A 144,179-nucleotide genomic window follows, 5' to 3' on the forward strand; every position below is an offset into this window, starting at 1 on the left:
CCCTGATGTGACTGCTGTGCCCTTGTGATATGGTGTGCCATCAAGTGCCAGCAACACCCACCCACTACAGGGGAACTGGAGGTCGCTTTACAATGGTGCACAGATATGGCTGAGCCAGCCAGCAGGTCCTGAAACAGTTCTTCTTGGTCATGCTGGAGGATTTTGCAGTGAACAGTCTGTCAGGGAGAAAGCAGGCATGAAAATCCTGGACAGGAGAATCCCAAAAACTACCTAACCAAGACTTTTACTAAGGCAGGACCCCTGGTATGGCTTTCAGGATCTTGCAAAACGCTTTATTTTGATGACCCAGCAACCGAACTGAAATGCAACCAAGAAGTAGAAGTGCTTCTTCATGTGTTTTACCCATCTTCCTATGTTTCTTTGCACATCTTTCTTTGTGCTAAATGAAGGTTTACAGATCTATGGGAGGTATGGAGCCACCTCTTCACTCCTAGAAGTTTCAAAGGTACGTAGAAAGAGGAGATCCTGCCCTGGCCATCAACTATTTCCTCCCATTGGAGGCAAACACGACACATAACCCCCTTCATTAACTCTTGAATGTATTGAGATACTTGGGTTGACTTCAAGCAGGACATTCCCTATAACTGATTGAAGACCCAGCAAAATTCCTTCCCCGCCCAGCAGTCCTGCTTTATATGTTCCCACCTCTGCAGTTCCACTTCGTGAACTTTTTTGGCTTTGTGACTGTTGCCGTCTCTGAACATTGCCTTTCTTCTACCAACACCACAGCTGATGGTGAATGCATGGCATACTTCAAACTTGCCTTACGTCACTTCTGGGGTCTCTTTTTCTCAGGAGACCCCTGTGTTCATGCATTCAGTTTTGGCCAGTTCTGCAAAACTAATCGGTGCTAATGCAGGCAATGTGTTATGTGCCAGCAGAAAGAAGACGTTGAATACACTTTCTGATGTAGAGCTATGTTGTGGCAAAGGGGTTACAGTGTGCATTAACGTTGGCTGATCTTTTAACCAGTTGACAAATGTCGAAGGTGAACAACTACTTAAACCAAATTGACCTTAAATCTTCCTGTATGCTCTGAGTTACTGCACAGGCTGATGCCTGGGCTAAACAAGCAGGAAGGTATTTGCCTCTGAAGCCCAGCCACTGAAGGAGAAACTATTGTTTCCTTTCCCCTCAACCTGCTCACCCTCTGCTTTGCCTTCAGACTTCCCGGGGTGTGTGCCTTGTGCCACATTACCCGAGTGAGTGGTGCACAGGGATGTCTTACACGCACACACGTATATAAGCAGGCACAAACACACGCGCGGGTGTGTGCATGTGCAACCATTTATATGCACATGCCTCTGTGTGTATAAATACATAAATATAAATACAAACACATACTACACTTTTATTACTAACCATATTTCTTAATATATGGAGTTCACAGTTTGTGCCTGGAGGGGACTGTGTTTTCTTGCAAAGCCACCTAAAAGGCACCAGTTTCAAAAGACATGTAAGTAAGTGGTCAATATAAACACAATTTACATGCAGTGACTGAATTCCTCTAAGCTCCAGGGATAGGAAAGATTTTTGGTCAGATGTATTTTAGTTTCAGACAGATTTCTGAAGAAAATAACTAGGTTTGTAAAACTGAGGCCAGCATGTCTTCCCATTGATCACAGAGCTAACAGTGCGTTGCCCTCAGGGCTGTGTTCACTGCAAAAGGAATACCAGCTTGGAAAGGACAGATAAAACAAGGTGTTATTTAGCCTAGTTATTTTGCAGCTTTTAATGTGCTTGGCAGACCCTCTTTTCTTGTCAGAGCAATGAAACATGTCAGAGCTAGACCTCACCATCACTAACCTGTGGTCAGTAACACCAGAGTGGTTAGACAAAGCCTGCCACAGAAAATGCTAAAAATATCTTCCCTGGCCATCTTGCAGTGCGACGGCTCTCCAGACAGATCCCAAGGACAGTCACCTTAAATCCTCAGCATCAGGCAGCTCTTGCTAGCACTTGCTCTCAGGAAGGAAAAATATTCTGGGTGCAAAAAGCCAGCAGAGAAATGATGATGTTCTGGGGTGTGGGACCAAGAGGAACTGCCCTTCCCTCCTCTCGTGTCACAGACAGGCAATAGTAACCTAGCACTGGAAGACAGGAGGAGAAATCAAGGCCAGTGCTGATATCTGAACCCTCCTTCATCAGTTTTGGGTTTCTTTAGGTTAAATTTTCAAGCAAGTCTAAAAGGCGGGGTAATGCACCTGAGGCATTCCAGGAGACTGTTGCACTGATGAAGCATTAATGGTGTTTATTCTGCCATTACTTTAGCTACTGTACCCATATACAGCTAAATACTGTTTTCATGCTTTAACTAGCTAGCTTAAGTCTTACAGGCTATGTGTTTTCTTCAGGGGTTTAGACACGGAGCAGGGTAAGTGGTGGTTTTCTACTCAATCACTTCCCCAACTCCAGAACAGCCGAATGTTATTTGTAATGTGAATAGCAGAATAGTTTAAAAAGTGAATTTTAGAGGAGGGTTGTTGTGCTGTAGAATAAAATTTCCTAGTTCTGAAACACTCTGAAAATTTTAAACCCTCATTGAAACTCTTGCAATGCTCTTTCCCAACCATACTGGCTTTTGGATTCTTTTTTTATAGTGTGAATGGTATGGAGAAAACCCAAAGGGACTGCACCTCAGGGTGCTGCTGCTCCTTTGGGTCAAGACTATGTGTGAACAATATTTTAGAATAAGTACCCTAACTTGCAAAACTTTGCTTTTTAACAGGTTAGCTTATTTACTGCATAGAGACAGACTGTGTTGTTAAGTGTTGTCATCCAGGATTTTCTCCATGACACATCTGTATGTCTCCTGATGTCTATCACTTCCCATAAACATCACAACAAAGCATCACCTATTTATCTTCATCTCTCCTTCTACTCCTCTTCCACTACAGCCTTCCTACATCTCTAAAACAGTGTCTGCACCTCCCGCCACAGTTTCTTGGCGCATGGGAAAATGGCTGCCCTATGTTCTGACATTAACATTAACATTGTTTCTGTGCAAAGTGATGTTTTGCTTCTTTTTAGCAGAGGCACATGAGCTGTGCAGTATCTCTTCTTCCCCCATGCTCCCCTTCTCCACCCCGAGCCTTTCTCACTCTAAAGATGACCCCCTCATAGTCTCAGACCCGATTATCACACACACAGCTGTTCAGCTAAATAAATGTTTAGCATTATAGATTAACTGATAAGTGACCCAGTTAAAAACAAAATTTCTTCATTTTTTATCTCTCCTCTGACCGTTACATGCCACGGTGAACATTCATAAACATAATTATACACATTCACACATATACTTGCTGTAGGCTGTATGGCAGAAAATTAAAATACAATGCATATCCTCAGTGCCTGGAGAAGAGGAGATGCATTATTCAGTGGAACTAACTACCACACAGTGTTACTATAGAGTAATTAGTAGCATGACTGTCAGGCACAAAGAAAAAACATCTTGAAAGAGCTACAAAGGTTGAAAAAGCTGACTAAGTATATTACTTATTATTAGTAAAATATAAGCTGCCAGGTATGTCTTCCAACTTAAATTGTAAGAATTATTTATAGCAGGAATTTTCCCCAATAGCAATAACTGCAAATGATTAATTCATACAGAAAGCTAAGATAATTATGAATTATTGCAAATCAAACTCCAAGCACTAAAAATAAATGTAAATCTTAAAAAGAGAAAGCTTTAAAAGGGGTTACTTTTCCCAAAGAAGCCAGCAAGATAGTGTATTTCTCAGCCTGCATGGTGAGAACCAGAAGTGTATTTTTTTTCTGAAGTTCAGCATTTAGGGAACCTATAGGCAAACAAGCAAAATGACACTGGTGCTTGTGATGACATCATGCCACTTCCCATGACAGCATCCAGGACATCTTGCCACAGAGGAATTTTCAGCTGAGGTCAAAATGTTGACCACTATTAAGTACTATTCTCCACATCATTTCCAGGCTGGTGATCATTTGCAGTATCATTGCCTCTGTGTTTATGACTATTTTATTTGACTGCATAGCTCACTTGGCTCTGCAGGCTCCATGGCACCGCAGAGGTGATTCAGGAGAGTCTACCATTCAGTCTGCCAAAGCCCGAGAGTCAGACACCACATTAGAAGATTTTTTTTTAATCTCTAGCTTTATGATGCTCTGTGCCTTTAAGACGATGCCTTAATGGCTATGGGGTGTTTCACTCAGAAGAGAGTATTGATAAGTCCTCAGAATTTTGATTTCTAAATAAATATATGCTTTTTGGAATTCATTTCAGAGTTTATAGTTATTTCTTATCCAAAATTAATAAAGTGATAATATTATTAAACCTGGTTACAATAAGCATGTGTATAAAGAATAATTAAATCTAATAAAAGGTAAAGACTTAACAAAAGAGGTGGAGCTGACCAGCATTTTTCAAAGCATGAAATTTTGCTCAACAGTTCTGTTGAAAGCTCAGATAACAACTGGAAAAAAATCCCACATCTTTTCGTCCCTCCTTTTTGATAAATTTCAATTAACAATTATATAATAGTAAAAAGTTCAATAGGAAAACACAAAGCAGCGGCACAGGCTGCCCAGAGAGGCTGTGGGGTCCCTTCCCTGGAGACATTCACACCCCATCTGGATGCGGTCCTGTGCCCCCTGCTCTGGGTGTGCCTGCTCAGGCAAGGGGTTGGACAGGGTGAGCTCCAGAGGTCCCTTCCAACCCCCACCATTCTGTGATTTTGTGAAAACCAAATCATCAACAGCTTCCGAAAAGTAATTGCTGATTTGGCTGTGGTCCTATTCCTTTTCTGCCTGTTATTCAGTAGACACAAAGAGCCCTGATCCAAGATAAATATTAGTGAAGGAATCACTATTTGCCTGAATACAGCTTACACCTGCAGAGCAGCAAACCTAGGAGGTTCCTGCTCATTTCCTAGAGGTACCCACAATTTCATCGGCTACATTACTAAAGAAATAGTATCCGTTCACGAGTAGGCATCTTTGCATGCAAATACACGTACTCAACTGCTCTCATGCTATCCATGCTAATAGCACAGGCATGATTTTGCATATATATGTTAGCATTATTTATTAAACAATCATTTGAGTGAAGGCAAGAGAAACTAGAACAGTAGAAAAGAGGAGTGATGTAAAGTCCAGCAAAACAAAGTGGCCAGATGCTGTCAGTGTGAGTGTCAGCACCACAGCGACAGACAGATGAAGAAGAGAAATGCTCTAGAAAAAAGGACTGGGAGGGGAGGCAGGGGGAAGGTGAGTTCACCTTGTCACGTAGATGATACAGAGAGAGAAGCAAGTCGCTTCTGCAATCATGTCCCTCATCAGAAATGTCTGGAAAAGCATCTTCTTTCTCTCCACATCTGCTTTCTGACAGGTGACAGGAACAGCAGCACCGCTGTCAGTAAACTCTCCTGTGAACTGCTGGGAACACAGAATACGCAGACCCATGTTTTCCTGGCAGAATGTTGCTATTGACATTTCACTGACATGCATTCCCTATTAATGCTGCCTCTGCTGCTCACCAGAGCCAGTGTTCCACTTCTCCTACTGCAGTCCACACAAGTTCTCAACAAAACAGTGCACTTTGCTGTCAAGTGCCTTCAGGATCTGATACTTGGAAGATGAAACATTTCTCCCCAGTCCAGTAGATCATACTTTTCTATTTCTTCTGAGTACAGAAGCAGAAGCTCAGTTTTGGAAAATCAACTTCACTCATGAATGTGTCCAAGTCCTGAGGTTGTTGGTTTAAAAAGTTTGGAAAAAACAAACCATTTATAAGCCAATATTCAAGAATCAATAGCTTGTAAATAGCCTTGCTTGTTATTTATCATGTACTGGAATAATAGATCACATAAGAAAACAATCCATGATGGACATGTCAAATAAAATCAAAGCTACCTGTATGCAAACAAAAGAGAGATGTGCTATCAGCATACCCTCTCCCACTTTATTTTTAGAAAAATCTGTGCATAGCCAATAACACCACGTACTGAAAATTTATTCCCATTCCCAAGGCCTATTAAACTTCATCCAGAGATGGATCGGGACCTAAGAGAGCAATTTGGGCCATAGACATTTACCTCACACTGGCAAAACTTCCCAGTGTAAATGTCTTTTGTTATTGCTGAACCTGGGTGTTCACAGCACTGAAATGACTGCTGCCACAGAAGCACCAGCGTGAGTTTGAGCACTGCTTCCTAAGAAACCTGCATTAGCAATGACATCGCATCACATCAGAAATGGAAACCGCTGAACAGGTTAGCACACACAGCAGGCAGTGTAGTTGAAGAAATAAAAGATTTGCACAGTGATTATGTCCTCAGCTTGTTTGTTTCTGGGACCATTGAACTCATCAGTAGGCTTTACTGAAAGTGAAGCTCAGTGAAGACTGTGAAACCAAGAACAGTTTCCAAAGCTGAGTACTGGGTGACTAAAGGGAAGCGGTGCACTGCGTGATATGAAAGACAATGGGGTTTTTTAATTATTTAAATGCAAATCGTTGTTAAAACGTGTGTCTTGATCAGTTCAACGCAGTTAATCTGGTTTCTAACACAGACTGAGAAGAAAAATAATTTGTAATGATGAGGACCAAATGTCACAGGCAGGGTACGACACTCGGAATTCTGCGCAGAGCAGACAAGAAAAAGGAGCAAATTAAATGCCAAACGGTGCAAATTCATAATTTTAGGAACAGAATCGATCAGTGGCACTATTTCGCCTTGGCTCGCCGATGGGGCAGACTGCTCGCGTGTTCAAGCGTAAGCTCATAAGAGCAGCAACTTTTTTTGCCCTCTGTGCGTGTTTCGAGCCCTCTCGACGGGCACAGCGAGGCGGCGGCGCGGCCGGGAGCCGCAGGCAGGGAACCCTGCCCGCACCATCGCTGCCTGCGCCGGGGCACCGCGGCCCGGGGAGCGGACAGGAAGGGGTGTGGGCCCCCCCGCCCCCCCACCCCCCCACCCAGCGCCGCTTCCAGCGCTCCCCGGGTTCGCACGGGGACCTGAGGTGCCGCCTTCACCTCCTCCTCTTCCTCCTCCCCGCTCCTGCCCGGCCGGCTGGCAGCGTGCGGCTGGACGGGGACCTGCGCCGGGAGCCGGGCGGTGGGCGGCTGGGGGGAACCGGGAGGAGCCGGGCGGTGGGCGGCCGGGGGGAACCGGGAGGAGCCGGGAGGAGCCGGGCGGTGGGCGGCTGGGGGGAGCCGGGAGGAGCCGGGAGGAGCCGGGCGGTGGGCGGCCGGGGGGAACCGGGAGGAGCCGGGAGGAGCCGGGCGGTGGGCGGCTGGGGGGAGCCGGGAGGAGCCGGGCGGTGGGCGGCCGGGGGGAACCGGGAGGAGCCGGGAGGAGCCGGGCGGTGGGCGGCCGGGAGGAGCCGGGAGGAGCCGGGCGGTGGGCGGCTGGGGGGAGCCGGGAGGAGCCGGGCGGTGGGCGGCCGGGAGGAGCCGGGAGGAGCCGGGCGGTGGGCGACGGGTGCGGCGCGGCGCGGCGGGGGTCGCGGTGCGGGTCCGGGGGGCTGCGGGGCTCCTGCGGGCGCCGGGGGGGCGCGGAGCTGCCGCCCCTGATGGCCTTTGTCTCCCCGCAGGCAGAGCCGGCGGCGCGGGGCCGGGAGCATGGCTTGGGGCGAGCTCAGCCTCTTCCGCTGGCTGCGGGAGAGCCGGCAGTCCAGAAAACTGATCCTGCTCATCGTGTTCATCGCCTTGCTGCTGGACAACATGCTGCTTACGGTAGTCGGTAGGTAGCACGGTTTTTGGTTGTTTTCTTCCCGTCCAGATTTATGCCAGAAATAATCTTCTGTGACAGATGTACTCCCTGAACGCATGATTAATGCTCTCAAACCAAACATTTTCAAGCGCTGATTTTTTTTTTTAAACACGAATTATATTCTAGGAATAGCAAACACACTGCCATACGCATCAGTCTCACTTTATTTCTATGTTAAACGCAGCATAAGGAATGGTATAAAAAGGTCTTCACAATTCCTTCTTTCTACTAGACGCCACTTATACTTCACGAATGACAGATGACAGTATTTTTAGCTCATCATCGTTTTTTCTCCTGTGGTCACACAACTGAACCAACAGGCTAGATAACACTGGAGATGCCTGTTTCCTTGCGATATTTCCTTTCTCCCCACTCTGCTCTAAATTTGATAGGTTAGTGAGAAAACTGTCTAACTGGGCTTTAAGAAAAGCACTTCTATGAGTTGGTTTAATAAAATAATCCAAGTTTTGATCAAAGTCGAAGATGCAACTTTTACTGGCTTTACCAGCATTGTGTCAAGATTTAGGAATCTACTCAAATAAAACACATTTTTCACTGGTAATTTTGGAAGTTCTCACCTTCAAACGTTTATATGAATTTAAAGAAAAGGGTTCAGAGAGGTTGGTGGTTTGTGGACGCGCACACACGAATGCACATGCTTCTCTCGTAAGTGAATCGGGCTGTGCAGAGCCGGCTCTCGCACGACGCTGCAGTGCCAGCTTCTGAACCACACTCCCGAATTTCATGGGCGACTTCAGCTTAAAAGCTGATGCCACAATGTAGATCTTAACTAAAAGCATATATATTTTCAGCAAGTCAATTTTGGAGGTTTTTTTAACATGAGTATGATTCCTTATAAAGTTATTAATATTTAATTACGTATTCAGCAATATGTATGCTAGAAGCCCTAGAAATTATTATAGTTTCCAGACCTACTGAAAGAGTGGCTTTTTTCACAAAGAGATGCAAGACAAGGAGAGGATATTCTGTCATAAGTGCTAAACTGAATGGACGTGACATCTGTTTCACATATTCTGAAATGTTAATTTCTGAGATACATATTAATGCAATTAAATTGCAGCTAAGATCCTAAAGCATCTAAAGAAGGTCCCTCCTGAATGATCTGTTGTCATGGTTTTGGCTGGGACAGAGTTCATTTTCAATGTAAATTTTTTAAAAATAATGAGATATGCAAACATCAACACATTAGTTTTGATTACTTAATATGGAAGTGTTACGGTTTTTTCCTTATGGCTGTTAATTATCAATATTTTTGTGGTTTATTTTAGAAATGTGTTTTATTCCATTTTTTAATATTTGTATTTTATATATATGGTTTAATAATAGATTTGATGCTTTTCTCACCTTTCGTGTTTTCACAATCTAATAAATGGATTTGTGCAGTTGTGTGCAACAAAGAGACTCTTCAGGCATGGGCTTTGATGCTACTTATATTTTGCTTTCTGCACGATGTCTGTATAGAAAGTCTTATGTTTATGAAAACTGGCAGAAAATAAAGACTAATGTAAAAGAACTTTTTGTTTTAAACTGCCCTTCTGAGTTATGGGTGTGGTTTTTTTCCCATGAGTAAACTTATATTTCAGTTCTATGTTTCCACTGTTCAAAATCTTTACTGATGTGCTCTGTAGGAAAGTCTGTGTTTCCTAATTGATGGCAAAGCAAAAAAGAAAATTTGGTGATTCCATTTACAAATAACCTGATAGTAAGATGCCAATATATTCTATTTGTTTTTCCAGTGCCAATAATTCCCAGTTACCTTTACAGCATCAAACATGAGAAAAATGCCACAGAAATCCAGACTACTAAGCCAACTGTAGTCTCAACAGTGATGGACAATTTTCAGAGCATCTTCTCCTACTACGACAATTCAACGATGGTTACTGGAAACGAATCTGATAAGACACGACCCAGAGAGCTGCATCATACTCAGACCGAACAAATGATAGTAAATGTGACTGCTTCCCCATCTGACTGCCCTAAGGAAGATAAGGACCTGCTGAATGAAAATGTTCAAGTCGGTCTCCTGTTTGCTTCAAAAGCAACAGTGCAGCTAATCACTAACCCCTTCATAGGGCCACTGACAAACAGGTATGTTATTTCTGCTCCGTTACTCAGTTAAGAATTTAGACTGATGTTTTAGTCCAGACTAGTATTTCAAACAAAGTATTTTTAATTATATTGTGACCCTGGCCTAGTGGCCTTCTTACTTTATCTGGAGGAATATTTTAGTGAAATACGTTTGATGAACATGTTTAGAAAAACACCTACATCCTTTCCAAAATAAATTGTTAAGCAGCACATGAACCATCTGATACATTCAGTATCATACACATTTCCTCCAGCTACTGAGACCTCAGGTTTTTATAGAAACTTCTGCTGAAATGGTGTTGAAACATCTTCAATACAGCTATATGGGGCCAAAAGACACTACAACATAGCATTTACGAAGCACTGTGAATTGATGATATAACTGTTATACCTATGTTAGGCAAGCGTGATATTGAGACTGTAGGCAGGGTTCAGATCCCCGCCTTGCTTTCAGAGAGATGCACAGCTCTTGGTGCGATTTGGTATTCAATGATTTGGAGTCATCTGAGGTAAGAATCAGTGGGGACTTTGTGTAAAAAAAAAAGAACTAGTGTCAAACTTTGCTGATGCCGTGTTCATCGCCGAGTTCAGTGGATCACAGATTTCCATCAGTACATGATCTACCCCAGCCTTCAAACTGTTGTCTTTAAATTCTTGCATATATACAATGTCTTGAATGAAATGCGTTTAAATGGTGCTTTATAGAAAATCTATTTCAGCCAGTATCAAGGGTATAAGCACTGACATCAATGACTTACCTCTTCCCCAAAATCAAAGCACTCATGATGTTTACATGGAGATTAAAAAGTATCTATCATATCATTTAAATTGTTTATATTAATGATTAATCTGATTTAATTGTTAGTGTTTTGTGTGACTTTTCCCCACAGTAGCAGCTGCAGTCCTCCTAAACAGAATACAAGACGAAAATCTGCAGGAAATAAATTGTATTTAGTCAGATCACTAATTTTCATATTTCTTGTTTAATCTATTTTTATAAAGAAGATTTTTTTCCTCTCAGAAAATAATATGTGGCTGAAATTTGTCCTTGTAAAACCATTAACACTAGATATTTCAGATTTTGAAGCCAAAACTACTTTTCTTAGGTTTTATAGCTTTTAAATATATATATATAGTCCGAGTGTTTCATTTCAATCTGAGAGAAGAGTATCCAGCTGAGGGCTAAGCGGCGGTTTGACTCACAGTGTTATGAATTCAAAACCCTTATACAATCTGTGGAACTGATCTAAACACAAAAGCTTTAAATGAGATAGTTTAATTTCTCTCGCGTTTCCCCTTATTTCCTACTGCATACCACCTGCACAGGTGTAAGTATACCACTGCAAAAGTGCTTTTCTACAAATATTGCTGCAAGTTGAGGAGGAAAACAGATTCTTGTTACTGGATTTTCTGTATTGTTTTGTGAGGATATGATAGCTTATCCACAGGCAAAGTAACATAATATCAAATAGTATTTTCACAATAGTTCTTTAGGTATTTTTCTGGATTTTCCTAAATGTCTAAATTATTGCCCTATTGATATTTACTTTCCTCTGTTACGATCATCATTTCCACAACCTGCCAAACCATGAGAGTACACTCCACGTTGTCAGTGACTTTTTCAATAGCACAGTTACCTCATTTTGTAATATGACCTCCGCTCTTTCTTCATGCCTAAATAAGCGGGTGCATGTCCCTGCTGAGGCCTCTCCAGGTGCCTGCGCATCTCAGGACCGAGCCTGGTGCTGCCCATGCCAAGGCACAGGGTGACACCTCTCCCCTGGAGCCAGCTGCCAGGACATGCGTTATACATCCCTAGGTTTGACAGTGGGGCAGTAGATGTTCTTGTAGCATCTCCCTTTGCCGCTGTCAGGAGCAGGGTGGCAACACACCAGTGTGAACGTCAGTGCTGTGAGCTGAGATTTCCTCCTGGAAACTTCCTACAGGTTTTTTGCACAGGGCTGAGTGTGATTGCCATCACAGGGGCAGGTTTGCAAGCTCAGATGCCCAACAAGCATGAGAAGAAAAATCAGGGAGCGCATCGTCCCAGTGTTCTGCGCAACAGACTCTTTTCTCATACAGCAGAAATTAATGCCTTAGTGGCAAAGTGGCCCTAAATTAGATTTAAGGATTACTGGGTTTCCTTTAAGCGTTATTTGTATCTTGGTACCAGTATCTGCCTTTCTTCTGAGAAATGTTTAGTGGGAAATATCAGTTAACACATTTATCAATTAACTGTAGAAACCATTGGCAAAAAAAACCCCTGAAGTAAGTATTTCCTAATAACAATGTGTATGTGATCAGTTAAAAAGCAGTGCAAAAACTGTGATTATTATAAATGAAACAGAAAATATCTGAGTTATCATTACAAAGACTCTTCCTTAACACTGATAATCTGTTCAGTGATAATTGTTATTGCCGTTACTTTTGCAAAATTTCAGCAAAATATCACAGTTTAAGGAGAATCAGTTGCTCAGTTCAAGATTAGCGTGCAGTTTGTTAAGATGCCTAGCAAGTTTCTTTTTCAAATAGGTGACACATGGTTCTTAGTTTTTATTTTTCAGCCAAATATAGTTGTTCAGGAGTGGTTTAGATTATTAATCAGGTATGGAGTTGCTGGCTTTCGGTAGGCACTGGCTTTGAATGCTTGAGTTTGACAGGATGAAATGGGATGTTCTATTCATACAAGTCTGCCAATTATTACTTTATTTTAGGTTTTCTGGAAGTTCTGTAGGCTTTTTTTCCCCTTTTTCTATAACTACCGGAGGTGTAGATTTTTAGGAATACATTTCAAATTGGTTTCATTCAAGAAGTAAGTTCTGCTAAAAATATTTCTTATTTAAAGCCCAGCTCTTTCCATGGAGTGCTGGGAAAAAACGCACACCTGGCTTAGTGAGCTGGTTCACAATTCATGAAAGTCCTAGCAAAGGAAAGGCTAGATGATGGCTTTGCTGTGGGATGTCAACAACACAGTTCCAACCATGGCACAGTTTCAGGGCAGAGCTGATAAGGTTTTGTGTGTCAGATGCACATTATGTTTTTTCTTGTAGTGAAATTGGTAAGAAACTATACAAATAGCACAGCACTTGATACAGGGCACTTTGTGAGGAGGATGCACTGGCAAGGGGAGATTGAAGGCTCTGCCTAATCCTTTCCAGTGAAGAGAGCAGGCAAAAGGCTGCTGTGCCCAGTATAACTGACTGATTTGCTCTGTTATTTTTTTCAAACTCTTACCAAGCTTTATGAGTGAGGCTGTGAGTGCAGCTGTGCTAGCCCCACAATCCTATAGAGCCAATGAATATCTCCCCTGCTGTGTCTCTCCCTCCCTTTATTTATCAGTCTGAAAAAATACATAGTTTTAACCTTGTGCTTATCCATAGTGTCTCAAAAATCATTAAAAAATGAACAGATATTTTTATAATAATTTTTACACCAGCCTGACTACAGCTTTGAACTTTGCATGAGAGTGGCTAGTACCACAATACGTTCGTGAACAAGGCACATGCAGAGAATGAGGCAGAGAAATGAATAGCATTTGTAACTACTTAGCTACAAAACTATTTAGTTCAGTTCCTATGAAAGCTTTCCTTTCAGATTTTGGCAGGTGATTGAAATGACCAGTTCTGCAGGCTGGACAAAGCCTCTCTGCCTACCCTGTGCTACAGCATGGAGGTGGAGTGTGCGTGGACCACAGCCCTTGTCGCTGCTGACCTTGCATGTTCTTCCCTACCTTCACACATTCAGCAGTTCATTGGTTCATAACCTCAAGGAAAATAGTCTTCTTGCCATACATCCTCCCCAGTCCTCACTGGCAGTGGAGAAGATAGCTAGAGTGCCAACCAGGACAGACTTGACAAGGGCTGCTCACAGTGGTACTGGTGTAGCTGTATAACAACAAGCAGAAATCAGTGGATTTGCAGCACTGTAATGGATGGATGATTAGGCCTTAATCATCCACAGCTGCTAACCTGGTCAGTGTAACCTTTATTTTACAGCTGCACTGCACCCATCAATCAGTTGCCTTATTGTAGGGTAACCTTATTAGTGGGTATAACCCACTTCCAAACAGTCCTGCAATCTGGGGCCAACATGGCACTGAAATGGAGTAATTTAGGCATTCTCCATCAGTGGCAGCCTCTCCTCTCCCTCCTTCAGCTAATGACTCTGGCTTTTTTGGAGGTCAGAAATACTTGTAGGAAGCACTCTCAGCTGCAGGTAGCCTTTGTGAAACGTGCTGGACTCTGCTTCAGATTCTCTTGGAAGTTTTTGAAAGGAGTGCCCAAGAAAATGATACACTTGAGCATGGTAAAGAGGAAAAAGAAGAGACAAGACAGGCTGTAATGCTCTATTGTGCTGCACAGGAACAAAATTTAGAGATAGCTGTGGAGTATGTCATGTCATGGCCAAGAAGTAGAAAATGCATATTCACAGGTTTCACATGGCAAGAACATGAATGGCCCAGGACCAAGGGACAGAATCACCAAATAGTTGGCTGTTACAAGTAGTGTCCCTCCTTTTTGTGATTATTTGTGTTATACAGTGTAATTGTTCAGCAAAAACTCCCAGTCTGTGCTCTCTAATATCTGTTGTACAGATTAGGGAATGCAGCTGCAGATTAGACATTCGTGGTAGTGCAACTGTCGACTAATTAATGCTGCTATCTCAGGAGGAGGCAGGGTTTATTAAAAGGCAAGGTTTACTAAGGTTATGCAGGAATGGACAATCTGCATATCTAACTAAATGTCAGCTGGATGGGGGTAAGACTGACCCCTGAGCAAGAGCAGCCATGCCTCCAAGAGGTTCAGCAGTCTCATGCAGGGGCAGCACACCAGAATTGTGCATCACCAAATTGTGGGTGAAGCTTCAGGCAATTTTTAGCTTTTCAGAGGATTATAATGACTTGTTTAATTCAGCACAAATGCCTGTCCTGTGCTGACCTGTATACCTTTGCATCATCTTGTATGATGGATCACTGGCAATGCGGACTTTGGCTGGAATGACTACCTGTGCCCACACAGAGCCTAGTTCTAAAATACTTAATTTCTGTGTGGAGGAAAAAGTATGTGTTAGACCTCAGCATTTGTGATAAAGCATCATGTTCTACTGGGTAGCAAGAGTAGGACTGAGTTCTGCTCCAGTTCTTCCCTCATCACCCCCTGCTATGTATCGCTTCACACCTTGCTGTGACCCTGTCTGTCCAAAATAAATGAGGAATAATATCTGTGACTGCAAAAATTAAGAACAATGCTTGAACAGTATTTCATTGAACATTAAAAGTGACTTCCAAAATACTTGTGTCTTACAGCCTTAAACCAATAGAAACTTTCCAAGTGTAGGAAGCCTATTGGAAGGATTGAAATCTGCTTTAGCTTGATAGAGTATCATTTAGAACTAGTATGAGAGCCCTTCTCTTTTTTTAACCCATAAATGTTTATGGAAGATCTCACAGCTCACGTGTCTGGTCTAGTGATGGAAATGTGAATGTGGAGACAATCTGGATGGCATTTGTCTTCGTGCAAATAACTGATTTTTAATTCAGCGTACTTGTAGCAGAGCAAATTTCTGTCTCATGGCCCCTGTGTCAAGTTTAAGAACGGCTTGATTTCTGCACTGAAATAAAATTTCCCCCTACAGTGTACATCCTAGATACATCTAGGGTGGCCTTGACAGACGTAACTCTACTTTACTTTGCAATGGAAGAAGGCATAAGGATGCTCAACTTTTGCTTTCGTACCACAGAGAAATATCATATTGCTCACCAACAGCAGCAGCCATACTTGCAGCGTTTTTTTTAAATCTGTACTTCAGTGCTCTCTTTAACTGAAAAATTGAAAACCAAAGCAATTATGGTCAAACTCTCTGTGGTCTTTTCTAACAGCCCACTGGGAAGGAAAGTGCCCACTTCAGGTCTGAGGCAGGCAGGAAGTTGGTTGCAGGTAATTTTTTATTTCCTCATGTACATAGCAACATCAGTGGAGATCAGCATCCTATTGTTTGATACCTACTGTACACACAGCAAGGCTTAGAAATATCATCCACTTTAAAGCAGACAAAAAAAGCTAGTATTATTCTCTTACAGGTGAGATATCAAGGTGCTGAGAGATTAAAATGCTTATCTTAAGGCCACAGAGGTAGTCTGTGATAGTGCCAGGGATTTAATTTGCTTTGGAGATACCAGTCCAGTTAAGTACCACAGCAGTAACTAGTCTTTGCTGGGTATTTGCAACACCCACTTACAAATTTCAACTAGAAGAATCTGTGCACTGTCTTTTTGTCATATTTTAATGTAGTAATGATATTTAAGGCAAAATTGTTCTTCATTAGAGATTTCTGTGGTGTGTAGAAATGCGCATGCTAGATTTCTTTCATTCACAAAACTCAAACAAATGTTACGATGAGACATATAATGAACATCAAGCCCTGCACTTCAGAGAGTTTTCCATTATCCAAGGTCCTTAATTGTATAAAAATTGTATTAACAAAGAAGCAAAGCTCAGAATAATTATTTTGGTTTACCTGTGTCATGACTTCTATTATTAAAAATTAAAAGGGTCATTATAGACTCTTCCATTATTTGATTGACCTACTTCAGCCAATACTGCCAATATAAATGCCCAATACTGTCAAATCATTGGAAGTTGAAGTCAATCAGTACTCCTTTGAGAAGCATCATGCATTGTTGAAAAATTTGCCCATTAAATAATGTCTTTGCAAATATATTTAAGATGTACGATCCTACAAAATGAAGCTGTGGATAAAGTGCGCTGAATAAAATATACAGACTGTCTTCAGAGCTGCCTGAGTAGTGGTTTTGATTCTAGGGTATATTTTTCATGGTGTGAAAAATATTATCTTGTGATTTTTTTGTTGATTTCAGTTTTAGCTGTTCAAAAAATGTATTTGCTTGCTGTCAGAAAATTCTTTATTTCCTGGAATCTTGAAAATACTTATAGCAACTGGGCATTTCTACAGGTTGTTTAGAGTCCTAATGAAGAAACACACTGATGAAGAAAGCTTTGATCAGCTCCATTTTTACTGTTACACCAAACGAAAGCAAAAATATAGTTCTCAGGCTTTATGTGCCTCTTTCAATGCTCCAGGCTGAGGCAGAACTCCCAACATAGCTAATGACAAATTTCTCCAGTAAAAAAGCCTTTGGTTTGACCGTGTCTAATTAGAGTCATTGTCTCATGAGGAAGGAAGCAGATGAGCATTGAAACACTACGGGGATATTTCAAAGTTCAGCATGCTCAGACAAATCTTCCTTTCTCATACCTTTGGCAACCCCATGGAGGCCCACAGGGGCTTTACTGGGAACAGTTATGGTGGAATGGGAACAGGGCAATCAGATTCTAATGAGAGAAGGTTTCCTTCCAGGGATTTCAGATACAAAGTCTGCTGTGCCAGATGAAAAGGCATTTGTAACATGGACAAATTTGATCATATGGTCCACAATAAATAGTTTGAAGCCCACCAAGGAACTACAGGTTGGGTTTTTGCAGTGTGTGCACTCATGTGAGTAAGTCTAACTCAAAATGTCAGTGAGCCAATCCCAGAAATGTGTATGTTCATTTTGTTTTCCAGAATAGGCTACCAGATTCCACTGTTTGCTGGCTTCTGCATCATGTTTGTGTCAACAATCAGTAAGTGTTCACATCTTATTTGGTCTGGACTAGATACAACTTTTAAATAAATGGTCTACAATAACTACATCTTGTTGATGTAGAGGGACTGATTTTCAAGGAAAATTTAAGGGTGGTGTCTCCATGTGGATGGTGGTGCTGATGGGATTTGACAAGTGCACTCTTATGAATGTGCTCTAAGGAACTCACCACCTTCCATCCACCTTGGCGGATCTCTTCCTTAGCTGAATCTTTCTCTCATGTTCTTGTAATCTGAAGTGGTGCTCAGACAGTTTTAAACAGATAGCCATGAGAGGGATATCTTGCAGGGTCCTTAACAACTAGCTGTCGTAGGGGCTTATCAGAAAGATCGTGAGGCTGCAGTGGCTCATGACTAGAATATGAGTCAACAGTATCATAGTGCTGCTAAACATCACTGTGGGATGTGCAAACACCATAGCCTGCAAAGTCAGCTGAGATAATATGTCTGCTCTAAATGGCACTGATAAGGCCTCAGCTGGTGTTTTATGTTTGGTTTTGGCATAGCACTTAAAGTTGTGACCCAGATAGAAAGAGTGCGGAGGAGAACATAAAGCATCATTAGAAGCCTGTGAAGAATGGTGAAAGAACCAGGTTTGCTTCAGAAGGCAGATATAAGACATACCAGTCTATGACAAAAAAGGAAGGGAACAGTTTTTCATGTCCACTGTACATAAGAGAAGAAATAACAAGCTTAAAACTGAATCATCAAGGGGACTGAAGTGCTGGAGAAAATTAACTGGTCTTAGAGTCACTGACAGCTCTGCATTTCAAGAACATGTTGGACAAGTTTTGGTTGGGTTGAAGATAAGAGTAGTGAGTCTAATTCATGGTAGAGGGAGTACTGTTGACCTGCTGACATCCTTCCTTCCTTTATTTTTATTGATTTTTCTCTGTCCACGTGGATGGGCATTTTTGTAAGACCTGGTGAAAAGCCTGAGAGGCACAATGCTACAGGGCAGGTGGGAGAAGGGCATGTGGATCTTGGGTTTAGTTTGTGCATAACAGCTTCTTCCAGCTATAACCTGTTTGGCAAAACTCCTTAGGTGGCCAACAGATAGGAGCTAAAAAAAGTTTAAAAACTCACTGTAGATTTAATGACACTGGCCATGACACAGGCTGTACAAGCAGAGATGTGCATGGGTTTCTGGGACACTCCTACTTTCCAGTGTTGTGGTGGGAAGTTTAACTGCACCAATGAGTGCAGCATCCAGGGACTCTGTCCAAAAGGCAGAGTGGAGTCCAGAGTAAAATCTCTTGGCAAGAGATGGAGAGGCACCTCCTCTGGTGCCATTTCTCTGGTGGTCTGCTGTTGGGAGGATCAGGAACTTTCTCCAGCCCTTGAATGGGTGGAGCTGGCTTCCTTGCACCATCACCCAGCTGTGCTGCACAACATCTATTGCAGAGCTGGCAACACCAGGGTAAAACCTCTCTCCGTCCATTTGCTTATTGGAGGAAACAATGGTGCATGTGTGTTAAATCCTGCTTTCCCTGAATGCCTGGAGCTTCAGGCTGGGCAGCCTTAAATGAAGCAGTGTGGAGAGGCAAGGCTGGAAAGAAAGGTCCTATTACTTCTTCTGTGTGTGGCTGAAACAGAGCAGGATGTAATCAAATCCTAAGTAATTAGTTAAAACTGCTTGTGTGCTTGCATTTGGTGTTACCAGGAGGCTTAGACACCTGAGAGCAATTCAACACTGACACATCTAAATGCAATAAGGGAAAATAACACAGTTAGCATTGAAAGTGGCACAACTCACTGTAAACACTTGACTAAATTGCATGAAGTTTTTGTGATTGTTTCAAGAAATCTAACTTTTAAACCTCATTAGTGCTAATCTAATTTTAAAAACTTCTGGTTTTTTCTGTAGTGTTTGCTTTCTCCGGAAGCTACATGTTATTGTTTATTGCCAGATCCCTTCAAGGAGTTGGTTCCTCTTGTTCTTCTGTGGCAGGTAAGAGAATAGATGATAGAGTGAAATACAGATCACTGATTATGTAATTTTTAGTAATTTTCTAAATTATATTTTGTCTGCAGTTTCAATAATTAGTACAAAAATATTCAATTAAATAAATTTCAAAATATTTTCTGTCTCTTTCATAGAAGTAGCTCAAAATCAAATGTCTTTTCAGACTTCCTTGGTATTTGGGTTGCGGTAAGATAGAGCGCTAAATGAACTGCACTCTCCCTGGGATTTCTGCATGTGCATCTTCAACATTTTAAATTCACTTTTAACTATTTTAAAGGTCATTGGGAACTTATGTTGGTACTTATTACAGTAGGGATAGCAGCTCTGTCTCTTACTGAAATTTCTGTTATAAAATGTTGTTTTCAAGGACTTACCATGCTGTCAGCCAGATTGGACTCAGGTTACCTGTACCAGATTTCCAATACAAGGCTGTAAGTTTTAAATGAGTAGGTGAAATGGAGTATGGGTTTTCAGCCTACATTATTTAATTATTTCTGAGACTGGAGTAAATACAGTTTGTTAATATTAGAACATTTCACAGTCCTTCCTTTGAAAAATTTCCCATGACAGCACCAGGAATTTAAAGTTGGCTTGAAAGGGGAGGTGAAGAGAGCTTTTTGTCAAGAATGTGTCTTTTGGCTTCCTCAGGAAAATTCCCCCTTCCAAGTTGGACTGGTCTATAAGCAGGGTTCACATACACTCCATAGAAACTTAACAAGAATTTGGCAGCTGGATACCTCCTAGGTTCCTTTTGCAGTGATTTTGCCCTAGCTCATATCTGGGCAGTGCTGCTTGGGGCAGCTGGGAAGATGCAACACCCCAAACAGCTTTTGAACTGGGAGCAAGAAACACCTTATGGTTAAGATGGGCTTGAAGTTGCACAACAAACACTAGTTAAGCATAGAGATTTAAGCCTGGATGAGTAGTGGGAAGAGTGGGGATGTGGCTAAGGGAATAGGCAGGGGCTGGGGTGAGGAGCCAGGGATGGGGAAGGCAAAGACAAGCAGGAGGGATAGTGACAAGAAAATCCATCTTTTTTATTTGTACAAGTTAAGGTTACAAATCAAGCTTTCCAAAGGGAAGTCAGGCTAGAATAAAAATTATTGTTCAGCTTTAGCTCAATTCCTGTGCAATATGTACTTTGAGATACAATTCTTAGATGAGTACAGGACTTTTTATTTTTTTCATAGACAGCCTGCAAAATAGAGCAGAAAAGGCCAAGAGACCATCAAGTCCATCTCCTTCCTGAAGGCAGGATCAGCTTTATATCTGTCATTCCTGATGCATACTTGATAGGCATGTTCTCAGAAGACTCCAGAAATGCCCTCAGCATCTAGCTTTGTGCTTCATGACCTTTATTGTCAGGAATTTTTCTCTGATGTCTCATCTAAACCCTCCTTACTGTCATGTAAAACCATTGCTGCTTCCCATATTTGAGAGAACATAAATAACAGTTTATTTTCTTTATCTTTGTGGCTCTTTTTCATATTGCACAACTATTATCACTTCTCATGTTGGTTTTCTTCTCTCTGGTTTTAAACTGAAAGTCCTGCAGTTGTCCCTCACAGATATTTTTCTGAGCCTTTGCTCATCCTCACTGCTCTTCTCTGGATAGTCTCCAGTCACCCCCACCTTTCTTCCTGTGCTGTACCAAAACCAGACCCAGCACTCGGAAGAAGCTCTGACTCCTTGCAAGTGCCAACAGGAGTGAAAGTCATTCCATGTATCTCACAGGCAAATAAGTTCACCTCACTTGCAACACCTGCTTACTCACGTTCAACTTTTTCCATAGTATTGCTCCAATCAGTTGTTTCCCACCCTGCATTTGTGCATGTAATCATTCCTACCTAAGCGTAAAACTTTTTGTGTTATCTTCTTTGTATTGCCTCCTATTTTTTCCAGAATATTTCCCCAAATCACACAAATTCATCATGAATTCTGATATCATCCTCTAACTTGCTCTTCAATTGTTCATGCAAACAATTTGATGTCGTCCACAATTTTCAATAAGTGTGTTAGTCCACACAAGACCTCTGCTCTTTTGATACACATGATGGATGATATTCACTTAATGATCAATCATGCAATATTATGTTTTCTTTTCCAGTTTACTGAGTCCTACTTAAACCTTGATTTGAAAACAGGATTATTAATCTCTATGAGGACTCTTCTGCAGCATTTACAGCTACAGTGTCTGAGTGCTTCACAAAAACACAAATTACTTAGGCTTGTTTCCTTTTGTGAAATGAAGGTTCATCATCAAATGCAGAAGTGAGGCACATGAAGATAAAGGTCAAAAGAATCCTTTGATTTTGGATGCTGAAGTTGAAATACTCATTTTCAAAGTAATCAGCTCTGCTCATGCCGAGCACAGCTAGCACTGACCACAGTTACAGCTGTGAGTGGTCACCAGACCTTTGTGTCAAGCACCCAGTACAAATAACAGTGAATACTTGCCAAAAGCTTTGTTTCTGCTAGTAGAAAAGCATCATCTAAAAGCTTCGTGGCAAAGACAGGGACAAAGAATCTAGCAAATCAGGGCATTGTTAAAATACCTGAGTAATACTGTACACGTGAACGTGGTCTTGGAGACCATTTACATTGCCAAGCCCCCTTTTGCTTCAGAGTGAATTCTATGGGGAGGGAATATACATATTTATATTTATTTATGCATATATACACACAGAAACACACACACAGAGATACCTGCTGTCATTGGTGTATAATGGTTAGTAGGGTTGGCAAATGATGACCATAAGCTAGCACACAGATGCCTAATTTTGTGTTGTGCTTTTTTTTTTTGATTGTAGGGATGGGTATGCTCGCCAGCGTATATACAGATGATGAAGAGAGAGGCAACGCAATGGGAATTGCACTAGGAGGCCTTGCTATGGGAGTATTAGGTCAGTGAGTTGGAGGCTCTGCTGGCAAGAGAAACCACCACTCAGCCTTCCCAAAGCATGTACTTGTGACCTATGGAAGCAGCAGAAGAGTCTCATCAAGAGCAATGTTATCATGCTGTCTCCAGATTAGATTAATGGTGCATGTTCAGAATAGTTTTTCCCACAGCAGCACATTTCTTATGTGGATACGTGTGTCAGGCAATAATCTCTGAGATGTTTGGGTTCTGTTTACATGGAAGAGTATTCTGGGGAGTGAAGAATATGGTTATCGTCATAACCAGTGAGCTTTGTGGGGATTTTTGCAGTTGAGGTCTTTGGTTGCTGAGTGCCAATAGCAGGATGCCCACGTGCTTGCAGAGGATGTTTGTTCAGAGTCAGAGATGGGGCTTCACAACCGTGTCCTTTCTTTCTCCCTGGCAGTGGGCCCACCTTTTGGGAGCATCATGTATGAGTTTGTGGGGAAGAGCTCTCCTTTCCTGGTGCTGGCAGCACTAGCTCTGTTAGATGGAGGTCAGTAAATACAAAAAGCCAATATCACCACGTAGCACACCCCTTTCATATTACTACCATCTACCCCCTTCTTGAAGAAAAGTTACAATATTGATTTCTTTTCACAGCTGTTCAGTTATTTGTTCTGCAGCCATCCAGAGCACAAGCAGAAGTAAGTATTAAGGTAAAACACTCTAGGCAATGGATGACACTTTGCCTTTCCTAATCCCAAACTTCTGTTTTGTAGAGTCAGAAGGGGACACCGTTACTGACGCTTTTGAAGGACCCGTATATCATTATTGCAGCAGGTACCAGATCCCTTTTCTTTTTCTTTAGACCAACTGCTGGCATTATACCTGGCACCCTGGAATCCCTCCGGCTGAGCTGGTTTAACAATATTGTGATTTGCTGGTTTCATTTACATAAAGCTCAAAGAAAAAAATAATCTGTTGCTAATATGGGATGAATAAATCAGTAGAGACATAACAGGCAGAAAGTTTGAAATGTAGAAGTCTTTCCAGCTGAGAGGACACTAGTGACTTGTGGTTGCTTGCTAAAGCAGTGAATTGCTGCACCGCACTGAGATGTGGCCATGAAACTTTCTGTGAGGCAAGTGAACGGGGCCGGGGCTTTTGGAGGGAGGTATTGTCAGCGCTTTGCAGGCAGGGATAACACTGAGCCTTGTTTCTGTTTGAAGAAGGAGTGAGTTTGGTCTCTAGGGCATGGATTATATTTCAGAAAAGGTCTGGGTTGAGTGGTGAATGGCGGTTGGTATTACATGTATTGTTTGTCCAATGAGTCTTTCTGTCTCAAGGGAAGTTTGCCTTTTTGCATTGCATTTTGAATGTTTATTCTGAAATCTGTAAATAAGCCTGGCCCTTAAATGTTCATAAAATATCTGAAGAGAGACTGTAATTTTTACAGTTTTCCTTAATCCTAACCTGCTTGACCAAGAAAGCAGTTCTTCCAGGCATTTTTTGGGTTCTCTATTTCTTGGTGGTCTTAGGGAATGACGAGTACCCTAATTCTTTGACTAGACAGTGGGTCAAGGTGTGACTAAAGTTATACAAACACTTTTTGCTTGAGAAATTCTTGGAGCATTAACAGACCTTTTCATAGAATGAAGGTATTTGAGGGAAAAGAGTAGCGAAGACGGTACCTGTCATAAGAGATCAGATCTATCATTCATCTACTTCAGTACCTTGTCTCTTACAGTGCTTAAAGCAGGTGCTGCAAGGTGAGGTTCATCTAGCATATAAAGTAGATTTCTGGAGAATAATGTAATCCCTGCCAAGGTCTAATCTGTGACAGAACTGTGTTTAAATCACAAAATATGACCAGGAGATTGATTTCAAGGAGTACTTTTCTTGACTAAGACTTAGCTGCTCATGCCAAACTAGTCTTTGCCAAGGAAAAGGTACCAAAGACCAGGGATCCCACTATTTTGTCCATGTACCTTGTCTGCTAAGAATATGGTAGACTTTGCCTCTATTTTCTAACGCATTTGCATGGCATTCTTGTTCTGCAGCTATTTTCTTCTCTGAATTTGTTTCAGCTGATGCTCTGTAATGCGCTGCACAGTCTCAGGGAGGCAAAGTAGTGAAGAGAGTCAGGGATGGGTAGACCAGGGTAGATGGGTGACCAGGATCTGAGAAAGTCCCTGTGGTGCATTACTGGTGGGGTTAGGTATGCTGCCCAGGGTCTCTGCCTCCCAGGACAGACTGCCCAGGGCTTTGACAGTATGGATGATGCTGAAGTTCTCTAACCTCAGCCTCTTCTTCCCCTGTTTTATGTCCCTTGCAGGCAAAATCTGGGTGTTTTCTTTCAGAGCTGAGTGCCAAATACCAACTATAAATTCAGCCTTTTATATGGTCTATCAGTGCACATCAGTCCAAACGCAGATTTCTTGATGTACCAGCAATACACCATTTAAAGGTTAATTGTTTCGGTTTGTAAGTTGTTGCTTTTTACAGTGAAAAGGGTCTGAAAGTTTCATTTGCTCTCTCTTACCCCAAGGATTTTGGTGTTTTCCTTGCTCTATTATCAAGGGTGGGAACTTCTGATCCTGATATTGATGGGGAAGGGTGGGTAAGCGGTTGGTTGGGATGGCAGAATTAGCTTCATGCTCTGACACCTTGAGGCAATCAGGTAAGGCATGCTGCATTTCTCCATATCTAAGCCAGGATAATATGTCTTCTGCTCTGCAAGGATGCTGTGAATGTAAATGTCCCACACTGTGTACTATGTTCAGATACAATGATTAGAGAGGAGAAGGTTAAAAGTCCCACTGGGTTTGCACTGCTCAGGGAGATTAGAGGTTTTGAAGGGCTTTTAAGCCAATTAATGACCTAATTAAAAAGTTGACTGCATCTCTAGTGGGCTGACTTGTTAACCACAAATAAAAATCAGGGCCATTTTAGGCACGTTGCAAATGGACTAACAGCTTACGTGTTTCTTGCACTCTTGATCTAAGTAAGCTAATTTCATGGTTTAAATTTGGATTCAATCTCCTGAGCGTACATCATACACACTTGAGTCATAATTGTTTGTATTCTCAACGTACAAGCACTTCCTGACCAATTTGGCTTATCTATGGCACAATATTAGTCTTTAACACAAGGTGTTTTGAAGTCAAGCATGGAGTTCCTCTCTCTCTGAAAGTATGGCTTTCTCCCCTTGATAACCTGTATTGCTTGTGAATTAACAACGTTGACTGTCAGAACAGCCAGGAGGCCAGTGCTCGCTCTTTCTTGCTGCATATCGCAGTCCCTACAGCCAGTCCTACTGCCTGGTCACCTTCATCACCAGCAGTAGCAGGATGCACCATGGCTGTTCCTGTGGAACATCCACTCACCAGCCCAGGTGGGGAGGTCACAAAAATGTGGGTATCGGAGGGACAGGACCAGATGATACGGCAAGCTCAGATGCAAACCTCTGCAGGAGAAAGGAAATGTGAGCAAATATAGACTCTGCCTCCCATCTGGATAGTGTCAGAGGTGATGCTTCAAAGTCAGTGCCATCAGCACTCACTGATCCAGGCAAAAAAAATGTACTGGGACTTTTTGTCACTGCTCTTAGGAGCTCAGTGAATGAAGTCAATGCCATTCTTGCAGCCAGACCATACTGACAAGGATTAAAGAAATGTTAAGCTGACAAAGTTGTGTTGAAGAGAAGTTAGTTTAAATTATCAGATCAAAAAAACCCCCAGAATTCAGACAGATTCATCACAAGCGCATGGGTTCTTAAGAGGGTGTGTGACAGCTTTTCACGGCGTACCTGCTTTTTCACAGAAAAATACCAGCGATGCCTACGGCACTCTGCCAAAAGCTGAGTGGGTTCTTAGCTGCAGATCTGCTGGGGCATTGCAATTTCACACCTTCTGACCAATGCAGGATGTTTAATTTCAACAAGAAATAATGTAAGATTTATGATCTTGAGACATGGGCCTCTAAAGAGAGTTCCATGCAAGACAGAGGAAAAAAAATATTTTATCTTCTTTTGAGGAAGCTTTGCTAAGGCAGGTAGCGCAATCTTTATTGGACTTTGCCCTGAGTTTGCAGAGTACCAGCTCAGGCTCCCACTTTTCTTTTGGAGTGTGTCCTAAAGATCTGAACTACCCTTGTCACCATATACCTAAGTACTTTGGTAAGCTCTGGTGATGCTTCCTGACCTAATGAGAAGCAGATCCAACACACATGTGCATGCACACCTGTTTCTTATTTCTTTGTAAAGTTTAAGAGTAGAGTAAGACCTTTGCTATTTAAGCATCTCTTTTAGACTGGCCCTGCTTCCTCTGGAGGCACTTTGTGTGGCCTGAAATGTTTTTCCAACATCAAGGCAGCCATTTGAGCGTGGCTAACTGGCTCAGAAGAGGACAGCCCTGAGGTGTTTACCTGGTGCTCCTTACAGACACCGCAGGGTAGCGGGAGCTTGCAGTAGAGTGGAAAGGTTAGCCTTAGATCTAACCTTTCGTCTTTAGGGTAAAGCAGTGCTGAACTGTTGCACCTTGCCCCAGGAAGGGAGTGAGTCAGCTAGCCTGTAAATTCATTTTAAGAATTTTTGGATACACAGTATAACATTTTCTGACAGGTTTGAGCAAAGAATGATATCAGTGCTCATTTTGTTTTGAACTGTATGATGAAGAACTTGTTCCAGGAAAATTTATGTTTCTCTGACCTCAGAAAAATCAAGCTTTTTTTTTTTTTTTAAATAAAATTTGGATGATAAATGACTGTAAGAGTCTAGAATATTTTTCTGAATTTTAGAGATTATAAATATTATGAAGAAAATTGGTAACACAAGTTTGAGGCTATTGCTTCTACTGTCTCTCAGACTCCCTTGGAAGCCATTTTGCAAGCGATTAGCAGTGGGGATGTGTCCTCTTGCCCTACATTGGGCTTTGACTGCCTTGGTTTATTTTGAGTAAGTGGGAAAGGCATCCTGAATCCAAAGAATAATCCCTGCACTAAAGCTGAAGTGCACTACTGAGGATAGATGAACTTGACACAAACCCACTGGAGTCTGGATCTGCAGGCAGTGGCATAGGGCAGAGCTGAGCCAGAGGGCAAGACTGAATCAGCGCTTCCACTGCTTGTTATCCTTTGCATCTGGGTGACTAAAGGTCCAGAAATTCAAAAGAGATCTGGAAGCATTTGAAATTCATGGGGCTGGGCAAGCTCAGCCAGACCCATGCTTTGCTGCATGAACTTACTGGCTGCAAGCTATAGGATCTTGACACAGAATTCCCTTCTTCAGGAGACAGACAAGTTTGTGGTTGTCCCTTGGTATTTTTAGGATCAAGACCTCTACATCTCACCATAGTCGCTCTCAGATGACGGAGGCATCGGGTCAGAGCCTGTGCCTCTTACACAGCAGGGCCCTGGTTTTGCCCCAGAGACTAGATAAAGACCAGAAGATTGTAGTTTTAGCTAATCATTTGTGAAACAGTCAGACCTCATGAACTTTCTAAATGTCATCAAGCTCACTGTAAACTTTCACATTATGAAAATAGCTTAACCTTTATTGTAGAGTTTTTAGGAGAATAGGAATATATAAAAAGTTAGTCTTCAGTGATTTTACATTCTGTTCTATTTAACATTAATCAACATCTGATGCATAACAAATAGGACTGTGAAAAGTGCAATGTTTTATGTAAAAGCATCCATTCGTTGCATGGCTTTTTATTCATAGTGAAAAAAAATAATTAGTACTACTTTTTTCCTCCCTCTCTTTCCTAAGGATCCATCTGCTTTGCAAACATGGCTATTGCTATGCTCGAACCAGCTTTACCCATCTGGATGATGGAGACCATGTGTTCAAAAAAATGGCAGCTTGGTAAAGTACAGTTTATTATTTGCATCTCTGTATTTTGTCTAATGATTGTCTCAGTTCTGGTCCTGTTAATGATGTTCTCCTTATGCTTCAGTGTGGTAATTTTTTTTACTATTTTTAAATTTTCAGGGTTATACCTGCACAATTTTAAACATTGGTCTGTAAGAAAATTAGGTAGTGGGTTGATGTTATTGCAATAGAGGCTCTAGTAAGGGGCAACACTGACATTGCAAGGAGAAGTAGATGCAGGCAGCCAGGGCACTGTGCTTGTCCTGGCTCCTCTGGGAGCTCCAGCAGCGCATCTGGCAGTGGATGTTGGCTGGGGCAGCAGCAAGATGCCATGCGAGCTGCAGAGCCAGCTTAGCAGGGCAAAACAATTTGTCTGGGGTTTTTCCCAGAGGGAATCCTTCCTCAGTTCCCAGTTGGAATTGCCAGGAGCAGGCAGCCACAGAAATCTGCAGCAGGTGCACCATGTTTGGTGCAGAGCATGCCCATGCCAACACATACTCCTTCCAGGGCTGCTCCTGGCAATGTGTGGAAGAAGGATGGACTTCACTTAAAATGTAGCCACCAAGAACATGAGGAACATTTTCCCTTGAATCTGATAGATTTGACACCCTTTCAGTGGTTACTTAGTCATCCCATTCAACAGAAAGCAATGGGAAAGCCCCAGCTTGGACCACCTTATACCTTGAAACACAGTCTTGGGAAACCAGTGTCCATAGGCAAACTGGGATTTATCAGGTTAGAGTACAGAATAAAATTGGGGCAGTTACTTTCTCTTTGAGATGAATGTGGGGAAAGTTTAAAAAAAAAAAAAAAGGGACTAACTTCCAGTGAGTGTCAAACTGTGAGCAGGAGGTTGATGTGAATCGTCTTGGATGGGGGGTGCCTGGCCGCCGTGTACCTCAAGGCGTAGTGCTGATCCTCTGTATCGATCTGACTGGTGTCTGCCATTTTAATCGTTTGCAGGAAAGAGTTACCATTACAAACGCAACATGTATTTGACAACGTTAACGAGTGTTCTGTGTTGTGTCATTTCATTAGGGTATCTTTTAGTACCAATAGATGGCATTTGAAAGAAGAAGAAAAAATCTTCATAAAAATGATGTTCAGCTAGTATCCGACTAATGTCCTTACTCTGTCTCAGTGTAGGTGCCCTACGCCATAGGGGAAGCACAGACCTTCGTTCTTATTAATGCAAACCCAGAGCTGGGTGGCCACAGCTAGCAGTCCTTATGTGCTGCTGTACTGTTGAACCTGGTAATGACTGCTAGCCTGTAATACAGCAAAATTAATGCACAGGCTTAGATATTTTAAACCTCATGAAGAAAATTAAATGTTGCTTATCTACCTCCCTCACTAGAGTTTCATATTACTCGTGCAATGGAAATGAGATTTACAAATCTCTTAGTTGAATTGAGGTTGCTAGAGGGAAAATATCCATTTTAAATTAAGACTAATTTTACCCCTTAATAAGTAATTGAATCCATTATGCTTTTTCTGATTTGACAGCATTAATTAAAGTTTCTAAGCCTCTTAAATTATATCTTGAACTGCAGGGTTTTAAGCAAATTTATATCTTATGCAATTTGGAGATCCAGCTGTTTGAAGCATGATCTGAAGAAAGTATAAGAAACATTGATTTGGTCAATTAATGTTACTGTGCATAAAGCTTATTTAGAATATTACAGTTCTGCTTCAGTATACCACAGCTTACACACCAACCTGGAAGTCTTAATTAACAAGCATGTGCAGTATTTTTTTTACATGTCTGTTATATGTGACCATGTGGTACAAAAATATAGCTCCGAGCAGTACTCAAGTAGCTGTGATTACATAGGTGAAAATGTTTCCCCAGCATCACCATTGTAACCCACAAGGATTTTAATCACAGGATATTGCTGAGCTAAAAATTACCTCTCCATTTTTTTTTCCTTATGAATATCAGAGAGATAGGAAGGAAGATGGATAGGCAGGAAATGAGAAAATCTATGTTGCCTTGGTGAAAGATGAGGAGCATATACACTTAAAGGAAATGGTTTGATTGTGTACTGTAATGTCCCAGCTGCTTTCTAAACCTGAATTACCTGATTTAACAATGACCAAATGGAAGGCTTGTTGTGGCATGCACTAATTTGTCAGACTTTCCCAGTTTTGTCAGGTGTTCCCCCCCTTTTTTTTGCTTAAGAAGATGCAAAATATAACAGAAGCAACAGAAAAATACTGTGTGTGTCTTCCAAGACCCAGTCATCTCCACTCCTCAAGGATCCAGCATTAAGCACAGCCGCTCTGTTCTTCTGCCTCTCGGATATTTTTCATACAGCATCTTCTCCTCAAAGGCAGTCCCTGCTCTCTCACACACCTGCATCGTCCCCCCCCAGGGCTCCGCAGGTGGCCGAGGCAGTGGCACATCGCGCTCCCCATTAGCGTTTCTTCCTTTGACATTTCCCCTCCAGCTGGGTCCTGCCCCGTGACTTATGAGTAGGGAGAGGATAAATCTTCAAGTACAGACTGCCATTGGCTTTTAAACCAGAGATGTTTCTGGCCACTGTGCAGCCAGTATCTACTCCAGATACAGCTACTGCTGTCGAAGCCTCAAGGCTAGAATAAATAGCTGGTCCCAACAGTATGTTTTTTCAAGTGGATGTGGGGGAGATGGGAGTGTACCTGGACCCTCCCATCAGGATTAGAAGGAATTTATTGGAGTGCCCTCACCTGCAAGTCATTACAGATAATGATGTTTTTTTATTTAAATAACTGATTTTTTAATATTTACTTTAATGTAACTAATTAAATATGTTGGCTAAATAATTTCAAAGCCATGTTTTTAAGGTTTTTTCACCTTTACATTATTGATACACGCTTGGTTTCAGTCACTGCTTGATCAGGGACCGTATTGTGGCATTACAAACTAGCTGGCAATGTGAGGCCTCACAGCATTCACAGGTGTGGAGGGACCGTGGCTTGCAAAGCCAGAGCAGCAGCCCTGCTGTCTCGTCCTCCAGGGAGGGACTCACCCACCCTGACCGTTCTGGGCTTGCTGCATGTGCTGAGCATATGCTCCATAAGCCATGCAACTGCAAAAGAGTTGCTTTCCTTGACCTATCCCAAAGCTTACTGCAGTTAGAATAAACTTTTTGTTCTTTGTTGTTCTGTCCCCTCTTCCATACCACTTCTTGCAGGTGGTGCTGAAAAACTGCTTTCAAAGGCGTCATATTGCTCCTGCAGTTCATAGATTATGTCCTTAGATTTCATGAGATGGCTGCAGCAAACCGGATATTTGATTTTTTTGGGCTATACACAAAGACTCTATTAGATGAGTTCAAAACAAAATTGCAGTGTCTGGAATTTATTACTTTCTTCTAACACTTCACTAAAATCCTTGCTGATAAAACATCTCATTCATATTTTTCAGGCGTTGCTTTTCTTCCAGCTAGTATCTCTTATCTCATTGGGACTAATCTGTTTGGGATACTTGCGCACAAAATGGGAAGGTACGCTTAATTTAAAAATACTAATCATCTAGTCTGTTCATGTACCCTTTCCAGTGTTTCCCAGGGCAGTTTATTGATAGTGGAAAATATTAAAGTTTGTTCTACAGTAGCAAAATCACTTTTTTGAACATGCTGCTACTTTGGTTGTGTAACTCGGCCCTTCAGGCACGACTCTGAAATGTTCAAGATCAGCTCTAACATCTCAGTATTACCGACCTCTGAGTGATGTTTCTTCTTTGATAGGTGGCTTTGTGCTTTACTTGGGATGCTAATCGTGGGAATAAGTATCTTATGTGTAAGTAGATGATCATGTATCTTTCAAACCATCTAAATGTTCATGTCTTCAAATATGTGCTTTCCCCATGAGATTTTGCTGAAGTTTCTGCTTTATGATATTTTATTAAACAATGTGTGGTTAATGGATTCCAGATCAGAGTTTTGAGTCCTTTCAAATTTCAGTGCTTCAATTATTTTGAAGGAAGGCTGGCTCTGAAAGGAGGACAATCCTTTCCTTGAGCTGCCACTCAAGAGTTTATTCGTGCTCGTAATAGTAACTGTGTCAGTGGTTTAATGGGACAGTTGTTTGAAACAGTAGCCCAGAACAAGGATAAAACATCTGTGCCAAGTGTGCCATAACTGCTCTGAGAATTTATCTTAGAAAAAGAAAACTAACCTAATTAGCATGTGCAGTGCGAATTAACTGCCTGAAATTTCACTTATAGGTACCATTCGCTAAAAACATTTACGGGCTCATAGCACCGAATTTTGGAGTTGGATTTGCAATTGGTAAGAAAAATCCCAGTGACTTCTTACTGTCTGTCTGTTATGTAAAAATGATTTTATATGAAGTTACATGGGAAATTAGTCTTGTTATCATTTTGATCTGACAGTGGTGAAGCCTGAGCTGTGGCCCATACTGGTAAGTAGAGCACGAATGAGTAAAGAACGGTGCTCAGGCTGCTGTTAGACAAGCGGGATTCTGAAGTCTGTCCAGAATTGCTCTATTGACTTAAATAGATCTTTCAAACTGTTCATGAATTTTTACCTTGTTTTCAGGAATGAAGCAATGCACTGCCCAAAACCCAGTCATTCCTGTTGTTCATAGACAAAAACAAACAAACAAACAAAAAACCCACCCACACATCCCACCAAAACAAGGCTTAAATTTTGTTCATCGATAGAAATTCCCAAAGCCATGTGCATGTACTCTTTCTTAAGTAACATGTGTGAACTTGGCTTCTGCTGGACCACGCAGTCAGGCTGGAGTGGGGCCATGGCTTGGATTTTAGCGCTTGGCAGATCAGCAGATGTTCTGGGGCATCTTCGTGCAGGAGGGATGTGTAGTTAGGAAAGAACTTACAGGCACAACTACAAATCCCCAGTATCTCAGCAGTTTTGTCAGCTGTCTTCTGCTGTTTCTTGCTAGCAATGAAAGTGTGGCTTAAAAGGCCTGTTAAAATCACCAAAATAATTTTTATTGACCGGAAGCTAATGCAATCTTTCAGGCCTACAGTAAGTTAATACAAAATAATTCTCCCCTAAATGAAAGGTACTTGGCTGGTAATGTGAGATAGGAGCCTTTGCAGGGACAGTTACTGGGAAACAGTTGACGCTTTAAGCTCGCATCTCTCTTGTCCTCTGGCAAGTGTCACGCACACATCTATACATGTCCATACGTGACCTCAGACATGGTAAAGACCTTAAAAAGTACAGCTAATACAGGCTATTTTAACACAAATCAGCTTTTGCTTATTTAAGAATAAGCATCCTTCTGGTTGCTTTTGCATCCCTTTTTAGCAGCATTGGCTAAAACATTAAAAGAAAAAAGAGCCAGTCTTTTCCTGAAATATGTTTCCCTCCCTCACAACCAGGAATGGTGGACTCCTCCATGATGCCAATTATGGGCTACCTTGTAGATCTGCGTCATGTGTCAGTCTATGGCAGTGTGTACGCAATAGCTGATGTTGCCTTTTGCATGGGCTTTGCCATAGGTAAGTCCAGCCTTTTCCTGCCTACAATGCACCTGACAGCTAAGAGAAATATGCTACAGTGGTAGGTGTGAATCCCAGTAGCACAGGCTTTATGAGCTGGGGTGGTTATTTTCTGCAAGAAACCAGAAGCAGAGGGAAAGGACACAGGGAATTGGGTTTGGCATCTGTTCTGCTCCTTTGCCATGGTGCTGCTTCATTGGATATAAGAGGCTTGAGGGTGGCAGGCACTGAACCCAAATAGGATATCCCTAGGAAAGAGGTCTTGCAACTTTTAAAACTAACACCACAGCTGTGCTCCTAATAGTTTGTGAGGGGAATAACTCCCCACTGCCTCCTTGAGCGCATGATACATATGCCCTAGGAGCCCCTAGATGCATCTCTAATTTCTTCAATGAATGTGGATTATGGAGCCAGAAAAGGTTTATGGCATAATTGCAAACACATCCTTATGTTCCCCAAATCAATTTGTAAAGCGAGAGTTTTGTATATAAAAATCACTGTTGTTTAAAGTGACTGCTGCAAATTTTATATCAAAGCAGTATTCAGAAAAAGGTTTTTATTTATACAAGGTCCCTCTGCTGGTGGTGCCATTGCAAAGGCCATTGGATTTCCATGGCTGATGACAATTATAGGGATTGTGGACATCCTCTTCGCTCCTCTGTGCTTTTTCCTTCGAAGTCCACCTGCCAAAGAGGAGAAAATGGTAAGCCTAATGGGGTTTCTTTCTTTTGTTTTGGGTTGGGTTTTTTTTTGTCAGTGAAACAACGGAGAACTAACTTCTTCTCTTTTGCCTCTAACTTCCCCAAAATGGGACCAGCACAGATTATGTCACCCTTATGCATCACCTTTGGAATGAACTCGCCTTTCTTTGTATGTCCAAGATGTATAAATAAAAGCTTTTTATTAGTTATGTGATACAAAGTCACAAATTTGATTATCACAAAATGGGGTCCAGCAGACATTTGTCTGCACCAGCACATGCTGCGGTGGCATCAGTATAAAAGGGATTTTTGTTTTCCTCTAAGTGCCAGAACTGTATTGGCCAAGTACTCCCTTAACGTGTTTCATTCCTTTGTGTGCCTGTACACCTGCCTGTATGAATTCATGGCTTCTCTCATCCTCTGTAGCACAGGTCTTATCCTGACTCCTTCTTGCTTAATATAACTTAATTTTATAGAGCAGTCGGTGCTCCCCAGCCACTCCATGGTGCATAAGAATAATGATGCTTGCCCAAATAAGCAACCTTGACCGGTCTCCTGTGACCCGCAGTGGGTATCTAGGGACGAGTCTTGGAGCAGGTGAACATATTCTGACACATCCCTAAAATCAGGGGCTAAGAGACCCAAGTCAAAAGTGACTGTGATTAACAGACATTTCCCCCCCTTTTTTCCCCATTTGCATTCACATTATTTGCACTATGACTTTAGCATAAAATGTAGTTGCTAATTGTTTGAGTGAAAAGAAAATGTAATTTTGCATGGCCATGGTCTTACTATGCAGCACCACATCTCTGCAAGGTAAAAACAGAACCTGCTGCATTTGCCGCTCACACTTTGTACTGGCATGAGCAGAACAGAGGGTGGAAAAATGAACCTTGCTGAAATAGTGCCATATGTGAGGCCAGAGACCTTTTGTTCTGCATATATTCGGACTGTAGAATCCCAGAGATTCCAGTTAATCCCTTGTCATCATGACCTTTGCAGGCTGCACTGATTTGTTGGTTGCTTTTTGGGTGGAGTGTTTTGTTTTGGTTTTTTTTTTACACAGTGACCAAAGCTGAGGAACGGAGAAAAAAAAATAGAACTGCTGTTATTTGCCAGACATGAAGTTTATCGTGTGCTTCTCTGGTCACTGACAGGGTTTCAGGTGTAACATGGTAGTCACTGAAGGGACAGGATCTCTCCCCAACAGCTTAAATGCCTTCCACCATCTGCCCCACTAACGTACCTTTAAGTGCCATGTGTCTCCTATTCCCAAAGCAGCATGTATCAGTGAACTGATGTGCCATTTCTTTCAGTTTTGAAGAGAGTCAAAAGGAAGGTCCCTACTTTGTCCTCTTTGCTTAATTAAAACCCAAACCTAATCATGCTCAACACGAAATATGCTACACAACTGCTCCAAGTACAGACCCCGATTGTCCTAGGAAAAATTAATCCTGAAGGATGCAATATTGTGACTGGCCCCTAACTACAACGATCTCCTCTAGCTTGCTGCGGATGTAAAGCCATGATATTTGGACCACCAAATACCAGTTACGTTGCTGTGGAGCTCCACACCTCTGAAAGGGGTGGGAAAAGCAAAGCCAGTAAGGGAGACCCAGCCTGAGGCAGTAGGACTCCTCTTGCTCGTTCATATGGCTTTTAATAGATGGAGATTAAATAGAGGAAAAGTGAATTACTGTAACTGGAGAGCAGGTAGTTGTATTTGCGTTTAATACATGGGCTGAGACACTGGTTCCAGCAAGGTAATAGAAATTCTCTGGTGACTTCTATGTGGCCAAGATCCTGCCTCCCACAGACGTAAGGAACTGATTTACTCTAACTGAAATCAGTTTGGGTTCTACTTCCAGGGGGAAGAGGTGAATCGCTGAACGGAGGCTGCAGCCAGGTGGCTGTGTGGTGGAGCCAGCCACAGACCTCAGTGGGATGCTGAGCAAACAGGCTAACAGTCACACTCTTGTTTTCTTTCAGGCAATACTCATGGATCACAACTGTCCTGTGAAGACAAAAATGTACACGCAGAACATCCAGTCCTACCCCATAGGGGATGAGGAGGAAGAATATGGAAGTGATTAATAACATGAAAAGCCATATAATGGTTTTTTTGGTGTACAAAATGCAGTGTTTCATGTGAAACATCCCATCCAGAAATAGGTTTGAGTTGTCCTGTACATTTAATAGTGAAACTGTCAAAAAACCAAAGGTATATTGTTCATCGCCCATGGTTATAAAGCAGACTGCTAACCGCCTTAAGGGGGGTGGGGAGGAACGCTTTTATAGAGGATTTGTATAGTGTTAATCTTTGTGTATTTAATTTTATTGAATATTACACTATATTTTTGATTAAATGTGTAGCATACATCTCTCTAAACATGTGAATTTTAACTATTTCGTTTTTAAAGTCAACACATCAACACACCTATTTCATAGTTTGTTCGGAGTCATAAGTTACTGGCAAGAGCTTGGGTCTTTATCTAATTGAAGAAAAAAAAAGCAAAGCTCAAAGAAAACCTATCCTATTTGCATCCTTTTAAATTGTACCCTTGTAAGTACCTTGACAGGAGCTGACGGCTGAAATTCAGACTGTGGCATTTGATCAACTTCAGATCATCGATTAGTAAAACAAAAGGCACAACTTCAGAAGTGAGCCCTGCCTCAACCACTCATGGGACGTTGGGGAAAACAGTATTTTAAACAGATGAGTGCGTTGCTGTTAGTCAGTACTAGTTAATGAAGTTGTGTAACATGGAGCTCCCAAACAATCACACAACACTGGGTAAACAAGTAGGTATGAACATGCACTGTTCCTGTCCCTTAAAGGGAATAAGAACAGCATGAAAACACTTTTTATATTTCTATCTTTTTAATCTTTTATTTTTAATATATATCAACTTTATTTTAGATACATCTTAAGTGACTGGTTAAGAAAAGTTACAGTATCACAGTGTCTAGTCTTTGCCTGTACTGAAAGTAAGCCGATAACTTAAGCAGGTCAAACAAACAAAAGAATACTTTCCATGCTAAAATATCAACATTGCTACCAATAATGAAAAAAGAGACCAGTTTGTTGCGAATATCTCAACATTTGGAGGCACAGCCTGCTACAGAAAATGTCCCTAGGCAGTGCCTATGTTCACTGAGGGGAAAAAACCAGACTTTTAAAGAAAGTGTTTTAAAATAATCCCAATGTCCTTATCAACCGTGGTGTATCTTTTCATTTGTAAAATTAAAATCTTTATGTGCCTTCTTTCATGTAATTGCAGATGTTTTATGTACTACAGCATAGATACTATGTTTACATATAGTTTTGTAAAGTGTATATACTATGGTCAGAAGATATGAAAAATATAGTAGATCAAACTTCAAGTATTGCTTTGTCAATAATTATGCATTCAGACCACATTAAAAGAAAGTTATCTAAAAGGTCATGATCTATTGTGATAAAGTAAAAATAATAAAGACTCGCCCTCATGATTTGCCTTATGCAGTGTGGTTTACTATGGTGAAAAAGCCAACAGCTCTTTCTGGTCATAGGAAAGCACTCCTCATTTCTAGTCCACTTGTAATTGAGGACAAATATTTTCACTCCAGGTCATAAATACAAGCCACATGTTTAGGTAACCACGATGCTTCCAAAACCAGTCTGTTATGTGGCTGCTGGTCTGAGATTTAACTGTTGGGAACTAGGTAAGGCCAGAACATGCAGTACCCTGGCGCGCCCCTGTACACGCTGCCAGAACAGGGTGAAGAGTCTGAGAAAACATCGTAAGGGGCTTAAATGATGTGAAACGCCAGGCAATATCATCCTATGGCTCATCTGAAAAATCCACTTACAGGTTTTATAGTGGTGTATTTTCTGTTGCATTCTTCTGATGCAAATGGAAATCCTTCCTTCAAAGCCAACAGGCGTTGGGAGACAGACCTACAGCACAGAACAAGATTCTGCAGCATGTCAAGTACTTTGCTGCCACTGACTAAGCGACAATTGCACATACTGGTGATTACTGATATTAGGTTCAGATTTTAATGTTGTACATCCTCTGGATACTTGAAACTTTGCCCCAAGAGAAGTCATTTTACTTAGCTTCACTGAACTCTTTTGATCAACCTCAAATTGCTAATGCAATTAAATTTGAAGCTAATATAGCAATGTTAGAATTCTAAATTATCTCACAACATATTCATTTATTTGCCAGGTGATCAACCACCATATTGCTTAAATTCAGAAGTGTAAAAGCAATGCAAATATAGCCACTTACACATTAAAAAAAAAAACAACTCAGAAGGGCTTCATGGCTTGGTTTTGTACTTTTGAGCAGATCAAAATTAAGGAAGAGTTCACATTCACCTGCAACACAAAAGGAGTATGAGAAGGAAGTCCAAGGACAGATGAACTAACTGATCACACTCCTCTTCTGCAGATGGAGCCAGGTTTCTGCTGCAGCCTTACTGCCCAGCAACTTACCACAGCTTGCTCAGTCTGGCTCCCCACGGCTCTTGCTCTGCTTCCACTCCACCAGCAGTCAGAGGAAGGAAGCGTTAACAGCCACACAGACACCCATGATCGGGCTCTCAGTGCCACCTTTTCCTCCCCCGCAACATCCAACAGTTCTTCTACATTTCGGATTTTCTGTGCCATGGAGGAAAAGTAATCAAACACGAACACTTTTTGCCAACAGTCAGGAAGTAACCTTAGTCACAGAACATAGAAATATACAAAATATGAAAGAACCCAAGTGGTTTTTTTATATCTGCATGACTTTAAGTGTGCTAAAGTCACGTAACTCATTTGCTCCCACACGTTAGTCCTTCCCCGTACTGGTAAACTTCCACGCGTGTTCTATTTCAAATTTGAGCAGCAAAAAACCAAGGATATGGAATTATAAAGAAAAACTGATTAGATAAAAATGAGCTAGTAAACGAGTAAGGATTTGTTTAGTTACCCAGTAACATTTTTTAAAGTACAGGGTAAGTCAGAAATTTTTCGTGGACAATTTTTTCCTCTAATAACTCCAGTGGTGGTTGTTATCACCAATGATTGAACAGCAATACTACCTGCACGGTGCTTGGAGACCTTAAAAATAAAAAAGCCACAACACAAACATCCTTAGCATTTTGTAAGATTACCTAGCTACGCGAAGACTCAACTGGAATCACCAATTGGAAAGAAATCTACATCTACTGCTAAACTGTGTGGAATAAAAATAAATTTATCCATATCCAAGTAGAAAGAATGCAAAAAAGCCCAATTAATCCAGCAATTAGTGGTTTTATTTAATGCAAAATTTGTGTTTTTTTTCTCCTCTCCTAAAGATTTTTTCTTTATGTAGTGGCTTTAGATGATAACCTATTGCAATACAAATGTTCAAAAAAAATATTAACACAATGCAAAGAAGTTGATAATTTAGCAAAACTATTTTATTAAAGCTTATTCTCATGATAAAATAATAGCCAACAAATCATATCAGGCAGATCTTCTGCAAATGTGTGTAGCTGCCACCTATTCAGATATCATTAAGTCAAGATATTGTTGTTTTCTGTGGTATTCTTTATTTTCAGCTATTTACAGTCAAGCATGAAGCAAAGATTACACCAGGAATGTAGTATTACAATTCTCCCCTTGAGATTAATTGTTTATTGTAATTAATGCCAGATAGGAATTTATGTTTTCCTTCTCATCACTAAAATACAACTATTTTGCCCTTTTCCCATTCAGTATATTTAAAAATATTGCACTACATTTAATTTCTCTTACAATCATCATCAGCAATACTATGCGAGGAAAACTATATCCAGCTTTTCTTACCCCCTGTATTCCACAAGTCAATTTAAAACCTTGAATGCATTTTTTTAAACCAGTATTTGCATTGTTTTCACAGCTCCTTCATGTGTACCAGGGTTTAAATGAAGTACTTGGATATATTTGGAAACCTCTATAGTAGTCCATAAGAGCACACACTGATGGAGATTGAATGCAGATCACCACCAATGGTAAGCCACTGAGAAAACGGAGTGGGGAAGTCTTAATATACATGTCAAGCAAGTATAGATTAAATAACTTTTAGTCAATAAGGGAAGCTAATTTTGTGCGATTATTTGCTGAAGCTTAATTTCAGAAGTGTGTCACGTGCCTGTTTTAGCATGGATAGTGTTTTCCATATATCAGCTAAGTATCAACTGCCCAGAACTTACAAAAAGTGCAAGTAGTTGCATGCGTAGAAGTAACCTTTTGGTTTAGAAGTACAAGTATGCTTTTCCATCTGTGAAAACCTTTGCTTCTTAGTTTTGCCCATCACAAAATAAACCCAGAAGCAAATTTAACGGAGAGGTACATTACAAACTGCCTGAAAATTTAAATGAGTTATTTTACCATCTTAGATTCAACTCCATTTCCACAAAGGCATTTTTTCCCTACTACCAGTGATAATGATACCAGTACCTAACACAGTACCTGAAATAAAGATGTTATTTTTTACGGCATTTCTATAGATAGAAGATGAAACAAAGCCATGTTTACAGGAAATAAATAGAAACAATGGCCTTAGCCAGGTAATGCTGAGATCCACAGTTTACACGTAGCACAAGACCAGATAGTTCAGTTCTTTTCAAAAGCTGCTGGCTGAAATTCTTCCTCATCTCTACTGGACTCACTTATTTTGACTCAAATAAAACATGTTATATACACTATAGGACATTTTTCTGACAAAGATGATCCTTCTGCTCAGACTGTCTCCTCCGAGAAGCTGAATGCAACTTACCACTATATGATTACTCAAAAGTGTTGCGAGAGAACACACGCAGCTATTCTATATTTTGTACCAGTAGCTTTCTGAAATGATAAAGTCTGCAGCAAAACAGGTATTTTTTAAATTACTTAAACCATCATTACATGCTTTTTCACAGAACACAATAAAACCTCCAACTCCTGAGAAGAGCAATTTTCCTTTGTCAGATAATACAGCAACACTTAAATACATAATTTTGCTCTGGAAGGCAACCAGCCCCTTATCTCAAAAATATTCCCAATTAAATTATTACAAGATACTGGTATGTATTTTGATATCCAGTATTATTCAGTCAAGATACAGTAACCCAAAGTTCTAAGGAAGCTTTTTTTAAGCATAGCATTACTAGACTTCATGTTAATTACAAACTATGAAACATTCTTGTATTTAACAAAAATATGGGAAACAAATTATATGCAATGTTAACTGCAGTAAATATTAATAACAGACAAAATGAAAGACCTTTTGTTTGTTTTCATGATATGTTTGGCAAAAAATACATAACAGCTAGAATACGTACAATAACGGCGATCAACATTTTAAAGCCTGGTCCCTCGGTGACTTCTGTGTCAGTCATCAGCTTAGGCATGCAACAAGCTTATAACTTTCTCATCATACAATGGAAACTAAACATTTTGAAAATCTGGCCAGTTTCCTGTTGAAAACACTAGCTTAACAAAAAAAGAAAGAAAAGGGTGGGGGACAAGTAACATAAAGGACACCATACACTAACGTGAAATGGTAAGATTACATAATTAGAAAAAAATAAGTTATTAAAAATAAATTTCCAATATAAACCCAAAAAATGTAGTTTGAACCAGCCAGTTTAACAAAATGATGGTGCCGTAGCTGGAGAAGAACCATTACTAGCTGTACTCTTACACAGGCAAATAACTGTGGAAAAGCAGGACATGTGCATTATACCAGTGTTTTAATTTGTGTGTGTCTGTAATTAAGTGCAAAGTATTCTTTTAGTCCATTCCTTCAAAGGCTAAATATGTAAATATCAGTCTACTGATTGAAGCGGATCAACTGGTTCTTCGGATATGATGTTGAATGTTGGCGCTTCTGTCAGACTGACATCTTCGTTATCTATTTCTTCTGTTATATTGGGTTCCTCTGAATCTTTAGTCACTCTTTTGGACTGCCGCTCTAATGACATATTCTCCAAAGACTCTATATCCTCAATGCCTGCTCTGTAGTGGATCATCAGCAGCGTGAGAGCCTGCAGTCTTTCGCCTGACTTAGCCAGCGCAGCAGAAATCAAGGCTTTCTTCCTTGCATCAGTTGTCTCTTTTTCTTCTTTAACAAGTGAATTATTATTTTCCAGCTCCTGGTCTATTTCATTCTGCAGCTTATCCAACATAAATTCTAATTTCTGAAAACGCTCCTCTGTGGGTAAACTTCTGTAGAGATCACGTCCAATTTCTTTAACAGCAATGAAAACACTGTCATCTAGACCACCCTCCTTCCGGACCAACTTTATCCCAGTACCTGACGCACGTTTTGAAGGACTGCTTGGCCCACTGATTTCAGTATCACTACTTTCATTATCAGACGTGTTTGGTGTGTGCTTTGGTGAAGGTTCTACCTCTGTTCCTTGCTCAGAAAGGCGAGCTTTGGGGACTTGACGAAGGTTTAACAAACGGGTGCTTGTATTGATGATATGCCTGGTCAAACCTGTAGTTCTGTTAACAGATTTAGTTTCTGAATCAACACGAGAGGATGCAGCTTGGGGAGCTTCCTGTCCTTCTGCTCTACTACCTCCCACAGTTCGATCAACTCGCTTTTCAGCTCCTACACAAAAGGGCGTCTCAGTCAGACATTTTTCTTGACATTTTTTATGGCAAACGTAAGCACAGAGCATGCACTGCGAAGCCGCTTTGGTCCATACTTTCTTTTTGCAGTAATCACACCAAGTTGGATTCTGAAACTGAGTATCTTGAAAGTTATGCTTGTTCTCCGTAAGAACCATTTGTCCCAAGTAAGGATCCTCTTTCTGAGGCGCACGAGCTTCTTCTTCCAAGTGACATTCTCTTTCTTTCTCCAGGAGAAAGTTTGATTCATCTATTTCACCTTCTTTTAAGTACTTGAAGTGTAAAGTTACATCGCCATAACAAAATTTTTCATTGAATCCCTTATGGGTTGTCAAATTCCGCAATGCTGTTCTAGTGACTGCTGCTTTAGGTGTAGGAGCATCCAGTTTAAATGTTCTAATATATTCCATTGAGGATGTAGCTAAACAATCTAAAGCAATTTCTTCAAGTTTTATGCTTGCATATCCTAAGCAGATAAAACCACCTGCTTTGAAAGGGTCTCTGCACCACAGTGCAACGTTAAGGTACTTATGGTATCCTTCTACTTCAAACAGACAGGAGGATGTTCTTGTCCTTGGCCATCGGCCTTGCCGGATTTTGTAAGGAATTTCTGGTGACTCCCATGTTTGATGATCATCTCCACCATCTTTGTAACTACGTGCATTTTCTGAAAGTCCATCTTTTAATGTCTCTTGTTTTGGTGCTGCTATTACTTTTGATACCGTTGGGTCTTCTATTTGATCATTATTCTTTACTATCTTCTCTGTACATTTATCTCCGTTATTTGCAGGTGGGGGTGGCCTCTCTGGTTTTTCAGAAGATACACCTCCCGTTTCTAAAAGATTTTGAGTTTCGCTAGGAGGCAAAATAGGCTTACTTTGTGGCCTAGGCGGCACAGGAGGCTTAGTACTGGACCCCTGTGACTGTTTACCTGACTGCTGGGATGCATCTGAACCCTCAATAGGTTTGGTTGTTGCCACTTTAGCTCCATCTTTTTGTTGTGTTTTTGATGTTGTCTGATAACTTCCTAAATGTAGTTTTCGATTCAGTATAGGAGATATAGTTCCAAGTGGTTTAGCAGCAAGTATTACTACTGACCGTTTGGGACTCAGAGTTGTTGGCAGATCTTCTTTTTGCTCAGGTGATTCACAAGCTAAGTCCTCAAATTCTGAATCAAAATCTCTGTTATCAACATCAGCTGATAAACTGGCTTGGTCATCCTCCGGTTGTGTCAAGAAAGCAGTGTCTTCCAATTGTCCAAATCCATCCTGCAGTGCTGAACCATGCTGATTATACCCAACAGGCCTTTCATAAAAGACTAAAACTCTGTCCCCAGCCTGTCTAATAAGCTTCAGCACTTGGACAGTTGATGTGATTTTAACACCTATTAAAAAAAGACAAAAATTGATAAATTTTAATTACAGTAACAATCCAAATGGCCAAAAATAGTTGACAAACATGCTTAGATCTTTAACAGTGGTAATAATACTGTTGGTCACTAACAGAGGAAGTCAATTATGACAGAAGAGTTTAACTGAAATATAACAGATGGATCCTTTCCATTCTATGTATACCAACATATATAATTTCAGGAGTTAGAAAAAGACTAACATAGATACTCCAGTTTTAGGTTTGTTATTAGTGCTGTAATCTTACAGAGTAATGTTGATTTTGTATGCTAACATTTTTAACCTTGGTCTTACTGTAAGCTTGGACTTTTCAGCGGCAGGCGTTTAACAAAGGATTCAAAAGAGATGGGTACCTTTAAATATAGTTATAATTAAAACAGGAGCAGGCTAACAAAGAAAATAGTTCCAATATATTAACGAAATATAGGCGTGATGCTACATTCTCAGTGTGGCTGAACAGCAAACTGAATTATCTTACTCATCAGAAATTTCAGAGCCATTTGACAGTATCTCCAGCCTATGGTAAGATTCAAGAAGTTACATGCAATCTAAAACAGCTTAATGAACACACATTCCAAATACATTTCTGCAGGGGATGACGTAAAAATGACTTTTGCCTTGTTCATCGATTGCCTGTTTGAAGCAACTCAACCTTTTTAAATGACTGGAGCAATGCAATGGGGATTTAGGTAGTACCTAATCACAACAACTCACTGTAGTGGTTAAGCCCTGGTCTGTAAAACTTCTCAGGTAAAAACTTAATTCTACCTGGGTAAAAAGTAAAAACCTTTTGGTTTTTTTTTTACTCAGGTAAGAAAGAATTAATGTGACTGTGCTAGCAGGGACTTTAAGTAGTTCATGTCAAATGTATAAAGTAATCACTTCACAGTATTTTACCACACTAAGTCTTCTATAGTATCTTAATGACTTAGCAAAACCAGATATAAAATACTTTACCTCTTATTTATACAGTTAATGTTTGGAGAAGAAAATTGATGCCATGAAAAGCCGAAATCAGCTGTGTGTGCTGTCACATGGAAGCATATCTGGTATACTATATATATAGCTCAAAATCATGCAGTTCTTTCTGCATTTCTTTCTTGACCAATGACATGGAGATAATCTCCAAATTCACAACATAACGCTACAGAATTTTTTACCATTTTTCACCTAGAATGATTTCAGTTTACATTCTGTTTTGTGATTGGTACCTACACTTATTTCTAAAACATTATTAACATGCAGTGGTATTCCCACTCCTTTTTAGTCTTTAGAAATCCCTGGACAGTACACAAACGCCAACAACTTCAAACTAAGCTACTTATGATTCCTACTCCATAATGTTTTACTTAGTCCCACAACATCCAGTAGAAGACATTGCATTATTACTTAATGATCATAAACGGGTTCTTATCTGCTCCTTCCACTAAGTTGATTAGCCACTATTCTTGTTAATGGTTTATTTGTCCTTTTGTCCACTGCTATATTCTGCAGGTCCCCTCCAATTCTCAAGTTTAAAGCAGTAAGATTTCCAGTGTCAGTTTCTGATTATGGTTTTTGATTATGATCTAGTTCTCTATGGGTGACAGGGTCCATATAAACCAGAAGTATTCAAGCTACATCTGGAGAAGGTCTAATTTAAAATTGCAGAATATAAACTAGTATCAATTTACTTCATAACGCCCAGGGATTTCAACAGAACCTTTATTAATAAAAAAAAACCCACAACACACAAAAAAGCCCCACAAACCAAAAAACAAACCACAGTGCCCTCCCCCACAAAAGTCAAGGGTAACTTTTTGCCTCAACACAGCACTAATCTGCCAGTTACAGCTCGGCCAAAGTCTTCAAATATGAGAACTTCAGAGTAGATTTCTAAATAACGCTTAGGGTTCTACATGTCAGAGCTGACAAAAATTGATACTAGAAGTACAAAAATAGTATCAAATACTCAGCAGATCTTCCGGGCTCATTCTGACATTTCAGACAATTACTCCGTTAGTCAAAAATATGTTTATACTACTTGTTCCACACTATTTAGTACTTTTAGGTTCAAAGTTGAGTATGCAGGCCTAGGATGTAAAACGTTATGGTTCTCTCTGTAAACTAAGCACATTTTATACTGTCACTGGAAGAAACTAAGTAGAGAACGTCACTGCATCGCTATTAGAGCAGTTAAAATATACTTACATTCAAATGTTTATTTAACTATTTTTGGCTTTTACCTAGCAAAGAGTAAATAAATCTGTAAGAAAACTAATCAAGTGAATGATAAGCTTAAGTGGCCATAAATACATAAATGGTAGTTTCTATTGTGAGTGCCAGGCATAACTGTAATTGCTGAGAGAGGAAGTCTAGTTGAACTGTATGCAGACATGTCCTCCTAGTTTGCAGGACTTATTTTGAAAGCTGACATATTACTCACTGCCAATTGCTAGAAGTCTGTCTCCCCTCTGTAGATCAGCAGCTGCAGCAGGTGAGTTTGGAGTCACAGTTTCAATGACAACATGCCCTGCATCATCTTCCTTGGACTGCACAAGGCGGAGCGTGAGCCCAACACTTTGGAGATTCCCTTTCACTAGTTCTGCCTAGATAGAAAGAAGTTAAGAGGATGTCAATTAAGTTGACCGGTTACTAATGATTAAATAAAATCATACAACTGATATTATTTTTAAAATTACATTAGGACATCCATTGACTTCACTACACAGATTATCACATAACAGATTAACTGTCTGCCAATCCAGTTTACACCTTTGGAGAAACATGGAATCAAATGTCACCAGTTCTGAGGAGCCAAATATGCCAAAACTAGAAAGCAGTGCAAGGAATGGCTCATATATATATACACACACACACTCTCATATATATATATGAGTATGTGTACACATTTGTTCAATAGTTTATATACAGTTAATAACAATACTGAGCTAATCTACGCAAATACAAATCAGCAGGAAAGGAAATCATCTTCACAAACAGCCCAAGTCCTAACAAAGCTACAGCTAAATACAAGCTCATCATCCAGTTTATTGGGAAGAAGTTTTATTAAAAGGAGCACTGTACCATTAATCTAGGTATCATTTTGAATATACCATATTTGTGTTATAAAGCCTGTTACTACAAGTAGTAGCAGTCTATACAAAAAGGTGTTTGGAGTGAGAAAACTGTTACATATGTACACATTGCTAAAGCATATTTAGAACACATCGAAACTAACAACACCTGAAGAAGTTTCTTCAAACACTCAAACCACTTTCCTCATATTTATCTTGCAAGACAAATACAAGATTAAAAATAACTCAATATTCTCAAATAACTTATTCTTAGAAGAAATTACTCAGGTGCAGTCTCTGTGGTAGAGTTTCTTCCCACACTTATGCACTATCTCTTATAATTTGGAAGTCCCTATTGAAGTAGATCTTTAGGCAGTGGTCAATTGTTTGCACACCTCAGTGTCCAAGATCTTTGGCAACTTTTTTCTTAATAAAGTCTGTCCTCAATGAATTTAAAAATATAAAATTTTTTTCCTAAAGCACCTTCCTTCTGGACTGTTTCAAATGACTGTCTGCTATCATTCCAAAAAAGTACATTCTGTCTATTTGAAAGAGGAACTCATAGTCTGTTTCAGCTCCAAGGACAGAAATTTAATTTGCTTTTGATTCCCAAGAACTGAGAGACAGACATTGTTTGTAGAAAACCTCCATAGGAAATTTTCTATTTGGTTTCAGTTTACTGAGTTTAGGTAGACAGTCTGCTCCTTCCATCCTTCTGCATTTACTTTGTTGCTATTCAATTGTCGATATTTGAACTGTCTGGAGTTGATCCTCCTCTTCTGAGGATGCATTTGTTTGCTTAGTTTTGTGCAATGGCTTTCCACAGATGAAATGGATTACTTCAGTACGTGACTCTCCCCTTGGCTGCACGGCTTTCACTCCTTTCCTATAATCTTAATAACACCACATCTTGGGTTTTTGTTAATTGTTGCTCAGTTCTTTATAGAAATAAAAATGCTACACCACTTAACACTTTGCTTAAGAACAGCATCGAGCTCAAAGAAGCAGACTTGCATTAACTTTCTAAGCTTTATCTCTAATTGTCTTTAAGTGACTGTGGGAAATGCAGAAAACATTTCCTCTCAAACTTTGTTAATGTCTGTCGTGAATACCCAGTGATGTATGCAAGAATAACAATACCAAATATAAGCTTAATTGCAGTTCCAAGATTCAAGGTGCTTCTATAATGCAAACAAGTAAATAGTTGCCTACAGAAACAACTGTGGTAGGATTTTTAGGGTTGGGGGTGTTCTGTTGTGGTTTTTTGTTTGTTTTAATTAAGGCCATTCCCATTTACACCAAAGAAACTGATATATAATTTTTAAAAATTAAATTAACTTTTAAGTGTTAAGAAACAAAGAAAGAATATTAGAAGTAATTGTGGAAGTGAAACTTTTTTAAGAAAATAATTTCTTTTGCTTTAGTCCTTTGTTTATATTTATACAGCTTTAGGTCTTTAAGTTAGCAGTTGATAAATGTTGCACATACTGTATGGAAACAACACTAAATTACTACATTTCAATTTCAAATTAAAACTTTTTTTTTTAATTTCAAACAACACTATGACTATTAACTGCCAAAACCCACAAATGACATGATTTTGCTGTGGCAGTGTACAAGCCTGCAACAAAAACTCCTTCCAGAAAATCACTCCCCTATGCTATGTAGCTCTGCATATTATCAAACAAGACCACCATTATTGCTGAGATTTGCCACAGAGTCTAAGTACTCAATTCGCAATTGTTCTTTGATGGTTCCTTTGAAAGCCTTGCTCTGAATGATTGAAGTTGGAAACAGATTTCCAAACCCTTGTGTTTGAATAGGTAACGAAACTATCATAATGAAGATCAGAAAGTAAACTCCCACTTAAGGAATGCTGACAAACATTAATATTACTAAGGACTAGTTTTTGTTAGTCCACTGAAGTATAAAGCTTTTTAGTGAGAATTTCAGGAAAGAAATGGATGCTTAGAATGGTGGAGGAAAAAAGAAAAAACCAAAACCGGGTGATTTGCCTCTTAACACTAAGTTATTCCGGCCATTTAATTACAGTCCTTTAGTGATACATCTACTTTGATGATACATAGTTTCTTCTGAAATCTTACATTAGTTCTGGATCTTAATGCCTGGAACCAGAGTTAATTAACAAGACAGATATTTTAAAGTCATGGCTCATTCAAGACAGCCTGTTAGTTTTGCATCACTGCAGAAATGTTACTGTAAGTTTGCTTGCAACATGAGAACTCTTGTGCAAACAGTGTTTGAGCAGACTAGAAAAATATCCAACTACTGAAGGAAGCTGGCCATCCTAACACTTTACAGGAGTTACCTCATGCAAATCTGTTTTATTTTACAGTTGGATATTTTCTCATCCATTTAGAGTGGCACAAAGAAGTGATAAGATTTCTAAAGACACGTTCTTTGGAAAGCAACAAGCCTTATTTGAAAGAGAACATCAGAAGGAAAACAAGAGCTGGTCCTGCAACATCTAGCCTTCTGAAGAAAGGCAGCAATGACCTCTAACCACTGTTAGTACTTGCAATTACAACAAACTGCGTGATGAGCAGATATGGGGAAAGGGCATCATTAGATAGTAAAAAGGAAAAAAAAAGTTACTAAAAGCTTTCTTACTGTTTGTCAGTACAGACCCTCATCCTCTGGAGCTTCCTCTGAATCCAAGGACTGCTTTGAGCAGATCTCAATAGTGGATGACTAACAATGAAAATATTCTCTAGTGTAAATGACTAGAAACCTCTGAGGTGATTCCTAGCATTTCACCCTTCCGTCCTCCCCCAGGGCGAGACCATATAAAAGAAACAAGGGACAGCTGCGACGAAAGACACTTAGGTGTCTCCGAACATTTGGCTCCCATGCAGGGACACCGACCACAGATTACAGCCCGTATGACTCACTCATGGCGAGGAGACTTCCAATATTCTAGCAGTATCTGATGGAAAGCTGTTTTTGGAAGGAGAGTGCCTTTGAACGTAACAAGCAAAGTTAATCTCAACTTTTTTATTAACTTTGGCACAGTCACAAGCTTTCTCAGAAAGTAAACTGGTTTTATTTATCAACCCAAACCAGATGAATAGTTTCCTTCATTTTTCTTTCTGGTAACTCCAAGTTTCATGAAATGATAATACAACCAGTATCTCATGCTAGCTGTTTCGGGCTCTCAAACTCCTCTCACCCCAACAAGTACACTCACAAAAGAGGCACCTTTGTTTATGCCTTTCTGCCTCTCCCTTAAATTAAAACTTGATAATAAACATGAAGAGGCCAAGATCTACCGGGATGTGAAATATCATAAAGACAAAAATCAGCTAAATGACAAACAGGTTCAAAGAAAATAGCTCGTAATGAAAGGACATTTATCATCAAGGAAGCTTGATACAAGTGAGAAAAATTAACAGCTGTGACTAGCTAGTTGGTTAAAATTTCCCTTTCACCTATACCCTATTAAAGCAAGTTTATTTTAATTTGATCTAATTAATAGCTCTGTTTTACTAGTTCCTGCAAACCTTAGTGGTTATTAAATAAGGAGCAAGACGAAGCAGATAATACTACTTGCTTGTCAGTGACAGGCATACCTTCAGAGTAATGTATTTTGAAAGACTTAAACTGTGTCATAGAACTTAGAAAATGTACCTTTTTCAAAAAAGATAAGCAACCCCCAGACTATTTATGAAATACTGTTGAGATTAAGATGGAACAGAACAGGAATGACTATCTTGGGGAAAAAATGAAAATAAGTAATTTCCTTAGTGTTTTTTTATTCAGGAAAATAAAAGCAAGAAGAGGACACAAGATGTCCATTCACTTTAAAATTAATAAAACATTTTGATGTGGGGCTGTGAATGCCTGACTTTTACAAGATAAAGTCTATAAACATTGATTTCACAGTTCAGGCTTTAGTTCATTTATATGCATCAGTGTATGAGCCACTGCAGAGCGTAACTGTACTACTACTTTCAGTTCAATATTGAAAGTATGCTCTGGAAATACAATGCAGCAGAAAAATATGTTGTGTCTCATAGCCTCTTCCTTACCTCAGCCTTGTTATTCTGAAAGCGTAGCAGATGTTGGATGTCAGAGGGAAAAGGAAAAAAAAAAAATATCAATTTTTCCAACCTTTGACATACTGATACTGAACTCCACAGCTACACAGTGATCATTCAGAAGTTTATACTTGCTAATACCATTTAAATGGCAAAATATTTACGTGTCAATACAGGATACAGTTTTAATCTTCAAATGCTTCATTAAATTATCAGTCAAAGAATTGCAAATGCAAAGGGATGATAAATAAGCATCCCACTTAAAGGCAACAGACAAATGTGATGCCATTTCATTTACTATTTGCTTCCAAACCTGTACCTTCAAAGTTAGGATATTTTTGAATAGAGATGTAAGAATGTCACCAGTAATACTGTAGTCTCATAACTACAGTGGGAGTTACCTTTAGATATAGCACTGCCATTCAGGATTTCTAAGACAAGACATAATAATGTCCATCAATAAATTTTGAGATTACAACACCTGGAAAAGTATGTATGATAACCTCTTACTAGCAGTGTAACATCATTCAGCTAAATTTGAAAAACTACTAGATGCATACAAAAATGAAAAGTCACAAAATTAAGCCACAGCATGACAATTAGAGCATAAGACTTTTGCTTTTAAACCAAATTACTTGTTTTCAGAAACTAAAAAGGAAGGTTTTTTTTTAAAGCTTAACTTTACTCTAATATTCCATATTTGCTTAATTATTTGTAAACATTAACATAATAAAGCTTTATCAGAATTCAGTAAGCATGTAACATTCTTCTGAATACATGCTAAGAAAAGCACATACAAGAAACCTTATTTCATGGACTTTATGACATCAACTAAATAGTAATATTTTTACAAATATTTCTTACTCCCTACCAGCAGTATATAACACACTATGTATCACACACTGACACCATGTCAGTGTTGTACTGTAGATAAAAACCTTAATTTTTTCCAGGCCATCAGAGATGGTACAGTGGATCTGAGGTGTTCTTGCAAGGTATGGTCTAATGTTTTTGGGGAAAAAAAAGGGATAATGTCTATGAATATGCCTATAAAGTATTACATTCTCCTAGACAACCGTACATGCTGAGAATAGAGGAAGGAATATTTCATGTAAAAAAACCCCAACATTCCTACAAAACTAGGAAGCAGTTCCTTCTATTCTGAAGAGTTATATATGTATTATTAGGAAAAGGTTTTTGGCATATATCTTTAAAATACAGACCTTAACATTATTGCTTTTTTCAACCCTATTATTGAATTCAGTCATTATATGACCTGCACAGATTGCTGGAGTATTTATACAGGCTAGAGGAGACAGTGAAGGGATACAGGTATCACCGATCTCATGATACGCTCCTTATCAACACCAAACTCAGGGAGAAAAAGGAAGGTTTTTTTAATGTTCTGAGAGAATTTCCATCTATGCTTCAGGGAAGGAGCAGATGTTTTTCTTCTCTTTGTGACACAGCCCCGAAGACCGAAACTACTGGGCCAGAGTAGCAGAAACCTTTTCCAACCTATTCTCCAGCCCTCCTGTCCACGTGGCAGGATAACCCGATATGTCCTGGGGAAACTGTCACAAAAACAACCTTGCATAGGAAGTCTCTGATGTAGACATTGACTAAAGAATCCGTTATAAAAAACACTTTAATTTCCCAGGCATAGAGAAAACCCCCAACAACAGAAAGAGGAGAAAGTTTTCTGAGCATTTGAGAGCTAGCCTTGTTCTTGGTATGCTTCAACAGTTCAGTAGCCAATATAGTATCTACTGATTAGCAATTCTAAACTGTTCACTATTATGTCCTATATGTACGTAGGCGCACAGAACTGCACAGAAATCCATTAAAAATTCAGTTCATAAATGTGTCAGGCTGGGATTCCCAAGCAACTCCCTGATTAGTATGCATTCAAATTTACTGCAAAACCAGATGCAGACCCAAAAAGGCAAACACAGGAACTGGCTACCTAAAACTGGACATGTACCTCCATCTCCTTAATCTTTATATTTCCTTTAGCAGGTTCAGACATGCAAAAACATGCTGACAGAAGGTTGTTTTTTTAAATCATAAGCTACATTAGTATTTATAGAATAACTAGACTATACGATGTAGCAAACAAAAAGAAAGGAAATAACCTGTGTAATTAACACTACATAGAAAACTGACTCTTGTATATTTATTTTCCTCTCCACTAGAAATAGGCATTAACTGCAAACCTCTTAAGAAAAAGGTTGAAGGTAATCTAATGCAAAGATTATATACTGAAAACATCAATATATATCAGCTAGAAGCAATACTGTATTCTAAGAAACCAAAATATACTAGGAAACACATTTACAGACTTGGAAATTTAGTTCACTGATTTGCAGATTAATTTTTTCAAATTGTTCATGAAAGTTTCCTAAGATTGCCTGAATAAAATCGAGTTATTGTTTCCATAACTGAAGCTAAATCTTAAAGTCTAAAATTTATACAGATTTTGGAACAGTGACAATACTTCTACGACAGTAATTAGCATATTCTTTCTTGCTATGTGGTGCTTCCTCCATACCAAAGAAACATATGCCTTTAATATCTGACTTGGTTGGAAATGTTGATGTATTTTTCCCCTATTTCCAAGTTTACATTGATTCAGTTAATTTCAAACATGTTAATTCCCCCTCCCCCCATTTTTAATATCTTGCCAAAACATATTAGACAAATAGGTTCAATTAACATGTATTTGTTCTAGATATACTAAAATGGGGGGTGAGGGGGGTGTTTGTTTTTTCAAAACAATTTATAAATATATTTATAAACATTTTAAAATATATGTATGAATAAAACTTCCCATAAGAAACTAAAAGGAAAATATCTGCTGCTTACGAAAAAAATTAATTTGTCGAACAGCAATCCTGAAGAACCAAATTCTTGTTCTTGCACAATTCATTTCACAGCACACAACTGAGCAACTGCCAAAAGATACTCTTCTGCCCATTTTGCTTGGAAGAAGTTCCATAAAACCATTAAACACTTGAAATGCAGAACCAAAATTATTTTGGAAAAAGCTAATAACTACAGAATGTGCTTTCACCGTAAGTAGATACCACCAATAAAAATAAAACTTCACGGCAAACAAGACCGAGTTGCAGTGAACAAAGAAATATAAAAGTTTTATCAGAAATCTGTCCCCACAGGGATATTATGGAATTTATTTAGGTGCATAACCACATTTTCTTAATCTGTCCTATACTGCTTCGCTTGACAGTTAAACCATCCCTTGCCTCTACCGGATGTTCACCATCATTTTTGCAGTGGTTTCTGGATCAGGCTGATCTTTCAAATTTCAGACAATTTTAACTACTTGCTTTTTGCTTTACCTGGTGTTCTGCTTTCCTCTATTGCAGCTCTTATTCTGCTCTGAAAACCCATGACTCTAGAGGGGTGTTTCTGTACTCACATAGCTGTTCTCAGCAGCCGTTCATTTGCCTTATCTGTCATCTGCTAAGAAGTCAACCTTTTATATTGATCACCTTTCAGACCAAACTCTGAATTAAGCATTCTATCTTGAAAGCAGTCTTCATCAGTAAAATAAAGGAATCGGCCAACACTCAAAATCATCTTGAGAATGATTATCCACACAGTTTTTCTAGTATAAATATTTGCAGTATCAGAAAAATGTTCTTCAGCTTGTTTAGTTTTATTCAATATTGTCAGTTTTGCAATTACTGCATTTTCATAGACATATCTGCATTCTATATCATATCAGCTGAAAACGCTTGCAGATTGGAGTATACATAACCAACTGTGACACCAATTGCTAACTGGCAAATCAGGTATGGATGGCACTACTGACCATTCATACTGCACGTAGCTTTATGGGACGGACTACACCTTTGTGCCCTTTCCAGTGTCACTGAAAGGATACTAAAGTAATTAGCTTGTGGACTCTTCATGTTTCCTTGAAAGGAATTTTATAAAATACCCAGTTCTAACACAATGGATTGACTGAGGTGTTCATCCACCATCACGAGTGTCTCTGCAAGTTTAGTGTGACTGCCACAACTTCTCAAAGGGAGCTCCAACCGCCGATTAAAGCAGAGGAATTACGTAACCATTTCAAAAGGTGCCGTTTAAGTTCAACTACTAGAAAATGAAGCATTCAGAGAGAAGTTAAGACACACTGGAGTCCTACTAGCATCGGACCTTTAAGACCTTTTTCAAGTTGTGAAAAACTGCTCCAGAAAGAGAGTTGGGTTGGTTTGTTTGTTTTTTTTTTTTAAATTGTGGTTATTGTTCTCCCACTCAGCAGACGATGCACATGACCTACACACCACTTTCCCATTTCTTCTCCCCTTCACAAAGAGCAATAAAAAACAAAACCAACCCAAAATGCCCCCAAATATACACATGAAACACCTTTGCCTTCAAAAGACTTGTTACACTTACCGGCATCTGGAAATGGCCAGTAAGTAATCAGTTCTTATGCTCTCCTGTGACTAAAACACAGAAATGTATACACTGACTTAAAACCTGTTAGTCTGTAGTCTGATGTCAAAGTAGTCAGCACAAGATGAACTTGCCCATCCTGAGTTTGATGCTGAGACAGGACTAAACCTTAGTACAGATAAGTTGGTACTGCTGAGTTATTTCAGGTGTATCAGTATTATAGTGCTGTACTGCAGTGTGGACATACCTTCAGTTGCTTTGCGAGTGTCTAAGGTGGGTTTTTTAATTATTATTCTCCACTGTTTTTAATCTCCTCTTGCCCATTTCAAGCATCTTTAAGCATAACATAGAATTTTCTCCAGGCTATACTGGAAACAGTTTTTAAGGGACAGAATTTCCCATGAATGGGTACATCACATTTTAGTCATCCCAATTAATAAAATAAAAAAAAATTGTGGCACATACTTTCTATTTAAGCAATCAAATTATTATTAATTAAAAACTCTGTGCATGTGTTCCAGAAAGGGAAATCAGGCTTATAAAGCAATGGACTCACTACCTCTGCTTTCTTAGCAAGGTCTGGAATAGTCACCAGCTTTGCTTCTTATGGAATATTAGGAACAGCAGATTTTCAATGACAATAAAACAGTAAAAAAAAATAGAAGTGGGTTGTGAGACCTTTTGCTGTTAATTTTTCCAGCTACATGAATTGTGGTCTGTGCATGGGGAGACACAATTATCTCAGATGAAGGCTGCAGTTTTCATGTTTGGGTTTTTTTGTTTGGTTGGGTTTTTTTTTTCTTTTAGGGAAAAGCATATTTATGCATAAATTTCTTGATTTTTTTTAATAGTCTTATACAGCAAGCTAGTGAGCCTCATTATTTTCTGTTCTACATGATATCTTACAAAAACAAAACAAAAAAGTTATCAAATATGATGGTAATTTCATTCTGAAGTGAATTACATATTGGACCAAATGAATTACTACTTCAAATATTATTTAAGGCCACAATACTGCAAATGGTACGCACATGTCTATCTTCACCATCACACGCTATTTGTCTGAAATAAGTGTGACAATTAATGGTAGCAAAGTCAACATCTGCATGTCTGCCTGATGAGCACTAAAAACATTTGACATCAGCAAAATCCAGAACAGGGTAGTTACTGAACAAAATAAGCAGCTACATCTTATTTTCCTCAGTACTTCTAGCACTGCAAGTACTCTTGGACTACGCTACTACTAAAAAAAGTGTACCTTCCAATTGTGAGGTGAAATAGGTTATGTAACATGCAAAAAGTAAGCTGTTCAGCAATTTTACATGAGTTGCTGAGGCATTCTTACTAAACAGCAATTACAGGAGTTAACGGAGGAGTTAAAGCCAAACAAGGCAGCAGAAAACCTGTATTTAACTTCAAAGTGTCAGAAGCAGGTAAAATGCAGAAATCCAGTTTTATGTGGAGCTCTTCTTTGGAGAGCAATGTTGTACAAACACCAATATAGCTCTTCTTTAAGTGCTCTTACTCACTGACATCCTTTTAGTCTTTATTAAAACCAGTTGTGATTATTTCCTTCAGCCCTGAACAAATTGAAAAGATTGAATCCCCTCCCCCCCAATCTTATATCACTATTTACATCTCTGATAAAAAGGCTTCCTCCAACATTGCTTAAGCATGACTCGGTCATCATACATTTTGTAAAACACTCAGGTAGCAAATACTGAAATAAGGTTACTTAAACTGGTTATTAAAAAGAACAGAGAAAGTGCATTAATAATACCCTGTATGACACCAAAACAATAAAAGGTTTAAATAAAAAGTTTACTTAATGGTTTTCTTTGTATAAATTTGTTATGAATCACTGCAATGCAAATTACAGATAAAGGAGATTAATGAGAGCATAGTTTATGCACTGTGAATATGCACACATAAGGGAGGTCAACCCAGGGTTTTGTTCATCTCTGAGATGGAAGCAAATAAAACAAAAAGATTCAAGTGTATACATTATAAGCAAACCTAAAACAGCTAGTAATTACTTGTATTTATATTGGAAGTATGCAACTAATAGTGATGAACCAGTTAGTATTAATCCTCATGTAATAAATTAAAAATTAATTAGGCTATTAGTTAGAAGTTCTTTATAAAGGAAATACTACTCATGGTGAAGAGTTTTCATCTCCACACAGAGAAACTGCTTGACAGTTCTGACTATTGCACCCAGCATCATTAACCACCTGATTACTGACATGGATATTGCCATCAAAACTGAAAATATGAGAAGTTATTACCCACTATAGTTATAGTAACATGCACCACAGATACCAGTTTCCATGGAAATAAATTATAAAATACTACTTTCTAATGGGCTTAAAAGTCACATTTTGAAGGCTTAAAAGTTATTTTCTGAAGGAAGAGTGTTGATGGAAAGAATAAGTGCATTACTTATAGGCTGGTTTTATTCTGGAGCAAAGTGTTTCCTTTAAACCAACAGCAATGCTAATTGCAGAGGTACATCTGGAGTACAGGGCATCTTCTGAAATGAACAGGAGCTTTATAAATTCTCCCTGCCTGGGAATCTTCAGCAAAACAGTGGGATTTGAGACAGGAGCAGTCACTGCTCTGAGGAAGAGCTCAGCGCTGCCAGAGGCAGTGGCAGGGCCATGAGCACCAGCAGTGCTGGGGAGGCCAAAACAGCAGGCACAGCACTTCTTCCCCGCTCTCCCCCAGCCCTGCAGCCTGCTGACCCCTTACACTACCCTCGACTAACAGGATTATCAGATTAAGCTTTGTACCAGGGTGGAGGAAATCAAGCAGTGTCATTTGACTTAAGGATGTGATATATTTAAACAGTTTCTTTCACAAAAGTGAGCAAAAAATATGTAAAAGACTATACTCTTACAAACAAACCATTACCATTTTCGGTAATACAAATTACACTCTTATCAAGAACGTTGTTTAAGCAACAGGGAGCTCACAAGTACCTAGAACCAATGTAATTATACAATTTGAAATACCATAAGAGCTTATTTCTGCACCGCCTGAGCATACTATCTTCTTGACAACTGTTAATATTTCTCATTAACATTAATGGCTAGATGGCTATTAAAGAAAAGCACAAGCCTGAATAACATCCTGCAAGACTTGATCATTTTTCAGAGTCCTACATTCCCACAGAAATAGCTAAACCCAAAGGAACTAAAGCAGATGTAGTAAAATGATTTGTCATTACAACGGCTCTTCAGAGATTAAATAGAAGATCTATCTGTATCAAAATTAAGTTCCTGTTACGTATAATCCCGCAACCCCACCCTTTGCGTGGTAAAACCAGATCAGTTTTCTTCTGAAATTCTACATTGCCAAGCCCAAAGATAGGGATTTGTATCTAGCTTATTCTGAATAATTACTGTAAGAAGGCCAAGTTTCTGTATATCATAATCTTTCTCTGCATAGAAAGGCAGCCAAACCATACTTTGTTTTTAATTAAGTTCTGGACAAAACACCACAGTATAAACATACAACTATATAACCAGTCAAGATTTCCACAACCATACATGTATTTCTAGCAATTTTGCTGAACACATCACGTCAAATCAATTTGCTTATGGTTATAGGGCACAAGTCACTGCCAGGCAGAGAAACAGCAGCTCAGCGTCACATCTAATTAGTAGCTCCAAGACAACAGCACACCTAGAAGCCAGATTTTCATACGGTTACCATTCATCACTTATAAAAATTGCCACAACTATTAAACTGAAAAAGATCTTTACACCAGAGTCAAATACTGATGATTCACTTTGCAAAAGAAATCAATACCTAGCTGCATTTGCTTTGCACTTGAAAAATACTTCCCCCCCACAAACACACATAAAGATCACTTCCAATATATCCAAAGAATGATTTAGAAACTGGACATTAGCTGTAAATTGGAATCAACACACTATCAACTTTGCAATCTAGGGTCTATAAATGCTTCATGAAGATCTGAAGGTCTGAATTTTTCATAGAATCATAGAACGGTTTGGCTTGGAAAGGACCTTTATGTTGCAGCTTTCTCTCCATGTAAGCAATGTGATCATACCATTAGCTAACAAAAAGTCGGATTTTTTTTCCCCTATAGTTAGATATCTGAGTGACAAGAAAACCAAATTGGCATAGCTACTTAGGGTGCTGAATATCCTCCATTTCTAGGCTATGAAAAAGCTTTATTATAACGGATGTCCAAAAACCAAACCAAACAAAAACCACTTAGCTATGCCACAAAGATTTCTGTTAAACATTTGAGACTGGGATTGTGCATTATCGCAAGGCTTAGTCACAATTCTGGCAGAAATCCCTCCATTATTTCTGGAGGTAGCAGAACTACGAGCTCTCCAGAAACCTATTTTAGACCCCAAACCACTAACGCTGAAGCATGTAAAAGTGCTAAAAGAAAAACACTCTTCCAGAGACAGCTTACTAGGAATCAGAGAAACAAGTAAGTTACAAAAGGAACAGGATACTACCCCAGAAAAGTAAAAGTTGATTAATTTTGACTTTTTTTTTTTTTGAAGTATTTTGCAGCTTAGGGAAGTAATATATACCAATTCATTTCCCTATCATAAGACAAGTGAAAGAATGAATAGGAAATTATGTCAAGCCTAAAAACTTCTTTTACTTCAGCACTTGCTATAACTTCATATACTCTGGTTTTATGCTCTTACTTTTAAATTAGCAACAGATCTCATTGATAGCTAGTGAAATATAGAAGAAAAACACCCAGCAGATTTCATAACACAACGTCTTTCTGTTTTCCTTTCCCAGCTTCTCTGCCATCAGAAACAGGGCTTGCTTGGGACCCGGACCAATTACCTTAACCAAAGAATTTACAACTTGCCCCTCATTTAATTAAAAAAAACCAAACCCAACAACAAGTTAGTCAATACAGTAGAATGTCTGAGAAATAAATACATTTTTTAAAAATCATATGAACAAGGTGTGTGGGTGAGAAGACATGCATGACAGAGGCTGTTCTTAAGTAGATCTTGTTTACTCTTGAGGTGGTAAATATTTATCTTTCTACAGGGATGGAATCTGCATTGGTTCTGAAACCATGAGTTATTTGCTTATTTGATTTCTTGACTTAGGTATGAATAATTCAGTTTACTTAACTTGAATGAGCTTTATCAAACCAAAAACAACTGAAAACTGCATCCAAGATGTTGATGAAAACATTGTGTGATATAATTTGAATACTTGACATCAGGCCATGGCATTATACTTTCTTGACCATCACTGTAAAGCTGTTGGAGCATCCCCAAAAAAGTCACTTTTCATAAATGGCACATTCAATACTAAGAATTCGAAGTCTGAGGTTTCTCTTTTAAATTGACACTTTTTAAAATATTTAATTTGAAAACCTACAGGTTTAAAAGATTAGAGCTCTACAGAAAAACCATATGTAAAAAAGTAGAAAAGATTAAATATCTTATCAAACCTTCAGGATACAAAATTACAAATTTAATCATTAACTTGCTCCCAATTTGTTATACAGTCATTTAACTCCCATCATAGCTCATGAGAACAAAAGATGTGTTAACTAAAAAACCCCACACATTATACAGGTATAGAGAGACTCTTAGGGACATAAAAAGGGAGACATATCTAATCCTTACAATAGATAAGAGCCCCAGCCAACAGTCACATTACACCCAGTATTCAAGATAAATGGCAGCAGTACTCAGAGAATGAAACTAAAGATATGGGGGAGTGATAGACAAGTGATAGACAGATACTCAAAAAAGCACGTCTGCATGTATGATGCACTCATTCAAGTTTTACGTATCAGCCATACTCTCTCAGTTACTAGCTGCCTGCTCATTCAGCCTTCTCAACTGCTATTCTTTCTTTAATAAATGATATGTAGGAGTATATGATACCTATAGACAGATAAAAGGATGACTATACACTTGAAGTTCCTGATCTATTTGCAGAAATCTCTCTTCAGTAAAGGTAGGTTAACCATTGCTTTCCTATTCTGGGTTTATTCTGTTGCCTCAATAGGAATTCCACTTTTTAAAAAATATAAAATTAATCTATTCTACTGAGAAAAGAATTTATAATCCCACACTTCTCATTTAACAATACATAACACTTGAAGCTTACCTAGTCACCTGTAGGACAGCTAGATGCCAGCCACCAGGAAGCACTTTTCAAGAAAAAAAAAATCTAGCTTTCAAAAGTGTGAAGAATAATAATTCCTTTCAGAAGTTGGTAAAGTTACTCCTCAATAAAACACAAAGATAAAAAAAAAAGAGTGCCAAGTTTCAATGTCAAAGATTTATTTTCTGATATAGACAGAAAAGCAGTAAGAGGAAGGAATTTGCTTGCACCTCTCCTGTTCTACTACTGCTTTGCTGAAAAGGAGACCCAGGATACAACCAGTCAAGATCCACACAGCATCTTTCCCTAAACTGTTCTTCCAGCCACAGCAACATTCCTTGCTTCTCTTCTGCTGTAGCTTTAAAATATTTATTTCAGCATCTGAAGAGTTATACAGTGGGTTGGGGGTTTGGCAATGTCAAAATAATCTCTTTGCTCCACTGAATTAGTTTTTTGAACATGCAAGAAGAGTATATTCTGTCCAGGACCCATTTCCAATGCCTTTATAGGTTTCTACTTCCAGCTGTCAAAACAAATCTAGAAACGAAACTAATCTCTGTAAAAGAAAATTGTGTGTTCTTAGCTACAATCAGATTCTTTACTTTCTGGTAAATCTCATTTACTTTCATTCTAATTATTAGATATGTGAGAATATTGCTTTAATGACCTTTCATAAAATTATTTCCTCCTAGCAGCTCTTTTTAAAGCTCAGGAATTAATTACAATTCTTGGTTACCTCAATCATATCTAACCAAGACTGTGGTTCCTAATGCACTTCTACACATCAGTTGGCAGGAATCTGAATGCCTTTGCTTACAACAGCAGCCAAAAGTTTGTTCCTAGTTATTACAAACATATTTTTAGAATATACGTTATTTCAGATTCTATTCCAACAGCTAAAGCTTCAAGAACTGTAGTGGAAATAGAAATCTTTATCAAACCTGGCAAAAAAAAAAAAACCAAACAAACAACAAACAAAACCCAAAGAGAATTCTTTGCTCAAATATAGTTTGCAAGGAGTAAAAATCCACCACAGAGGTTCCCATGCTTTGGCTAAACACCCATTGTAGCCAGACTGCAAAAGTTTGATAAACAGAACAAAAATATTACATATTTACTACTTTCTCTCTCCAGCAGGACTGAAAGCTCAGGCATAGCCTTGATGCAATTTTGTTACAGTTTTTTTCGGCTAAAACTACCTCCTGCCTGGACTGCCTGTAACACAAAGAAAAGTTACTCCATCTGAAGCCACCCCTATAGAAATAGTCCTAGACCGGTATTTAGACTAAATCACTTTTTAGGAATTATTTTAACTAGTCAAAATGAGTTCAGATAGCTCTGGTGTCTCCCCCTCCCCCCCACCATGTAACAGTATAATCTATCACATACTATTTAGTGAGGAAGAAAATAAAATTTGAAGATAGACTTTTTTAACAACTAGCACTGCCTGACTGCCAAGGCCCCTCTGAACAGGGTCCTGAGCAGTCTGAGCCTGCTGAGCCCTGACTTGGGTGGAGCTGGGACCAGATTACTTCCAGAGGTCTCTTCCATTCTAAATTACTCTGACTCCAGTCTAATAACCAAAGAGATACCTTGTCCAGATATCATTTAGATCTTATTTGGAATTAGATATATATGTGTGTGTGTATGTAAAGAAATGCTTGAAATCGAGCCAGTTTTTCTGCTGAAGCCAGCTGTTTAGTGTTTCTGATAGAAACTCCCAGGAAATGTGGTTGTACTATAACCTATAGATAACATACATTAATCAGGCACTTTAAAGATTCCACACTAGCCAAATATTTACAGCTACTCTACTCCCATGGACTTACTACTTCTATGACTTTGTTGGTAGTATTGTTCTTGTCTTACATCCTCTGCTCTCTGTTTATGCAGCTGAATTGATGCAGTTATTCATCATCACACCTGGTCTCCTGCACCAAGCTAGTAGTCATTATTTGCTCTCCCTTACTACTGTGCCTGCTTTTTCCTTTAATAATTAACAAATATTACATCTCTAAATGCCGCTTAGAGAACTGGTTTGGTTAAGTAATACACTTCCTAGCACCTAGGGTATTTTCCTTACTGGAAGCTTTCAAGGAGGTTCCAGCTAGCTGAACTCTTTTACCCCCAAGCACCTTACTCTTCCTTGCTGACATGGCTGTGTAACTAGCAAGGCTCTCACCACAGCCTTCCTAAGCTCCCATGTTGAACATGGAATGCAGTGTTACACATCTTACTCCACTTAAGTGGGGAGCCTTCTTCAGGTCAAAACAGCATCCCTGTGATTCAGGCACATTCGTGTTAGTCTTGAAACAACAAAACCAACCCTACCAATCAACAAACTCACCCCTACCCCTCCCTCACTTCTCCGTACTTCAGCAGGACAGCACAACTAAGAAAACTCCAAGAGCACTCTCAAAACTCTCATCTCATCAATACTCAGCACTGGACTTCAGCCCTCCAAAGTAAAGCAACAGTTCAAAGACATAACAAATGACTACCAATGCAAATGCAGCTGCTCTGTTTTAGGTATCACAAGAAGTCAAGCTACCTAGACAGAATAATATATTCGCCTGCACACCATCACTACCTGTTTCTTTTCCGTTTTGAGCTATTTTATGGGATTCAAGTCATATATATTGGATCCATCCTGTCTTGCCCACAGTTCCCCCCTTCCAAATACTTATCATACAGGCAGCTAAAGCCCCCAAACTTTTTTCTCCTATGCTGAGCTGTGAAATGCTCTTTCCACATCTCTAGCCCTTTACATAAAATGACTTCTGCATCAGCCTCACTGCATAATCTAAATCCATCAACAAGCAACCTACCCCCCTGCCACCCCACAGGAGGTGAAGTTTAACCCAGGCTTCAATGGCCCCTTGGTTACTTCTTTACTATGCCTCCCATGAACAGAAAAAAATAAAAGCTTGATGACCTTTTACAGATGGATTTCTGTGCCACATGCAAGGCAGTGATGAAACAAATTCTGTAGGTTTTTTTAGCTCATTCAAGAGACAAAAGAGGAAGGAGTAGCAAACCAGCCAACACCAAAGATGGAATTTGTGATGTAACAGTTGCTCAAAGAACATGACTACATTTGCTTTTCAGTTCAGATCAGGCATGTGCTCTTGAGGCAGAACTTCCCATGGTCTCCACCTGCTGTGCTTTGATTTGCATTACCAAGAGCTACTGGAACAAAGTGCATTCCCTCCAGAGGAAGTCACACCCGACAATGTGCTCCTACCACTAACCCATGGCCAGTCCAGGAGGACAGACCAGAAGCAGACCCCAGTAAAACCTCTACAACATGTATGGTGTGGAAGTTGTATCCTCAGTCCCCAGGCTGTACCACCTGCTATTGTAGGGGCAGCCTAAGCAGCCTGCTGTCAATAGAGTTTGAGAGATGCGCATCCATTTTCCAAATTGTCTTTCATTCATTTATATTTACATATGTCCACAGAGGACAACTTTATCTACCGTCGATACATAGGTCTTAGATTCAAAAACTATGAGTAAAAGCATGTTATACATGAGTACGTACAACATCCATCAACAGCTTTGTCACACAGCGTTTTTCATATCCTCTAAGAGCACGCTATACAGCTCAAATCGATTTTGATTCTACCTTTTGCAGAAACGCCATGTGACTGAACAGCAACTTACAATTTCAGCAAGTTACTTGTCACAGACTTAACTAGTTCACTAAAATCATAAAGACTATGTGTATTTTTGTCTCTATTACAAATGTGCATGTATATAAATATATATATGGAGCACTGTGTGCAGTTCTGGGCCACCCAGTTTAAGAAGCAAAGGGAACTGCTGGAGCAAGTCTAGCAGAGAGTTACCAAGATGATGGAACATCTCTCTCATGAGGAAAGGCTGAGAGACCTGGCTTTGTTCAGCCTGGAGAAGACTGAGGGGGGATCTTATCAAATGCTTATTAATATCTGATGGGCAGGTGTCAAGAGGATGGGACCAGGCTCTTTCCAGTGGTTCCCAAGGACAGGACAAGGGTCAATGGGCACAAGTTGGAACACAGGAAGTTCCAGCTAAACATGAGAAAAAGCTTTCATGTGTGGGTACCAGAGCAGCGGCACTGGCTGCCCAGAGAGGCTGTGGAGTCCCTTTTCTGGAGACATTCACACCCCGCCTGGACACATTCCTGTGCCCCCTGCTCTGGGTGTGCCTGCTCAAGCAGGGGGTTGGATGAGATGATCTCCAGAGGTCCCTTCCAACCCCCACCGTTCTGTGATTCTGTGATCTGAGACCAGTGAAAATCACTGGATTGAAAATGGGAGAGATTACAGTGGTGATGGACCACGTGTTTATGTGTTATGAAGTTATGAACACTGTAATCCTACCCTCACTTCACATGTAGTTCATTGTTACGTGAAGTGGCTGCATTTGTAGTGTACAAGCTGCTGTACAGTCTATTCTTACTATCTTCCCACAGGTGTGTGAACCTAGAAACAGATCTCTGCAATTGCTCTGATAAACATCTTCATATTTCTTGACTCTTGTGTATCATTGGAGCTGTAAGCACTGGTGAACTTCAGATAAGCCCAATTTCTGAGGGGTTATTTACTGTATTTCCAAGTACCCACATTTTTAAAAATGAATGATCAATTTGTTAGCCATAAGAATTCTATTTAAATTTAACTGAAGAACTACTGATTTGTTTTTTTATATATATACACAAATCTATACATATTAAGTGCATGTACTTACATATATGCACAACATATATACACACACTATGTATATTTGTTTAGATGTGAAAAACTTCATGGCTGTTTTTACGATTAAAAACCCTTTCTGCATATCTGGCCTCAGATTTCTACGGCTTGTTTTGTTTTCTTCTATCAACTAGGGAAAATATATAGCTTCTATTAACATCAAATGGATCTAAGGGTGTGCAGACATGATACTTGTTCCAAGCTAAGCACCTAAAAATGGAAACAGATGACATCAGTAAAGATCTGAAGATACTGACTTTTGGTTAAAATATTTGTAAAGACATTCATGGTTCAAAGATTCTATTTATCTTGCCAAAACTGTAATGGAGGCAGCCTTTTAACAGACTGCATTAAGGGAAATGCTCCATTTTCTAACGATGATTCACTACCGATTATTTCCAACATGGAGGTGTCCTTTGCAGAATGTCAGTCTGCTATGTCTAACCTTAATGCACTGGAATGACCTTTTAGTCATTTCATTTACATGACGGGTATTGGCAATTCCATTTTTGATCCTCAAGGCTTTTCCAGGGCAATGGCTGTGCTGCCCACTCGTATTACTTTCTCGTTTCTATTTGCCATCATTAGAGAGCATTTGGAGAACATGCACTGCACTTGCATTGCAAAATTTTTGCTTATATGTTTTTTAATTACTGAAAGTATTTTTTAAAACATCTGGTCACCCTTAAGTAAAAGCAAGTGGAATCACTTATCCTGCACTAATAATTATCACAACACACACTTCTGCCCACAAAGCAAGATTTCACTCCTGTTCTGCAGACATAGGATAGCCACAGTAACTAGTGAAAAATTATACTGACAACATACAAGTATTCCAAACACCATTCACATTCACTGTTGCCTCCAGATGTTGAGCTCCACCCTGACAGACCTATAAGTGTCTCTTGTAACACTAAGAGACAAACATCTAATTTCGGCTTCAGCTTGTGATTGAAGAGGGAAAAAGGAAGAAAAAAATGAACAGTCGTTTTGAGATAATGTTCAGTTAAATAATTACAGCATTCTAGGAGGGTAAGACATGACACATGTAACAACACTACATTGAGTCCAAGAATCTGAATTATTTAACTCATTTGACTTCATAAAAATAACAACATTATGTGGGATTGTACTCAGAATATGGAATTCTTCCCACAAAATGAAAGGCTTTCTTTGCAGTCACTCAGGTTTTATATGCCTGTATTTTGACACTTGCACCACTAGATATCAACTATTTGTGGTGCATGGAAAACTAATTTCCTTCCCATTGAAGGACATCAAATATCTACTTTAAAGAATGAGTTTACTAGTTAAGTCATCAATAATAACCATCATCATACTATATATTATTAAGGATCCTTTAAAAAAGATCTTCATTCCAAATGTCTCCTGATATTTAGCCTAATGGTGCTTTTTGTTTAAGCTAACATAATTTCTCTATTTACACCAGCTAAATTAGCAATGAGAATCAGATTCAAGTACCTGACATTTCCCTACTAACCTGAAGGTTTATATACAAGCCATTTTGTGAAAAGCTAAACTAAGGAATCCAATCCCATTTGCCCCTTCACGCACTCTATGAGAAGACAAGCCATGGCTCACACCAAACTACATATGTGCGGAGGACCTACCAGCTTCCCACACCACCTCAGTACCACAAATCTGCCAATATTTGCCTCAGAGATGTTATTTTCATATCTTTCCATCTCTAGCTCTTTGTTTTCAGGAAAATTTTTATTCTGTGAGATTTATACCCCTCTTCCCAGTGTAACTGAATTTGTACCTAGTAATATTTTAGATAGTTAACCAAAGTTGCTTTCAAACAGATAGACAGGCAGAGCAACTGTATAAATCAAGTGGAACTGGAAGAAAAATATATTACTTTCATCCACTTCTCACTAAATTGCAAGGGACTGGCATGCTTATTTAATTAAATTTAACATTCAAGAAGGGTTGAATACCATCTCTTCTAAAAACCCATCAAAACAGAAGGGTAACTGATGAAATCCAGACAGGAGCACCTAATGATGGCCCTACACACCTGTTAGAAGCCTGAATCATATGAAGAACCAGAAGAGAGACTCAAAATTCTGATTATTAAAAAAAAATCAAGGTAAACAGCCGCAGTTATGCAACTGTAAGTGTAAATCACACTTGTTAGTGAACAACATGTTGCAGGCCAAAGCAGATGTGTAAAAAGAATACAATCTTACACCACATGCCCACAAGTGAGACCCCCTTGCTGACCAGGAGCTCAGGACACATGGAACAGACGCCCTACATATATCAGCTGACAAGTAAAATACCTGCTTGTCCAAACTATGATAGGCCCCACCTTTCACAGTGCATTCCTTTTGGCTGCCCATGCTGCTCTTGACCCTCTTCACGATCCCTAAAGACTTGCAGAGTAACAGGGTACTTTTCCCCATTGACATACAGCGTGCATTCCAAGTAGGGAATTAGGGAAAAGAAAACATGGAAACATGAATGCCACAAAATCCAATCAGCTCTCTGTGTCCATTAACTAAAAGCAAGCAGTTGTTCTGGATACTTAGATGCGTCTATGGGCATTAAAGGTTAGCAACTACAATAGCCAAGCAAACTTCTGTTACAGAAGTGACAAATGACCTACCAACAAAATTACATTTTCAGTTACACAGCAACTTCTAATAACCAACTGTTCGGGACCCCTTCATTTCATACATCCCTCTAAAGCCTATTCCTAGTGCTGAAGAACCTGCTCGCCTGGTGACAAACACCAGGTAGTAATCACGAATCCATCTACCTCTCTCCTGTCTCCATCTGCTCCCTGTACTACAGTTTGCGTCACCTAAAACATCTCAGTTTCAGATGGCACAGTTTGGCAGCCAAACATATGCCATTATGTCTTACTGTTATTCTTTCATTGTACCAAAATTAGTTGCTAAAGAGCTGGTATTACTCCTAGTCTAGTTATGCCTTTTTCAGACTATAAAATGAGAAGTAGAAACTTTACAGGAGGCCAGCATGTAACAGGTTTACTTTATGTCAATAAAAGGTCTGCCAAATTTAGCCATCATTTTTAGGGATTTAGCAGGAGTTAAAGACTCTGTCAGGTCTCCAAACTCAACCTGCCAATTTGGGTAACAACAACAAAAGATCAAAACACAGAAAGCCACAAAACAATAACAAATGTACAACATAACGAATTTGGACCAAAGCCTACTAAAATTAAGGTAATTCCTCCTGGACATTCATTTGCACACAGACTCTCCCAGCTCCTTCTCTAGCACAGCTCACAGCAGCAATAAACAGCATAGAGAATAAAGGTAGATAAAACCCAGTAGCAGCATTTGACATGCTCCAGAAGAGCACAGGAAGGTGTCACACAACCCATAAAGAGTAAGGCCAAAATTAAATGCAAAATCTAACAGCAGGCTCTTTATAAACTTCTAGTAATAAGCTACTCGATAGCTTTAATTGTTCAAACTTTGAAAACTGTGAACAAAGCAACTAAGTAAAGTGGTATTCAGAAGAGGAGTCTTCTCAGTAGTTATTACTGCCCTTTAAAGTCTATAAACAGGTAAATTGTTTATACTTGGAACCAAGGGTGATAACAGATTCTGAAGGCACTAACAGGTCAGAAGTAAAACATTAGCTGTTCTGTGATAACTATGAGCACCTGTGTACCCTTTGACAATCTGCAGAAACAACAATGTAATTTTCTCTTCCTTAATTCTAAGATTAACTTCCAGATGATGAACTAGCTGTGGGAGTTACTCACAGACAAGTTACCGCTGAGCAACTTGCAGAAACAAACACACCTACAACTTCATCGTGTGTCAAACCCCTACATGTCTCACACAGACTTTAGAAGTTACCTGGTTTTAGGAAAGCATATGAGTACCAAGTGCCAGTACCTCACTATTTCTCAACAACTGTTTTACTCTCAGCCACAGGCCCCCTTTGAGATCCTTTCTATCCCCCATCCCCCCCCTCCAGGTTTTCTCTGTGTTGTTACAACCCAGAAAACACATTTTTGTTCAGTAATTAAACATTCAAAAACAGGCTCCCTTCTTATTTGTTTTTTTTGGGAGACACAACCATTCACTGACTGAAGGCAACAGTTTTCAACATGCCCAGCAGTTTACTTGGTAGGGAAATATTACATCACTAAAATCCATACCAATGGGTAAATTAGCTTCAATCCAATTATTACCTCTTTAGAAGGAGCAGATCCCAATCTCTCAATCTGAAAAGCAGAAACCTAGTATGTTAAGAAGAGATCAGCTTTTATAAAGGTGCTCTGAGAAAATATATTTTAAAAGTAAACTAGAAGATTGAAGAGAAAAACAAAAAACAAACCAATGAGAATGACAACAGATTATTTTTCCAAAGGTGGTTTTAAATATTGGTGTTTAAGTCCCTCCCCTTCTACTCCAGCCACATGCAGCAGTCACCAACCCTAGCTGCTGGCTCATGTGGCCAGTCACCTTTGCAATAGGATGTAACAAAATAGTTTAGCAAGTCATTCCAGAAATATACTGAATTACCCAGAAACCACTTTGTTTACTCTGGTCAATAAAACACTGTTATCTCCCTTACAATAGGCCATACTCTTTATACAAACAAAGTTAGCTTTCATGTATCAACCACCTATTTATTTAGCAAGATCAGCTATCACTGTAAATCAGTTTCTTTGCAAATGAGAAACAGCTGCTGTAAAACCTACTTAAAACTCTTTCCTGCATCCAGTATTCAGACACGTAGCAGAACAGATGACAAGAACACAAAAAAAAGTCATCAGCACCACATCTAGCGATACACTAATACAGTGGGCCTGTCCTGACTTTTACAAGCATTTTTAAAGAAAATATATTATTTAGTGTTTACTTAATAGTTTCATATTTTAAATATTAAGTTCTAAGTGAAAAAGTATGACGACAAAAGCTTACAATTGCTATTCAAACTGGGTACTATCAGGAGGATATGGAAGACAAGCAACTAAAAGGTAACTCAACCACCCTGTAGTACAGATTCTTTATTATATGAGTAAGGAAAAAGGAACAACCATACACAACAAAAATGAATGTTGTTTATCAGCTCTGTAAAAAGCATGAAAAGAACAGAACTAATCCCTGATCAAGCTTGAAGTTTTATATACTTTCTGTCCTAGAACAGTCATATGGAGAGGTGAATTCAGCTTTGTAAGACCTAACACAGCCACCAAAAAGGCTCGTGCCTCTTTCATGTCTCTGATGAATCAGAAAGAGGTCAGTACTATGCTTTCAGAGAGTACAACACCCTGCAAAATATCAACTTGGAAAACCCCAGCTGAACAGACAGTTCCCCCCAATAGCAGCTGCAATACAACTCGGTTACAAATTCTAACAGAGATTTAGACTGGAATTAAGTGGTTTCAAAGCAGACTTATGTCAGTGTATGAGACAAGTATCTGGCTGCAGAAGAACTTCTCTTCCCAAATCTGAGTACCATGATGAGTTCTGCTGGCAGCTCTTAAAGTAAGAGTTGGGCACAGGGAAGCGCAGACACACACACAGAACATTAAGCCCTGTTCATTACAGATTCTTCATACTCAAGTTATTTTATTTGTTAACCTTTTCATCTGGTATTTTGAATTTTAAACTCAGCAAGTCAGATTCACTGCAAGCAGTCTCTGCAGCACTCCAGAGAGGCTTGGCAGGATCACGACTTCAGGTGTGGACATAAGGAGAAAAAAGGTGCATGTAAGGGGAGTTACAGACTTGGACACACATGATGCATTTAGTATCATCTGCTACCAAATGCAGTAAAGTATGGTGAGCGCTGCTTTCTACCTGCCCCAGATGAGCCTGTGCATGCCCAAGGACATGATGCTTCTGAATGGTTTACAAGCAGGCAAGAAGTGTCAGGTCAGGCTGTGACTAGAGTGATGTCATCTGGTTCTAAACAACTACCTGAATATACATGCACTAAAAAAGCAGCTGTTTGGTTTTTTTAATGTTCACATTCAATAGTGTCTGAGCAGCAGAGAACTACAGTGCATTTTCACAGACAGTCTCTCATTAAATCACAGAAAAGCTTTCTGAAGCCCCAAGTCAAAAAGCTTAAGTATTTAAAATGAGACAGAAAAAATCCTGATGGCCTTCAAGTTTATTTGAAAGACGGATTACAGAATATTATGTAAGGCACAAATCTCAGAACTATTCCCCATTGTATTCACAAATATTATCGAATTTTAGATCATGAATTTTCATAAAAAGTGACATTTTCAAAAAGCTTCTCTTGCTTTAATCCTTCTCCTTTCTTTTGATAGGATTAAACTGAAATGGCAGGCTGTTGAATAAGCATGCTGAAATGCCAACTGTGAGGCATTTAACTCCATGTATTTACAAATTAACATTTCACAGTTGCTTCAAATTTTGACATTATAGTTCAGTACCTTCAGGCAACTCATTTCAGAAGGTGCTGGGTTTGATTTACATAATTTTACATTCATATGTTACAGTACTGGAATACCTATGAGTTTCCCTTAGTCCCTGATAAAGGAAATTTAGTTTTATGAAAGGCTGAGAAATATTGCTTTGTTTTTATAAACAGGTACCAACCAGCCTGCCTACAGCAATTTCAAAATTACTATTAACTTTACCTATAAAAGGCCATATCCGTCAAGATAACCTCACCAAAAGAAGTAGAGATCATGACCTATATGTGTGTACGCATGTACAAATTCAGAGTGCAACACTGAAAGACAGCGTCACTGTTCCTCCCCTTCAGTTACTCCAGCGCTGACCACAATGTTCAGAAAGAACTGTAGAAAACATCAAGCAGAATTCCTAAGAAAAGTGGTGGAATGCTCCTCTTAATTCTTTAATTCTTTCTATTACTAGGTTACTTCAGAGATATTTGTGTGCTGAGACAACTGCTGCAAAAGTGAAGTCCTACAGGCTATTAGATATAGTTTTTCAGATGGAAACTTTTACTTTGCAGAATATGAAATGCAGTTTCTGTATTGCTAAAGTTAGCATTTATAGAAGAGGTTAAAAAAAACACAAGCAAACAAAAACACCACCACAAAACAAAACACACCTCAAACAAAAAAAACACCTGCCAACATCAGAAACACCACCACTTGCTACCTTTAGAAATATAAAACTGTGGCTACTCCTACAGTACCACCTCAGACAACATATTAGCTGAAACCAGAATTTAAAGGTGCTTTCTCAGATTCTCTAACTTGATTATTTCGAGATCAATAATGATTCTCCTGTGCTTCTGAACAGAAAACTTGAAATGGATATATTTTGTTTTGCAGTTGAGCACCTCTCCCCATTTATATTTATACAGTAAATAAAAAACAGAAGCCATTTACAGTTTCTACATGCTTCCTGGGTATAAGATTATCAGACAATAACGATCTATTTGCAATAGTTCCTACAATTTGTAGAAAACTAGTTTATCTGTCAAAAACAATCAGTACCTAAAGAAAGGCAATATGACTACCAAGATATGTAAGGCAGTTCATATGAACCAAGTTTCTCATATCCATACAACTACACCCTCAATTCATTCCCTCTCTACGCTGCTGGAACCACAGGAAAGTGTCAGCACTCTCCACACTCAGGACATCCGAGCATCCACAGAGCAGCCAAGGGTTTGCGTAGGCAGTACAAGACACACAGCTGCAAAGCTACCTCAGGTCCCTGTTACTAATACTGCAAAGGTCACTTCTATGTCCATTCTTCTGACACTTTTAAAGAGGGCAGACTATATTTTCTTTTTGTTCACAGAGCAACTTCAGTTTCTGAAAGAATAATGTAATTTTTCAGCACAACACTATATGTGAAGTGCTGGCACATGTAAAGTGAGCAGCAAGATTCTCACCAAGTGTAACAAGGCCAGGGGCTTGCTCTACACAAATGTGCTCCAAGGAAAAATAGAACAACTCTGTAAAAATCAATCTGCTTTTGCTAACTGGCAGTTCAGTGGAAATAAGCATTCACGTTTATGACACAGCCTCCATATGATAGCTACAGGCATATATCTATTTAGACTTCTCTAATTATTTAGCCATAGAACACCTGTCTAGTAATCCAATGCTGCTTATGCTAATTACTATATCCTATCCATACATAATTAAGTTTTACATAGCAATGCAGCGATTAATGCTAATTAGTAGTACATGCTGCAGGAATTAAGATATTTAAGGATGTTTACATGTGTCACATGAGAATGTGCCAAATCACCTCTCCGAAGTCTTACTGGTGTTTTGGATTGATTTGATAAACAGCTTAGAAGCTTGAGACACCTCTGTATTATAACAGACACTTCAGTAATGCTCCTGATATGTTCAATAACACAGCATCTTTTTCCAAAATCAATTCTGACACCTACTAATATTCCATAAATAATGGGATCAGATTAAAGTCTCACCAAAACTCATTATGAAGTATTAAACCTGTCTAATCTTTTATCACTACTACTAACATAATAAAAAGAATGAAAATGCCAGGAAGTACAGAAAGTTATGAGAATATTCCTCAGGAATGTTGTAGAACAGTCTGAATTAGAGGATGCGTTCTCATGCCTATGTGAGGCTCTTAAATTAGATGCTTTTAAACCATAACAAATTTATCTACTTTATTTCAACTTAGTCTATCATTCCTCCTCTATAGTTTCTGAAGTTGTGATTCATTCTAACAACTTCATCTCAAATAATTATTGCACACACGGGCAACAAAAGAAGGATTTCATACTAGAAAGATATTAATTATTGCAATCAGCTGCCTTGTGGTTGACATTGCATTAGAGCTAAAAATCATAATTACAAGTAAACTTTTTGTTTGGAAAACAGCACAATGTCTTCTCTTTATAGCTTCCTATTTAACAATTCACATAATTATTTCTCAGAAAAATAGCTACACTCCGATGTTAAGTGGCAATACTCTTGCCACTAGATCTCCAACAAGATCTCCTAGTATTTTGCAACTTAACTTGCATATTCAATCTGATTTCCTAAGAGACTTCCATGATTTCACTACATCAGTTGAATATAGTTAAGAAGCAGAAAATAGTTCTGCAAGTTGTTCATTTTCAGTTTCCATATTCTACTATATCAAGATTTTTCAAGAACAGGATCGTAAAATTAGGCCACCTATCAAGTGTCCTGAAGTTCAAGGGTGTTGAGCACAGCGAATTTTTCGTACTGACAGCAGAGCTAGAGATGCAGCAACTCAGATCAAGGAGTTTCTGCTCTCTGGCAGGCAGTGTTTGAACGATGCTTAATGTAGGATGGCAATATAGATGTATAGGAAACCCTTCTGTACATTGCAGGCCAGATTTCCAAAAGCTTAGGAAATTTTAAAAACCAGCCATTTCATTTTAGATGCTGAAAAGGAAGATGAGTTCTTGAGAGTCTCACCCTGAGTACTTTTCTGTAGTTTTAAAAAGCAGCTGTTCCACTCTCCATCCATTTCATCTTACTGCCATCTGCTGTCACAAACACACCAGTGCCACACTGCAGAGTATTTTTTTTCCCTTTTCTATTGCTAGAGTGTAAAAGAGTATATTCTATTATTGCTACTCAAAATTATCTGAAAATAAACACGTTAATTTGTCCAGAGAAGTGTAATGCTAAATCAGTTTACTTCCACCTTCATTGCTAGAGCACCAGCCCTGCAGATCCATGCATGGGTTCATACCCGAACAAAAGGGTCATTAATATGAGTAAGTATTAGCAGGATCAGGTCAAGATCCTGAAATTATTTGCAGTTTCTGATTGATTTGGTTTGTTTTGAACCCTGGCAGTATTGCTTGTTTCTTGAAAATTTTGAAGTATTTGTTATTAGGAAAGGGTTAAGACTATGAACTAGCCAGACTAAGGCTGAATTGCTCCTACCTTATCCTTATGTGATCATGCAAAGAGGCTTAAACCTTTAGATTAAAACGAACTAGAAAAAGTTAAACAAAATTAAAAACTGCTGCATAAACCAGATTATTTTCAGACCTTTTTGTTTAAATTACTCAAATATACCTCCTGCCTGGTGCTTCAATGAAGTCTAGCAACCTCCAGAGTTAAGCGAAGTCTAATTCCTCTGAGGACCACCTGAACGCTTTATGCCATCACCTCTGTTGGTGCCCTGCTCCAGCAGCTTAAACTAACTGAAGCTGCTGTCATCCCACCCTTCTTTCTCCTTTCCACTGGCTCTAGAGCTATCATGCAGCAAGCCAACTCAGGGAGCCAATGCGGTTAACTCACAGCCACATAACCACCACTGACTGTGTTAGGAGCAGGTAGAGAAGAGGCCAAGACACAGACAACTCTGGAGAACGTAGTCCTGAGCTGCCATCAGTTTCTATAATGTCTGGCTCCCAAACCACACTCTGGGAAAGTTCTTCTCTGAAGTTTGTCAGGCTGCACTTCAGCTGCAGGCTCTCCACTTGTCATTCCCCTGCTGCACACAAAGCTAATTGCCACCTAGTGTTACAGGTTCCTAAAACAGCATAGGTGAACCTCTACCCTTCAAGTTTTTCAGTTGACTAAGAATACAGCAGCTAAAACAACAAAAAGAGGCTTTCTGTCTGTTGCTCAGTCATACACCCTTTTTGGCAAAATATAATACACAGTAAACTGAAAACAAGTACCATAGCATTTGTCACAAGGAGTTTTAAAAACAATGCAAAGTGGAATTTAATTGCAGAAATTGAATGAGATGCTGAAATTCCAGATTCTTTCAGCTCCAGTGGAAAAACAATGCTGGTCTCCAAACACAGCTCCAGTCATATAACAAAGGCACAGGGCTTTAGTTGCACTCAGACAGCAGAAGGTAAAATGCTGGACATATATTTATTTTAACAATTGGTTTCATGCAAAGAAATCACTAGAACAAAAATCATCTTAAAGCTTCTACTTTTTTTTTTTTTTCAATAACTGTTACTTATTGCTCAGCATAAGCCCAACTCAATTTGATGACTTCCATAATACCATTCTAATGTGAAATTGAAAGGCTCTTTCATACATTGCACCTCTTGTTTGAAGAAAATAAAAAAGGTAACTCATCCTCACTCACATACAAAAACAGAAGGGCAATTTGTAGGGTGTATGCTGCTAAATTGATGTTATCAAGTATGATAACCAGTAAAAGCTTAACTTTCAATACCACCAATACTACTACTTTCTATATTTGCAGACACTTGTAAAAGTATTTTTATTTAGCAGACAGGGTATGATTCATATGCTGTAATACAAAGGTAGAGATTTATGGCAATCGTCTACATTTCCACAAAATGCAGGGGAAAAAGGAGGAAGGCAGTCCCATGAGCTACCCTCTGATCATCTGTGTCTTCAGCTCTCACATTAGAAGGGAATACACTACTGGCCAGTGAAAGGTGAATCTTACTGTTTTCCAAACATTGCCCCACCCAAATATGACTATAAAAATGTGTATTTTACACTACTTGTTCTAATGCAGATGGACAGTTGACAATATATTCAAACTGGGTACATTTTCAAGCACAGTTACGGTAGCTGAGCACGATGCTGTCTCTACATGTCAATTTGACAGTGAAATACTTTGGATTAATAAGTAAATAACTGGTTTGTTAAGTTTTAGTGTTTTTTCCCTGCTATATCACCCACTTGATTGTTCAAAGCCACACTCTTTCTAGACAATGTATTAAGAGCATAAGGCAGACTGCAACATGCAAAGATTATAGCCTTTTTTACCGTCTTAATAGAACTTCTTGATTTTTCTTCCCAAACATTACTGCTCAGCTCCATTGTGCAATGAACATTTGTTTCTCTTTCATAGGATCCAAACATAAGTAACCTGAAATAGAAAAGCCTATGGTAAGGACTGTAATACTATTACATATATCCCAGATACCATATAAAACTCCCCATTCTTCATTTATACACTCTCTTGTTACCGATGTGTACACACAGAGAAGTCCACACAGAAGAGATTCCACAGGCACAGCCTTAGACCAAAGGAAAGACACTGCCGCCCTCTAGTGGAAGAACTACATAAATATCAAATATAACAAAATTTTTAGCTATCGGTTTTTTGTTTGGGGTTGGGTTGTTGGTTTTATTTTTTTGGTTGGTTGGTTTCGGGTTTTGTGGGTTTTTTGCTATTGTGTTTCCTTTTTTTTTAAAATACTGTTCAATCAGCAGACTAGTATTTTTCCATAAAAGAATAACTTGGGTTTTTTTTAAAAAAAAAAGTAACAATAGCCACATGAGTCTTCCATTCAGTCCTAAACTTCACAATATACTGCAGCTCTTCTTGGTTGAAGAAGAGTGTTGCTGTAGATTAAAGTCAGTTTACTACTGCTTATGTTTCTGTTTCACTGAGCTGGGATCCTCGCATATCTGTAATTTTTTCTAACATTCATAACTAACAGAAGAGTGGTGGTTCATGCATGATACTGTATTCCAGAAGGCTATAAAGCTTTTCAGGTAGATATCAGTACTACAAAAGAGAAAAGAAAACAATAACCTTTAGGCTATAAAACAGCAATAAGGTGTACACAGCTTATCTCACAGTAGCTGGAAGCAGATATTTTGGAATAAAAGTTTAAAAAAATCTTACTCTTTCAAAAGAGCTATTACATTTTAATTCCACCCCCCCAACTTTCCATATACATTTGACAAGGAGAGTTTTAAGCTTTCATCCAAAGTATCACCTTTGTGATTGTGATGCATTACACAACTCTTTAGATGATATAGACAAAAGCTGCCAGAAAACCACCTCAATTTTCTCTGTTTATGTTGTTAAATAATGTTTCTAGGTTAAATATTTATGATCAAAAAGTGCCTAGCCTTCCAGATGTAGAGATCCATAGTAAACGTACTTTGAAAATTAAGTAAAGCTATTGAAAACAACTTTCACCAACAATTACAATTAGTAAGATTAAGCCAATCCCTAGGGAACACACCTCTTTGGCTACAAAGCACTCTAGCTTGCACTGCAGCAAAGAGAGGTAAATCAATATTTCTTCCCTATGTCTCTCTAGGAAGAATTTGCTTAACTGGTTTTTAGCTGAGTAGATGAATGCATGGGGGAGATGATAGGGGAAGATCACATTTGGGTTGGTACCCAGCACAGCTGCTTTACAAAGTGTCAATTGTTTTCGGTTCAGAGTTAGTGGCTATATCCTGTAACCCCATCTTCAGATGGAAAGCTTGCATGCTCTAGTGAAACACTGCAAACAGCAGCTGTCAACCTCATTTCCAACTTGACCTTCAGCACTCATTTGTCTAGACACTATTGATTTGATTACTGTAAGCAGAAATCCAGCCTCAGAACCAACTGATTAGGTAGTTTGTCTGGGCAAGAATAAGTTTGTTCAAGGTTAGTTGAACTCATGAACTCAGGCCTTCTTTGCTTATTTTTAAGCCATCCCTAGCAACCCTCTGTGGCTTTTCTGCTCTGCTTTTAGTAGTTGCTTGAGTAACATGGGTTTTCCTCAGTGTCTCACTGATATCAGATATTAAAGCTTTTCCACAGCTGATCATCACTGGTTGCATATGTTTCATCTTCTGGTCACCTAGACACACTCTTGGGGAATTTTCTAGGGCTACTTATTGTCCTTCTAAAACATCGGCATATTTGCTGTCTTGTACTAGTGGCAACTAAGATAGAAGAACAAGGACAGGAGGTAGCTCAAAACAGGAATAAAACACAATTTTCAGTCAGAACAGTAACATAAATTACAAGGAAAACAATAAGTCATAATGTGATTTCACCTTATGTTAGGTTACCAACACCCAACTTGAAGAAATGTATCACAAGACAGCAAAATTACACATTTAAATTTTAAAGAGCTCTTCATGGTGGAGTTTGGAATTCAATTTCCAAGTTCAGAAAGACAAAAGGGAAATTTTAACGGCTACTACACTACGGAAATTTTTGTTTGAATTAGCGTGCAAACAGAGGTACTGTATTCTGTAACACAGCTGCAGATGAAGACTGACATTGTGTCACAACACACCCAAACCAACTGGATATTAAGGAGATTGAAAGTTTGTAAATCAGTATTAAAGCATGCATGAAAGACATCCTGAAACAAAGTTTAACCCCAGGTATAGTTAATCGATAAAGGAATGTGATTAAATTACCACCTGAGTAATTAAAATATGCATCCAGAAAGTGAATTTCTATTCCTTCCCCAACTGTAAATTGGATGGTTCCCTGCAGCAAGTGAGCATGAGGTAGAAGAGTGATTCAACTGAGTAGCTATGGATATGAAAACAGGTTTTTTTGTAGCTGTCCTGCTTTCCAGTCTGAGAGCTACAAGGACTCCAAGATACGAAATGTTTGTCCTCTGACAGACCAACAGAAGAACATGGAGGCTGTGGTCACCTCAACTCTTGAGCCAAACTAAGAGTTCATCAAGTCTTTATAGTCTTCTGGAAAAGAGGATGAATAACAAGGCTATCAAGTTCCCTGCTTTTTGCAGGATGATGCTAAAGTGCTGATCTGCAAATCTAACAAGAATCTGGCATGTGCAGGCAAAGTATGCAGCAATCTTTTGTAACATGTTATTTATTACCAGGTACATAAAAGCAAGCTGAATTTATTTCCTTTACAATTCTTTCCTAATTTTTTTATTTCAACCGTGGCCTTTCCACGTGCAAGTATTTTAGCAGCTGAAATAAGCAGAATATTTCCCAAATTTTAAGAATGTCAAAAGCAGATTCAATATTCACGTACTTAAAGGTGCCACTGCCACACACTGAAGTCCACTTGAAGGCAAAAAGAAAAGAACCCATAAAACTCCAAATGTGACAAATCAGTCTCAGGTATACTCTGCGTTATTTTACCAAATAACTATCTTAGGAAAATTTCCTTGTCCACAAAGGTTATCTATTGAAACAAATGCTAATTTAGAAAGCCCACTTGATGGCACAGTTTTGGAAGAATATTTTCACCTAATTTAATCAGAGTTTATAGGCTTTAAGACTTCCATCACAGTGTATCTTTAAAAAAAATTAATAGTAAGATTTAACAGCATATTGCTTTGTTTTTCCCTTTACCTTAAAAATTTAATGTAATGACAAGTAGCAGCATTTTTGCAGTAACTGAGTTCTGTGAAGGCACTGCACTTGTACAAGAAAATTTATATTTTCAACAGGTCAGACAAAAATTTGCAAAACATTCCTTATTATTTACACCTCGGTTCCCATCCTTTCTTTAATTTAATTTTTTTAAGTGTTTCTTCCAATAGCATGACAGCAAGGAAATTAATATGGTCAATCCTGAGATGAGAAAAGTGTAAAGAGTGCAGGTTATTTTGGTCACGTGAAAAATATAATGAAATTAAACTAGACATTTATAACATACAAACAGGTTACTAAATGTTTTCTTAGTGTATTTTCACCACCATATTTCAGACTTAAGCAGGAGAAGTAGCAGGACTTTTACTAGACTAGATTGATTACAATGTTAGTGGTGAGGAACCCTACTCCAAATTCTGTATAGAAGTCAAAGAATAGGTACTGAACTGGGAGAGAATATTAAAACCTTCTGAGGCAGTGAGCAAAACTGAAAAACACAAAAACGTTAAAGTGATCTTTCATTTCTGGAACACGAATGATTGCCAAGAAGAATTTTCAGGTCCCAGTGGTAGACATGAGTGAAAAAGCTCTGTATTTCAGCATGCAGTGCTGCACCCTTGAGAATGCAAAGAACTGTTGAGAATGGTCCCAGGCAACCTTCACACCAGCTCACATACAGCGGTGACGAAAAACGGAAGTTTTGTCATTGTTACTTTCATATATATTGTGTATTTCTTCTTTTACTACCAAGATCTTCAATGTGTCTTTCAGCTTCTACCTCATCAATAGCTTCAGGTGCAAAATAAGCAAGAATATTTACACATGGGGACTCTATGGATAGCAGTTGTAGCTGTTTAGTTCAAAGAAGGATGGGACACCTGGAAGACCTGAGGAATTGCTATGGGACCAAAAGTCAGGCATGTAGATCAAGAGGGATCTGTTCAAACATCATTTTCAAGTGCATGTCAAGAAACTCCAAGCAGCATAAACCAGTCGGATTAAGTCAGACCTGAAGCTTAAAAGACCTGACAAGCCAGCAACTGCATCCCTTCCCAGCCATCTGATAAGCATCTGTGACAGCTGAAAATACTGAGAAGTCAGATGATGATGTCAAACTGAGCAATCAGGCTTCTAAAAGGTAATGGAAAGAAACACAACAATGTCGGAGATGTTACACAGTGTTTTAGATTCTGGAAAGACAGAGTATTAAAAAAATTACTCTCCAAATTAAAAAAATCCCACACTAACTGCACACAATTTAAGGTAGTTATTTCGGGCCCTCTGTTAATAAAAATGAGCATACTACTGAACTGAAATTGGAGACTGCCTATAGAGGGAGATCATGACTTCCCTTACTTAGTACAGTAGAGAAGAAATGCTCCTAGCAGCCAAGGAGTGCCCAGAGTAATTTAGTATTCCTGGATCATTCACAGAAAACATAAGAAATCTAGGGAGACAGGTAAGCAGCAATTTTATTACAAAAAATAATCACTGCTGTGGCCCACACAGTCCTTAAAAGCAGAAGAATATTTTCTGGAAATCCATAGCACTGTTAAACCACATAGCAGCAAATACAGTTCAAACAGGTCTAGAAGGCTACAGAAAAAAAAAAAAGTGTAAAAAGGAGCTCATATAGTAAACAAGCCATAAAAAAAACAGTTAAGAAAAAAAGTCTTGCTGCAAACCAGAGTTTAGTTCATAAAGAGCAGAATGGCACATGATCAGATCAAAGCCTAAGCACCACTAGGATAAGATCTAACATAAACCAAAAATTAAGAGGTCTGACAAAAAAAATCCCCCAAAAACCAAGAGGCCACACACCTTTTCTCCAGCTTTAAAGAGAACTATTTTCTCTCCAATGAATGAAGAAAGATTTTATTTCTTTCAATTATTTTGTTCAAGACAAAGACAATAAATAATGCCTTATAAAAGTTATTTGGATTAATCTAAGTAAGACTGAGTGAAACAATTATTTCCCTTTGCATACAACATAATACAATAGGATAATTACAACATTTATGCTGTCCTGGAAAGAGATTCATAACTTGGCGTGCCAAACAAACAAAAAATCCCCCCAACAACAACAAAAAAACAAACCAGGAGGCACAGATTAGCTTGTAACTAGGGAAAAGGAAATGAAAGGCACACACAACGTAGAAGTGCCTCAGAAACTTACTGCAACTTCTGTTTGTTAATTTTTACTTTAAAAAATATATTTCTTGATTAGAACTCAACCACAACACCAAAGGCACTACTTCTTGAATCAGAACAGGCCTACAACTATGATGACTACAAAATTAAGAAACATGTACTTGCTCAGTCAACAGTGAGCAAAAGACCACAAAACATACCTTGTACATTCAATTAACGTGACTTTCAGTCGACCTTCTGTCAACAGAAAATCCTGTATGCAGAGGTCTCGATCCTCATATTCATCAGGTGGCAATACTTGAAATGGGAAAAATGGCTTGAACCTGAAAAATATAGAAGAGACTTATGTTAATTCAAATGACATAAACGACACTAGCACACAGAAATAAAAAAGGTAACAGGTTTACAATGAATCTTTAACACTCCTAAAGAGAAACGTTACCGTTCCTACCTATCCATTGGTCAAAAGGAACAAGCAGAAGTTAAAGCTTTCTGAATGCAGAAGACTGGAGAACATATAAACAAAAATAGCTTCACAGGAACAGGTTATTTGTGTTACATTTATAGTGCAGATAACTGAGAAAATGGGAAGCTGATCCAACGATAGAGTATGTTTATGATTGCAAATGTGATTTAACACAAGAGTCCTTTTGCAAGAAATATCTTACCAGGTCTTCATTTTAAGTTCATCTGCATAAAACATACAGCACTGAAAGGCAAAAGTATACTAAGAACCTGAAGCTTAAATTTTTATGACACTGCTGTACTTTCGAGGACTGGCGCATCCTAATAAACAGTACAATTTAGTTACACAGATTGATACTTCTCTCAATTTGTGAAAAACATTCAATTGCTCTTTTCAGCCAGTCTTCTTGAATTAAAATAAAGATACAGGTATTCTAAATATTTGCCCCTGAGCTTTATTTCCCTCATCACAGGACATAAATCACAGGAAAAGCAGTTCATGTTCAAGATACTAAGTGTTTTACATACATTATCTCATCACATAATTCTCTCCCTCTGATTAGAATATGCCGAGTTACAAATACCTATTTCATTTTTAAGTGATAGCGCTTCAGTTTTGGACACAGCCACGATCCGAGGGAAGGAAGGAGGGGGAAAGGCTGCACAGCTGCAGCCCCATCACGTGGCAGACACACATGCAACTCTAGCAGCAAGGGCCACAACCCTGCAAACAGAAAGATATAATGGAATCTGCACGAGCATTTGTAAAAAGTATTTGAAAAAGCACTTGCAGGGTGTTCCTTCTTTCTGTCTTTTATTTATTGCTCCCATTTCCTAGGACTGTCCCCTGCCTTGGTTTCCATCCCCTCTCACTGACATGGCCTCCCAGTGATTATTTCTGTTGAGAACACTTAAAATTGCAGGACACGAGCACCACTGCCTGCAGGATGTATCTGCCATTTCATGAGAAAGAAGTCTTTCATAAGTACTGTTTGCTCAACCATTGGAGGCATCTGCTTGTCACATTCAGAGATCACAATATGTTCAGGAAACAGTCACATGGATCTGAACTGAAGAGTTTCAGAAATTCAAATAAATAATTAAGCACCCTTTAACTGTCGGCACACTCTTCAGGAGGGAGCCCGGCACTCTGATTCGAGACACTGCGTTTCTATACGAGCATCAGCCTTGTACAGAGCCATGAGAAAGACATTTCTTTTGTTCTCCCTGTGAATAAATACAACTCAACACTCCAGCTATTCTCCTGAAATCCAATTCAACTTCTAACTTTAATTTTGTTCCAAGTTTCTCCCTCATTAACTCCTTCAGGAAGAAAACTCTTTGAAATGAGTCAAGTCAAAATAATCAATTTTTAAAAACTGAATAGAAGTCTATGTATGAAAAATATTAAGCGATTAAATCACACTGGCCACGGTTTAGGCTTATGAGTATACCATAAGCTACCAACCCAAAATATTCCTTGTGTGTATACTATCTGGTTTGATATTTTACTCATCATCTTTATAGTTCTTGAATTATTAAAGGAATAGTAAGCATCACAAAAGTGGGGGGAAAACCACCAACACAATCCCACTATTTTAACTCTACGAATTTCTAAGATTTATTGCCACTTCAGGGCTCAGCCACCACCCTGCTCAGGCCCACTCTGAGCCATCACAGCACAGGCCACCCCACACATTTCTCACTTTAAGCACAAGCCAGAATACCCTGTTCCTTTTAGAAATTATTTTTACCCCCTCAAAATACAGATATAGCTCAGATTTTGTTAGGCAAAAAAAAGGAAGAGTTAGGCAACACACTTGTAGTTTTGGTTCATTTCTTCCCCCCAGCACAAATAAACAACTTTTCAACTAGTACCAGCAACTGCCTATATACCTTCTCCCAAAATCTATTTTAAAAAATTGTTTTCTATGGGAACCTCAAGCTAATGACCACCACCAGGAGCCTCAGTGAGCTACTGAAACAAGATTTCTGGGAGGGAGGAAGAGACAAAGAAAGGTCACCTCTCCAGATTTCTGCAAATGCCAGGCTTAGAAGTGTTGGCATTGATAAAGTCCTTCCCTTACCTATACACCATAAAATAGCCTGCAGGCTACTTAACAAACACACAAACCTGGAAAAAAATCTATTTTCAATACCAAAAGTAAGCAAGAACAAACCAAAAAAAGCAAAATAACAGACTAAAACGTTCCAGTAGGGCTGCAGACATATCTGTCTACACATTCAAATCAAAAATGTAATCTCAAGTAACTTCAGAACGAAGTGTTACGTACAGCACACACTGCAATATTTTGCTGCAGAGCGAAATGATGAAATAATCCTCAGAACAAGCCATTTTTTTGGGGGTAGATTAAGCCATAATGTTTACTGTAATTTAATTTCTATTTTCAAAATAGACTTTTTTTAATTAATACAACAATGAATTAAGGAGGAAAAAAGTCTAAAATACCAATACAGTTATATACAATAAAATGTCAAACACTTAGCAGTATATGCTGGACTTTGTGCAGAACTAGTTAAATTTTCTACAAATATGGGATTAAAAAGCAGTCTCAACAACATTTTTAATTTACAACATGCACTTATGTTCACATTCTTACCCCTGAAACTATTTGCAAAATCCTTAGCAAAACCCCCTAACATATTACCTATTTCCATTGGCATGAGCAACATACAAATAGCTAAATATCCCACATTAAATGCATTTTTAATGTTTAAGTGCTGCTCTGAAGCCTTCCAATTCTATAACATAGCACTTGTCTATTTAAGGTAATTTACTGAGAGTTTGTACACTTTCAAGATTAAACATTGGACAAATTACTATTTCAAGTAGATTTCAATTATATATTATTTAAATGAACTGTTGACAGACTATGTGAGCACAAGATAACCCAAATTTGTTTGGAAGGACTTTCCTACTGGGAACGGGTGAATGAATACAAACCCAGACAGCAGCAGTCAGTAACACAGCAAGACTCTGTTCCCTCGTGCTGTAAAACCACAGAGAGGCCACCTGCAATCCACCCATGTAACTGTGTCAGGCATCATGGGCTCTCTCGCCTTTTTCCCCATGGTAGGGAAAGTGCATGAGCTACCTACCTTTTAAAAAAAACACCTTCACCAGTAACGAAGGGCACTCTGAGGAGTGCCATCACGCTGCTCCTGTTTGGTTTAGCAGGAGCACAGCAGAACAACAATGGGTCTTCTCCCCTCTGCGGAGAAGCTGGATTCCCCACATCCATACTGTATCTCTAACCTTCCTGCCTGAGAACAGTCACAGCACTACCCAAAATGAATTGTAAAGTTTGTTTCATAAAACGTTTACAATAGGGACAACAAAACACACTTTTAATATGAAAGCAAAGCTGCATTTCATTGTATTAAAGTACCAACAGTAGGCTTTTAGCTAACAGTGCCAGTAACGCAATTCAGCAAACAAGGCAAGAGCTACGAACTCTATACCCAAGCTTTGCAGACTATGGTACCTTTGGTGATTCAGTTATCTTCCTGTCCCAGGCTTTCCATTATAAAGGAGAGATAAGTCTCCTATCATGCTGGGTTTGTTATTATAATACAGAACTTATTTTATTAAATACCTTGTGTAAATAATCTTGCTGTGATTTCGGTAATAGTTTTAAGCATGTATTTTGGTAGCCTCTAATATTTAGTCCACCTTTGAAGAGCAAAAGTCCACCAATAAATACCTAATTTAAACTAATCCCATTGATTAAGACAGAAAAAAAGATCATGTAGCCTACCAGGAAGCCTCTGTTCAAAAAGTCTATAAAGCAACCTCAACAGCAAAATAACTGCTTCAGTTAATCTCAGCTGGTCTCTGTCCTCATCACAGCAGCCATCCCAGGGTCTGGGCAGCTCTGGTAGGTTGCTCTTGTGAATTCAAGGCTCAGTTCCCAAACACTGAACAAGGAAAAAAAAGTGATAGCTATTTGGCTGTCTAGATCTTTAAAAACTTACCCAGTATTTGCAGCTCTCTTTCTTAACTTTAACCTGTAGCCAAAAAAGTTCATTACATAACTTGGTGGACCTCCATCAGTGGAGCACAAGCATGTAACAAATGGTCTGCAGTCGGTCAATTCACTGCCGCAGACTGAGAAAAAGGTTTTAATCCTTGACAACAGTGCAGAGAAATCTAGGAGTTGCTCCTGACAGTACAACAGCTGAGAAAACATTATTGAAAGGTACTTACAAGAAATGTAGTACCTTTCTAAACACTGCTGAGCTGTTACCAGGGTCTCCAAGGCAGCTTTTCATTGCAACTATATTAGACCCCTTTCAATTGGGGTCTAATGCTGCCATATCCTTATTCAGCAAGGTCAAAAGGCAAAATTCGTGCCCATGTCACAAATCCCTGACCTACAATGCAGGATTACACCAACTCAATTCATATATCCAAAAGCCTCTTTTTTGATTCCGAACCTGTGCAATGATACTAAACAACTATCAGAAATAAGGTAGATTTTGTGGGGGAGAGATTTTACTGTCTTTAAACCATATTTGTTAAATCTATCTTCTTCTCCTCCAGAGGAACAAAATAGGCACATTGTAGCTATGCTAGAAAAAACAAACCAACCACCCACCTTAGGCCCCTGCCCCAAAACCCTGTTTGGATATGGAATGCTGTTACATTTAGAAGTGCCTTATATCAGATGCTTATAGTGCCTCTTCAATTTGTTTTTAAATTATCAGTCTCCCTCCACAAATTTATCACCTTATTTGTCCGGAAGACTAAAATCCACATAGCACACTATTAAGAAAACATTAGTTTTCTTAATTAATCATTAGTTAAAAACCAGCAGTTTAACTTAATAATACGAATATGAAGAGGAATATCCATTAATCAAACTTTATGTGAATTTTCAGCAAGTGAGAAAATATTTAGAAGCAGCTGCCGAGTAGCAAAAGCGTTTCTTAACAAATATCGCAAGACACAAACAGCAAAAAAAAAGTAATTTCACATTAAGAATTAGGTCAGATGATTTTACCAAAAGATGATTAAGATAAAGTTAATTAATACACAGGATTAAAGTATCATAATACTGAGCTCTACCCTATATGAAGCACAGCAAAAATGCTTCCAGATACTGCATGCAGTCAGTATGTCTCCTTCATAAGAAAAACTACATTCATGTCATGTTTCAGAGTCACCTCAGTGGCTCATTTGGTCTCATCTCATCACCACCTCACTCAAGGTCTGGATCAAAATTGCATCTAAAAAAATCAAGTTTGTTCCCCTCATTTTGCGTGTTTTCAGCCTCTGAATAATGCTAGTCTTGCTTCCAATTGCCAGTTCTGGAGGGGAAGGAATTTACCTACCTGGAACAATACTAATTAAGTGGTTTACTTTCAGAAATGCCTGACCTACATCCACATTAACTTGTATTCACTATTCTGTGATGATTGTTTTGTGGTACTTAAGTCAGCTTTTAACAGAGAAAAGGACAGGAGTCTCTTATACCTTGGTTTAGTTTAGTCAACCTATTACCTAAATCAACTGCTCCCACCAGTACTTACTTAAATACAATAATTTTAGTTGCATGAAGAAATCTATTAAGAACTGGGAAAAAATTACCAATTTATCTGGCCAGAGATAACCACGCACTTATGTGTTTCCATTCATTGCATCTGTTAAGAACATCCAGAATCACGATAAGACAAAAAATAATTGTTAAGAGCTAAACACAGACAGGAACAAACTTCAAAAGCTCTCAGTACTTCATTTCCTAACTGGAGAAGCAGAAAGATTTAAAGCTTCATTTTTAAATGCAAGAGGAAGCTAGAACTTTGTAGAGCTTTAGCTAAGAAGTGAGAACACTTTTCTAGAATAAGTTCTGGGAAAAGGAAGTTTGATATCTAAAACAGTGGTCTAAAAATTACTGGATATCTGTTTAAGACCACATTAATCACTTGTATTATATGAATTCCAGCACTACTCTACTGCCATAAAATGAGATTAATCGTCCTCATGTTTATAAATTTTTTAATCTAGTTACATTAACTGAACTTTTAAATCTTACGCAAGGCAGAAAGATACTTTAAATCTCAGAAGAGCCCACCAGCTAAAAATGCAAATATCTTTAGCATAAGGCTACTTTGTATACATTGCAAAGTCTTAGAATTTTGTTTACTACTAAGCAAAAATTAAATCAAAATCTGGTGTTAAGTGTCAATTCACTTTTGTAAATGCTACTGTATTTGAAGATTCTAGTATCTAAGATAGTTTTGAAAGAATAACTGCTGAATTTATTTTCAGTTTTGGGAATACTCAGAAGGTTCAACTAACCACAGAACAGAACTCTCATTTTTAGATTGCCTTGTATTTCTGTGAATCAGATTACAAGCGCATGACTTTGTATAAATTTAAAAAAGAATGACTGACAGCAGGTATTTTAAGTCATTAAAAATTTCTGTATTCTTACACTGTGTGTAATTTAAAATAAAGTTTACTTCTACAAAAATTCTAAAATATTACAATCCACTCCTAAAAAGGCACGATCACATTAATAAGAGTTTTTTTAAAAGTACTTCTCAGCTTACATTTAAGCCTGTTAGGGTTAGGTATTATAAGCAAAGAGCTTGCATCATTCTTCATATTGAAGATAGAAAAGGAACTCATCCTTATTTTGAAAAAGGATTGGTAATATTTTTTTTTAAGAAGTACTTAAAGTAGCACCACAGCAGATTTTGCAAAAGCAATTCTCCAGCTTCCATTGATTTCGTGGGGAACAAAGCTGCAGAAGTGTGTCAGCATTCATATTCAGGGGACTTTAGTAATTCAAACTATACTCTTATTCAGTACAGAGATCTACTAACTTCAGCTTTACCCTCACCCATGAAAATTTGGCTTACAAACAACCTGAAACACACTGCAAGAAGAGAGTAGGTTTATTTTCTAGGAAATTTTATGGAAAACTGCAAATCAGTTCTCACACTCCACCCACTGTGTTACAGGATATTCTGCCACAGACATGTGGGAGGCTCATACACATAAGTTCTCAATATATGAACAGTCACTTTTTAAATCAAGACCTCAAAAAAAAAAAGGCAAGCATTTTATTATTCAGGTTTTCTTCTTCAAAGATGTTTCACACATTTCCAGATTCTTAAACTACAGTCTTTCTTACGGTGATACCAGTACCTCTGAGGTATATCTCCAATCAGACACTCAAGACAAACACTTTTAAAACTTTAAGACCCATTCTACCAGAACAAACAGAAGAACAAATGTAAATAGTCAAGTAGCTCCTTCCCAAAAGATGATAATTTTTTTCCTGCTTATAGGACAGAACTCAACATAAAAACAGCAATGAGAGTCTTAAATATTTGCCACTGCTGTCTGTATTGGAATAGCCACAGGTAAAAAAAAAAATCTTGAATCAGGCTTATCAAAACTACTTATGAACACAAACAAGATCAATTTGACCATGCACAGACTTTTTTGCATGTCAAGAATACTGGTTTCCCAAATTTTAAATTCCATAAATACTGAAATAGCCTCATTAACTCAATGCAGTCAATGCCTGTTTGATCTCTGAGTTTTCATGTGGGTTTTGTTTTTTTAATGTTACGTGACCTAGCTGAAGCCAACTGTTGGTTCAAATTAAGAGAAAGATCAAAATCTTGCTATATCGCAGTCTCAGACAGGACAAAGACAAAATTTCCCTGTCTAACCAGAAAGCCTGAATCATAGTGGCTCTGCTCCAAACAGGACAGAAGATACAGAATATGCTCTTGTTCACATGGAGCTGAGAGGCAGGTGTGGTTCAGCAACCAGTTTTTAGGAATTCAAGGAGAACAGCACTAGGAAAACCACCAAAAACTGAACAAATAAACCCAACACACCCCAAAACTCTACCTTTAGCTAGTTAGATTAGAGATTGGTTCCAATAATTGATGCTAGCAAAATACTAGGTTTTTCTCACTTCAGCAATATATTCCCCCATAAGGTCTCAAGTGTCTACAAACATCTCCGCAGTCCTGGTCAGAGGAGAACAACATTCATGTTCTAACAGAAGTCTCTGCTCTGTATGTGACTCATTCATTGAGCTCAAGAGTTTTAATCATCCACTCTAAACACTAGCTTATGTCCATATGAAAACTAAGAACATCCTCTTACACAGAAAATGACTATCTCACTGCTAAAGTCTGACAGCTGTAAACCAAAAGTGATAAAATATTCGTATCTGTTCTGAATTCTAGACACGATAGCTTTCCAAAGTTTACCCTCACTCCTCCAGTTAGTTTTAAAAATGCTCTAACTACAGAAGCTTCTCTTCAATCTGCATTTATCTAATCACTTCTGACAAGCCAGAAGATGGTCCAACTAACACTCCAAAGTGGAGGAGACAGTCTAGCTCAGGATTAGTGGTACCATTTTCAAAGCTAAGATGACTGACAGTTCACCTTAAAATTGTAAACAGCAGTAATTAAGGATCTGTTTTACAGACAGCGCAGCTATTCAGGTTGCAATGGTGGGGAGGACAAGCGATGGGGACTAGAGACACACCATGGCACATACTTGACAGCTGTCCCCCAAGCAAAGGTGTCACCATTTGTGAGTCACAGCAGTTTATTAATGGGCCTGTACAGTAAACAAACAGGATCGAATAACCCAGAAGCTCAGTCTGGACATGACCTGTGGCACCACTGTTGACAATTAAATACAGGAGGGGCTTGCAAGATTAATTAACAAATACTTCCCAAACCCAGCATCACTGATGGCAAGTTACAGTTAGAACTTGTGACTGCACTGAAAGAAGCAGCTGCTCAAACTACATAACCTTCTCTCACCATCCCCATAATGAATTTGGATATTTTCTCTAATTTGGCCTTCTTTCAGAGGAACAGGAAACAAAAAAGAAAAATTTGACTTTTTGTATTATTGTTTTAAAACAATACCACTGACTAACACTGCTGTTCCCACCCCACCTCCCCTTGTAATCCACTGGGCTCTTTGCTTGGCAACATTAGAATTCGTTTTGTTTATTCTACCATACTGCATTAAGTTTTATTAGCAAGTATGCAGAGTTACTTTTAAAGGAAAAAAACCACTGTTTAAGTTTTCAGAGTTGCACTGCATCATTTCCACTGTTTAATTACTTAGGAATTATTCACCGAGTGATTCAAACACCACCATGAAGCCTTCTGCCAGGTCACTGCTAGACTATGATCTTCAATTTCTACTCAGGCAAACAGGAATAATGGTTTAAGTCATTTACTACACAAGTGACATTCATGCAGAAGTCCATTTTAGTTCTTACTACACAGTGGCTTACATTTAAACTACTCTATAAAAAGCATATTTGACAGGATATTTTTCAAAGGGTTTAGCATCATTTAAAGCATTTTACATAACGTGGTATTATTTATTGTAAGTATTAGTATCTTCATTTCAGTGACACTGGCAAACAATGCTTAATGCCATTACAAAAGCAGACCATAGTATTTGTACACATTTCCTTCTGAACAGGCATTTTTCATAACTATGTTGCCACTAAAACTGTTACAGGAAAATATATTGAAGCTTAGCATTAAGACTAAGTTAAGAAAGTCAGGAACAAAGTATGTGTTATGATTACCATTAGATATCCACAGATAATTTTAAAATACTGGACATAAATTAAGGAGTAATTTTGCAAATTTAAAGCTCAAATTGTGCCTGTAATTTTTTACAGTTAAAGCAACACAAAATTGCTGAAAAAGTATTCCCCAATGATTATCCTAATTTAATTTTATGCTAGTCGTATCTGGCAATTAATTACTGCCTTTGAATATGTGTAACAGTCTGATTATCATCAGCTGATCTCTCTAATACACTCTTTATTGCAGACAGAATTTTCTGGCATCTGGTAAGTCTTCAAAAATGTGAAAACTGTACTGCTGTAGCAGAATCCCTGTTTTCCATTACACAAAACAGCTTTAATGGAGAGAGCTGGGTGCACTGCTCCTTACAGACTGTTCTGCTGAACTTACAGCATAGCTGCAAGCTGAACAAGGGAATCAAGAAATTATAAAGGTAAGTTGTTCCCCTGTATTTTTAAGGCTCGTATGAATTACATCAGCTAGTGGGGGGGGGGGGGGAACCAACAGAGTTGCTCTCCAGAGCCCAACCCAGAGTTGAAAACAATTTCTGCCTTTCTCTCATCTAAAAAAAAAATAAAAAGGTTTTTCCTCTCTCTCTTTTCTTCTCTGGTACACCTAGCATCTCCTTGGCAGTTTTCATAGCTATATATGGCCACAGACAGGTCTAAAATGCTACCGGGCTCCAGCTGGGTCCTGCAGCAAACAGAGATGCACTCCCAAGTCCTGAGAGGGCTTATTAAACCAGACAAGGCTCCACAAGAGTAAGAGTCCTTCAGGAAGCAGATGGACCCAAATGGCTTTGGGTAGGTGTGATGCAGAAATCTGAGCCACCAAACCCAACACAGCATATAGCCAACTTGCTAGGTAGAGCAATTTAGGAGCACCTGCATCCACGACTCCACATACACGTCCATTTCACTGGGCACTTCAGCTGTGCTGTAGAAACTTTCTTTGCAACACAAACACATCTGTCAACTGAAGTCTTCATTGCAGATTTTTTTCACTAATTTACTAGATATGCTGGCTAGCATCATGGAACATCTTGAAGTTCTGAATTCTAGCCTAGATTCGACTGGCTTGTGAAACAGCAATTTGATAAACAGTAAAGGTAAATAACAGGAGAAGCTTCCAAAACTTGTGTGGATTTTACTCATGTCTCTCAGCTGAGATCACCATTCCAGCAGTATTCTTTAGTTTAACCAAAAACTCAGTGTCTGCAATGGAAACTATGCAAAGAAAATTTGTTTATAAATTCTGTGTTCAGCTTAGTATGTCACAATTAGCCTGACAAATGTTTATAAAATAATGACACTCAAATCCCCTTTACACAAACCGGCATCCACATTCACTTCCAAAATAAGAATTTATCCACAGTTATGAACAAGCCCTCTTCAGCACTTGAATGTCAAAACAAACACTTCTGGTGGAGCATTTTTTCTTAATTATATAAAATCTTGATAATCATGTATCACGCAGAATGTTACCTGCTCAAAAAGCTAATTGTTCCTGGCTAACATTTGTAATATTGGATCATTGCTTTCTTCTGGACAAAAGCACAGTTTGAGATCATCATGCAACAGTTTTTGTAGTTCTGCAATTAATGGATTTTAGCAGACTGGGTGGCACAAACTGTCTATTAAATTAACAAACTGCATAGGTGTTTAACTTTCTCTCCATACTCCTTTTAGGCAACAAAGCTTATTAATCCAGAAGAAGTTTTAAAGTTTAAGTCTTTTACTAGTCTCTAAAGAACAATAATAACAAGAATAACAAAATGTTTGATTTAAAACTATTTCAGCAAGTGTGAACATGAACTGTAAACACAGGAGTATATCAGGTGACTTCAGGCAATCTCTGCAGGAATGCAGAATAAGCCATTTCCCATAGAAACACGGTAATATGAAAGGACTAGCTCCAGTAGTGAAATTGGCAGCCTGAGACTAAGCTTCCCCATCACTGGAGCATGACACTGTTCTACCACAACAATTACTAAAACCTACTGTCCTTACTCAGGCTGCTTATTTAAGAGCCTTCTGGTCAAGTATTGCTTACTAATAAAAAGATCAACTATTTTACACGCTTAATATATATACAATAGGTTCTATAAGAGACTCACATTTTGACATCAAATGAGCTACTGAGCGCTGTACTAGCTACCCACTTTTACAGGTAAATCTGTGCCTCTGTTCCTTGAAGTAATGTCCTTCAAGGAAAATCCAGTGTTCTGCTTTGTGTGACAGGTAGGAAACATTCATCACACCATCTATCCACAGAAACTGAAAGTCATAATACAGCCTGTAGATGGTGATTCAGTATAGCCCAACTCTAGTGCTTGAACACAGCTACCTGCTCCAACAGACAGGCTCAGAGCCAAGCTCGGACATTTGTTAGATGTGTCTAGTTCGTTAGTGTGATTAACTCCTATATGCCCTATACTTTGGAATAGGTTACCTTTCAAAAATTAGAGAGTACTACTGCTTATTTCATATTTTACTTAAAAGATCTGAAAGCTATATAAATTATGACAGCTGAATAAAAAAGAGTATTTGTTCTCGCTGAGAAACAAGATCAGCTTAATTGTTCAGGATCAGAGTGCAGGGGAACATAAATGCAAACTCTCAACACTAGTGTATGCAATACGTCATGAAGTACCAAACAAATCTTATCAGATTTTTCAGAGCCTTCTATCCACATGAAAGTAGTTCATGCAGACAGTAATGACCAAAATTTATTCTTTTATGTCTTCATTCATCTCTCCCTCCAACTATGATTTTTTTTTTCTTTTGCCCCCAACTTTACCTCTGGTCTCCCAGTTTCTTCACTAATCCACCTCAAGTCAGTGCCATATTAGTTCCTTACTGTTGCAGGTAAGAAAAGAAAATGTAACATTTGTTGACGAGTCATAGGAAAAGGCTCACTCTTAACCTGAAAAGAATGCTCCCTGTACACTGGGAAATGCCCAATTTGTGGCTGGTCATTCATTAAATCTGACTTTATAATGACCAAGTTTCAAATCGGCATTCTTTCAGAATTAGGTCTTCCCAGTGTGAAAGCCTGTGAAGAGCTAGAGCTGGGGAAGAAGACTAAAAGGTTTCAAAACCCCTAGAACCAACAGGTTTTGAACTTGTTACCTACATAAGGAGATTTACATACATACTTTGTAGCACATACATTCATTTAATCTGAAGAAGCACATATTTAGTGAGCCTCCAGAAACAATGTACTTCTACATATGTAGCACCGCTGAAGAAATTAAAACACTTAATATTCTGGTGTTTGGTGGTGTTTACTTTGTGTCAGGTTGCCTACAGATCCATTTATCTAACTCCTGTATGAATAACTACTTATCCATGCACTACAAAGATAATCTTCCAAGCACAGAATTACTGTCTACAGACAGATCTACTCATGTCAGTTACCACCACTTTGCGATTAGCAGAACAAGTCTTTATGCTGGCATCATTTGGAGCATTACCTCTCTGGAATGGTATGAAAACCCACAAGTATCACAGTGCTGCTTTACCATCAGTTTTTGCAGAGCAGAAAAGGACTCAAATCCTGCATATCAGAAAATTTTTGCAGCTAGAATAGGAATGGCATTGAAAAAAAGGGGGGAAAAAAGCCTCCTCTTTCCTTTCAGCAGCAACAGGAATGAGAACTTGAAACAGGAATGACTTACAGATTTAGCTAGTAAGAGAGGTTCATATCACAACTACAGTTGAAATACACTCAGGAAAAGAATCTCCACATCCCCTGCCTTTGCAGAAGCTGTAAAGAAAGTAGCTATCTCTACTGGCTGCTGACTTCTGAAGTTAGACATGCTCACAATCCCAATCTCTACGATTATTTCTGGTATTTCTGAGTATAACCTCATCATATGAATAATATATACTTTTAAAAATTTTATACTTTTTCCAATACCTCTATTACCATATTATGTCATTTCTATTATAAAACACACTTCAAATCAATAGCTACTTACATACTTACATTACTTCTCAGCTTAAGTTTTGCCAAAAATAAAACTGCTGTGTAACTCTCAAATTGCATTCTGTAATGGTAAATTAAAATAAGCTTGTCTAATGGTTCTTCCCAGTGAAATTCTATACAGCCCCATCTTCCAAATAAACCATAAAACTATTTAACATAACTAACTACATTGCAAATGATCAGTTCCAAGGATAATTTGTGTTGGAAGGGACCTCAGGAGATCACCTAAATACCTGATATAGAAATGTTAGAATTAATGCTTTGTGAAATTAATTCTGAAGAAAAGAGGTGTATTCCACTCTGTGGCAGCATGCATTAAAATAAAGCATAGTTTCTCAAACTATAGTTTCTCAAACAGGCTAGTATCAATACAAAATATTAGCCTTTTTAATGTAACAAACTGAGAAAACAAGATTTCTTAAAATATACAGGACTGACTCACTGATTAGGTGACACCTAATCTGCTTAGAATCTAAGTGGATGAACTTGCAAGACCTGAAATTTAGAAAAAACAGCAGTTGTCAGATTTTTTACATCACTGATTAAGAAACACCAGGAAATTGAATTCTGGAGGGAGACTAGATCACAAGTACTCCCTCCTCACCCATTACATACACACAAAGGGCTGTGGATCTTGCTTATGACGAAGTGCATTTTTGTTGTCTAGAACGCACCTAAAAACCAAAGCTCCCCAAAACATATGCAAAGCAAGATCAGGACCTGTTCAAAAGAGCCAAACTACAGCTGACTGTTAAGAATAGGGTACAAAATACAGTATAATTAGTGCACCTACACACCTGACATGATGGGAGGAATATCAAGGTTGCCACCAATAAGCAGCTTAATGAGCAAGGTACAGCTTGCTAGAGAACTAACAGAGATGAACCTGTGACACCTGCAACAGCACAAGCAAGTAAGGAGACAGGCACCTGAAATAGTCCTTACTATGTATCTCTAAATACTAAACACACTATGGCAATGCTAGTAACTACAGCTTAGTGTCAACCGCTTTATCCTGCTATTAAAAGGACATGATATAGAAAGTTAAAACCAACATGAACAATGTATATGTTATTACTTTTAATGAACTGTTTTAGTGTATACAATGAAAAACCAAAGGTTGGATTCAGGCCACTAGATAAACTCCACTTTGTGCTGATAATTGGTATCTACCATCCTGCTCTAGTGAAAGAGACCTCCATGAAAAATTCAGTGCCAAGTCAAGCTATGCTGATGGGCAAGACTGACTAAGTATGGTTCCTGAGAGTGACAGCATTAGTGATTTTAGGACAGTGAGACAGGGGTCAGTGGCCACCCTGCAGGACACCAATAGTTGACGTCACAAACAACTAAAAGGGAAGTGACAGCTTTCCATGCTCACTCTCAAGGTCCACCCACTGGTCAACTTGTCTTAACTGAAAAAAGATAATTTAAACAGTTAATTCAGGTCAAAATAGAGTTATGGATTATGTAAAGCCAAATAAGTGATACTTACAACTCTGTTACCTTACTGAAATAAGGGCTAGTTATAAGAAAAAAACCTCTTGACTCACAGTTATCTAGTCCCCTCAAGAGTGCACCAGAACTCATGTATATTGGAGAAGAAAAATCCTGTCAGTTTAGATCTTCCCCACATCTAAAAAACTTCTGACAGACCACAACACTTTCAGAAAAGCTGTTTGCATTTCTATTACAAAGCAACAACAAATACATTAAGATTAAAGTTAGCTATAAAACAGTAGTAACCCTTGCTACTACCAATTGAATTGCACAAATCCTTTAACAACGATGGCTAAAAAAAAGAAAAAAGAAAAGCCCACCATCCCACCAGCAGCCTTGCTTCCAGGGATTTAACTGAATTCTACTACATGAGATAGCAATTGCCATTCAATGTTAGAGAAGCTTCAAGATACGGAGTTTTGTCAGACACCAACACATTTCTTAAAGCACCAAAGAAAAGTGATTACACACTGTTAGAATAAAACACAAATTACTACTTATTTGTTTAGCCATAAAATGCATCCCTCCTTTTACAATTAGTAGACAAATGCTTTTATGGAGAAAATTGTACATGAAGTGCTAGACAAACTTTAAAATGCACTACTAGTCTACATTGCCTCCTCTCACGGACATTTAAGAGTGCATAAGGAATGAAAGATGCCTTCTACTCTCAAGCTACAGTTATGCACATCGTACAAAGTCACCCTTAACAATGGATGACACAAGATTATCTTATTAATCGCTGCTTTGCTGCAAAATTTTGTACATAATTGGAAAGAACAAAAAAGTGTGTGTCTAGTAATTTGGCTGTAGCAACAGAAAATACACACATGAAAACAACACTTACTTAATTGTCAAATACTGCATTAAAAAAATAACAGAGGGGGGCGTGCTTTACACAAGCTTAGTTACAGGATGTTCAGAATCAACTCTTGGCAAAAGCTCTCTTCTTATGCCATTTACTACCAAGTAATAACCTCTAGAAATCACCTAATACAAAAGGCAAAGAAAATGGCATATTTTAATTTTTAATGCTACTTAGCATCTTGAAACAAGATAAAAATCCTTTGTGGACTTCAATCTGGAAGCTAGCAGGGTAACAAAGTGCCCCCTTAATCAGCTGCAAAGAGAACTTCCTGCACTCCAAGTGCTATTGTTTACAAGGTTGTAATTACTGCTATTCAAAGATTTATTTACAAAATTACTTGAGCAAGAGTAGGGAGACATGAAAAAGGTTTTGAACTACACATGGAAGCAAACACTGAGCGTATACCCAAACAAAAGGCATATAGGCCATAGGAAAAAAATAGGGAGAGGATAAGCACATTCCTTGTAGATGAGAAATAGTTAAGCTTTAAGGTAACAAGTTACTAAGCAGTTGTGAAACTCTCCTGACTTCTTCCTGTATATTCTTTGCTACGGAATACATTAGCATACCATAATCCCAAGCCAATGTACTCTTACAAGTTTTAATAAAACTGTCAAATTTCACATCTTATCAGCAGGGGGCTTGATTTTCCAAATCAGTTCTCCATACCATTTAAACCAAAATGCCTCAATTCTCAACTATACCACCACATAAGAGTGTATCGTTACTACTTGGCTGTTACCAAGTTCTGCTGTCGAGGGATGTACCTACATAAACTCATCTGAGACAAACTGGTGCAGAATATGTGTTTCCAGGCTGTGTTCCACAAAACCTTGGGCAACTGTGGACAGCTGAAGGCCCACAGACAGCTAAAGGTTCCCATGCAGGGGTCTGTGCTCCCACTTGAAGCTTTAAAGGCAAAGTTCTAGACAGTTAGGACACCAATGACCCAATCTTTCTTCCTTATGATAATTTCATTAGTGCGCATTACACTTAGTGTCCTGCTTTCCCCCTTCACAACACAGGGGGTCAGAATGACATGTTCAGAACACAGCATAAAATGTAAAGGTCAAAAGCACCTTATACAGGGTTAGACACTGTTTCACTGAACATTTGTCACCCTGTGGCACCCTACTACCATCTAGCATGAAAACCAGCTATAATAATGCATTTCCCTCCTAAGCATTCCCTATTCCTTTTAACTTAAAGGAAACATTTTAAAATAACATTTCATTCTTCTTATTTCTGCAATAATTTACACTTCCTATATTGTTCTCAGTGTCAGCTACCTTCTATCCTCACACTTCTCATTTCTGTCCCAAACACTGAGCTGTGTTTTTCCTTATTTGCCCCTCCAGTCCTTTCAACACGTCAGCAGCTCACACATGCCTCACCCATTCTTTCTGGCACATAAAGTGTGAGAAATATGTGGAAAATTCATTACCTCTAACAAATGGTGAGAGCACCCTGCTGCCCAGGTGCATCTCCCAGAGGAATAATGAAGATGTCTGTCTTCCTTTGGTGAAGGAGAGGAGCACATCATCACTGGTTCCACAGGCACTGTAAAAACTTGTCTAGAGTGTAAAGATCATTTACTTTACCTGCTCTTCCTAGCTATGCCAAGAGCACTCACTCTGCACCACGGCTGCGCTACCCCAGCCCCTCCTTTGGGCTCTTCTCTACAGTTAACAGCAGCAGTCTCTTTCCAACAGTGTCAGAGAATGGAAGGAAAGCTGCCCTTCACAGCTTCACTGCTGCCTAGGGCCTTCTGGAGAGCAATTTAGTACCTCAAAATTTGAAAGGACCATCACATTACTTGAATAAACTACTTACTGCCTTTTCACGGTTTCTAAATCTTGGCTCTTTTACACATTCATTTTCATGAGAACTCTTATAAATTCAACTGCAGAAGAACCAGCTGAAAAGGCTTTAAAAATTACATCACTTCAAAACTAATTGCACTTCAAAATTCAAATAGGCATTTTCAGTTACTCATCTCCAAGGAATTTTTCAAAGAAAAGGCTATTGCAGAAGAATGTGGTAAACAAAACAAAAATCCTTACTTAACACACAATACAAACTACAAAGAATAAACAAAAGAGAAACATAACATGGTATCCTAAGAGTGGTAAGGCACATGACGGAAAAGGAACATGGTACCTGAACAGTGGTAAGATACTCAATGTCTTTTAATCAGAAATGAGGGTAGAATCAAAGTAAAGATGCCAGTTGCCACTTCTGCTACAGAAGTATCACTGAACATTTCGTTATGTTCAATGTATACCACAATCTGTGCTGCAGTGTGTGCATTTATAAAAACATACTATCTTACAATAAAAGACAAACACACACACCCCGAGTTCCCACAAAGCTTTACTTACCACAATAGTCGCAATACTTCTCTCATCAACTTTTAGATTTCCCCAAAGTTACTGAAGAAATTCAGCCAACCAAAAAGAAGAGGTCACCATCTATCATGGGATCTCAAAACTATTCCCTAGAGTGAACTTTATCCTCCCTCACATTAGCTAACAACCACCTTGCCTCTATAGGTAAGCGCAAGCCACGCGTCTTGTCCAGGTGGCTCACCAGTGGCAGAAGCTTGGGAGGACACCCCAAACCCACACACTGTTTCACAGAGCCATCCTTCCTTTTCCAAAGAGGGATATCACAGTCCTCTGTTGGACACCTGACAGGATCCCAAAGTTTGTGATACCTGCTAATTCTGCCATTTAGTTACATGTAGTTGGGGACATGTCACAATCTCACTGCACAATGGCTTTTTCACCTATTATAAACAGAAAGCCATGCTTTCCTTCATGGAAAGCTTTCAATATCAGACAAGCAATGTACAAGCACCCCTACTGTAGAAGTACCAGAAGAAATATCTTTTTGCCTACTAAGACCAAAACAGCACCTCTAATGCACGCCACTTAAAGTAACGTTGAGGACACAGGACATCGTACCTGATTTTATAATTGGGTAAGGTGTGCTTGCGCTTAATAACTTTCTTGAACTGGTTCACGATGATGGAAGTGAGCTGAGGCATGGGCCTGCCTTCAAACTGAGACTTCACTTCAAACAGTATCACGGGGTCATCCATAAAAGAGAAGGACCAGTGCGTGAACGGCAGGCGTGTGAAGACCAGCTTCAGCTTCCCCATCACCCGGGAGATCTTGACAAAGAGGTAGGCGGACTTGCCAAAGACCAGGTCGGCATCGATGGCCAAGTGGAAGCCACCATTGTACTCCAGGTCCACCTCAAAGCCCAGCTCCTCAGGGCAGCCCTCCTCGTTGCAGACCACCGGCCTAATGAGCTTGACAGCTTTGAAGACGGGCAGGACGTTGCCGAGAGAGACGTCCCTCAGGCTGAGCCCCTCCAGCACCTTCCCCGTCATCTTGGCCTGGAGCAGCTCCTCAAACTCCACCTTGATCTTCTTGGTGACCCAGTTCCTGACCAGGGCCGTGTCCCTGAGCTCCCTGAAGAGGAAGAGGAAGATGGCATTGAGGAAGTGGCACGTCTCCTCGCGGGAGGGGAGGGCCGGAGGGGGTTCTGGCTGCTGCTGCTGCTGCGGCGGGGGCTGCTTGGCGCTGGGCTCCGGGCCCGGTGCGGCGGCAGGAGCCGCGGCGGCGGCGGGAGCCGAGGCCGGGGCCGGGCCGGGGGCCGGCTCCGGCAAGGCCTGGCTTCCGGCCGGCTCAGAGCCCTGGAGGTAGTCCCTGAGGCTGTGGTCGGCCGCAACGCGGGCGTAGACGAGGCCGCCGGAGGCTCCGGCCACCCCGGGGAGCTCCGGCTTCTTCCTGTATAGGAGCAGGAGCTGGAGCAGCAGCGTGAGGAAACAGCCAGCCAGCGCCGAGAGAAGGATCACGTAGAGCAGCAGCATCCTCACCGCAACCCGCGCCGCGCCCCGGGCGCGCTACCCTCACCGCGCCACCGCCATGGCGGGGGCCGCGCGCGCAGCCCGCCGCTTAACGGCCGCGGCCGCCCCAGACCGCCTCATCCGGGTCCCCCCGCCACCCTCTCCGCGGCGGCGGGCAGGGGGCGGGGCGCGGGCGGGGCCGGCCAACGGCGGCGCAGGCTTCCCGTCCGCGCGGCCCCATTGGCGGAGACGGGACGGCTTCGCCGGGTACGTCGTGGCGCCGCCCGGCGTGGCATCACAGCGCGGTGTGGCGTCACAGCGCGGCGGGCGCAGGCGCGCGGGGAACGTCACCGGCGCCTCTGGGGGTGGGGGCGGCGGCGACCTGTAGAGACCCGTGGCCGGGGGACGCGGGAGCGCGCAGGGGAGTGCACAGAGCCCCCCCCAAAGCCCGCCCGCGAACGAGCAGGGCCGTGACGGCGTATTGGGTTCCTTCGCCAGAAGCAGGCTGGGGGGGGGCGGAATTTACCTGAGCGCCGTGAAGTGTCGGCCGAGGGGGTCGCACCTCAGCCAGCTGTCACCCGCACCGCTAATGGCGTCACCGCTGAGCGGGCACGGGGACGGAGGACCTCCCGCCCATGGGAAGGTGACCGGCCTCATTGGGCACTTGGTCGTCCAAGGAACGTCCGAGGAGTGATAAGAGAGAAAGGGCTTTTGGACTCTTCAGAAATATCAGGTGGCTGCTGGTTGTTTTAGTAAAATTGGTCTGGAGAGGGGCAGAGAGGCAAAATCTGTTTTCACGGTAGTTCTCTGACTTCTAGAACCTCTGCTCTGTTTCCTACTGATGAGAGGTGCTTTTAGCAAATTTTGAAAATACTACATAGATGACATTTTATCAAGCTCTGCTATTGGTGACAAGATATAAATCTATTTCCATCCACTTCAGCTATTTACTAATGCTTACAAGCTGTCATTGAATAAATGAAATAAAAAACCCATCCAAACATGGAGGAAAGGAATATGAAGAAAAGAATCATAAAATGAATGTGCTGAGTTGGAGGGGACCTGCAGGCATCACTGAGTCCAACTCCTTGGATGTCAGAGCTGTCCAAGCTTTGCACAACACTCTCATATTTCAGCCTGTGATGTATGTGAGATCGCTGTTGTCTCGTGTGTAAGACTGAACTACTCTGACAGTCAAGGACAGCAGTTTATTTTTCAGACAGACTGCGGGCAGCCCTCTGAAGCTAGAGCGGTAAGGGGAGGAGGGCATCTCGCCTCCCAGAGTGTGTGTAACCCTGTCAGGGGAGGCAACATGTAATCCGTGCAGGAGGCAGGGCGAGTGGCAGCAGATGAAACTGAGGACCAGGAAGAAGGGACATTTATAAAAATTGCTTTAAAAGCAATGAACAAGGATAGAAAGAAGAAACATGACATGAGGCAGGGCTACGGTGAGTGGGAAGAACGCGTGGAGACTTCGGAAAGAGTTGTTTTGAACATGTTGAGAGGCTGACCCAGGAGGCCCCATTATATTCAAATTTGGTTTACAGAAGTGTCATGTAACATAACCGTATTTTTACTGGAACATATAAACATATTTTTTAAAAAAACCCTGTTATTCTAATCCAGCAAACTTATTTAATAAGGCCAGATCAAAGCTGTACAAACTGCTGGAGAATGTACTATGACAGCTGCACATCGTTTGTCCAGGTGCTTCCCTGTGTCAGGGGTTGTCTTTTTTTTCAATCCTGAAATAGAAGTTTTAAAATTTCTGAAAGACAGCCACAATTAAGACGAAAGTTGCTTAGATGATAAAGCTTGGTTTTTTAGACCTGTTGTCATTTTCAGTTAAATATCTAGCTAAAGGTTCTTAGATAACGTTATATTTTAATAGAAGAAAACTCATGCTGATGTTGTTGGTGGTTTTTTTTTCCCAACCTCCAGAACTACTCAAAAATGCAAGCATGAGGAGAAGAAAATGTGAAATGTAAATGTCAGGAAGATAAAAGCCCTCTTCCCCCTCCCCCTTCATAAAGTGTGTGGGGTGGGAGTGTTGAAAAGTCTTTATGCAGAGCTGTGGTTTGAAACTAGAGATTCAGAGTATGAATTTTTTATAGGTCTTGTGACTGAAAGTTGAAATGCCTGAGTGTTTAACAGAGCATTTCTATAGTAATACCAGAGAGGTCATTGGTAACCACATTTGAACTGCTCTGTGGCTGGCCTGTACCATGGCTAATACAGGCATACATGGTAATAATGGAAAGGTTTTGGATTTGCAACTAAATGGCTTTTCAGATAAGGAATAATATATTTAGAAAGGCAACAGCAGCCTTGGTTTTGGGTCAGGAGGACAAAAAAGTCATGTTGCAGATGTCTCAGTTGAGTTTTCTTCTGTTAAACAACCAGGATAGGAAATTTGGCACATCTTGTGCACCTGAAGAGCCTCTGAAATGTTCAGCTCAGTAATCGCTTTTTACTCTCCCAAGAACGTGTTCAACAGGAGCCATGATGTCTTACAGACACATTTTGAAGCAAGAATCGGGTGTGTTTTAGCATTTTCAGTGAGAATGAAAGAATAAAGGGAAGTAGCAGCAAATATGTTAACATGAATACAAAAAGAATATGCAAAAAGTATTATAAAGTAGGGCTGAAATAAGAGAGAAAAGAAAATTATTTAAATTTGTCAAGTAGAGAAAAAAACATTAATCTTAACACCATCTAAAAATGGCCTTTAAGAGCATATTTTACTTTGGCTTCAATTTAAAATTACTATGGTGTTTTCTGGAAGTTTTGGTAAATAGAAAGGTGTATGCAATCTCACCAATTTCTACCCTGGTTACAGAGAGCTTTGTAAAACTGTGTAGAATATACTCAACTATTTGCACTTTGAACAGCTGGAAATTGTTAAATAGGATGCAAGACATGCCAAAAAAAAAACCCAACTGACCCTATATGCCTATTTGATTTTTTCAAAAGTACTAGGGGAGAGTTTAATAAACAGAATATTTCATCTATACTTAAACAAGGAGAATACTCTTTTGCAGATCAGTTTAGGACATGACAGCAACAGACCTGTAAGTGTAGAACTTCAAAACGAATTTTCAACATTTTGCAGGAGATTGCAACAGTGCTAGTGTACAAAGATTGTAAAATACATAGAGCACAGTAATTTAATAGAGAACAAGTAGCATAAATTCACAGAAAGGACAAGTGTTTGCGCCAATTCTCCTGTTACAAGCCGAACAGTGATACCCTGGGAATATTTGTCTTGATTCCTGTCATTCGTGACTGATCGAGGGATCTCTGGGTTTAGGAGCATTTTTATGACAGTAGGAGCAGCCGAAGAGGCACGCTTCAAAGTTCATGTCATGGTGCTGAGGACAGAAACACCCATATCACAAGCTTAGAAAAGCATAGAAAAGCGGTTACAGGTGGGTTATTTTTATTTTTTAAAAACTGCAAAGTAGTCTAAATAGATTAGTTTTCAAAGGAGGAAGTGCTGGGTTGTTTTATAATGAGTGGTTTCAGTAATTTTCTTCATCACTGGACTGGAGTCGTTGCCTGCTGATGTAATATCTGTTAGCAAAATTATTTCATTCTTTCCTGGGCCTCCTATTTTTTTGTATTACATATCTTAGAGACCAAAATTAGATTATCATTCTCATGGTGCTGCATGAAACAGGATTTAGGAACTGATTAGGTAAATTCATGAGGAAAAAAAAGATCCATTGAAGGCTCTTAAATACAAAGATTGCTGCAAGTTACACTAGTGACAGGCTGCTGGGGGATGCCATTTTCTTTTGACTGTCCTCCAGCAACTACAATTTCAGACAAGATACACTGCACAGAGAGCAGCTGGTCTGGTCCAATTCTGAAAATATGATTAAAAAAAACCCAAGAAATGCAGTGATCAGGACTGCTTCCAGTTCTAGTTCTGAACTCTGCCAAGCACAGTGTCATCTTATTGTCAGGTGATCCTACATTTTATTGGACTAAACCTCATTAAAAACACTGAGGTTTTGAAGCATGTCAGATTTCCTTCGAAATAAGCTGAATTCCTTTTTTTTTTTTTTTTAATTCTGCCTTTTGGAGAGGCAGAGTTTGCTCCCAGTGCTGGGAGAAAGGGCTTACCCCACCTCTAGCGGGTCCCTGGGAAGACTTCTGTTCAACTCAGCCAGAGGACCTCATCTGTCATGACCGCTCTGAGCCCATTCCTTGCACAAAGGATGGTCCATCTCTTGTGGCTCAGTATTCATTTCCAAATCCCTCAAGTACATTTCACTGCCATGAGCTAAGTTCCTCCACTCGAAGTGGAGGAAAAAAATACAGTTTGGGTCACTCAACCATATTTAGGCCGTATTAGTGCTATAGAGAACCACCAGTGGATCATGAATTGTTGGATCCATTGAGTTGAATGCATCCATTTATCCAACTGAAATGTCTTACCCTCCAATTTTTAGGTATTTTTATAGATGACAATTGTGAATTTTAGTGGGGTTTATTGCTATACTAGAAATGACTCACCATATGAATTCAGAAAAGGAAGCTAGACCCATGTTTTCAGGATTTGAATGCATTTTACATGCTGCTTTTTGGTTGCATCCTACCTGAGATTCCTAAACCTCAGTTTTCAGAGCTAATGAGAAACTGCAGAATTTACTCTGGAATTGTGAATACTGTGTGCAGCAGCAGAAAAAAAAAAAAATCTCAGTTGACTGCCCAAAGTTGTGGATGCCCCAAATTGAAATTCACTTCTGAAAAAAAGAGGCTTTTAACTTTGTGTCTTGATTTACTGATGTAATATGATCTGTCTCACAACAGGGATACTCTGGTTCGTTATGAACAGCTTTGCAATCTTACATGCAACAAGTAAAGCACTTGAGCTCATTAGTAATAGAGGCTTAGAGCCCAAACGGTTTGGATCAGAACGTGTCAAAACAAAAGGAGAGTGAGGGTTTGCATCCAATGTTTAGTTTGGCCCAAATACAAATCCAGTATTTTGACTGAAGCTCATCTTTAATTATCATCAAAAGTATGTTATGCTAGTTTAATCAAGAGCTTAATATTTTGGATGTAAAGGTGCTTTGGATACTTACTTCAAGAGGTTCACATTCAGGCTTAAAGTATCCTGCCTTTTATATTAGGGATTCTGTTCCTATCTTGCCCAGACCCTGGGTTTTATTATACCATGAAACAAGATCCTCCACTTAGAAACTATAACACTGAGATAACTTTTCCAAGCTTTAAAAATAAAACAACAAACCAAACAAACAAAAAAAAACCACCACCCAACATTTAAAACCTAAATATAACAAATTCAGTGGTTTTATATTACCAGTATCCAAGGCAAACTGAAGATTTTCTTTATTCCCTGTCTGCTGTTACATTTTAAGTCCAGTGACTGTTCTTTAATTTGCAGACACAAGTAAGGTTTGTCACACGTATTTTGGTTCTTACTGCATTTGCTTTGCTGTCTTCTGGTACTCATGTAAATGCTCACTTCTTAAGCTTTAGAAAGGAATATGTTTGGGATAATTACTACCACATTTGTCATTTCGTGTTCACTCAGGTACCTTTTCCTTACATGCTCTGAAGCAGATTCATCATCCCTCGTAAGAATTGCAGGCAGCCTCCCCGAGGCCCTCTTGCATGCTCCCAAATCATCTTTCCCAGAGTGGAGATTGTTTTAGCTACTTCCCCTAATACATTTCAGGTGTAATTACACTATAATCAATATGTTCTCGGTGTTCCACAACCTCACAGTATTTTTTTTAACACTTGGCTCACTTCCTGGATTAGGAGAGGCTTCAAGAAACTGCATTAAAAAGCAATTTTGAGTTTGGGTAAGGGTTCAATGGCTAAAGGGTTAATACACACTTCAGGGATGAACGTAACTTTTGAGATGAGGGTGCCTGTGAGGCTTTGTGCCTCACTTGCCCTTCATTAAAAGTGTAATTCCCTGCATCGGTCCGCAGGTAGTTGGTTGCTTTCACAGCTTGCGCGGCGGCTGGGCTGGGTTTCTGCCTCTGGTCCCAGCAGCAGCCGGTCGCAGAGCATCTGCTCTGTCTCGTTAGCCTCCAGATAAGCTCAGCCAAATCAGGCCACAGTGAGACGCTTCCTCCCTTCTGCTGGCGGTTACCACTCCTGCGGTAAGGTCAGAGCTGAACACGTGCTGCAGCTATTTCAGTGCAGAGCTGAGACTCTTTATTAGCCTTTATGGCCATGAAGGGCTGCGGGGGGGAAGTGGGGAAGAACTGTCTGGTTCTTCAACAGTCTGAGCCCGAGATCTGTGTCCTGGTCTCAGGAGAATGCTTACTTGTGCAAATACTCAGTAATCCAATTTCACCAGCTACAGTCCTGGGATCAGTGACATGCCGTGGCAGGTCTTGGGTTTCTGTAGCTGCTCACAGCTCCTGTGTATCCTGATGCTGGCTCAGCTGGAAAGAAATATTAAATAAGGGGACAGTAAGAGATTTGAGGGAAGCTGCCCCAATACCCCAAGCCAGAGGGAGTACCACAGAAATTTCAGCCCAGATCTGTGAAGTTTCTTGGAAAAGGAGGATTCTGGGATTTCTCTGTTACTCACCTTTGCCTCTCTGATTGACTCTAAGTTTCATATGTGGTATCAAGCCACTGAAAAGGAAAAAAAGGACTTTACTGGTCAGCTCATCTACTTACTCTGTGGAGAAGGTGTGGTCTGTGTAAGTGCAGCGGGCAGGCATGCCTTTGTGCTGCTGCTGCGGGACTTCTTGGGCTCTCAGTGCTTATAGGCATCTATATGGGGCTGTACATAAAAGCTGTCCACCGAAGCATATGTGAACATGTTTGCAGAGCTGAAGCTTTCACAGATGCCTGAAGAGAGCCTTCCATTTTCTCTCCGGTTTGGTCAGCCCCCCCTCCTCCCAACCTAACAGCTTAAACTAAAATGAAAATAGCTTGTTCCAGGCAGTGGAAGATAGACCAGGCATTTTGATGTAAATAAAACTGGGGGAAGAAAATACCTATTTTAGAGATGAGTCTGACAAGCACTGAGTAAAGAAACAGTTTCCTCAGTGCCTACCGCAAAGCTGGAAGATAGCCATTTCAGCTCTGTTCCTTGTATGAACTCAAGGCCATTTGATCATGGAAGAGTAGATTGGCTTCTGTTGCATGATCTTTTGTATTGGCAGGAAGCTCGGGAAAGGTAAATGGGAACACGTATTTACATCTTCTCATTTCTGTACTTTCCTACTAACAGGTTTTCACAACAATCTTCCCATGCCTGTACTGATGCTTCCATATTCAGAGAATGAAAAGATGCATGCAGACTCCCATGGCTAATCTTCACACGTGTAGTTTTATTCCCTTCACAATGTAGTTTTTCTTCAGGAGGTAGCCTGATGACTATGTTTAATGACAAATAATAATTATTGCACACGTATCTGGACTACATATAATAATACATATATGTATCAATCTGGGCTACATATTTGTAATAACACAGGTTACTCTGTTCCGCTATGTAGGACAAATAGCTACATTACTGAAATCTCTGTAAATACCATTAGTAACACGTTTCAGCTGAGAAAGCATAAGGCTACAATTCCTGTCTTTTTCCCGTTAGAGTTTATTTAATAGTCTGGTTTCATACTACACTGTCTGCACTGCTTCTGTTCAGAGCAAGGCAAATACCAACCAAATTTAAATTCACCCAGAAACATGACCTCATGTTTCATGCTTAGAAAGTGATATTTGAAAGGACAGAAGCAACTTGTAGTTTCACAAATATTTTGCGAGTTGGAAAACTGTATTGTCTCTGCAGTAGCAGAAAGATCTGACCTTATCCTTCCAGACTGAGGCGGTGCCAGAACTTTGTCACGCTTTCTACCTTGTTTATGCATAGAATGTTGCAGGGGACTGGGCTGAATGAACTGCCCAGACAAGGAAAGTGTCAAAAATAATTAGGAAAATACTGGCGGGGGGGTGGGGGGGGGGGTGGGGTGGTGGTGGTGGTGGTGTTCTAATGTTTGGATTATCAGTAGAAATAGATAAAAACCTCTGGCAGAAGCGTCATTTAAATCAGTGTTCTTCATGTTCACTTCCAAACTACTGACAGGGAAAAAAAATCCTTCTTAACTGGAGAATAATTTCCCCACTTTCAAGCTGACTGTATTCTTACAGCTTCATGAGCCAGAAGGCAAAACTCATGGATATTCATACAGTTTTCATTCTGCTCAATTTCTGTTCTTTTTTCCTGGGCACCCAGTGATGCTGACGATACTGGGTAGACTGAGAAGGTGAAATTCTAGTCTGCGGGCTAAAAGAAGTGAGGAACTTGCCTGTTGTCCTCAGTACTGCAGCAAATTAGAAATTCCTCCCACTACCCACCTACAACTTTTCAGTTATTCCAATAATTTTAGAAGCATGTCTCTAAAACCACAGCTGCCTGAAATGCAACCTATACACTTCTATTTGGATTTACTTATTGAACTCTCCATCTAACAAATGGAAAAACTGAAGTAAATATTTTTAATACGAAATTTAAAACTTCTCTGTAATAAGCCCTAAAGAAGCTTGGCTTCCTGAATAATTTCTGCTAAAATTTGTCATCCGTACAAGGTTATTTAATCCGAGTCAATATTTTAAAAAAAAAAACCCAGGAAGATGAAAACTGTCATATAAAAAGTGAAACTGAAGTTCTGCGAGGGCTGCGTTTCCAAATACCGTTATTTTTATTGGAATGGGTAAAGCTTAGAATATGTTAATGAAACCTTGGAGGTTTTTTGCCAAGATTTTGACTTAACCGCTTTTGATCAGCAACATTTTCTCAAAGCGTTTAAAAAAAAGCAGCCCATGTAACTACATGAGCACCAGCAATACATTTTCTGCCTTCAGTGCTGTGACCTAATCAACAAGGCTTAAAGACAAATAAAATCTTTAATGCAGTCAATACATTTTTTGTTTGAATGCCATGTGTTGAAACTACTCAGATTTAACTGAGGGAGCTCCAGATGCACGCACTGTCAGCCATATGAATGATAGCCCTTATTTTTATAAAAGGATTGCTGCATTTATGACCCCAATTACAATGATCCTAAGCACTTCTGCTTTAGAAAAGGCGGAATGTGTTAAACAAGGGGTATCTGCAAGGGCAAAAAACTGTTAATGGAATACTAAAACTGCACATCTACAAATTTCTAAGAGTTGAAGAACCAAGTAAACCTCCTCTCAACTGTTGATTAGTTCCATAACCTGTATGCTCCTACACACCATCTCGTACAAGTGGGAGTATTGTCAGCTTCTACTAGTCTGAGAGAGAAATTTTACCTACGTGGAATCTAATCAATGCACATCACGTACAATGGCTATAATAAAGGCCTCTGTAGCAACATTAAGAACAGTTATTTTTAAATGTTCTACCTTAGTCTCATGTTCATGTTTTTTTAAATACAGCTATTAACTGTTTCCACTGCAGATGCTGCTGTGGGTTAGTCATCCAACAAAACTCCTTTGTCGAGGCTTGAAAAGATGATCCCTGCCTTGTTTTTCCACAGATCACTGCAGGCTTGCTTTCTTTTGCGGTCAGTAAATATCCACTAAATATTGCATAATTATTTATCAACACACAGCTGGTCTGGAAAATGAACCTGTAAAAGCTCCCTCTCCTCTTGGGAGGAGGAGGAAGGCATATGGGAGTAGAAAGCATCTAACAAGGAAAACCTGAGCAGGTTGTGCCCAAAGATCCCCCAAACTGGTAGCACACAAGCAATGGAAAAAGGGTAGAAAACAAGAGGCTGGGGAAGCACATCGTGCTCAGGAGTGGGGCTGGGAGAGGCAGGGTGAGCAGGTAATGTTGTGAGGAGGAGGAAAGTGGAAGGCACCTCCCTGAGACCCATGAACACTGCTGCAGGCGCTGTAGCGGAGGAGAGCAGAGCTTGATTAAGGGAGGAAGAAGAACAGAAAAGAGTTGGGTTTATCTCAGGGATCACAAATGGCTGCTTCTGGAGGAGGAACAGGAAGGATGATAATATTTTTCTGAGAAATGAAGCAGCATGTGTGTTTTTCTTGCACACCCCTCCTTCAGACTTGTTTCCCCAGAGCTTCATCCCCTGCTGATTCCAGCATAAAGATTGAGTTAAGGCTGACGTGGGTTCCCAGACCTCCTTATACCCAGCATTTTCATGTGTTATCCCAGGGTAATCCTGTGGCTTTCCCCTGGTTTTTCACCCCTCAAAAGGCAAAGCAGTTTCCAGGGGGAATGGAGACTTCAGACAGGTAAAACTGGTAGAGAGCAGGCTAAGCTGAGCCCCCTACTTAGCATGGTAGTGGGGCTTCATTTCTGGAAGGAACAGAAAGCTCCTCCTTTTCACTGTTAACGTCTTAAGAGACAACCAGCAAAGGTCAATAATAGGAATAATTTATACACTGCTGTACACTGGAGTGATACAGGAGTAACAGAAGCATATACTGCAAGTCTTGGATTTCATTAATAATATATAAATATGCATACTGGGTAAAAAAAAGGCCCTCCTAAGTTCATTAATAGACTTCTGAGATGCTAATCTTTGTTTCTTTAGCTTAAATGCTTAAAACGTAGTCTGGCAATACTGTTTGTACCATGCAGAAATGATCTACTTCAGAGGGAGCACGAGCCTGAAAGCATGAGTGTACTCGTCTGTTATCCACTCTATTAGTATACACATGCCTCTGCTCGATCTCTGGAGCAGCTCAGGCACAAAGGATGTCAAAGGCAGGGGAAGAGAATCACAGGTAAACATGTATAAATTACATGGTAAGAAGGATGGCAGGAAAAAATTAAGTGGGGTTTTGCCAGCAGTCCTTGTCAAGAACAGGGTGTCCACGGATAGGTAAAAGGAGTGAGATCTGCCCCATGCTAAATCTCTTCAAGGGAGACCAAAGGTCTTTGACAAAGATACGCAAAGAAATGCATTTGTGCAGATTACCTGGGGTGGGAAGAGCTGATATATTTGGGGGTTCCTCTCTTTCCCTTCTGTTAGGAAGGGAGCACAGATTTCTTCAGCTAATTACAGGTGTCCTGGGTGGCGATTGTCTAGGAAGTTCTTCAGGATTATATCCCCCTTTCACTTATACTCTACACTGTTTTACTGGGAAAGCCTGGGAGAGAGCCTGTTGATGACAATTTAGCCTAGCTGCCCATATCTCTAGGAAAAGGGCAGCCATCAGCAGCTATCTGAATGCTTAATGTAATCAGTAGGGCCACTAGCCAAGCGGGTGGGGGAGGAGGAAACTATCTGAAGATTTAGGACCAACTGCAAGGTCTGTTCAGGATCTGTGCCAGAGAGCAGCTGGACAGGCTGCTAGCTGAAGCCTGTTACACCACCGTGGTTCATAACCAAGGTAATTGTCTGTGTTTGATTTTACACAGGAGATTTGTGGGCATTAATACTTCCTCCGCACCAGTTGCTCAGCATATCTGATGCTGTAACATGAGCTGGCCTGCTTTCTCGTTGGTTAAAAGGGCACCGTCAAGGACATTTTCAAAGTACATGCCAAGTTATTTGCGAAACCCTCACAAAACAGTGAAAATATTGCTTTTCCACAAGGTCAAGTTCTTCTTGACTTCCTACAGTTCCTCTCCTCATTGTGACCCTCCTCACAGTAACTTTCTTATTAGCATCTTTTATTGTAAAGATGCATTTACCAGGGGAGACTGTTCACTTGACACAAGATAGGTGCCATTAAGAGCAAGCACAGGTTCAAATTTAGGTGAAGGACGTGGTCACAGATGCAATGAAGTTTTAAAAACAAATGATTGCTGCTCTACCACTCACTGTTGACTTTTCCCTTCTACTGCCGCCACTTCTAACTTTTAGTAGCGTTAGCAGTAATATCACAGTCTGTGGTTGGTTTGCATTTTGCATTTCGTTTTGTTGTTCTTTTGTTTTTTTGACACAAATATTATCTGCAGAAAGAGGTTTCAGTAAGAATTCAGCAGCACAGCACTGTCTTCCCTCCCTTCTCATTGTTCTGGCTCAACATTCTGCTCCTGTGTTACTGTGTCTGGGCTCAACTTGCCCAGCTTCCAGGGTGGTTTTGCTTTGAATGTGCCCCATCCCAACATTTGAGGACAGTATTATAACTATTTGGATACCAAACCTGGAGAGGACAGCCCTGTTAGACAGCAATGCCATGATTCCTGCCCTGCCCTAACTCTCACTGCAGACCTAAGCCGAGTGGCTTCGTATCTTCAGAAGGTATGTTGTCACCTGAATCCTATGAGAATATGGGGCTTAGCTCTTCAAGCCTTAAAGTCACACCTGGAAGATCAGGATAAACTTACTAAAGTTACAAGCCGTTTAGATAGGTCATGTAGGCACATCTGGGGCAGCTGGAATAAATATCTTTCATCTTAATCCGCACTAGTGAGCTGAGTATAGCTCTTGTTAGAGGCCACAGCTGCAGGAAACTGCACTATGCTCTATCAAAGGACCGCAGGGCAAGTGAGGGTGCTGCGGTTGCTCACACTACATTTTCTTTCCCTGTGGCTTGGTGACTCATCTTTCACACTTCCTTATTATCCCATTTACCGACAATAAAAAGTATCCTTTTCTAATAGAGAAGCATTTAGAAGCATTGGGGTTTGGTAAACAATACAAAAATGATTCTTGGTAGCCATTAAGAGTTTGGGTTCACAGCTTTTCTGAGGAATGCTTATCTTCATGCAATCACATCTCTTTTCCATAGCCCACTGCTTACACATGGGACCCAACTCTTAATAGCTGCAGCAATACCACTGATGTACTCAGTGCTTCTCTAGTCCAGAATTCGTGATGAATGGTAAGGATTTTCAATATCTGTTCCTTAGCATCTGAAGATTTCATGCTCAGTAAATCTCACGCATTTCTTTTTTTCTTATTTTTGTCTGAGAAGAAAACTTTCACTGACTTTTCTGAGTTTGCCTTGGTTCATTCTGCTTTAGCCGTGCCTGTTTGCTGATTAGCTCATCTAAGGAAATTAAGTACTGAACTGGTCTGGGAGACAGTGCGTATGTTCTTGTGCACTACGATGAAGTAGCAGGTGGAGAACTTGAAAAACATAGGCTGTTATTTGTATTCAAACAGGCTATTGCTAAAGAGATATTGTAGACTAACATGGGTGAGTGGATGAAAAGCACCTAGAGGATGGTCATAATCAAAGACAATACATTTTCATGTAGGTAAGAATGGAAGGAACCCCCTGTCTTCTCATATTACAGCTAGTGGGGTTTGTGATTTTATTGTTTTTCTTTTTTGTTGTTTCGGATGTTCAGGGTGGTGGAGTTTTTTTGTTGTGTTTTAAACTAAGCCTGGAATATATTATTGCAGGACGTTACTTAAGTGCCTCAGTAGTTAACCACATAGAGACTCAGAGCTGCAACCCTCAGGTTTCCTGTGGCATTGAAAGCCTCACTGACTGATCAGCACAATAAAAATACATGATCCTTTGTACAGCTTCTTGTGGAGATTCATGAGTAATCTTGGCTTGAGGAGGCAGAATACAGTCTAAAGCTTCATCCCAGTTCTTCCAGGACGTGGGGCTCTGAAACTTAGTTCTTTTGGAATGTCAAAGAACACAAAGATGGCCCGTACTTTCTCCAAAACAGATCAGCATCTGCATGTCAGCCTGTAAAACAGAACAGCAAAGAACATCAGATCATAAGATCTTGCCAAGGTTTGTCCAGTCAGGCTTCCTGTAATATGATACTAAATCTGGGAACAGATGAGTACTGGAAAACCTAAGTGCAATTCCTTCATAGGCAATAATATGCCATTATATCTTGTCTAAATGGTTGGTTTCAGTACCACTGATTGATGTTAACAGGAAAGCTTTGTAGTTGTGTAGGCAAACTCAAGCCCTATTAAATAAAGAGGACTTTCAGCTTCTTCCTTTTTTGCCCCCAGATTGAGCCCCCATAGAACTAGAATCAGCACAAGGAGACTTGACTTAATGCATAAAAATATGCCTTTTTTTCGTCTGTGGCTAGTGATGCAACGGCTACCATCACCAGGGAGCACAACTGTCATTTCTTAACAACTTTTGAAGAGCATGAGTACATTTCCCACTACTCAGTTGAGTTTCCTTGCCTGTAGATAAGTAAAGCTACAATGAACTGTTTTCTAGAGAGGTCCAAAGAGGACAGATAGCCAGCAAACATTACACTTGCATGCATACAGAAGAGCCTGGGAGAGTTCCACTTAAAGCCAGCTTTGAATCCAGTTACCCCCACTCCCCTTGGGGGATCCCTTTGTTGTGGTGACACCATCATCAAGCAAGTAACCTACTCCTGGTTGTCTCAATAGCTGAGACTTTTCTAGACAGATACACACATTTTTTTAGCATAAGTTAATAGAGAGTTTTGTACCTTTTCAGTCCCTCTGTATTTCTCTATAAGTCTTCACTGGAAGCTGGGTTGGTACCCTTACATGGACTGCAGCACAGACTTAGAGTCAGTGCAGTATTTGCTTCTCAAGGTATATATATCTGTATACATTTTTTGGATTTCCAGTGTATAAAGTGACAGAACTTTCCAGCACAGGGATGAAGAAATCCTGCAGGGAAAAAAAGCAACACATCAGGTATTGTTTCACCTTCTACAAACACTACTTTCTCTTTTGATGGTAGGGTTAGGAGAATAAGGCAAAGGGCGAGCTCCAGCCTTCCTGAGGTGATTGTATTGCTAACAGTCACCCCTGCTTTGGCCTGGTACTTGTATTCCAAGTGCCTACATGAGACCAGATACCAACAGAGTTCTATTGTTTCAGAAGTGCTCAACACAAGCTAGCCTTGTCAATGGATTTGGGCAATGCTATATCATTAATCCAACAGTTGCTGGCTATACAAACAAACCAGTTCCCTCTTCCACGCAGTAAGGACTAAATCTGTATATCCTGTATCTCCAGCAGCAGGTGGCTGTCGGGGATCTTTCCTCATGGTGCAAGCAGTCTCAAGGCTTGGAGAGAGACCAAGGCACCCAAGCAGAAATATGCTGCACTTCAAGACAGTGTGACCAGTCTGCAGCCTTTTTTCTTGTCAGCCAGCAGCCGCCCTCCATATATATTACCTCTTTTGCAGGTGGGTCACCTAAGGACCATATCCCTGCCAGGGATTTGAAAGATTAATAATAATAATAATAATAATAAATACTCCAACCAGCCCTTTTAAGGTTTCATTTCTTAGTGAACTGCCAAACCTCAAAATCTCAAACCTCTGAGAAAGCAAATCTCACTATTTGCTCTGAATTCAGCCAAGTTTAATCCTATTACTTTCTATTAACCCCTGCCTGGCTTACACTACCTCATAAAGACTCTGCTAGAGACTGGTATTCTCACTTACTCCTTTCTTTCCTTTCTACCAACCTGCTGTGTCACCCAACCCAGCTCCAATGACATAAATCTTTCCATTTTTAACTCCTCCCTCGCAGCCTGATATTTTTCTCGGATGTTATCCTGACATCTGGCAGGGGTAATCTGTTCACTCTCTCCTGATTCGTAGGATATTTCACATCCCATGACAGCAGGGTACCCAGGTAGTAGCTCGCATGTAGTAGCTCCAAGCATCTATGGAGACAGGCACTGCTTACTTTCCTCTTCTGTGTCCTTAGCAGGAATCAGACCTCTAGATAATGATGAACTTCTTGGACTATTCAGCATGTTAGGAGAGAGGTGGTAATTTCACTGCTGCAGTATTAGTAAGTTCTTTGGATATGTAAGGATTTTCTGAAGATACCCAGTTCTGTTAGAAATTAATATGAATGATCTACCATATGATTGTTAGTAAGTACTAGCTGAGTATAAATAGTTGCATGTGTTTGGTGCTTTACTGCTAAATAATATGAGCTTGCTGCCATCTGTGTCCTATTTGTAGTCTTAGCATCTTTTAATCCCAATAGAAGAGAAGACGACTAAGCATTACCAAGTAAACAAACAAGCATTACAAGAAACGAAAGAAGGAGAGAAATAGCAGCTATCCTGACAATCACAAAATAAGAAGTGACATGCTAGAAATGTTAGTCATCATAATGTCCTTAAGCAACCATCCTAAACAGACAAGTAGGATGTTTTGTCAGGCTGTTATCTGAGATAAAGCACCAGCAGGAGCTGAAAGGCTAGCTTATGTGCCTCTGTTTTTTTACTGTCTATACATATGTTCTTAGACTCTACATTTTGTCATTCCTCGAAGCATCCATATTCTAAATGCTAACAATGAGTAATGTGCAGGAGATTTACTCCAACACTTCCCATAGCTGTGAATTAAAGCTTTGGTTCTCTGTGCAAAATTTGTTGCTCAAGCGCCTAAATATAATACCATGTCTCAAGTGCAAATCAAGTACACCACTGCCACAAACCAGGCAAGAGCATTAGCAAAGACCAGGGCTCAAAAATGAGTGAGCTCCTGCAGTGTAATGAGTTACTTACTGAGCATCAGTGGAGCCAGATGCTCTCGGCCTGTCACATATTTGAGGAAAAATGTGTTCATTTAAATGTCAGAAAAAAATATTTAAGATAATGTATTTTTGCTGTGTGTTTGTGAGAGTCTAGAAGTATGCATGTGGTTGAACCCCCAGCCTCAACGAACATGCAGTAACTCTCCAACCAACAGTAACTTGATTATCTCTCCCAACCCTGACTAAACCGCAGCAGTCGCTTCAGATTAGAACTGAGCGAGAGGCACAAGGCTGTCAGAGAGGGTGTAAATTTAACTTCTTAAATTGCAAGTGAGATCAAGTGAGAAACAGTATTTTACTGAGGATTTACTTTATGGAGTCACAGCGTCAGCATTTTACTAAAGAAAAGCCTATTGTCTCAGAGGGAGAGCCAAGCATTTCCTAGTGCACTTTTAAGCAGTAAAAATATTCTGTGTCTGGCTCACACTGGGCTGTTCTGACCGCATGCTGCGCTGGTCGGTATTTTTGTAACACACCGAGAATGAGAAGCAAGGTCTTCTCCAAGTTCCCCGAATCATACAAACCAGCTGATTCACTCAGCAGTGGCCTGGTGCGATTCCCCATCAGGAGCTAAGTCACTCTGCAACCCTGGATCAGCAAGAAGTGAAGCAAGGTGGCTGCAATCCAAGACTGCTCCTGTGTCTGATTGCTCAAGGTCAGGGAGCTATTTGGACACTTGAAGTATGCGCTTTGCTGTATTTAGCACATTGTGGGTTGGAACACTGTGATAACATGATAAGAAAATAAAAAAATCATCAAGTAGAAAAAATCACTCATGCTGTAGGACTGACAAGTTAGGCTTGGACTACCTAGGTCTAGTGACCATTTCTAAATCTCTGGAAATAATGCTATGAAAGTTCTAATCGATGTCTGTGCTGGGAAATTCTGTGTTTCGTATGCATTTCCCTTAAAAGAAGCATTACTAGCAGTTTCCTCACCCCACCACAAACCACAACATCTGTATGACTCTGTGCAGTGCAGATAGCCCCTTTGCTCAGACAGCATTGCCAGAAGAAGCCTGAGAAGCCGAACAGATAAATAGAAACCATCTGACAGCCACAAAGCCCTTTGAAAAAACTGATAAAACAAGCTGCCAACCTGCATAGGCAACACAAGTTCTTCTGTAAGACCTTTACCTTTAACTCACTTCAAATACCTGGTTGAGTGAATTAAGCTTCTTCCAAAGGCCAGCCCCAATGGGGAGAACATGCATCATTGTGTGGGGCGGAGCACAGCAATAGCTTCAAGGACAAGAAGTTGTTGCACAAGCCCTCAAAAAGATTATTTGGTGCTTTTCTTCACTCCCTGGACAGTGGTACTTAAGAAAACTGTGAACGTTTTTTTGCATATAGAACATTTTTAGGACACATGTAACTAGTGGTAAATCCAGACCACGCTATTACAAACCAAAATTGTTATAGCTATCTCAGTTTGTGGCCACTGGATGTCACTACTGATCCATTTCACAGGACCAGCAGATTTTTATGAGAGCAAAACAAAAACCCCTCCTAATTTCAAGAAAATGAAATATTATTTTACTTATTCTGATTGTTTATGAGAACTTATCAGCTCATTTTCCTAAGTCAGCATAGCATGCCTGTCACTTTGGCTGTAACTGCAGAGGAGCACACACAGAGACTGTTTTCTTGCACTGCCAGACAACTTCCTCTCATCAGGGAAGAGAACTCGGGATGCAGGAGAAGAAACTGCAGCTTCTAGAGTGATGACACCACGTCAGGGCCAACGTTGAGCAGGAACACCTCCATGCAGTCTGGACTCATGAGCTGAGGCACCCTAGAAGGCAAGCAGGTGCTCCATGATTTCCTGGGGCTGGCACTAAGTGCCAGCTCATCAGCACTTTTCACTGCCTCTGCTATGGAAACAGTGCAGATCTGCTTATTTTCTTGGGGATAGAAGAATGATCCCATGTATTAAAAATTTTAAAAAGCACTAGAAACAAAGCACCTGCCAGGTCACTAAAAATGAGTTCTCTGTAGATCCATCCCACTGTGTTGGACACTTACATCGACATCAAGTGAGAAGTGGATCTGCTTCTCAAGCCTTACAATGAAGGAGGTAGCAAAGATGAGAGGACAGAAAGATTATTTTCTGTGATATCTTTCCTCTGCTCTGCTGGCATCCCCACAGGCAAGAGGGGAGGCAATCTGATAGGAGTAGATGAAATGTGGCACTGGGGAGGGAAGAGAGGAGATGACATCAATATTTGGATGAGAGACTGGGGTTTTATGGCAAGGAGAGGGAAGTTAAGGAGATTATGGAACAACACATAGAAAACATCATGAAACCAGGAATCAGCCTTGCTTCCCTGACACCTCAGGGCGGATTATATGCATTTACACACTCAGTGCAGTGCTCTGGAGGGTCTGACACCACTCGCCAGCCCAACTGGTGGAGTGCTCTGCTGAACACTCTGCCAGCCCACTCTGCGCCACCTGAGTCCCACCTCATGCCAAGGTCTCTCAGCACTTCCCAGGAGAAGGTCCTATTTCCCATTCGGTATAGCTTCACTAAACTTTCATTATTCAAGCTGAAAATTGCTGTTAGAATTTTCTGCCTCAAGCTGAAAAACAAGGGGATAAAACTATTAATCTGTTTGTAAGAAAGAAAATTGTGAGAGAAATCATATATACCCAGTAGAGACTTCTAGAGATTAATAATTGGACTCTTCCAAGATTTATCCCCTTTAGGCAGGCAGGGGTCCCCAGGCCATTTAAAGACTGGGTGACAGCCTGGGAGGAGAAAAAAGAACAAGACCAGGCAGCTAGAGCGATGAAGAGTTGATTTTATGCACAAGGTGGAATTAATTTGTTACAGGCAACACAAAATTACTGCATTTGAGCTCCTCCTTGCCACCTTGAAGTATTTTGAATGTAATTTTTGGAGTCAATATTTTCCCCTTGTGAACCAGTTTGTGGTGGGATGTTGTTCAGGGTGGTTCAGGTATTTTCAGAAGCAGAGGGCTTCTGGGTTCCAGGGTTCCTGAGCTGCATTACAGGCTCCCAAGGAGCAGAGCACAGCCTTAGAGCCTCCTCACCCAACCCAGGAGCTTGGTCTGGTGTGGATTACATCAGCTTGATGAATTCCTTGCAGTGACATAGCCAGATAAAGATAGTGGTGACTAACACACAGTTATCTAACAGCAGAGATGTGGATCTAACGGGACTGAGCTGGGGCTCTCCCTGTCACCAGGCTCTGCAGCAGCCTACCAGCCCACTGACCTCATCGGAAACCTGAGAAACTTGTCTGATTTCTGCTGGGAGGTTCATTTTGATTTAATCAGTCTGGCATTTTGACAGCATAAAAATTTCCTCTCTGAAATTCTGAACCCGTTTCAGTGAGAGCTAAAGGATAACCCAAGGAGGTCTTCTGCACAGCTCCTCTTTGCCTATTTCCTTGCATGAGAAGCCATGGGGAGATGCCACTATGTGCAGACCTGTATTAATGTCATGGGAAGTGAAAGATGTACTTGCATGTAGCAGCAGAGAAGGTATACAGAGCAGGTACTTCACTTGATCAGCTGACTTTGCTCAGAAAAAGAAGCAGCAGGACCATGCACATGGGATCTGTCTTTTTCCTCTGACAGCGGAAGAGCTACTTTCTTTTTTAAGGCAGTGTATCCGGTGAAGTGCAGCGCATGTTGCCAGTGTGACTGGGAGTTTGGCTAGAGGGAGGAAGAAAAGGAAAAAACAAAACAAACCAAACAACCAAAAACCCAAACAGAAGAAACAAAATGCCATTTTGGCCAAAATTTCTCCATCCTTCCAGACCCTGAATTTCTTCACGTACCCTGGGAGAGCCAAGCAGGCAGCAAAGCTCAGCCATTGCACCTCAGTCACAATACATTGAAATGCCTGTAGGGTTAAAGCTTTTTGATACAGAAATAAACAAACAAGGTGAATGGATATTTGGAACCAAAGACAGACTTTTATACCATACCAGTACCTCCTTCAGCTCCTCAAGTCATCCCATGGGTTTCAGGAGGATTACTCGCAGAGTTAGGATCCACTTGGCCTGAGGGAGGGAACCGATCCCTTGTTTTCAGCTGAAGATGTTAACTTTGGGGCAAGGATCATTTGCAGAGGCTCAGTTTGGCTAGCTAGGGGAAAGGGTGGCCATTCTGTAAAGCAGTGTATTGCAGGAAAGCCATTTATCAGTCCAAACCAGGAGACTGAATATCAAATTTAGAACATCTTTTCATCAGCTTCATTTCACAATCACGCTGTATATTAAGATAGTAAAGCTGAATTTTCCTAACAAGAAAGCAAGGAAGGAAGGAGCTGGCCAGGCACATAGGCAGGATTCTTATTTCCCCACTCCATTGCCTGGGAGATGACTCCCCAAATGCCTTAGCACCAATGGCATGCTTTCTCCCTCCTTTCCTGGAAGTGTTGCTTTGTCCTGTGGAAACTCAAATATGTATGGTAATATGTAAGGTGTTCTGACCAGCTCTTTTCATGAGCGTTATGAAAGATACCAGATCATTATCTGAGGCCTTCCCACCAAACCCACAGCTTCAGGGGGATGTATGGAGGCTGGCAATATAGGGAAATCCTTTGGCCAAAAGCTTTTGGAGAGAGCAGTTTCTCCTCCCACTTGCAGAGACCACAGCTAAATATTTGTGGTATCATAAATATGCCCTTTAGTGTGTGCACTAATAGGTCTCTGGAACACATCTGGGTTTGGTGGCTCTGTATCCTCGGGCTTGTCCAAGGCAGGTAAGAAGTGCCCAGTGTGTATGTGTGTGCTGGGGGTGTTGGGTGGGTGTCTACGGGGCTCAGTGCCATTCTGTTTGACCCCATCGTGGTACTGATGCAACTTGCCACCTCTGCAGCTGTGGGAGTTTGAAAGTAACAGTTTTCTATCACTAACGTGGATGATTATAGCTTAAATATTACATATAAGGAGGAAAAGTTACTACCATGGGGAGAAAACTTCGCAAAACAGACCTCTACAGCCTTATAGATTATGTAGCCATTTACGGATTCATGAAATGGATAAAATATATTCTCAAATTTGATTATGTAAACATAGCCGATAATGCCCTGCTTTCTTTTTTATGCTAAAGGGTGTCACTTCTATAACATGGTGCTAAAGCCTTGATCTGAAGTCTTTAATTCCCTTCTTCAGGCATATTAAAACTCCTTCTTGGGGATGAGAACAACTCTTTTCCCCCATGTCCTTGCTCTCCCATGCTGCTCATGGCTCCAGAGAAGTCTGTTCACTCTCAAAAGCTGAGGACCTTCCTAAGAAAAGCCAAGTTAAAGACATTCTCTAAGCTTTACTTGTAGAGGTTCTGTGTAACAAGACAGCAGTCCCTCAGGGGGAGAAGGATTGAGGTTGATTTTAATGATTTCCTTTATGTTGAAAGGAAATTTTAAATAGATTGCTGTGCCCTGAATATGAGAGCAGAAGTGATTTCTGTTTAAGTAGGTGTTAGAAGGTAGGAAAGAGCATTGTAATAACAACGTCTCATAAGCCAAGGAAGTGAGATGTTGAATCTGTACCCAAACAAAGAGTGAAGCTGAGTCACAAGAACACTTTGTATTTATAGGGCAGCTTTCATTGGAGAATTTCAGTGTGTTTTACCAACCTGAAGAGCTGGGGTAAACATACAAACTTACACCAAGTCCGGCTTTCCCTGGTGATGCCATGGAGCCAGACAGTTAAGGAATACAGAGCAAGGGTCTGTTTCAGTATGAGTAAGAGGACAGAATTTGGCCCCACATGTTTGACTTTCACATCTCTTTTCCCTCGTAAAGGAGGCTTTCCTTCCACTTTATGGATGGGTAACTGATACACAGAGATCCCAGGGAGTTTGTCCAAAGTCACAAATTGAGGAAGTTAATGAAAAAGGACCCAAGAGTTTTGACTTTGTGCTCTAACCCCAAGGAAAACTTAATTTGGCACTAGCAGCTGCTTGATCTTCAGGGCTTCTGCATGAACAGGGAGTATTTTGCTTAATGAAATAATATCCCAGGCACATACGAAGAGCAATTACTTGCTCTCATATAAACTCTCATGTATTCATCTAGAAAAAATGTTCATGACTCAGTCATCTGGGATGGTTCAAGCTACTCACCCTCCAGCATGAGGCGTAGGCATTACAGTGGTAAAGTTAAAAAGGAAGACACATGACCTCAATTACTCACAAGGAGTCAAATTATGATCTCAGATACAGTGGTATAAATCCAGAGTCATTCCCCCCTGAAGTAATTGGCATCATACTGCATTTCGTTAACATATGGGAAATCAGAATGCAGTCTATAATCTCAGTATGTCCGTAGAGCTTTATTCAGAGAGAGGCTGTGCTCTCCAGCAATGGATGTTAGTGATGGAGAAAAATAAGGTTGGAAAACGTACAAGGTAGAAAAATGTGCCAAGATTCCCCATAGCAAGAGCAACAAATTATTACCTAGTTTTAACAGTGTACTTAATGATTTCACTTTTTTATCAGGTTTTCTCCATTTTTTTATAAACAATGTAAAACTGATATACAGGAAGACTTCATAAGGGCCTGTCCAGTTGAACTCTCTCTTTAATTCCTCTTTTTTGCTCTAGATGTCATAAACGATGCAGAAGGAAGGGTTTGACTGTTAAGAAAGGTGAAGAAAATTATGAACTTGCAAATTTACAGACGGAGTGGGACTAGTTTTAACAGTGTACTTAATGATTTCACTTTTTTATCAGGTTTTCTCCATTTTTTTATAAACAATGTAAAACTGATATACAGGAAGACTTCATAAGGGCCTGTCCAGTTGAACTCTCTCTTTAATTCCTCTTTTTTGCTCTAGATGTCATAAACGATGCAGAAGGAAGGGTTTGACTGTTAAGAAAGGTGAAGAAAATTATGAACTTGCAAATTTACAGACGGAGTGGGACTACAAACACAGGTCTAGGATTAGGGACATTGCAAGTTGAGAGAAAAGAATGATAAATGTAACAACCACAATGAACTGTCCCGGTGGAACATCTGAAATTGTATGAAACTGTTTTCATCAGTGCAGAACAAAGGACCTATGGCTTGAAGAGTAGATTCTGCACTGGATTCAGCACAGCAGGAAACCACATAGCAAAATATTATAAATAGACCCTCCATTTATAGTTTCTGAGCTTTTGATAACTGGGATATTCTCAACCTTATGTTCCTAGTAATTTGGAACTGACAGATGAGGACTTTGCCCCTTTGGGACTATGGAAACCTGGCAGAAAAGAACAGGGAAAGAATTCAGTTTGACCAGAGGAAACACATTATAGACACCTAACAAGGTTCCAGCACACCAGGCAACCCAGAGTTTTTACTAATATGTATGTTTTTAACATTTTTCTAAGCCTACAGAAGCAGTCCAACACATGTTAAATGATATTATAGGCAAATCATACCGGCAGCGTACAGAAGGACACCCAGGAGACCTGCCTTAAAAATGCTGGGTGTGCAGAGAACTGCTGGGGTGCCACCACAGAGCATCCTGCTGGCTCCCGCTGCCAGCACTGCAAGCAACACAACGTACTGCTCCAGTGCATGTAGCAGTACTTTATGGGCATATATCACAATTTTTGGCTTGTCTTCCAGCTGTTACCCAATTCAGATTCCTTCCTGAAAAATCTTGGCGCATACATCTTGTTGATATAATTTCTAAGTATGCAGAAGGCATGCATGTGCACCAGTAAAGCTACAGATCTTGTAGACTTAGGAAAGTGATACCTATATTACATGCATGAATGCAAAGTAGGTATATTTACATATGCATAAAATGTAGATGTTTTTGAAATATGTGACAGCATATGGATACTGCAGTGCAAAGCAGGGTGCAGGGCTATCATTAGGAGACACTTGAGTGAAGGTGATTAAGAAACTGTTTGCACTGGCACCGCTGAAATACTGGAGCCTTCTGCCTCTTTGCAGAGAGATGCATTGTAACAACTTGAAACGTTTTTGTGACAGATCCAAGAATAGTAAGCCTTTCCCAGCACCAAGTACAGCTGCAATGACAGTTTGCAGTCACTTGCTATGTGTAATTAATGGCTCTCCGTATCTGCCTTAGTCAAGACTTCTGCTGTGAAACTTCCACATATTTGGTAACCCTGACAGAGAAGGAGAATAGGTGAAGTGGCACCCAAATAGCACCCAGACCAGTGTAGCTGAGTGTGGCCGGCTGCTCCGTGATGTTTCAGAATCACAACTGTGTCCTGCGCTGGTTTGGGCACTGTGTATTTGCGAGAGTGTAGACCAAAGAACTAAGTACTTTAGCTAAAGTATCCTGTGCTACTAAAGTAATGAGTCTTTTTGAAGCCTAGCCTGCTTGCAATTTTATACAGTTTTAGCTCAGCAGTGATTTTTTACTGAAATAGTACACCAGCCCATCCCTGCACATCTGCAGCCTGTGCAGTGTTAGCAGCAGAGAGGGTGCTGTACACCAGAACAGCGCACCAACCTCCCATGATAAGCTCATCTTCCCTCTGGAGGGGGAATTCTGCTTTTCTGATGAAGAGACAGTTAAAATGGTACAACTTGGTAGTGCAAACAAATCAATAATTGGGAAATTTCTCAGGAGATTCTCCTTAAGCCTGGCTGTGTTGCTGCTAACTTGTTACAGTGCTGATGGTGTGGCTGAGCGAGCAGTGTACGACATGTGTATACGTGGTTGTGTTAATATTGCTTGGGAACCTCCATGGGCTCCTCAAAGCAGCCTCAGGTAGGAGGAAGGTTGCCATCAAGATGATTTCGTTTGTCTGGATCTGCTTTGAATGAGATGTGAAGGAACTGGAAAATCACACCAAGTATTTTTACTTTAAAAGTCCTGGGTGTGGGAGTGCAACATGGTTGAGATGCAGGTAATGCCTGAGAAATTCTGATCTCTCATTCTGCTGCTGAGAAGCTGCCCCACAAGACTCACATGTTGCAGCACTTGGTGGCTACGGGCATTCCTGGAGGGGCACAGGTGGCATGGGGGTGGTCATAGGGTGGGTTTGGGTCCCCCCATCTCATCCATATGGGCTGAGGTAGGAAGAGCAGGTGCATGTTGATAACTTGGTGCTTGGTTAGATGAGCACCTGCAGGCACAGCCTCTTGGCTGCCCCACAAAGTGCTGTTGTTCTTCTGGCCTGGGACCCCAAGGGGAAGATATCGTTAGTCCTTTGGCTAACCAGTGCATCTGGGCCACAGGCCTCTGAGCCTGGAGAGAGGCAGCAGGATGGATGACACATTCGTGAGGTGAAGGTGACTGTGAGGTGGGAACATCTAAAGCACCCTTAGAAACTAAAATGTACCCTGTGAACACCAAGAGCTTGCTGACAGTTGTGGCTTTGTGGCTGGGAGAGTCAGGTGATACAGGACAGTCTTCACAAACTGGAGAGGCTCTGGTCTTTGAGAAGCTTTAGGGAAAGGGGTTCTAGCTTTCATAAGGGTTCTAGAGGTTCTAGGTTGCATAAAAAGGCAGTATCATCTCTGGAGGTGACACACCTCCCTTACTTTTGCTCAGGGAGACTGAATCTCCTCGTTATAGACACCATCCCTTATAGGCTCTGATGGGAGCACAGGGCTACTTTCCAGCAGCACCATCCCAGGCCCTGGCCAGGACTGAGTGTGCAAGGCTATAATTTGGGGAAGTTAAATCCCTAAAATTGCACAAAGATCACTCTGCAGCCCTATTTTCAAAAGCCTTGGTATTGATCTAACTCCTCTCCATCTGAAAGCTATCTAAAACACTTTGGTGAGAGTTGTAGGGCGCCGGCAGAGCACTTTGAACTGTGTTTTCCTCAAACTAGGTGAATAGAGAAACGCTTAATTGAGTATTTATTTAATGTGCCAGAGCCAACAGGTGTATGTAATTTGGAACTGCTGAGGACAAATCACCACGTGTAATGTTAAGACAGTTACTCCAGGGAGGAGAGAGGGAGGGGGGGAATGCTGTATATTAGCATAACTAACTCCTCACACATCCTCTCTCGTCTTTACATAATGTCCCAGTCCTGTGGGCCTCTGCCAGCAAAATAAAACAATGATCCTAGCCCTGTGGGTCTATTATTATTGATTTATAAAATACTTACAGCTAGTTGTGTTAAATGTGACCTTCCATTGCAAGAAAGAATTACTGGGCATACAGTGGTGTAAGGCTGCAGTGTCATTATTATGCTATATGAGTTACACATAAAAGCATCTTCAAAATGTCTTCTTTTAGGCATTTCAACCACTTTATGGAAACCCATCTGGAAATAAATGTAGCTGGCCTAATGTATGTAATGAATTTAATGTGCCGTTCTTCCACATTAAGGAAAAATCTAATAGGATGATTGAGTGGGGCCAAGCTTCTCCAGGAAATTCCTTTATAATACATGATTGAATTATTGTTTTTCTATTAAGGCAGCCAAAACATTCAGTGTCCTCGACAATACAGGATGTGTGCCGTAACTTTTTTGCCACTAAGCTAGGCATACTGTATCTGGACATATGCCCAGCTATTTGAGTATTTCCATTTGAATGATTTATTTATTTTCCAAAGAAAGACTACATAAGTTATACAGAACTCGGCAAATTTCTTTCAGATCAGACGACAGAACTTGGTGCCTGGCTGCCAAATGAACAAAATCTAAGGAATCCAGAGGCATTTACAGCAAAGTTGAGATTTTCCTAATGGATGCCTAAAAGTTATGCTCATGAAACTCCTAAATCTTTTCTCAGTACAAATTGGGCACCTAACTCCCTTTGCAAATCCTTATCTCAAGTCTGTATTCAAGCCCTAAGTATCCTGATTTTTAAAATGTTGGCCTTCCAGCTGCAAACATATAAGCTGGGAGGAGCTGCTGAAAGTAGCACATGCGAAAATCAGATTATTTATTTATAAGCCTAAATATGATCCTAGGAGCCTAACTTTAAATGCCTTTTAAAACCTAGGAACAGATCTTAAGTGCCTTTTCCAACCTCAATGATTCTATGATTCTGTAATTTGAATGCTTTTTTTCTGGAAAGAGGTTATGTATTTGAGACATCTACCTGCACCCCCAGGGGTTACAGCCATAAAATGTATATAATTATTACTGCACATTATGAAGATATGCTAGTGACTTTGAGATATCCTGGAAACCCATACGTAAGTATATGGCTTATACAAGAGGGGACAGGGAGGAGAACTCTGGATTTTTCAAACTGTAGCTTGGGAAAAGGTGGTGTATATTAGTATAGCCTCCTAACGTTGTCTACAAGATCTCATGGCTCATTTCCCATAGCAGTAGAGCCTCTTCCCTTCTGTCTTCTTGATAGAGGAGGGCAATTATTTTTCCTTCTGTGAATAAAATATTTGCCCCCCAAAAGTAGTCCCATGTCAAATTAGTCATATAGTTGCAGCTGGAAACTATTTTTGGCCCAGGTTTACAACACTGCAGAGGATATCCAGATACTTTACTAAATGTTTAAGGCACTCAGCCAGGGTGTGGGAGATGCAGGTTCAGATCACTCTGGGGAAGTGGATTTGGGTCCACCCCCGAGAGGTAACTATCATCAGCATCTTGCTGTATAGGGAATGATGGGGTGAGAGAGAATGATTCAGCTACTTGTCTCACTTCAGCTATGGGTCCTTCCTGAGCTGCAGGGGAGCTGGGACAACGTACTGAACAAAGCAGGAGGCTCAGTTTGACCTCACAGGCTAAACCAGACCACTTTTACATTCAACCATCATCTGTTTCAGCTGTGCAGAGGTGAGGTAGGGCTCACCTTACCCCTGCCCCTCTCCCAGAGAAACCGGTGTTTGATTTCCTATTAATCCTCCTTAAACTGAAACTCAGAGGTTATCTACCACCAAGGCAGGATCCTTACTCATCATGGCAGAGATCAGGTTCTGACCTCTGTGACATCAAATAAGAGCAAAGAGGGGGGTAATATTTACTGGTTTTATTAATAACACAAAGTGAAAGAGACCCAAGTGGGTAAAACTGGAGCAACTCGGTGCTCACTCTGTGCACAGAAAAGACTTGACCTCTCCTTGTGATAGCATTTCATTATGTGCGCCCCACAGCCTTGCTCCTCAAGTTTATCTTGAGTCAAACAGCTCACCAGGTTAACCCATACTTTTTGTGCAGGATTCTGAAGTCAGCCGAGTGTTTGTTATCCTTGAGGAATCTAGCCCATAGAAGTTTGATTAATTTTTTTCATACACATGTAAACAGATTCAAGATGTTCTTGTTCAGCCAGAGGATAAAGGTTCCTCCTGCTATCTCGGTTCTCCATCAGAAAAACGGTCAGTCCCAATGTGCCAAGATTGTCCCAAAGGCGTAATTGCCATCATCTGTGTTTACTAATGCAGGCTTACAGGCATCCTGAAAAACAAGGACGGTGTCCTTTCCCAGTGTGAACTCCAATGTCTGGATAGTCCCAGGCTTGAACTGCTTCTTAAGTGTACCTACAGCCAGGACACCTCTCAGATAAGACCAGAAGATCCCATCTACGTTGCCGAAGTCACCCTCTCAAGAGCAGAAATGTTAAACCCGTGACTGCAGTTTGGACAAGTACAGAGCATGACCTAAACCTCCTTAGTTCACTCAAGAGTCTTCACTTTCCCTCCTAAGTTGCCAGGTCATGTTGTCAGGCACTACATAACTGCTGATGTGGTTTTGCACTGTTAGTGCCACATGTGGGTGGATACTAAAGAGTCATTATAGCTGGTGAACCCTCATTTGCTATAAAAAAAGCACTACAGCATCATTGTAACCTCATCAGAGGATCAAGCCTTATACATCCATACAGAGCTCCCCAGGGCACCCTGGACCTGCTGCTTCTTTCCTCCGAGGCAGAGGGCAGACTGTCTGTCCAGCACGAATCCAACCAAACTAACAGGCTCTAAGTGGTTCCACTGATCTTAAATGAAGAAAAGATTATTGGGTCTAGTATTCAAAGAAGTGAAAAAATTTCCACCCTTCCGCCCTTCCCTGCCAAACCCCAAATATTTAAATTGAATGCAACTGCAACTGGACAAAAAAAAAACCCAAACCTGAATATTTTGATTATCTGGGATCTCAACCTTGTTACTGAGAAATCAGGTTACAAAAGATGGGAAAGTACGTACGTCTTAGAAAATCCTTGATCCCAGTGCTACAGCTTTGGCCTTATGTCAGTGCCCTAACAGGACACGAGGCCATCATCTGAAGATGAAAGGCTTTTCTGTCCAATGCTTTGTGAGAGCAGGAGGTGCCTGCCTATACTGTCTCATTTACAGTCTAATCATCAGCACAGCTGTGTTTAAAGCCAACAGCATGTGCATCCAGGTTCAGGATCTCTGCTCTTTTCTTTCTTTTTGTTTCTTCTAATTCGCATGGATGTACAGATATACCCAATTATATCAGGCCTGAACTTTCCCCATCGTGTGCTGTCACAGAGAATTATGCAAACAAGAATTCTTACTTCTGAAAGCCTGGAGCTCGTCAAAACACTCCTTTATCCAACTTTCTACTGATATGTGAGTGATGCTTTGCTGTAAGGATTCTTTCTGTTTCTTGGCTCAAAAAAAGCTTTAAAAAGTGATTATTGCTAAAGTACAGAAGCATCCAGTTTACCAAGGATGCAAATACAATTAATTTTAAAGAGCAAGAGATGGGCTTTAAGTATTATTAAAAGAGGAGTAATTTTAGAGTGATTTAGTTATCTAAATAAGAACGTGTTTCTATACTCCAAGCATCCTGGCAGCTCTTAGGTCATCAGTATTTTTTGATACGTTTGTCTACACAGTGAGTGTCCCAAACAGAGCCACAATGCCTGCCATGCATTATATTTAATATATACAACTGCAGCCTTCATTTTTATTCCATTTGCTCTTTTGTTTCTGGAAAGCTGATGGAGGACATGGAGAAGGCTAACATGGAAAAGAATAAAAATATAGTGTAATTGTTCCTCAGCACAGTTGTTTCCAATATCTCCTGTGTACAGTGGAGTGTCCCATGTCTAGGGGTAATACTTTCATAACACATTAATTCCGTTAACACAGCCACCATCTGTATGCTGGCTGAGCACACGTTTCAGCAGTTAAAAACAACCAGCAAATACATAACTACTTTTTTTTCCCTGGGGACCAGACTTACATCAAATCTGGTCAGAAGGTTGTAAGTCCACTAAAGCTATGCGAGAAAAGAACCTATCCCACAGCTAATTAAGGTAGGAAAAGTGTATCTAGGAGGTGCCACTTGGCTACCAAATACAGACCAGTGATGTGTCAAACATCACAAGTGCCTACTTACACCCTAAGTCTATGCTTTATTTAGTCTGATACCTTGGAAACAAATAGTCTGGAAATAGAGGCAGGCAGGAACCCATGCAGAATTGTCCTGGGAGGAAGGATCTGCATAATCTGGCTGCTTTCAATTTTCATATGTGCTAAGGTAATGCCAAAAATGCCCTGCTCTGCAAACAGGTGCTGGTGTTGCTGGCAAGGAATCAAAGTGGTGCCATTGACTCCGTAGCCAAAGAGCTTCTCTGCTCACCGGCACCAGAAAAGGTGGTGGTGGGTCATTAGCAAAGGAAGATCCAGGATGAAGGTAAATTTCCCCATGCAAGAAGAACCGTAAAATCTTTCACACAAGGGACAAATTTAGAATTTATTACAAATTACCACAGTTTTAACATGGTTTTGTGTTAACAAAATAAAATGCCAGAATTTGGGATTCTGTGTAGCATGTGAACATCTTTTCAGAGCAGTCTGGGGGAGGAGCTTGTTCACCAATTACTACAGCTATACAATGTTAATAAATGTCATTATTAATATATTTGCTTTATTAAGCAAAATAATATGAATTCTTCCCTCATAAATTTTTACAGTAACTCCTCCCTACACGGTGCTCTAGCTGATGAGGACTGTAGGTCTAGTTATTGGAACATGTGCTTTAATGTGTTTTAATGTCATGTTTTCCTTTAATTGTATTCTATCGTAAGCCTTCTCTAGAAATAACACTATTAAAGTTTCCTTTCAAAACAAAGTTCAATCAAAGAGACAAGCAATTATTTCATTATTCTTAAGAAGCTCATAACATAATGAAGGGAATGTTAAAAATAAACTAAATGAGCGTACTTGATGAAGGAATAGATCAGTCCTAGCGACTTTCCTCAGAGAGTAAAAAATTATCCAGGATTAAGTTTTCACAGCTTTGAGTACATTATGGATTCTCTGTTTCTAATAATTAAATAGGGAAGCCTTTCTCCAATAATAAACTAAGAATGAAATTAGCAACAGTTGTATCTGACTAGAAACAAACGCTCAGGATTAAAAGCCAAAACTGCAGTTCTGCAGATCAGGCAGGGTTAGATGATGTTTGGGTTGACTGAGTCCTCTCCAGACTGGCGTGGAGGAGCCTCCATGTGTGAGATCTTGACCTGCTGTGCTGGGGATGCCCACCCTGCTGTTGGGTCCTGGGCAGCCTCTGCCCTCCAGCTCAACAGCAGGTCGCGATTGCATGGCCTGAGGCTGTGTTCAGTTCCTACCAGCAGGTCTCTGGCCTTCAGATGGCTTCAGCATGGCTTGGAAGGGGATTTGAGGTGCAACACGGGAGGCTGCAGTGGAGGAAGCCCTGCTGGGATGACTGGCCTGCGGTTGTGCAGCCAGGGAAGGAGGAAGGGGCCCTTCCATCAGTACAGGGATACGCGTCTCCAGATAACACCATCGATGGATGTGGTCCTCCCTGTCCTGCAGGACACAGCATCTGTTTCTTTTGAAGACGGAGTCAGTGAGGTTCCCTTCCTGAGGAACCCCTTTGAAGGGAATCTTGCAGAGCTTGATTTGTGGGCCCCACTTTGATTTTTTTCTTTTTTTTTTTTCAACTTATTGTAATATTGGAGCCTTTCAGAAGCTCAGATACCGAGGGAAGAAGCAGTGTGGAAGGACATCAGAGAAGGACTATTTTAACAGAAAAAATTTCCCAAGAAACTATAAGAAACGTCTAGGCAGGTAGGAAATGGATCACGGGAGGAGCTTGTCTTCTCTCGGTGCTCTATTCGAATCTGACTTCTGTGGCCAGTAATCTAAAACTGACAGCGTCTAGTAACCATGAGGCAGCCTGTTTGCAGAAGGCAAAGGTAGCTTTGCTGAGCTCCTGAGGAATACACCCCATGTAGCAGTGGTGCCAGACAGACCCTGCAGCAGAGAAGACACAGTTTGAAAGAGCCAGAAAGAGCAAACTTCTCACTTCATGGGCACAGCAAAATGCCTTGCCTCCTGTCTGCCTTGCTCAGTGGAGGGGGAAAGCAAGATGGAAGAAGAGGGATCTCAATTTAACCCCTGCACCAGTGGACAGACCAGGTGAGCTTCACTGCTACCCCTCTGCTCCCTGCCCAGCAGCCATCCAGGACCAGGGACCCACCAGTAGTGGTTTGCAGTTGGGTCACTTGGAACAAGCTGTGCTGGAAGCGGCTGTTTTGATGTCAGCTCTACCTATGTGGCCATTTTTACCAGCATAACTCTCCCCAACAGCTGTGAGTTTTTTCTACTCGCAGCAGAACTGGGCTGGCAGCGCCTTCCTGTTGTTGGCTGGACCTGAGCTTGAAGTGCGAAATAGTTCAGCCAATACTGCTTACACTGAAAAATATTAAATAGATTACAGTGTCTCCAGGGATTTTTTTTTTGTAGAAGCAAATATGCCAGGCATTGAGGTAAACTCCAGAATAGATGACTCTGTGTGTTACATATATTTGGATGTCTTTTCTAGGCTGGTCAGATTTTTTTAGCTCCCATTGCTCCCATTTCCGTGAGCGAGGCCAGGAGTGGGAGCCACTGAAGGTGGCCACGACGCCAGGTGTGGGAGCAGACAGCAGACCGGGTACAAGGGCTTCGTTCTGCTCACTGATGGCAATGACAAGGATATCAACAGGGCTAAACTGTGTCCTGACTTCCAGGAACAAAATCCCGCTTGGCATCACTGCATCCCAGCATGGCACCATTTTTGGTTTTACCAGTTTCTCAATCTATATAACCAGTTCATTCTGCTTGAGGTGTATGCATTAGTGTTAATTAAAGTAGACTGCCTTGTGTTTTGCGTTTGCTGAAGCAAACTCTCTGCCTGACCCTTTGCACCCTTTTTTTACAGTTTCTTTCTCTCGGGGAGGCCTTGCTGTGGCAATTCCTTTCACATGTTGAAACTGTTGTTTTTCTAATGCAAAATACTATACATTTTCAAAAGCTTAGTATGGAAGATATATTTCTAAGTTATGTTTCTTGCCAGAGGAGTAGTGAACACTAAATGTTGGCTGTAGACAGTGGTAGACAGGGGATTTGGTAGTTAACCAGTAAAAATATTAAAACAGGCAAAGTCTGTCATCACATAAGAGACAGCTTTCAACTTTACTAAATGTCTTTCTACTTACAAAGTTAATGGAAACCAGTCACAATGATAAAATCTGTGACTGTCTTAAATAGAAAGAATTCTTGATTCCTTGTGGTAGAAAGAAGACTGGAATTTAAATTCTTGGGCTTTCCCTCCTTATTTTTAATTCCTTTCATTTGATTAAAAGAAAGTTTTAAAAATGAACAGTCCAATGCAGGAAGAAAAGAGAAACAACTTAGTACGATAAAAACCCAACCCTTAAAAATAATACCCAAACCTTGCAATTATGGGAAATCCAACAGCCTCAAAACATGCCCAGAGCAGATAGAGAAGGTTAACAAAACTTTGGGCAAAAAAGGGCAAATGCAGGAGTGTTACTGGAGGATGCCTGATAAAACTGTGGTGGGAGAAACCACCATGCAAACCACTTGCAGCCCAGGAAAAAGACTAGCAATGAGGCAGAGATGGCAGTTGCCGATAACAACGTGTGGAAAATTTCTGAGAGAAATCAGGGAGAAAAATAAAGGCATAAAGAGAAATCTAAGAGATCCAGATGTGCTGAAAGGCCAGCAGAGGAGAGAAAATGATGAAGGAAAGAAGCTGTGAGAACATGGAGTTGAAAAGTTGAGATAGCTCTGGAGAACCTCACCGATTACTGAGCATTACAAAAGGAGGAAAAACACGGCAGATCTTCCACCTCACCTCAAACATCTCTGCCTGAAGAAGGAGGTTGGCCTACAACATAGTGCTGCTGTTGCAGCCTTATTACAGATCAGCTCTAGAAGCGAACTTCAGCTCTTGCAAGCACTTTGAGAGAGAAAGGCAGGCTGTCCTTTTAGTTGTTTTTGCCTGATGCAGCACACTGCAGGCCCAGTCCCCTCCTAGGGCTCTGAGCAACCGGCCCAAACACTAGACTATACCAGCGGGGTATAGTCTAAATCTCACAGCATCAAAATGGAATGAACTGACTCTTGTTAGCCTAAATAGATAATACTGGCCACTGCAAGGAAGCGAAAATGCAAAGTCAACTGGTATTTAGCGCGGATTTTTTATCTGCCCTCTGGAATACTCTTTCAGAGTGATGAAAGGGGAATTAATATTTTCTACCCTATGAAAACTTCTATTGTAAAAATGGTCTGGTCTGGTCTGTGCTAGAATGAAGCCGTGAATCCCTGATGTTTTACATGAAAAACCAGAGAAAGAGAAAGATTCTCACCACAGCACATATTAGCCCGGTGACTTTGGTTCCTGCCTGTTATGTCCTACTGTTAAGGTCAGCTCTCCCCTCTCTCACGTGGATGACCACAAGGTTATCCTGTGGCTGGGGTCCTTTCTTCATTTTGATAACAAATTCTAGCCTGGACTGAGAAATCTTCCCTACACACTGTTAGAACCAACATGGTCCCCCTACCCTGACAAAAAGTTTTAATTTGGACAACCAGTCATACAGATATTTCTCCAAGTACAAGGGCTTAACTGATTTTTTTCCCAGCAAACTCTAATTCCAAATGCACATACCCTTGTAGGGTCTGATCCAAACATGTCAAAGTCAACTGGGTGGAGTCTTCTAACCAAGAATTAACCATGTGTGAGCTGGGCATTTAAACTAAGCAAATCCTTAGGTTGCTCTTCTGGTCTATGGAGCAAGAGAGAAGTTACCATGAGTACAGACTCACCCATTTTAGGTACCTGTATCAGGATGGCATGAATAATTCACTGGAATTTCTCGTAGTCTCATTCACTGGAGACTATATTTCTCCATGAAAGAAAGAAGGCACCTACCTGGTTACCTGCTAGTTACCTAGTTGGTAAACTACACCATCAAAGACCACAGAGATTAATTCCAGTCTGTTTTACCATAGACTTGGATTAGACTCAGGATCCTTCAAGTTCCACTACGAAGAGCCTGTAATATATCAAATTAAGACAGAAGAACTGAAAGCTACTGCAGTCATAACTGTTCCTGTTGGAGGATCTGAGCTTCATTTGGGAGGCCAAAACATCACCTGAAAACTGTAGGTATGAACCTGTCAAAATGACATTCACTAAACATGCAACTTGTCCTTGTCTCTCCTCTTCCTCAAACTCTGCTCTACTGATAGACCCATATCTTAGTAATTTTAATGTTAAAATGCTAAAAAATGTTGGTTACCTGTGCAAAAGCTTATAATTTAACTTAAAAAAGGGATCTCAGCATATGGCCAAGTGTAGCAGAGGCACACAGGCATTTATGCTTCAATGTAGCTCTTAAATGATTCCTCTTAAATGTTTAAACTTAGTAATTCCAGTCAATTTTGAGAAATATTGATAGTTTTTGTAGTTTTTAGTGGTAATGGACAGTACATCATTATTAAAAATGTAATATTTTTACACCTGGGGTCTTTTATGATAGTGTTACTCCTGTGCAAAATTAAATGTCAGCAGAAGAAGATTGACTCTAAAATGAAATTTTAAAGAAATGTACTATTACGCTGAGGAGGTAGTATGGTGATTTAATATGGTGACTAGTCACACCTGAATAACTAAAGAGTTTGTTTTCACAGGGAAGCGCTAAGTTTACTAAAGCAAAGGGAAAGTATTTTATTACAAATAGATTACCTTAGTGTTTTCACTCAGTTTGGTGCAAAACTTCATGTGGAAACTGGGATTTGACAGAAGTGTAGCTGGGAGGAAAAAAAAGGCAAAGGAAAAACAAGTAAAAAGTTATCAAAGCAAGGTCCCTAAACACAAAATGCTGTGGAAGATGTCCAGAGCAGCCAAGGTCCTTCCTCCACAGCTGTGGGTCCAGGCTCTGCAATAAGACCCCACGGGACACCGCATGGGTGGGGGTTGCCACAGCGGTTGAGCTGGCAGCAGCATGGGGGATGTCCTGTAGCTCTCCAGGGTAAGATGTGCAACTGTTCAGGGCTAAAGCATCTCCCTCTCCACCGCTGTCAGTAGTCAAACGCCTGCTGCCAAAGGCTACTCTCCACCCACTATAATTTATAGGACTGGAGAATTTGTGATAGCTTGGTTTTAATTCTGTTTAACCAATGTACACCAGGTGCTGAAGGAACGTAAAATAAATTTATATTTTTTCATCTAGAAATTTCTGGAAGGAACCTAATCTCTTGACAATGCAAATTTGTAAAATCTATTTCATGATTACATGGTTAACCGGAGTTCAGGGCTCTGCAATACAGGAGGTCGTTATTATTCTGCCTGGGAAAAGGCCTGTTTTCCTTGTAAATCTTCTTAGAGCTGGAAGGCAGGTTTCTCCTCAGACAATGTCCACCATGTCCTTCTGCAGGAAGGAAAGAGGTGTGGGAAGCCACACGACTGAACTGTTGGCAAGGGCCCGAGAATGCTTACCTGCTTTTCTGACTCCAGACCAGAATGTGTCACTTATTTTTCACTTTTTTTCTTTCTATTTCAGCAACACAAAAGCTGTGCAGGAGGTATTTGAGAATCTTAGCCCAATAACAGCAGAAAGATTCTGAATATCTTACAAAGGAAGAGTGTGTGTGTTTCTTCTACTACCCGCTGCCCCTCAACTTCCTTTACCTGCATCGCTCAAGCAAGGATTCAAATAATTAGGAGAAAAGTCTTCATCTTGCAGAACATTATTCTGCTTTCTCCTGAAATGGCCTCTATGTTATTTTTTGTAGCTTCCTTATTTTCCATCACTGCAGTTTCCCTTCTTTGCTGATTTCTTGCATCAGTCTATTCATTAGATAGGAGGATGTAAGAGAGAATTAAAAAATAAAGCAAAAATAAGGATCATTTCCCAAAGCCAGTGAAAACAATGGGAGTCAAAGAAACTGGCATTGGCAAAACATTTTATTTTCCTCAGGAGAAAAGAATCATCCTAGCCAAAGTTTTATAGAACAAAGAGTCCAGTAATACGTCCAACACAGCAAAACGTAAATTGACATCACATTTAGGTCCTTCCTTCCTTGCTAATAATGACACTCACCTCAGATTATATTTGATGGGTACAGTGACAGTTGTCATTATTGTATTAACTGCACACAGCATGCTCTTTAATCTTCCTATGGGATTTTAGGCTGACTACCGTACATATAGCTTCTGACTGCTGAAAGCTGAGGGTAACCCCTAAAAAAGATACAATCTCTCTTTTTTTTAGCTTTGGAAATTACAAACAGAAGAGCCTGTGATGTAGAGACACGCACAGAAGGAAATGATCTGAGAGAGGAGACTTTAATAAGCTAAATAGGTTCAGCCTAATGTACATTCATGTCTTCATTAATTTAGTGGATGATTTTCAGAAGAGTGAGCCTCTCTGGTGTAGGCAAAATGCAGCTAAACTCACCCCCTGCTGATTTGCTATGGGTAAAATCATCTAGAAATCACTTAATCTGAAAGCAAAAATCCTCTTAGGTATTTTCCCAGAGACTTCCTTGAATAGGCTAAGCATAGGCAATCATATGTGGAAGATAACAGTTTAGCTGAAGAACTTCCTACAGCACAGTCCCTGCATTGCTTCTCTTCCCCTCAGCTGCAAACGATGACTCTCCCTCCTCTAGCTTTGACCGGTCCGTGCCCCAGGTAGCTTACAGCCGGAATTCAGGTTTAATAAATCAAGTCAGGGGAAATCCCATGAGAGAGAGCCATCACATGGGGCCACGTAAATGAAAAATCAGCTCTCAAGAAGTGGGCACATCTTGGGATATTGGTGTTGAAACACCGCTTATGAGGAGCTGACTGAATGGCAAGAACATCCCTGTTTCCATCCCATCGGCTCCATGGCACTCATTCATCAATAGAGAGCCACCACGCACAGAGTAAGACAGGCAGGGAGTGAAGGAGAACCCCAGCCTAACGCACCACCCCAGCATCCTGCACGCAGTGGAGGACTCACTGGGACTGTGGAAGGTGATTTGAAGTTATATAAAGCTCTTCGATTGAAAAAAAGATATATTCTAGCATGGCAATAATCCACTTTTGCTGAGGAAAAATTGATGCAAAATAACAGTTTACTCAGATGCTTTTATTTTTTTGAAACTATTCAAATTTGGGGAAATAGCTGCCTCTCCAGTGTATTAAATTTAGGGTAGCTGTTGGTTTTGTCCAGATGTTGTGGTCAGGAATCTTTCATCTGCAGGTGCTGTACCATCGATCTGGAGGGAATCATCTAAATAGGGTACTCCATTCTCCCTATTATACCTTGAGCATAGAAAATAGACCAAGCCACAGGAATTAAATAAATAAGGCCTTTTATCTCACTGGTAATCTAAGTGCTGCAAACTCTGTTGCTTAACACCATCCTAACTCTGACCTACTTTCTTTTGGGAAGCTTGGTATCAGAAATGGATTTCAGCTTCCCAAGTACCAAATATTGCTCTTGCAATTAAACACCCCTTTTTTTCTTTTTTCTTTTTTTTTTTTCCCTTTTTTTTTTCCCAAGCTGTTTAAAAGATCCTCTGATTAAAAGGCATCACATTTCAGTATTGATTACCCATGCAGCTTGTAACTGATGTTATTATTTTGCTTTGCGGTTTTAATAGTATGCTTGACCTCTGCATTTGGAGGCTCACTTAATGCTTACAACTTTTTGATTGCCATGATCTTTTTTCTGATTTGTTATTCACTGAATGGGACCAAAAATTGTTTAACTGTAGTGCTTGCCTACAGTGAGATAAAAATATTTTTCTGCGCAATGCATACCCCCACAGCGGTCTTTGCTACATGACAGTAAGGCAAAGATTCTTGGTGTGATCTGATATGGTAATCTGCATGAGCTGATTTCTTTCTTGGTCTCAGCTGATCAGGTTAAACTGTACTGAGGAAGGCTTTTTACCCTTTAGTGGCTCGTTTGCCTCTGGGAACTCTGCATCTGTTGTCAGCGATCCTGGTGCCATGGATTAACTAATGAATTAGTATTAGGCTTTGGTAGTGAAAGACGAGATATTCTTTCTCCTCTCCCAGTCTTTAGGTGATGTTGCTGCTCCAAATCCATTAATGTTTTTGCTACCATCCTCCAGCAATGTTGGAAAACAAAAGACAAAGGCTGTTCATGTCAACAAGAAATCTGGGAAGAAAAAAAACCCAGGCTTTCATAATCAAAGAAATGT

The 144,179-nt window shown here is 40.0% G+C and overlaps 2 protein-coding genes across 5 annotated transcripts; one reads left to right on the forward strand and one right to left on the reverse strand.

The window, feature by feature from the left end:
* The first annotated feature begins 6,923 nt into the window (after positions 1-6,923).
* Positions 6,924-37,904, forward strand: SLC18A2 (solute carrier family 18 member A2). 4 transcript variants are annotated; one of them, XM_064464243.1, is made up of 16 exons: positions 6,924-7,011; positions 7,585-7,733; positions 9,521-9,872; positions 17,457-17,515; positions 19,402-19,485; positions 22,311-22,403; positions 22,824-22,913; positions 23,021-23,064; positions 23,140-23,200; positions 28,131-28,226; positions 31,642-31,720; positions 31,964-32,015; positions 32,443-32,506; positions 33,592-33,711; positions 34,281-34,414; positions 36,402-37,904. In XM_064464243.1, exons 2-16 carry the CDS (start codon positions 7,613-7,615, stop codon positions 36,504-36,506), a joined length of 1,554 nt encoding a protein of 517 aa, XP_064320313.1. In that variant the 5' UTR covers positions 6,924-7,011; positions 7,585-7,612; the 3' UTR covers positions 36,507-37,904. The 4 variants fall into 4 exon arrangements, with proteins under 4 accessions (XP_064320313.1, XP_064320312.1, XP_064320314.1 ...); XM_064464242.1 differs by having other exon boundaries at positions 6,993-7,106; XM_064464244.1 differs by lacking the exon at positions 6,924-7,011 and adding an exon at positions 7,426-7,472.
* Positions 37,905-39,826: 1,922 nt separating this feature from the next.
* Positions 39,827-104,546, reverse strand: PDZD8 (PDZ domain containing 8). The gene is made up of 5 exons (XM_009511889.2): positions 103,462-104,546; positions 84,252-84,374; positions 78,565-78,667; positions 46,867-47,029; positions 39,827-44,416 (listed from the first exon to the last, which is right to left on the reverse strand). Exons 1-5 carry the CDS (start codon positions 104,373-104,375, stop codon positions 42,222-42,224), a joined length of 3,498 nt encoding a protein of 1,165 aa, XP_009510184.2. The 5' UTR covers positions 104,376-104,546; the 3' UTR covers positions 39,827-42,221.
* Between the last annotated feature and the right edge of the window lie 39,633 nt (positions 104,547-144,179).

This window comes from Phalacrocorax carbo, chromosome 12, assembly GCF_963921805.1.
Source record: "Phalacrocorax carbo chromosome 12, bPhaCar2.1, whole genome shotgun sequence".
In the NCBI taxonomy this organism is placed as follows: domain Eukaryota; kingdom Metazoa; phylum Chordata; class Aves; order Suliformes; family Phalacrocoracidae; genus Phalacrocorax; species Phalacrocorax carbo.

Bases quoted from the DNA above. Each gene is read 5' to 3' on its own strand.
- PDZD8 (XM_009511889.2), bottom strand. From the start codon at position 104,375: ATGCTGCTGCTCTACGTGATCCTTCTCTCGGCGCTGGCTGGCTGTTTC. The intron at 47,030-78,564 runs GTAAAAAAGGCT...CTTTCTATCTAG, and splicing joins CAAGAAGTTCTATTAAGACG to GCAGAACTAGTGAAAGGGAA. The intron at 44,417-46,866 runs GTGAGTAATATG...TTTTTTTAATAG, and splicing joins CAGACTTCTAGCAATTGGCA to GTGTTAAAATCACATCAACT.
- SLC18A2 (XM_064464243.1), top strand. From the start codon at position 7,613: ATGGCTTGGGGCGAGCTCAGCCTCTTCCGCTGGCTGCGGGAGAGCCGG. The intron at 7,734-9,520 runs GTAGGTAGCACG...TTGTTTTTCCAG, and splicing joins CATGCTGCTTACGGTAGTCG to TGCCAATAATTCCCAGTTAC. The intron at 22,404-22,823 runs GTCAGTGAGTTG...TCTCCCTGGCAG, and splicing joins CCTTGCTATGGGAGTATTAG to TGGGCCCACCTTTTGGGAGC.